The 118,649-nt window shown below is 40.0% G+C and overlaps 4 protein-coding genes across 6 annotated transcripts; 3 read left to right on the top strand and 1 right to left on the bottom strand.

Moving 5' to 3' along the window:
* Positions 1-4,952: 4,952 nt before the first annotated feature.
* nxnl1.L (nucleoredoxin like 1 L homeolog) lies at positions 4,953-10,641 on the bottom strand. 3 transcript variants are annotated; one of them, XM_041585158.1, is made up of 4 exons: positions 10,506-10,641; positions 9,205-9,267; positions 7,065-7,430; positions 4,953-5,445 (listed from the first exon to the last, which is right to left on the bottom strand). In XM_041585158.1, exons 3-4 carry the CDS (start codon positions 7,391-7,393, stop codon positions 5,127-5,129), a joined length of 648 nt encoding a protein of 215 aa, XP_041441092.1. In that variant the 5' UTR covers positions 7,394-7,430; positions 9,205-9,267; positions 10,506-10,641; the 3' UTR covers positions 4,953-5,126. The 3 variants fall into 3 exon arrangements, with proteins under 3 accessions (XP_041441092.1, XP_041441093.1, NP_001087547.1); XM_041585159.1 differs by having other exon boundaries at positions 7,065-7,407; NM_001094078.1 differs by having other exon boundaries at positions 7,065-7,436; positions 10,506-10,606.
* Positions 10,642-12,100: 1,459 nt separating this feature from the next.
* pgls.L (6-phosphogluconolactonase L homeolog) lies at positions 12,101-31,521 on the top strand. Its single transcript, XM_018253643.2, has 6 exons — positions 12,101-12,201; positions 18,848-19,109; positions 25,479-25,586; positions 27,402-27,503; positions 28,798-28,938; positions 30,795-31,521. The coding sequence occupies exons 2-6, from the start codon at positions 18,855-18,857 to the stop codon at positions 30,930-30,932; spliced, it is 744 nt and encodes a 247-aa protein (XP_018109132.1). The 5' UTR covers positions 12,101-12,201; positions 18,848-18,854; the 3' UTR covers positions 30,933-31,521.
* A 12,096-nt stretch (positions 31,522-43,617) lies between these two features.
* colgalt1.L (collagen beta(1-O)galactosyltransferase 1 L homeolog) lies at positions 43,618-67,150 on the top strand. Its single transcript, NM_001103190.1, is given in 12 exon segments — positions 43,618-43,870; positions 48,366-48,476; positions 51,879-51,996; positions 52,851-52,985; positions 53,134-53,338; positions 53,549-53,668; positions 55,111-55,187; positions 55,717-55,823; positions 61,994-62,126; positions 62,222-62,349; positions 63,123-63,329; positions 65,442-67,150. Coding segments are annotated over 12 exon segments (1,836 nt in total). The 5' UTR covers positions 43,618-43,643; the 3' UTR covers positions 65,710-67,150.
* Positions 67,151-72,199: 5,049 nt separating this feature from the next.
* LOC121401624 (latent-transforming growth factor beta-binding protein 4-like) lies at positions 72,200-110,202 on the top strand. The gene is made up of 17 exons (XM_041587209.1): positions 72,200-72,537; positions 78,520-78,555; positions 79,068-79,247; positions 80,278-80,415; positions 81,979-82,158; positions 83,255-83,389; positions 85,369-85,518; positions 88,042-88,188; positions 92,774-92,920; positions 95,071-95,250; positions 98,078-98,218; positions 98,471-98,617; positions 101,488-101,625; positions 102,914-103,060; positions 103,951-104,130; positions 108,926-109,043; positions 110,021-110,202. Exons 1-17 carry the CDS (start codon positions 72,507-72,509, stop codon positions 110,022-110,024), a joined length of 2,199 nt encoding a protein of 732 aa, XP_041443143.1. The 5' UTR covers positions 72,200-72,506; the 3' UTR covers positions 110,025-110,202.
* The last annotated feature ends 8,447 nt before the right edge of the window (positions 110,203-118,649 follow it).

Below are 118,649 nucleotides of genomic sequence, written 5' to 3'. Positions count from 1 at the left end.
TACAACAAACATTGCCCATCTGGTTTTCTGCTTGAAAGCAATATGCTTGGATGACATAATGTTACATTATTGCATATACAGATGTCTGTAGCAAACTGTCCGTGTGATTCTATATTTAGAGGTGCAATAAATTCTATTCTCATGACATCATCAAGGGTTTAATATCATGGGTGGGGTCAGCAAGCTTTAAAATTATAAAGTAAATGATAAGCATTGCCTCTCTTATTTGTTTTCAGCCACCTAATGGCACAGCCTTGTGGGGAGGAGTAAATATCTACTACGTGACTATTCAGAGGAGAGGGCAAAGTAGATCTGTATCTTCATGGTGAAATACAAATATTTATTTGCCCTTAACTTCTGGGGCATGTTTGCATTGCATTCACTTGCTGAACCCTTGTGAAAGAAAGAGTGCAAGTATATATATAGATATATATATAGATATATATATATATATATATAGAGATATATATATATATATATATATATATATATATATATATATATCTATATATATAATTCCACAAAGATCCGCACAGACAGGTCTTTTCTTAAAATTAAACAGCAGCTCTGGAACAAAATAACTTTTTAATTTTAAGAAAAGACCTGTGAGTGCGGATCTTTGTGGAATTGGAATGGATAATTATAAGGTTTCTGCACCCAGGCACGAGAGTGCCGGCATCATGGGGTAAAATATATATATATTATAATATTTGGAAAATCAGATATTTCAGTTAAACTGATTAAAGGGGATGCCAGCCGGGATAACGAAAATGTGATATGGGATCCATTATCCGGAAACCCATTATCCAGAAAGCTCCAAATTATGGAAAGGCTGTTTTCCATAGACTCCATTAAAATCAAATAATTGTAATTTACATGATTTTTTAGTAGACTTAAGACATGAAGATCCAAATAAAATAAAGACCCCTTATCCAGAAACCCCCAAGTCCCGAGCATTCTTGATAACAGATCCCATACCTGAATATACATGAATTATCAATGTCAGTTATGTTTAAGAGGCTGTTCACAATTAACTTTTAGTCTGAAGTAGAGGGTGTAATTCTGTGACAATTTGCAATAGGTTTTCATTTTTGTTATTTACATGTTTTTAATTATTTTGCTTTTTATTCAGCGGCTCTCCAGTTTGCATTTACAGTAATCTGGTTGCTGGGGTCCAAATTACCCTAGTAACCATGCATTATAATAAACCAGGGAGATGATTACTGTCTTAGGGATCCATCATTTTGCTTAAAGGAAAACTATACCCACCAAACAATGTAGGTCTCTATAAAAAGATATTGCATAAAACAACTAATATGTAAAACCCTGCTTCGTGTATATAAACCATTTTCATAATAATATACCTTTTTAGTAGTATGTGCCATTGGGTAATCATAAATAGAAAATTGCCATTTTAAGACTAAGGGCCGCCCCCTGGGATCGTATGGTGCACAAAAACAAACCATACATGTTAGGTCACATGAGCCAATTAACAGACAGAGTTGTGTATTTTGCTTCCACACTTCTTCCTGTTACAGTTAGAGCTGCAGTATTTCTGGTCAGGTGATCTCTGAGACAGCACACAGACCATCACAAAATGGTGGCTCAAGGTAAGAGATGTAAAAGGACAATATTTACTTATATATATTCTAGTTTGGTAAGATTCTTCAATATGCCACTTAGCATGATATAAACTATTCATTGCTTAAGCATTCATTTTGGGGGGAATTTTTTTCCTTTAACAAAGAAAAGAGGAGTGGGAGCAGGAGAGAAAACAGTTGAATGGATGGCTTGTCCAGGTTTTCCTGTAAACATTTCTAGTTCTGGTACAGGCATATTTAAGGCTCAACCATAATAATATTTCCATCCTGGTATCCGATCCATAGGAACAAACACAAGTTCCAGGTGGAAACAGTTTATTTGCCTCCCTACCTCCCTGTAATGAATAAGGGCCACCAAGTTAAACACCCACTGACTTCTTTTGATGGGAATCTTATTATACAAAGGGTGGGCAAAATATCAAAAGAAATCTGTTCACTGTGGATCTGGTTAATGTAGAGTATATTGAAATATTTGGGAGGACATGTGAGATGGAGCCTGATTACAAAGAGAAAGTATACACCCCCATAGTTTACTGTATATTGTGCACAACCTAAGGAACCAAGCCAGTCCTTAGAGATCAGAATAGCGGAGATGGAATTTTATCCGGCTCAGTAATGATAAAGGCAATTCTAGGAATAAAAATGATTTCCCGCCCATAATCAGATTTGTACCAGAAGATGTTTATATATACACGAGGAAGAGGATTTGAGGACAGGAATAACATATCACAACCACCTTCTTCAGGTGGACCTTTGCCTGTACAAAGAAGACTTTGGGCCTCTAAGGGGAGTATTAACCTTGTCTCTGATACTGACAGGGAAACTGAAGTCTAGTCAGAAGCCTAAATAAAATATAAATGTAGATTTTTCTCACTAGATTCTTTATGTTAAAAGTTGGAGTTTGAAGCCTCACTAGTTGTGCTCTGTACAATCTGAGAGGTGTGTGGAGACATCTACTGTAACTTGTGACTAAAGGTGGCCATACACGGAGAGATCCGCTCATTTGGCGATGTCGTCAAATGATCGGATCCTAACAAATGGGAACGGTCGGTTGGATCACGGGACCGCATCAACGAACAAATGCGGCCGCAATCCGACGGTTTTTTTTGTCCCATCCGATCCAGATCTGGCCGACTTTCGGCCAGATCTCGATCGGGGAAGCCCGTCGGGGGGCTCCATACACGGGCCAATAAGCTGCCCACTCTGTCTGTCGCCAGCTTTTATCGGCCCGTGTATGGCCACCTTAACATGTCATTTTGGCTAATCATGTGCCTGTAATGACATCTAATTCATTGAATATCTTGACTTGCTTGGGGCTGATGAACCTGGGAACCACTTGCTATGGAACCCTGCTTTGGCTCATCCTAGAACATATAACTGACACCGCGTTGCAGTCTATTAATCCTCTACTAAACCCCAACAGGTGGTGATATCTTATGTGTAGCTAAGCAAAATAAACTGTACTTGTGTAAGAGGAATCACTGTCGGACTGGGATGCCAGGGGCCCACCAGAGACCTTAGGCTGAGGGCCCACTTTCTAAACTATTATACCTCCTCTCCTCACTCAACCTCTTTATTCTCTTAGTCTCTACATAATATACTCTATCCTTCCATTCAGGGGCGTAACTACAGAGAAAGCAGAGGCTGCAGGGGGCCCAGGAGGTATAGGGGGCCCCATGAGGCTCAAATTCATGTACAATTTCAATACATTTTGGTAAAACAGGACAACCTCTGGATATGTTTGGGGCCCTAAAATTAGTAACATCTAGTTACGCCACTGCTTCCATTATTGAGCCTCTTTTTCTCATAAATAAATAGGCCATGAAATAATATTTAGAAGCAAGAGGCCCACTGACACCTGGGCCCACTGGGAGTTTTCCTGGTATCCCGGTGGGCCAGTCAGACACTGAGAGGAATTGTTTGCCAAAAATGTTTTATGACCTGCAGAGCCACCACTAAGACTGAGACTAGGGCAAGTACACAGGCAGATGGCATATATCTTCCTTTATGAGATACTGATCTCATACACAATAAACAACAGTACAGCGCACACAGGAAATGTTTCCTCACAGACACAATGTGACACAATCCACACACACATACAGGAAATACTGCAGTTGTTTCGTTTTCTTTCCCTCAGTGAGTGTTAGTGTGGAGGAAGGGAAGAGACGCAAACCCTGTCTATATATCGACCTAGTAGTACAGACGTGCTAAGGGTCTATCATTGGTTCAGCAAGTAACACCAGGAAATAGAAATGCCCTTAAAGGGGAACTATTGCCAAAATGAAAATTTAATATAAGCTTCATCTGAAATAAGAAACTTTCTAAATACAATCAATTATATATTCTGCATTGTTTCTGAAATAATCAAGTTTATCTTCACTATTCCTCTCTCGGCATCTGTTTCTCTTCTTTCTCTCTTCATGCAGCAGTTGGGTGTCAGATATTCATTGACAGTTAGATCCAATATATCTTATAGGGGGGCTCGTTTCCTAGCAGATGTATTAGAGCTCACTCAAATAACTGATTCCAGGACAAAATACATCTAACAAAATAACTGCCTTTTGCACAAATCCTGCATGTAGAGAGACATGATGTCTGGTGATTTTAACAAGAAGACAGAATGAAGAGAAACAGATGCTAATAATGGGATAGTGAACATAAGCTTGATTATTTTAGAAACAGTACAGATTTTTTGATTAATTATATTTAGAAAACTTCTTATTTCAGTATGCTGAAGCTTATATTAAATTTTAGTTTTCGTGATAGTTCCCCTTTTAAAGCACAATCCCATTTGGGTAATCCGCACGAGCATGAGATTTTATTTCAGAATACCTGCATATATTGTCTTTTTGGGATTGGACATGATTACATATTCTATAAGGCACCAGATGCTACAAAAGACTTTACTTTACAAATAACCCCCCCCCATTTATTATTCCACCATTTACTGGGTCCCCCCTCCTCCGGATTGTGGGAACTGCCAGCCAGTAAAATGAGACTTTAATGAATAATAAGGGATTCTTATTATACAGGTGTGGATGGTCAAAAATGAAAGTAAAGTATCAAAAGAAATCTGTTCAATTTGGATCTGGTTAATGTAGTGTATATTGGAATATTTGGGAGGTGCGATTGAGCCTGATTACAAAAAGCAACTATCCACCCCTTAGTTTCTATTGTGCACAACCTTAGGAACCTTAGTGTCTTAACTGATGCGCAATTTGATTATAAAAGTGCCTAATAGATCATCTTTACCAAGCACTGAGAATATCTTGCTGTGGGGCCCAGTAAATTTTTGTTTCACTAATGCTAAGTGGATAGAAATGTGATATGGATAGAATGATCAGAGACTTTTGTAAATATTTTATTAGCAAAAGATTTGTATTCAGCTCAGCTATGGTCCATCAAACCCCTAAATAGTAACATTAAAGTGATTTTTGGGATCTGTACATATTTTAATACTTTTTAGTTTGATAAACATTGTGTTCATATTGATCAAACTGTCAGTTTCAAACTAAAAATGAATCAGAAGAATTCAGTTCCCCCACCCCCTCCTTCGTCTTCATCATCACAGTGCTTCCTCTTTTTCTTTTCATTGGTGGTTTCGTCTTTGTACTTAATCCTACGGATGGGGTCAGTCATGCTCCGACCTGCTCGGTCATCAGTGAATTCTGGGAGCAGGAAGCTCCTGTCGATAATCTCAGAGACTTCCTGCCAGTTTTTGAAACATGGGGGTCCAAGACGCACCACTTCGTCCACTGCATTGAATGAGATGACGTGACCAGAAGGCTTAAGGACAACAAGGACAGGGACGCGAGACACTGAAAACTGAGCTTCAAGATTCCTGCAAGAGAAATAAAGTGTTTTCGAATCTGTTGTATTGCAAATTGGCTAAGGCTCTTGGGGATTTGAGCACTTTAGGGCCTTGGAATGAACGTCTGTATATTTCAGGGTACTGGTTGTGGGCAATTCATTGATTTTTTAAGAGTGAGCATTGGACAACCCCCGCCAACACACACAAAAACAGAGAATTGTAATGTTATGGTGAACTTTGTGGGAAGAATTCCCCATTTGGGCCATGATGGGTAGAAAGGAAGTCACCTAAATTATCTTCATGGGTCCTCTTCATCAGCAGGCAACACTCAGTGCAGGGATTACAGTTTATTTAGCTTTGATCAAGTTACATTAGCACCAGTTAAACCCCTGGTCTAGTAACCCACAGCAACCAGCCAGTAGATAGCCTTTACTACTCTAGTACAAGAGAATTCATGGGTCAATACATGTTACTGGACCATGGCACTCTTTACCATACAACAAAATCCTCTCTCTCTTTACTAAAATAATGACACATAAATCTGGTGGTTTTTACTATATACCATGTCCGCTCCTCACCCAGAACAGCAGAAGGCTTGTGCATGAAAAATGGGTGGTGCAGCTTTGTGGTTCTTACATAATGTCCCATGCTTTAAAGGAATAGTAACACCAAAAAATGAAAGTGTAATGAAAATATCATGTAGTGTTGCCCTGCACTGGTAAAACGAGGGTCTGTTTGCTTCAGAAACACTACTATAGTTCATATAAACAAGCTGCTGTGTAGCAATGGCAGCAATTGAAAAATGCATGACACAGGTTAAATAATAGATAACAGATAACACCATTATGTTCTACAGAGCTTATCTGCTGTGTAACCTGAGCCTTTTCTCCTTTGAATGGCTGCCCCCATTGCTACACAGCAGCTTATTTATATAAACAATAGTAGTGTTTCTGAAGCAAAGGTGTGGAAGTCCCTGTGAAAAAGAGCTTACAATCTAAAAGGGGAAGGGTTTGAGACACAAGGTATGGGAGTGGGCAAGACCAGAAATACTCAAGGTGAGATATGTAGCATAAGATATTGTATTTGGTAGCTAAACAGAATGAGGGTAGGCTTCGCTAAATAAGTGTGGTTAAAGAGATCTTTTGAAAGCAGAAAGGTTGGGAGAAAGTCGGACAGACAGAGGAAGAGAATTTCAGAGGAGGGGTGCAGCCCTTGCAAAGTCTTGAATGCAAGCGTATGAGGAGCTAACTAGAGAAGAGTTGAGGAGCAGGTCAGTAGAGGAGCGTAGTAAGTGGTTATGTGGGTATCTAGAGATGAGTAGGGTGGGCAGAGATATAAAGTATTATATATATTATTCATCATAGCCTTCATGATGAAGGTGATTTTCAAAAACACTATATGTCCCCTATAATCAAAAAAAAAGGGTATCTGTTAGTGCTTCTTAAAAAGTGCAACACGCTAATGGAAAGAGGAAGAAGAACACTTGTGTGTGTTGGGTAACAAGAAGAGGCTTATTATCTTACAAGAGCCAAATTTCTATTTTTAAGTAACAAAGGTGACTTTTTTTGCTGTCTAAGCCTCATGACAGGAGAGGCCCTGTTTGTGATCAAACAGCATTTAAAAAAAAAATGGAAGATTTCCTATCTCACCTCCTGAATTCTTCGTCTTTAAAGGGAACAAACAGCCAACGTTTTGGCATGTCCTTGAGAAATCTCTCCTGCTCCTCTTCGCTTTGGTCTAGCGACACATAGACTAAGGCGAGTTGGGATGATCGGTCCACATAGAACTCGTCGGTCAGCCGCACAAAGAAATCTTTGAGGAGGGGTGCAAATTCTTGGCATTGTGAACTTCTTGACTTTGCAAAGAATAAAAGGATCACGCGGTTTTCCAGGCGCTCCCAAATCTCTCGCTCTGTGTCCAGCTCATCTTGGTCACGGTTATTTTTCACCAAAATTTTGTCCAGAAATAAATCAGCCATGTTTACAGGCCACCCTAGAATTATTGATGGACGGCAACTGGTCCTATTGCATTAGATACAATGGAAGGTAATGATAATATAGTACAACTACACATTCCAAAGAACAACAAGCTTCATTTCAGTATAGGAAACAGTGACAGTCATTACAAATATCAACAGTTTACCCATGTAAAATTATTTAACCCTTTCTTCACCTTTTCCCATCAGGAAGTGATGAATTCTGGGACTCAAAATCCTCTTGCTTTCTAGAGAATCTGTGCACCATCCACTATGGAAAGCAGAGGTCCCAGAATCCATCACTTCACAATAGAGCAAGGTAAGGGAGGGTCTGAATGACTCTGTGAGCCTAAAGGACTATCATGGATCTCTTGTTTTCAGTCTAAAGAATCAGGTTTGTCTGTGTAAGTAAATGTATTTTGGAAGTTCCGATTGTGTTTATGTATCTTTTCTACATAAGCCAACTGAATGTGCTTTGAGATTTGTAATCCAAAACACCTGTGGGACCTGAGGTTTTCTGTATTACGTAATATGGAACTCAATACTTTAAGCCCATTCAAATAAAAATGTACGCCTAGATGCTTTTAGGCGGCCTAGTTATCCTAAAGAACAAGGATCTGTTTTATTACTGTTTATATTACAAAGAAAAAGTAAATAAAAAATTTGAATTATCTTCTAAGAATGGAGTCTATGGGGTATATTTATCAAAGAGTGAAGTTAATAGTGAAGTTCCGCCACTAGAGTGAAATTCCGCCACTCTCCATTCATTTCTATGGGATTTTTATAGGCGTATTTATCAAAGGGTGAACTTTCACTTTCACCCATTGATAAATACGCCTTTCAAAATCCCATAGAAATGAATTGAGAGCTGCGGAATTTCACTCTAGTGGCGGAACTTCACTCTTTGATAAATTTACCCCTATGGGAGATGGCCTTCCCATAATATGGAGCTTTCTAGATAATGGGTGTCTCGGTCCCATATCTGCACAGGTATGGGATCAATTATACGGAAACCCGTTATCCAAAAAGCTCCAAATTATAAAAAGGCCGTCTCCCATAGACTTTTTATGATTTAATTTTTCTGTGTAATAATAAAACAGTAGCTTGTACTTGATCCCAACTAAGATATAATTAATCCTTATTGGAAGCAAAACCAGCCTATTGGGTTTATTTAGGGGGTTATTTACTAAACCTCAAATTTTTCTGATCAAGCTTTTTTTTGCCAAAAACCCAAATTTTTTTGTGAAAAAATAAATCTCGAATTTTTCGAGATTTATATATCCAGATGCTGCAAAAAGCCTGAATCCAAAAATCCACCAGCTCAGACCTGTCGAGGTCCTGTATAAGTCAATGGGAGAGGCACCTATGTCAATTTTAAGTTTTTGTGGTTTGCACTGGGTTTAGCTCAAAAATCCAACTTTTTATAAAAAAAATAAAAAATGGAAAAAATCAATCGAAAAAAGCCAAAAAAATGTACAATTCAGGTTTTTAATTTGACTGTATCGAGTTTTTTCACAATCCGATTAAATAAAGTTTTTTTTTATTAAAAAATTAGCTAAAATCGAGCATGGGAGTTTGGTGGAGCTTTTTTTTATTAATATTATGAGAAAAACTTGGATTTTAGTAAATAACCCCTTGTATTTTTAAATGATTTTATAGTAGACTTAAGGTATGAAGATCCAAATTAAGGAAAGATTTGTTATCCAAAAATCCTAAGTATAGGTATGAATATCCAAATTAAGGAAAGATTTGTTATCCAGAAATTCTGGATAACAGTATTGTTATTTTCAAGTAATAATAGCACATCAAATTACCTTGTCCCAGTGTTGTTTTCTATTAAAGTAAAGAATATTTCTTCATTGTGAAAGATGTACCCGCTGAAACAAAAAAAAAATTGTATTTATTAGTTTCCAGGAGAGAAAGTCAAGATTTAAACTGTTTAGTACTAGCTGTTGCACAATTAACATGCACGGAATTGAATGTGCATATTATAATATTGCAATGCGGTTTCAGAAATGAATAGCTTTTCCATAGGAGAAATGAAATGGTAAAATAATGACATTTCTTCATGGTTCTTTTTCCATTTCTAAATCAAAGAAATCCCAAAACATTATATAATATACAGTTATCACGAAAAACATTATCCAGAAAAGTTTTGAATTACAGGAAGGCCATCTCCTATAGCATTTAAAGCAAATAAATATAATTTAAATGATAAAACAACACTTTGTACTCGATGGTGACTAAGCAGAATGAATCTATATTGGTGGCAGTACAATCCTGCTGGGTTTATTTCATGTTTAGCAGATGTAAGGCATGGTCATCTAAATTACACAATGATTCCCTGATCCAGAAAACCCCAGTTCCCAAGCATTTTGAATAACAGGTCCTATATCCTGCATTTAAAGTCCTCATTAATTATCCCATATCTAAAGGGCATAAATGCTGCAGTAATATTTTAAAGGAACAAATATCTAATGCAAGTAACAAGAATATTCATTTAAAGCAAGCCTGGTTACACTATAATACAACACGGAGCAGTTGCAAAACTCTTAATACAGCCCAGAACATGTATTAACAATTTTACAATGTATATATTATAAATTAATTTATCATTTTATATGTATATGATAAATTCATTTATCATATACTGTACACAGTTATTTCCAGTTATTAAACCTCAAATTCGGCTTTTCTAGCGCAGAAAATGAAATTGCACTCTCTCTGCGCTAGAAAAGCCAAATTTGAGGATTAATAACTGGAAATTCGGCTCTTCCCGTTACCAGGAGCGTTTTTTTGCCGTCTCTGGTAAATTCTGGGGAACTGCTGCCTAAGACAAGGTGCTCACCTTGCCTCATGGCAGAAAGGCCCCTGCTGGGTTTCAGGTAGTAGTTCAGCAACAGCACATATGTAACGGCATTAAGATATATTTAATCCTCATTGAAAGCAAAATCAGCCTATTGGATGTGCCCCACTGGCGATGTTTAGGTAAGCGAGAGGGGCAGGGGGGCGTCATCTCAGGAGGCATTAATACCTGAAACGCCACTGGAACCCAGGCATTAGAGTGCACCTTCTATACTATGGTTCATAGTTGGACTAAAAGCAAAAACCTTACCATTCCTTAAAAGGATGCCAATTTTATCGTGCACCAATCTAGCCAGGCCCACAATGCACAGACGTTGGTTTCATTGGGGGAATCATCTGTCCTCCTACTTCTTAGCTCTTGCACAAGTGAGCAGGATTTAAGACAAGGTACACTATAAATAAAGAGGCTCAAGATGAGAAGGATTCTGGGAGGATAATAAGCTTATGTTACCAGTTACATCTAGTACAACAAGATAACCTGATCTTGTCAGTGGCAAAAAAAGCACTGCTGCTGTGTATTTACCAAGGAGCAATCCAGAAAAACTTTTAGTACGTCCAGATGATGTTTTTATTTATGAAGAAGGACCTTGCTGGGAAAAGTAAAAAGTGATTTAATTATGGGATGATCAAAGTGACCAATAGGTTTGGCATACCTCCCAACTGTCCCGTTTTTAGAGGGATAGTCCCTCTTTTGACAGCTCAACCCGCAGTCCCTCATTTGTACAGGAAAGTCCTGTTTTTCTCTGCACCGAACAGCCAGAAAACTTAATTGGATTTTGGCAGAGAGCCCAGAACAGCCACTAGGTGCACTTGGAAACTTTGTAACAATTTCAGATAAGCAAATAAGTAATTGTAACAATATTAGATAACAGGTCCCTTGGGAAAAGTTAGACTCACAGCTTAAAGGGCAATTCACCTTCATTAGCAAAACTGTAATAACTGAAAGAAAATCACAGAAATGTGTTCAAACTTTCATAACCTGCCCAATTTTGTAAAATGAACATGGTAATTATGGGTATGGCCACAAAAATGGGCGTGGTAAAAAAAATTGATGCATAGCGCGGTAACTTTTTTGTCCCTCTTTTTGTTTCCAAAATGTTGGGAGGTATGGTTTGGTTTGCACCCAGGGCCGGATTTACATAGCGGCACCCCTAGGCCTGCTGCACTTCATCATCCCTGTCCCCTTCCCTTCATTTATGCACATGCACAAATTTTCATTATCAACTCAGGAGCTCGGGAGCATGCGGTGATGGTACAGTTTCCACCTTTTCTGGAGAAAAATACCGGCCTTTCTGTATATTTATCTTTTTTCCCAATTAATAACATTGGGAACATCCATCATTTTTACCGGCCAGGCCAATAAAATAGTAGCCAGGTGGCAACCCTAGGTGATGGGCACATTGGAAATTTAAAAAATGATTGTATCTCATGATCAGCCCCAGAACTTCTGAACCAATGTGGGTGTGGTTGGGCTTCATGCTGCCCCCTGAAATCCTGCCGCCCTAGGCCCGGGCATTGATGGCCTTTCCACAAATCCGGGCCTGTTTGCGCCACTGATTTAAACCTACATATTTGCAGGGAAAGACGCCCCTTTAGGCCTGGCCCAAAAGGGTTCTGGACAGGAAAAGTGGCATTAAAGTGGGCATAGCTGCAACTCTGTCTTTTTAAATAATTTTGTTTAAGTGCAATGCACTGTGTTTATCACAAGTAAGCTTTTACTGCCTTTAAGGCAACCACTGCTGTAAGAAAACTTTCTCCACCCTATCATGACATCACTTCCCTCTTGCTACACGCCTCCCTCTAACGTTACATGCTGTTGTGTGTGGGTTTTTTTTTTAACTTCCGCCCTTAGTGAAGCCACAGAGGAGCTGTCAAATTCTGTCACTTCTGCCCACCCACCCACGTGACTGTTCCCTTTCGTCTCATTCATCTTCGCTGAGAGCTCGGTGAGTGGGGGCGCGGGCTAGTGGTCCTGGACATGTAGCTCTAGTGACGTCACTAGTGTGTGCGTGTGAGCCGTCTCGAGACTGTAACCGGGATTCCATTCATTCTATAGGCGATGGGTGGGCAGAACCATTGAGTTATACACGGATAGGGGGGGGGGGGTGAGCAGCGGGACTTGAACTGTTACTGGAACCCTATATTAATTTATATGGGATGCCCTGCTCTTCCCTTAGGGACAGCTCACAGAAGCACCATGTTATTGTAGTACTTTTAATTGCATGCGTGCTGCGGACTGCACTGCTTTCTAAACAGCCATGAATAACGCAATGCTTATTGGCAATGAGGCATGAGAGTGCTTCTATAATAAGGCACCGATACCTGTAGCTCTCCAGTTGTGTAGCTCAAATACCTCTTTGATCATCCCCTCCTCCTGTGAGTTAATGGAGAATTCTGGGAATTGTAGTTCTGCAGCAGATGTTCAAAAATGTGTAATCCCCAGGGTCTCAAGGGGAAGTTCACCTTTGCTTTTACCTTTAGTTTGTTATAGATGGACCTGTTCTAAGATATATTTGTTTTTTGGGGTTTTGTGAATTGTTTTACATGGGGTAGTGGGTCACTGAACCCCGCAACAGGGGCACTAACTGTAAGGCTTCAGTTTTACTGTTACAGCTATGGGACCTGTTATCCAGAATGCCTCGGGACCCGGACCTGGGGTTTTCCAAATAATGGGTCTTTCCGTAGTTTGGAGCTTCATCCCTTAAGTCTAATAGAAAATCATGTAAACATTAAATAAACCCAATAGGCTGGTTTTGTTTCCAGTAAGGATTAATTATATCTTAGTTGGGATCAAGCACAAGCGACTGTTTTATTATTACAGAGAAAAAGGAAATCATTTCTAAAAATTTGGATTATTTGGATAAAATGGAGTCTATGGAAGACGGCCTTTCCGTAATTCAAAGCTTTCTGGATAATGGGTTTCCAGATAACGTTTCCCGTTCCTATATATCTATAAAAGTTGTAAATTAATTTATAATATCTACATCATGGGGGATGGCCTTTCCATAATTCTGAACTTTCTGGATAACAGGTTTCTGGATAATGGACCTGTATTACAATTCTTTATTTCTCTCCTAAGCCCCTCTACTGTTTATCTTCCATTTTTCTCTTAAAGGGGTGATTCACCTTTAAGTTAACTTTTAGTATGTTATAGAATGGTCAATTCTAGGCAACTTTTCAATTGGTCTTTGTTATTTATTTTTTTTTAGAGTTTTTTTAATTATTTGTCTTCTTCTGACTCTTTCTAGGTTTCAAATGGAGGGTCACTGACCCCGTCTAAAAATCAAATGCTCTGTGAGGCTACAAATGTATTGTTATTGATACTTTTTATTACTCTTCTTTCTATTCAGGCCTCTCCTATTCATATTCCAGTCTCTTATTCAAATCAGTGCATGGTTGCTAGGGTAATTTGGACCCTAGCTACCAAATGGCCGCAATTGCAAACCGGAGAACTGCTGAATAAAAAGCTAAATAACTCAAAAACCACAAATAATAAAAAATGAAAACCAATTGCAAATTGTCTCAGAATATCACTCTCTACATCAGACTAACAGTTCATTTAAAGGCGAACAACCCCTTTAATCTGCTCCCTGGTTGTTAGGGTTATTCACCCCTAGCAACCCAAAAATATATAAATAATATTTTTAAAAAATGACTAATTGGCAAATTAACTAAGAAATCTGTTGTCGTTGCCAGAACTAAAAATTTTTTTGAACTACCCTGTTAAATGGCTGGATTTAGGGACATCGCCGTTAGTAAATCTCATAGCTCATAGGTTAAAGCCTCGCTTTAAAGGTGTGAATCTCTGAAGACATAAAGTAAATAGTCAAGGCCTTTATTAGCTATGTATTGTAAGAAATAAGATGACTTGACTTTGCTATTTTTTCAGCGGAAATATGGTGTAATATTGCCTGTAAGACCCACTACAGAATTTCCTCTTTTGTTATGGGCTCATTTCTGCTACATTATGCTCTGTTATATTTATATTTAATATATCTGCTTTCCATTCCATTCCATATTCTAAAGTCTCGTGGCATTTTTCTTTTTTTTGTATCTTTTTTTCGATTAACTCTTTTCAGTTTCAATTGCACGAAGGTGTCTCCAGGTTTTCAGTGGTATAAACAATAGAAACACTGGTGGAGTCATTCGCAATCACATGTGCAATGTTGTCCCAGTGCAGTAACCTATTGGAGGGTTATGTAATAAAAGACACTAAGTTTGCCCAAGAGCAGCAACCAATCAGCAGGAGGCATTTGCTGGTCACCTGATTAAACGCAAACATCGGTTGCTATGTGTTCCTGCTCTTGGGCAACTGTAGTACCTTTTATTACATATGGAGATTACATTTATTATTGTAACTGCAACAGGCCAGTCCGATATATTCTATTGTAATGACCTCTCACCCAAAGGACCCGGGTGGGTGTGGAGGTACAAGCCTGTCAGCTTTCCTGCCAACCACCCCAGTTTTAAAGGGGAACTATCACGAAAATGAAAATTGTATCTACTGAAATAAGAAACTTTATAAATGCAATAAATTAAAAATTCTGTACCATTTCTGAAATAATCAAATTCATATTCACTATTCCTCTCTCGCCATCTGTTTCTCTTCATGCAGCAGTTGGGGGTCAGATATTAATTGACAGTTAGATCCAATATATCTTATAGGGGGGCTCCTTTTGCCTTGAAGATGTATTAGAGCTCACTCTATTAAAAGCACCAAACATCATGTCTCTCTACATGCAGGATTTGTGCAAAAGGCAGTTATTTTGTTTGTACTGGAATCAGTTATTTGACTGAGCTCTGATACATCTGCTAGGAAAGGAGCCCCCCTATAAGATATAATGGATCTAACTGTGAATGAACATCACCCAATTGCCGAATGAAGACAGAATGAAGAGAAAAAGATGCTGAGAGAGGGATAGTGAAGATAAACTTGATTATTTCAGAAACAATGCAGAATATTTAATTGATTATATGTACAAAGTTTCTTATTTCAGTATGATGAAGCTTATATTAATTTTTCATTTCCATGATAGTTCCTAATCTGCCCTTGCAAGGCCCACATTGGAGTAAAAGGCACCCCATGTATGCACCAATCACCTCCTAGTGCTTGTAAACTCAATGCTTTTGGGGGGGCCTACCTATGGGGGACTGTCACCCCAACTGAGACCGGGACATTGGCAGGATTACCGTTTGTTCCACCCTAATAGTTGCATGGTTGGCTGAACTCCATGAGCGCTTTTGTAGGATGGTGTCAGATTGTATCCTACATATCGGATGTTGTCTGTTGGGTTAAAATATAATAGGACTGATACAAAAATTGGATGTGTAAACTACTTGTAAAATGTTCCACCCGCCACAACACGACTGTCCAATGTGAACGCTGCGTCTTCATTCGACGAGATAAAAAACGGATGGCGTTGGAAAGACATTTTTTTCTCAGTGAAATATATTTGTAAACGCGTGAACTTAAGACTCCATCCGACTTTACATTGTAGCCTAGGGGCATCAGATTTTGTAGCATCCTTTAAGGGTAGAACTACACGGACATTTTCGGCGACGCGCTGTGACAAAACGCGGACGTCAAATCGCATGCGACTTCCACGTGTTTCTACCCTTAAAGGGCATGTAAAGTGTAAAATAGAATAAGGCTAGAAATGCTGTATTTTGTATACTAAATATAAACATGAACTTACTGCACCACAAGCCTAATCAAACAAATAATTTATGCTTTCAAAGTTGGCTACAGGGGGTCACCATCTTGTAACTTTGTTATACATCTTTGCAAGACTAAGACTGTGCACATGCTCAGTGTGGTCTGGGCTGCTTAGGGATCATCATAAACAAAGATGATTGAGTTCTGCATGGCTGGGAAGTAAGGTGGGGGCTCCCCCTGCTGTTCATAAGTATGATTGTTTCCCTGCTCAGCAGTTAGGGACCATCTGACAATTCCTATCCACAGCAGTAAATGAAGGGAGAATTTCACTGCATACAGTCAGGTTTCTTATAAAAACAGTACACATTTTTTTTATTAAAGTATATTGGAGATAGGTTTCTTTTTCATTAAAGAAAGTAAAAATGGGATTTTATTTTTTTTGCCTTTACATGCCCTTTAAAGCTTGTGCTGTTGCGCGGCGTTGCATGGAGAATCAGATAAAATCTGACCTACAAAATCTGATGAAAAAAACGCTCGTGGAGTTCTACCCTTAGGAGCAGTTTAATGGGTATCAAGTGTTTCTGTCAGTAGTCTCCTCTCTTGGCTCCACTAATAAGCGAGTGTATTGCGATCCCATTCCCCTAAGGGGCATATTTATCAAGGGTTGAATTTCTAATTGAAAAAACTTTGAAATTCAAAAAGACCCACCGAAATTAAGTTGAAGTTTTTTTTTGGTCGAATAGGTCAGTTTTCAATTGAATAGGTCCGTATTTGGCCGAACTCGAATCGTAAGAATCAAAGTAATAGCGCATTTGATCGAATTCGATTCTACATTTTCCCCAAAAAAACCTTACATTTTTCAAAGTCCACCAATTGACTCCAAATAGGTTCTAGGAGGTCCCCCATAGGCTAAAACAGCAATTCGGTAGGTTTTAGGTGGCGATTGGTCAAAGTCGAATTTTTAAAGAGACCGTACATGATCAATTTCGATAATCGAATTTTCAATTTTTTTTGCAAATTTGAATCGAATTTAGACTATTTCCTAGTCTAAGTATACAAAAATAGCTCGAAATTCGAATTTTTTTTAATTTGAAAATTCACCTCAACCTTTGATAAATCTGCCCCTAAATGTCTGGCTCCACTTTGCTTGAATATAAGCAATTAAAGCTGCAGCTTCTAAAGAGACTCAGTCCTGTTGATGTGATTTATATTTGTGTTCTTTATATTTGCTCTTATATTATGTCGTACTTGTAGCTGCATCCCCGCCCCGGTCACTCAAGATGGAATTCTAGACAACTCTGTGTTTCCTTCTTTGTGAGTTTATGGAGTTTGTGCAGTTTAGGGAATGCAGCACGTTAAGGGCAGACACACGTGGAGATTCTGTCTCTGGTGTTTCAATCTGGCAGATTAGTAATTCAGGTGCAGATTCTGAACTGTTACAATTTTGCAACATCTCGGGGGGTTATTTATCAAAGGTTGAATGTCAGAGTTTTTTAATACCTCGAATGAACTTGAATAAACTCACAACTGGAATGGTATCTTATTTAAGGAAAAACTTGAATGGAAAAAAGCCAATTCTTTGAGTTCGAGGTGCAAAACCCAAAAACTAGAATTAATTTAGTTTTCGGCGGGTAAAAAAACTTGATGTAATTATTCCAGTTTTTGGGCAAAATCCTCCAAAAAAACTCAAATATCATGAAGGCTATTAACATCTTCAAATGGTTGAAGGGACCTCTGCCATTGACTCCTACATGACCTTGACAGGTTTTAGATGGAGTATTTTAGGATTCAAGCAATTTTCAGAATCGGTGTATAATAAATCTCGAAAAATTCTATTTTTTTTTTTAACTCAAAAATGAGTTTTGACCCAAAAAATCAACTCAAAAACTCGAATTTTCATGGAAAACACAACCCGAACCTCAATAAATAACCCAATTGATTTTTATTATTGGTTTTTGAGTTATTTAGCTTTTTATTCAGCAGCTCTCCAGTTTGCAATTTCAGCAATCTGGTTGCTAGGGTCCAAATTACCCTAGCAACCACTGATTGATTTAAATAAGAGATTGGAATATGAATAGGAGAGGCCTGAATAGAAAGACGAGTAATCAAAAGTAGCAGGTTTACAGAGCATGTGTTTTTAGAAGGGTTCAGTGACCCCCATTAAACTATAAAAAATAAATAATGAAGACCAGCCCTCCTCTTGGGTGATGGTGCAAGGATAAAGGCTCATGTAGCAGTACTTTAGCGTTGGATACAAATAAGGGAAAGCATCAGAATAAGCAGGAACTCTTAAATCATTACAAATCATTAATTAGACAGACAAGACTTGGGGAGGCCCATTTATCAAAGTCCGAATTTATCTCAATATTTTCTGAAAAAGAACTCCGACCAATTCCACAAAGTTTTTTTTTTCTCCATATTCATTAATGCACTTTCCCGGGAAAAAAAACCCGAAAAAAATGGGCAAAAAATGAAACTTTTTAGAATTTTCCACTAGAAAACTCAGATTTTTTTCAGATTTTTGCCCAAAAACCACGAAATCTTCATATTATTGCACAAAACCCAGTGCAGATCAAAATATCTTTGGGACTTCTCCCACTGACATGCAACCTTGGCAAGCCTGAGTTGGCCGGATTTTCGGATTTGGCCTTTTTCCATTCTCGGAGTATAAATAATTTGTGGTTTTTATTCCACTAAAAATTTGAATTTTATACTAAAAAACACAAATTTTTCAGGTTTTTGGCATTCTGAGTTTAGTAAATATCCCCTTTGGTCTTATTCTGATGTATTAGTAGGGCATCAATAAGCAAATATGTGTATATATTTATATATATATATATATATATATATATATATATATATATATATATATATATATATATATATATATATATATATATATATATATAAATATATTCACTTCTCTCTCTCCTTAGGTCTGTGATGTCCTCGTCTCGTCAGATCTGTGTGTTTCCTTCGCCTGCAGAGCTTGCGCTCTCCCTGTCTCAGCTGCTGGTTCATGAGTCCCAGGGCACCTGTAGCTTCCGGCTGGCTTTATCTGGTGGGAGTCTGGTGCAGCTGCTAAGCCGGGAGCTCCCGAAGACCGCGGGGCTCAATACAGCCGGGTGGAAAGTCGCCTTCTGTGATGAAAGGCTGGTGCCATTTTCAGATCCCGAAAGTACATACGGCGAGTATAAAGTGAGTACGGAACACCCCAAAAAAGTCATCCACAAGGCTGGTATCTGTTTAAAACATATGTCCAGCTTGCAGATCTCAATTGACCCAATTTATTGACCCATTTATCAGTATTACCCCCATCCTACCTGATTTTTGGGAAGGATCATTAGGACACACACACACTACTCATTTATAACACAGACATAGATTCATGGAGGGGCTCCCCTATGCAGTATCCAGTAATACATGGCTGTATAAAGTCCTGCTCATACTCTGTGCTGTTGCACCTGCAAGTCTGGATACTGAGAAGCTTCAGGGAGCAGGTCATCCAAACATGTTGCCAATTCTGCAATATTAAACGACTGCAGATACTGAAGTGCCAGGCCTTTCTCCTTTCTCATAGCTATCCGTTATCCAGATACAGAGAACGCCTTGTTTAAATACCTGATATCGGTTTTCGTTAAACGTTGTCTTGGAACAGTCCTCTCAGTCTCCGCTGCTCCGGGTATTGCCCAAGGGAGACCAATCAGGACACCCCAGATGCAGCGATAGAGTTTTACAACATTGACAAAGCAGAAGAAAACTGGTTTTCTTTTAATTAAAGGGGTGGTTCACCTTTAAGTTAACTTTTAGTATGTTATAGAAGGGCACATTTTGAGCAAATGTTCAATTGGTGTTCGTCAATTGGTGTTCGTTATTAATATTTTTTTTATAGTTTTTGAATAATTTGCCTTTTTCTTCTTAATCTTTCCAACTTTTAAGGGTAAGGCCACACTGGGCATTTTGGGGAGATTTGGTCGCCTCGCCTTTGCGGTGGCCTATCTCCCCAAACGCCTTCCCTCACTCTGCGGCAGCTAAAATGAAAAATCGCCGGCGCTAATCACACGCGGCGATTCGTTTTCCGGAGTTGTCCGAAGTTTTGTTTGTGAAGCAGTTTTGAGGAAGAAGTTGCCTCACGAGTGGCAGTTATCTCAACATTTCAAAGAGGCCGTCCACTGATTACATTTTTCTGGAGGGGGTTTACACGTCCTTTAAAACCATTAAGCAGGGATGCAATGAGGCAATATACAGGGGCAGTGGCCAGCTCCATCTTGTGGCTCCCACCCTTTTTGGCTGTAGTCAGGTGGTCCCAGTGGTGACCAATGGAGGGGCAACAAAGGTTTGGGAGTTTTACTTTGAAAGCAGCAAGTAAGTTGCAGGTACAACTTAGTCTCTGTGTAAAATGTATAATGAAGCAATAGAATTCTTAATGAATCAGACGAAAATTGAGCATAGGACTGGCCAGATATGGGATGACTTTGACGTAGTTGGCCAGCTTAAATATATTGCACTATATGGACAAACAATCCCTGTTTTGTTTAAAGGGTAAGGCATTTTTCAGTAGTTTAAGCCACAATATGTTTAAATGTTTCTTTAAAAAATAAGTGTAAAAAATGAGAATGTACCAGTGCATTATACTATAGAAGAATTGTGTTTATAAAAGTAGTGTTTCAGGCTGATTTATTGAATATTTCTGCAAAAACCCTAATAATCCCTCCCTTCTCTTCTTCCTGCTCCCTGAATTCCCAGGCTGTACACTCCGCTCACTGCACTGTAGGACAGGAACCAATCAGCAGCTAGCAGGACCTGATAGGGAACTGAAGTCTGTCTGTGCTTGTGTGACTGCAGAGCTGTGATTGGCTGTCCCCCTCCTACTGTGCTTCAAGCAGGGACTGTTAGGACACGCCCACCCCTCATTTGAAACACAGACAGGGACCAGAGAACATCTATAGGGCGCTCTAATCAAGGGGCTATTTGTAAAGATAATATTAAGTTTTAGCACCATGTAAAAGCAACACCATATATTACTTCTAATTGCCTACAAAATTAGGGTTTTTTCATTTATCCTATATGTCTCCTTTAATATATTGACAATGGGTGCAGAGGACCTCTTGTATTTGTCTATAATAATCAGGGGCCCCATGGTGGGCAGCGCCCTGCTAACTTAGTACGGGCATGGGATCCGTTATCAGGAAACCCATTATCCAGAAAGCTCAGAATTATAGAAAGGCCATAGACTCCATTTTATACAAATAATCCAAGGTTTTAAAAAGTATTTCCTTTTACTCTGTAATAATAAAACAGTAGTTTGTACTTGATCCCAACTAAGATATAATTAATCCTTATTGGAAGCAAAACCAGCCTATTGGGTTTATATGATTCTCTAGTAGACTTAAGGTATGAAGATCCAAATTACAGAAAGATCTGTTATCTGGAATACCCCAGGTCCTGAGCATTCTGGATAACAGGTCCCAAACCTGTAGTATGGGGCCTCGTAAGCTGAACCATGAGCTGACATATCTTATAGACTACACAGATCCCATAACAATGTATTAATACAGATATTTTATCCTACTAAGCAAAATGTGACAGTTTTATAACTGCCAGGGAAGAGGCAGTGAAACCTTTATAAACAATTTGTATTTAGTGATGATTTAGGTCTCTCCAGAACCTTCCCTGTCTTAACACGAATGGAACACCTGCAGCTGTGAGGTCTGACCCAGTTCCACATATAATCAGGTTACACTGTTCAGTTACATCTGGAGCTGCTTTAAAGGAACAGTAACACCAAAAAAATATTTTTTATTTTTTTTTTAAGTAATTCATTTATAATGTACCATTGCCCTGCACTGGTAAAGTTTTTTGCTGGTTTCAGAAAGACTACTATAGTTTATATAAATAAGCTGTTGTTTAGCCATGGGGGCAGCCATTCAGAGGAGATAAGGCTCAGGTTTACATAACCGATAAGCTCTGTAGAATACAATGAGAACTTTTCAGTTATCTACTATTTAACCTGAGCCTTTTCTCTTTTTTCAGACTGAATGGCTGCCCCCATGGCTACACAGCAGCTTGTTTATATAAACTATAGTAGTACTTATCTGTTATCTACTGTGTATCCTGTGCTTGAATGGCTGCCCCCATGGCTACACAGCAGCTTGTTTATATAAACTATAGTAGTACTTATCTGTTATCTACTGTGTATCCTGTGCTTGAATGGCTGCCCCCTTGGCTACACAGTAGCTTGTTTATATAAACTATAGTAGTACTTGTTATCTACTGTGTATCCTGTGCTTGAATGCCTGTCCCCATGGCTACACAGCAGCTTGTTTATATAAACTATAGTAGTACTTATCTGTTATCTACTGTGTATTCTGTGCTTGAATGGCTGCCCCCATTGCTACACAGCAGCTTGTTTATATAAACTATAGTAGTACTTATCTGTTATCTACTGTGTATTCTGTGCTTGAATGGCTGCCCCCATGGCTACACAGCAGCTTGTTTATATAAACTATAGTAGTACTTATCTGTTATCTACTGTGTATCCTGTGCTTGAATGGCTGCCCCCATGGCTACACAGCAGCTTGTTTATATAAACTATAGTAGTGCTTATCTGTTATCTACTGTGTATTCTGTGCTTGAATGGCTGCCCCCATGGCTATACAGCAGCTTGTTTATATAAACTATAGTAGTACTTATCTGTTATCTACTGTGTATCCTGTGCTTGAATGGCTGCCCCCATTGCTACACAGCAGCTTGTTTATATAAACTATAGTAGTACTTATCTGTTATCTACTGTGTATCCTGTGCTTGAATGGCTGCCCCCATGGCTACACAGTAGCTTGTTTATATAAACTATAGTAGTACTTGTTATCTACTGTGTATCCTGTGCTTGAATGGCTGTCCCCATGGCTACACAGCAGCTTGTTTATATAAACTATAGTAGTACTTATCTGTTATCTACTGTGTATTCTGTGCTTGAATGGCTGCCCCCATTGCTACACAGCAGCTTGTTTATATAAACTATAGTAGTACTTATCTGTTATCTACTGTGTATTCTGTGCTTGAATCGCTGCCCCCATGGCTACACAGCAGCTTGTTTATATAAACTATAGTAGTGCTTATCTGTTATCTACTGTGTATCCTGTGCTTGAATGGCTGCCCCCATGGCTACACAGCAGCTTGTTTATATAAACTATAGTAGTACTTATCTGTTATCTACTGTGTATCCTGTGCTTGAATGGCTGCCCCCATTGCTACACAGCAGCTTGTTTATATAAACTATAGTAGTGATTATCTGTTATCTACTGTGTATTCTGTGCTTGAATGGCTGCCCCCATGGCTACACAGCAGCTTGTTTATATGAATTATATTAGTGTTTCTGAAGCAAACACACCAGTTTTACCAGTGCAGGGCAACACTGCATTATATTTTAATTACTTCAAAACACTTAAATTTTTCGCTGTTACTGTTCTTTTAACTTCTCAACACTTTATAAAACTCTCATGATCAGGGCTGCCATTAGAAATCACAGGGCCCCGTACAACATTATTTTTGGGGCCCCCTGGACCCAACCCCAGATCCCGTCCACTCCATATCACAGTTAAAAGACCACACAGACATCAGTGCTAAAAAAGGTAACCCCCCCACACACACATAAGTTATAAAAAGCTATTGATGGTCAGGGCCCCCTTATAAGTAAAAAAAAAAAAACTGTGGTGCCAGGCCCCCATAAGTTTTTTTTTTTAAAAAAATTGGTGGTCAGGGCCCCCCCAAAAAAATAATTGGTGACCAGGGCCCCCCTATAAGTTAAAAAAATAAAAACATTGGCGCCAGGTCCCCCGTAAAAGTTTTTTATACAAAAACATTGGTGCCCGGGCCCCCCTTACAAGTTAAAAAAAATTTGGGGCCCCAAAGAATATTTTTTTTAAAAAAACCTTGGCGCCAGGGCCCCCTTACAATTTAAAAAAATCTGGCCCCAAGAATATTTTTTAAAAAAACCTTGGTGTCAGGGCCCCCTTACATGTTAAAAAAAAAATTGGGGCCCCAAGAATATTTTTTAAAAAAACCTTGGTGCCAGGGCCCCCTTACAAGTTAAAAAAATTGGGGCCCTATAAATTTATTTTTTTAAAAATTGGTGGCAGTGGCCTATAGAGTATTTAAATAAAACATTGGTGGCCATGGGATTAAAAAAAAAACCCCACATTGGTGTTCAGTAGAATTGAACTCGTGGCTTCAGGACTTCAATTATAGCTGTTTTCGTGAATTCGGGTCTTTCCGCTGTTTCAGGACTTCGTCTGTTCGGCACTTCCACATTTGGCTGTTCGGGACTTCGATTGGGCGACACGGCTTCGGAGCTGTCAAGGGGGGCCAGGCTCTTTGAAAAGTGCAGCACTGCCGGGCCCCCCTTCAGGTCCGGGCCACTTGTCCCCCCTGATGGTGGCCCTGCTCATGAATAACTACCAGTCACATGACTTTATTATTATTATTATTAGTAAATTACCTAATTATGAAATGTTCAATAATCAAACACAGGAGATTTTCTCAGTGCTGACATTTATATGGTGTTACTTGCAATGAGGTGCCAAAAAAGGCGGTTTTAGGCATTTAGGCTCCGTTTCCAGCAGGAACAAATGTGATGAGAAACGCTAAAAATGCCTGTTGGATGCCATACACTATAGGGGAAGTATTTTGCTCTTTTATACCTTCCGTTCAGGCAGTTTATGATTTGACCTTCATTCCCAAATTTAAATAAATGCCTGCAGAAGCGTAACTAGAGGGGGACGGGCCCTGGTGCATGACGCGCACCCCCTGCTCCCCCGGTAGTTCCGCCACTGAATGCCTGGCTTTTAGTAAACAAAGTCCATTTGCCAATTTTTTTTCAATCTACCATATATGCTCAATCCCAACGATTAGTTGGCATTGAGCAAAACCCAGGGTTCCTTAGTATTTAAATTGACTAAATACAAATATTTAGGGCAGATTTATCAAAATGTGAGCTTAGATCTTAGTAAATGAAATCTCACCAATGTTCTATTCATTCCTATGGGATTTTTAGAATCGTACTTATCAATGGGTGACAGTTAGAATTCTATTTTTGATAAATATGGTTCTAAAAATCCCATACGAATGAAAAGAACGTGGGTACGTTTTTTTAAGGTCTAAATTCACATTCTGATAAATCTGCCATGTGACAAAACTGTCAAAAACGACCCCTTATTTCTCAAAGCCACACGTTTAAAGGGGTGGTTCAGCTTTAAGTTAACTTTTAGTATGTTATAGAATGGCTAATTCTAAGCAACTTTTCAATTGGCCTGCATTTTTTAAAATAGTTTTTGAATTATTTGCCTTTGTCTGACTCTTTCCAGCTTTTAAATGGGGGTCACTGACCCCACATCAAAAAAACAAATGCTCTGTAAGGCTACAAATGTATTGTTATTGCTGCCTTTGAGCGGACTGGTTGGCCCACAGTCCTCCACCCTGAAATACACCGATTTGTTTCTCCTCCATGACCAATACCCTCACCTTATGGATCAGATATAATAATTCTCCAATGTCTGCTTTCCATTTCAGCGCCAGCTGGTCCCCCTCGGGCTGCTTTCTGAGTCTCAGTTTGTGACTATTGACCCAACACTGCCTGTTGAAGAAGCCGCAGTGGATTATACCAAGAAGCTGCAGGAGGTAGGGACACAATTTGTGGGCATTCTGTGATATACTGTTATTCCTGTGGCCCCTGCTATATAAGTCTGCTTCATGGATTCTGCTCTTTGTATGTTCCACTGCATATTCCTACTGTGCTTTCTTCTGTGTGTGCTGCTTTTATTCCTGGGTATCACAGTGTACATCCAAAAGGCATTCAAGGTTTGGTTTTGGCACCTTATAAAATGGCTAATTCTAATCAACTTTTCAATTAGTCTTCATTATTATTATTATTATTTTTTATAGTTTTTTTTAATTATTTGCCTTCTTCTTCTGACTCTTTCAAGATTTCAAATGGGGGTCACTGACCCCATCTAAAAAACAAATGTTCTGTAAGGCTATACACGGGGCGGCATATTTATTAAAGATCAAATTTCGAATTCATGTGTTTTCTTTAACTCCCATAAATTGGAAATTCGACCAATCGAAATGTATTAATGAAATCGAATTTTTTCGATTGAAACGACCCGAAAACTCAGATCGAATTTCAATCAAATTTGATCAAACTCCGGAAAAAAAAAAAAGAATGTCAAGAAGGCTGCAAACATCTCGAAATTGATCCCTGGACCTCTCCCATTGACTTAAACAGCAATTCAGCAGGTTTTAGGTGTTGAATAGTCGAATTTGAATTCTTAAAGTATGATAAATCTCGAAAATTGGATTAGAATTTTTGAAAAAACTCGAATCGAATTTGGATAACTCCCAAGTTGAGAGTTTTGACGATAAAAAAAAAATTAGAAAATTCGAATTTAAATTTTTAATTCAACCCTTGATAAATCGGCCCCTTATTGTTGTTGCTACTTTTTATTACTCGTCTTTATATTCAGGCCTCTCCTATTCATATTCCAGTCTCTTGTTGAAATCAATGTATGGTTGCTAGGGTCATTTGGACCCTAGCAGCCAGATTGCTGAAGCTGCAAACTGGAGAGCTGCTGAATAAAAAGCTAAATAACTCAAAAATCAGATATAATAAAAAACAAAAACCAAGTTCAAATTGTCTCAGAATATCATTCTCTACAGCACACTAAATTAAACTCAAAGGTGAGCGACCCCTTTAAAACTGGATACTATATATACTAGGCCTGGAAAGTCTTTCACCTTCATTGGGGCAATACTGAACTTTAATCAGGGTTTTGTTTGTTTTTTTGCATGAAGAGAGAACCTTCCCTTAAAGTGGCACATTTGTTTGGGCAGCTCACACAGTTACGGATTCGTGGAAAGGCCACCAAAGCCCAGGCCTAGGGTGTCAGGATTTTAGGGGGCGGCATGCTGCCCAACCACATCTACATTGGTTAAAAAATACTGGGGGATGCACAGGAGACATTTTTTTTTAAATAGTTTTTTTTAATTTCCCATGCGCCAATCCCCATTGCTCATTGAAAATTTGCACGAATAAAGGGGAGACAAATGGCATTGAGCCTAGGGATGCCAGCCAGAGCTCATAGCCAGACACAGGAGGAGTTGCATTTATTCAAACAGAGAAGCTGTAGCCGACCCCCCCCCCCCCTCTCCAGCTCCCTTGACTGTCAGAAAAGCAGCTGGATGGGCAGACAACAGGGACAGACATGTCTGAATCAGCCCTGGATTAATGTATTTAATATCTAGCCAATGCTACTGGTGTTAGTCAGGCAGAAACTTGTTTTTTTTTGTGTTGTGTCTCTGGATGAATTATTGGATCATAATTAATGCCTTAGTAAGATGTTGCTTTAGCTAAACTCCCCTTTAACTGTCTCAGAGGCCTCTCTCTCTTTCTCTCACTCTCTCTCTTTCTCTCTCACTCTCTCTCTCTCTCTCCAGCTGTTCCCTGGTGACGACCTTCCAGTGTTTGACCTTGTGATTTTAGGAATCGGACCTGATGGACATACTGCCTCTCTGTTCCCAGGACACCCTCTTTTACAGGTATGAGCTTTATTATTATTATTATTATTATTATTAACATGTATTTATTGTATTGGATGCTATGGGTTACTGCACTATGGCAACTCTGCCCAGTGTTAGTAAATCATTACCCTTATCTCTTTGGGTGGCTGGCCACATGCTTCATTATCACCTACCATAGCTCATCTATTATTGTCTGCCTTTATCAGAACTGTGACTGGAACACAACAGGCTCTCACACACCCTTGCCTCCTTTAAAGGAGAACTAAACCCTAAAAATGAATGTGGCTAAAACTTCCATGTTTTATATAGTGAACTTATTGCATCAGCCTAAAGTTTCAGCTTGTCAATAGCAGCAATGATCCAGGACTTCAAACTTGTCACAGGGGGTCACCATCTTGGAAAGTGTCTGTGACACTCATGCTCAGTGGGCTCTGATTGGCTGTTGAGAAGCTAAGCTTAGGGCTCGTCACTAATTATGCAGCAGAAAATGAGCTTCCCTGGCTGTAATATAAGCTGATGCTACAGGTTTGCTGATTATTAAATTCTGATGCTAATTGCACCGGTTTCTGTGCTGCCATGTAGTAATTATCTGTATTAATTACTAATCAGCCTTATATTGTGACATTTCTATTCTATGTGTACTGTATATTGTGAGTGGGTCCCTAAACTCAGTAAGTGACAGCAGCACAGAGCATGTGCAGTGAATCAGCAGAAAAGAAGATGGGGAGCTACTGGGGCATCTTTGGAGACACAGATCTTTACTGCTAAAGGGCTGTGGTTGCCTTGGGCTGGTACAGAAGCACAAAACATAATGTACAACATTTCTAGCTACTTCTTTAGTTAGGCTTTAGTTCTCCTTTAAAAAAAGAGATGTCTGGTGGTAGAGGTTCGGTGTGTCCCCGAATGTTGCACCTCAGCATTACACGTATTGGGTGTACCTTGCTTGTAGCAGTTCTGTGTGCCATTGGATTTCTTTTCTACTGCCTTAATAAGAGTAGGGTGTGAATGAGGCGTAACACAGACAAGTGCCAAGTTTTTCACTCTATAAAAAGACGTATTATAAATCACTTGGCACTTATGTCAATCATTAAAAGGAATAATTTATGTGCGTTTGCTACACTTCAATATCATATAAACCATACAAGCACAGAGTTGTTAGGCCCAGGGGTATAAATATAACATTTCATAACCACAACCCATAATTCCTAGCTTCAATTTACAATGTAAAATAGCTTCCAGCTTGCAAATGCCAACTTGTTTCTCTCCTGTTCCTTGTTATAAAAACAAACCTTTCCTGCTTTTCTCTATCAAGGTGACCGATAAGGTTGTGGCCCCTATCAGTGACTCTCCGAAGCCCCCACCTCAGCGGGTTACTCTGACTCTTCCGGTTATTAATGCTGCAAAAATGGTGGTGTTTGTGGCCACAGGAGAGGGCAAAGCAACTATACTGAAGGTAAGTGTGCCTTGTGGTAGAGTCCTGCAGCGGCTCGGGTTGCCGCGGGTTACCCACAAAAAAAGGGGGTACCCTGTGGAATAAGGGTAAGGTTTTCAGGTGTGGGTGTAGATGCGGGTCTCATCTAAATTTCTTACCTTATCTTATATTGTCTATATTTCAGTCCTTTTAACATTTTACAAAACGTGTTTCTGTCCCGTCCACTTTTGATGGTCACGTTCCGGTTTGCAGGAACATCACGTCCTGTTTGATGGTGGTCAGCGGGTTGTGGGTTGGGTTGCGGATAAGGCAGTTGCAGGTCCTGGTCGGGTAGAGGATAATAGTGGGTAAATATTCGGGTTGCGGTTTGGGTCGCGGGTTCGGGTTTTAGAAATTGGTTCCGCGCAAGACTTTACCGTGTAGCTACTTCTGTCTGATGTCTCGGTTACAGCATGGTATGTCTGATGTTGGATAACTTGAGCTCGGCCAGAGCATTGCTGCAATTTGCAAAGAGAAATAGTTGTGGTGGGCTTGTCCTATTATTATTATTATTATTATTATTATTAACATGTATTTATATAGCGCAGCGCTGTACTGATTATTCCCCAGAAGGACAGTAGTAAGTGGGTAGCCAATCACAGCTTTGCCCATAAACAGAGGAAGATAAAATGCTGTGTCAGCTGCTGATTGGCTGGCTTCCCACTTTCAGGAAGTGGAATGGTTGAGAGAACAAACTGATTTTTAAGGCCCATGGGGTGATTTGACGGCGAATGTCGTCCTGCGGAAAACAGTGGTGTTGAAAAGCCCCTGTCTCTTGTTTGAGAATGTTTGAGCAGTGGCAGTCAAAATGCCTGTGTGAAATAGGCCTTAAAGGAACAGTTCGGTGTAAAAATAAAAACCTGAGTAAATGTGCAAAATAAAAAATGTTTCTAATATAGTTAATTAGCCAAAAATATAATGTATAAAGGCTGGAGTGACTGGATCTCTAACATAATAGCCAGAACACTACTTCCTGCTTTTCAGCTCTCTAACTCTGAGTTAGTCAGCGACTTTAAGGGGAGCCACATGGGACATAACTGTTCAGTGAGTTTGAAATTGATCCTCAGCATCCAGCTCAGATTCAAAAGCAACAGATATGACCCAAGTGCTTTCTTCTCAGTTCACTGATTGGTTACTTCCTGGTAATTAATCAATGGAAACCAAGAGAGCTGTAAAGCAGGAAGTAGTGTTCTGGCTATTATGTTACACATCCAGTCACTCCAGCCTTGTGATTGTACAGTAACACAAAAGGCACAATAAAGTCTAATTCCAAATATCTTTGTTTTGTAGGTTGTAGCATAACACAAATAAATGCCCTGCGCCATATACCTACATAGGTTGTAGCATTTCATTATCCAATCCATACTTTTAAAAGTGGCAATAACAATAAAAAAAGTAGCCTCACAGAGCAATAGTTTTTGGCTGCTGGGGTCAGTGACCCCCTTTTGAAAGCTGGAAAGAGTTGGAAGAAGGCAAATTAAAAAAAATATAAGAAATAAAAAATGAAGTCCAACTGAAAAATTGCTAAGATTTACCCATTCTATAACATACTATGCGGGGAAATTTAATAAAAGGCACTAAGTTTGCCCAGGGTAACTCAGAGCAACCAATCAGCAGGTAGCATTTACTAATCACTTGTTTAAATGCAAACATCTTATTGGTTGTGATGGGTTCCTGCATCCGGGCAAACTTAGTGACTTATATTACATATTGGGGTATAAGTTAATGTGAAGGCGAGCTACCCCTTTAGCACAAGTTGTTATGTTACATTCTATTTATACTATTTCAGCATGTGTGTCCCTAGAGGAATATAACGTGTATTTGTGTATTTCTCATAGCGTATACTACAGGGAGAGGAATCGGACCCTTTGCCTGCAGCCCGGGTCTATCCTGTTCATGGGAAGCTGCTGTGGTTCCTGGATGAGCCGGCAGCTCGGGAGTTAACGTGCCCAGTGGAAAAGCACTCGGTTCTGTAAAGTCTCTCCAGACACAGAGGCTCCCAGAATATTATCATTATCAGGGTCTGGAGCCACACAACCTGTACTCTGTGGTACCTGGCATGGGCAGAGCCAGAACAAGAGCCGAAGGCAGAATCCAGGCCACGTGCAGAGTGTAGGTCAGGAACAGGCACACAAACTTAAATTCAGCAAACGGAGTATGGAGGGAATGATAGAGAAAATTGAAGCCTCAAGAACAGTCACTTCCAGGTCAAGAGCAAGAGCCAAAGAGAACAGTAACCAGAGAGTCCTAGCCACGGAAATAAATCTCTGACCTCTATGACCTCAGACGGAACCAGGAAAGCCACGAAAACTCTGAATCACTGTTGGAAAACCAAGCATACAAACAACAGGAACATTAATGGAACCACAGCATCCACAATCATCTGTGACTTGCAATAAACCACAAAGCCCAAAGTAGCCTTAATAAGTGCCGCTCGGGCCCAGACTGGGATACAAAATAGGTCAAGCCATTTAAAGGGATACTGTCATGGGAAAAAAAGTTTTTCAAAGCACATCGGTTAATAGTGCTGCTCCAGCAGAATTCTGCACTGAAATCCATTTCTCAAAAGAAAAAACTGTTTTTTTTTTATATTTAATTTTTAAATCTGACATGGGGCTAGACACATTGCCAGTTTCCCAGCTGTCCCAAGTCATGTGACTTGTGCTCTGATAAACTTCAATCACTCTTTACTGCTGTACTGCAAGTTGGAGTGATATCACCCCCCCTCCCTTTTCCCCCAGCAGCCTAACAACAGAACAATGGGAAGGTAACCAGATAGCAGCTCCCTAACACAAGATAACAGCTGCCTGGTAGATCTAAGAACAACACTCAATAGTAAAAACCCATGTCCCACTGAGACACATTCAGTTACATTGAGAAGGAAAAACAGCAGCCTGCCAGAAAGCATTTCTCTCCTAAAGTGCAGGCACAAGTCACATGACCAGGGGCAGCTGCCCCAGTCATGTGACTTGTGCTTTATTACTGTACTGCAAGTTGGAGTGATATCACCCCCTCCCCCCCCAGCAGCCTAACAACAGAACAATGGAAAGGTAACCAGATAGCAGCTCCCTAACACAAGATAACAGCTGCCTGGTAGATCTAAGAATAGCACTCAATGGTAAAATCCAAGTCCCACTGTGACACATTCAGTTACATTGAGTAGAAGAAACAACAGCCTGTCAGAAAGCAGTTCCATCCTAAAGTGCTGGCTCTTTCTGAAAGCACATGACCAGGCAAAATGACCTGAGATGCACCTACACACCAATATTACAACTAAAAATATACACTTGCTGGTTCAGGAATTAATTTTTATATTGTAGAGTGAATTATTTGCAGTGTAAACTGTGTAATTCAGAAATAAAAACGACATCATAAAAATCATGACAGAATCCCTTTAAGTACACAGAGTCACCCCCCAGTTCAATAAGTAGTGAGGCCTATGGCATTTTACTTACTTGCCAGAACCCACATATTGCCAGTCTGGGCCTGGTACCACTAAATAACCATAGACTACATCACCATGCCAAGTGCTCTCTGAACCTCTCTTTTCCATTTGTTGGATCTGCCTGCTTGCATCCCTAAAAATCTGCTCCCCTCTAGGATCTGCCCCTTGGTGGAGGCACCACTGAGACCATTTGCTTCCAATCGATTTGCACATTGCAACTGTATCATGTGACCGCACATACAATAAAGAACCAACGAGTTAACACAAAGTGTGATTGTCTTTAGTGTCTTGCTCACACTGCATGTATAAAATGCATTGTAGGGCAGTAGTCCCCAAACTGTGGGGCAGCACCCCTGAAAGGGTTTGTGGCAGTGGTGAGGGAGGGGGCTCAGCCAGTTAGGTGAGAATTGGGGAGAATGCCAACTTGCTCTCATAAATAGTACCGTGTCACAATCACGGTGACATCAGCGGATGTGACATCACAACGCAACATGACATCATTCCGCTCCTTCAGCACTGGTAACCCCCACTGCTGCCGCCAGATTTCTATGGAAAGGATCCAGCGGTAGGGAAAGTGTTTTTTATTTACCATATAGGCATCCAAGGGCTGCCTCTTTAAAGGAAAACTATACCCCTTGAATAATGTAGGTCTCTATGAAAATATATCACATAAAACAGCTCATATGTAAAACCCTGCTTCATGTAAATAAATCATTTTTATAATATCCTTTTTTAGAAGTATGTGCCATTGGGTAATCACAAATAGAAAATTGGCTTTTTAAAAAACAAGAGCCGCCCCCTGGGATCGCAGGATTCACAGTGCACACAAATACACCAAACAAACCATATGTTAGATCACATGAGCCAATTAGCAGACAGAGTTGTGTCTTTTGCTTCCACACTTCTTCCTGTTACAGTTAGAGCTGCAGTATTTCTGGTCAGGTGATCTCTGAGGCAGCACACAGACCATCACACAATGGTGGTTCAAGGCAATATTTACTTAAATATATATACCAGTTTGATAAGATTCTTTAATATGGCACTTATATGTCAATTTAGTCCAAATAAGATGCACTCACAGGTCTTAGGAAAAAGCAAAAAGTCTTTAATGTGGGCACAAAAACTGACGTTTCGGCTGGAACACAAGCCTTTCTCAAAGTGAAACAGCAATGCAAAATGCAAGTTATTATACAGAGTGTGACTTGCAGGGATTGTGTGATGTGTAACTTTTCCATAGGTAGGGAAGTGTAAACGCAAGTTAAGAATAAGCCAACCCAGAATGTCATATCAAGTGTGAGGTCTAAACCGCAAATTCAAATATACCAATCACAAGTGTTAAAATGTTAATCAAGTGATAAAGAAAACATCAAATTGGAGTCCCCGGAATCCAGCGTTCTGCGTAGTGTAACAATATACCAGTGTTATTAAAACCATAAAACATCACAATATATATACACAGAGGTGATTATGGTTTTAATAACACTGGTATATTGTTACGCTACACGGAACGCTGGATAAATATTTTCTTTATCACTTGATTAACATTTTAAATGTTGGTCACTCTTTACTGCTGTACTGCAAATTAGAGTGATATCACCCCCTCCCTTCCCCCCAGCAGCCCATCAGCAAAACAATGGGAAGGTAACAAGATAACAGCTCCCTGGTATATATAAGAACAGCACTCAGTAGTAAAAATCCATGTCCCACTGCGACTCCCTCAGTTACATTGAGTATAAGAAACAACAGCCTGCCAGAAAGCAGTTCCATCCTAAAGTGCTGGCTCTTTCTGAAAGCACATGACCAGGCAAAATGACCTGAGATGCACCTACACACCAATATTACAACTAAAAATAAAATACACTTATTGGTTCAGGAATGAAATTTTATATTGTAGAGTGATTTATTTGCAGTACAAACAGTGTAATTTAGCAATAAAAACGACACCATAATATTATAACAGAATCCCTTTAAATAGTTACAATTGTATCTTTGCTTATTATAAATTGTTACAAATGTATCTAGGTGCAGGTGCTGAGTATTCTGGGCTCTCTGCCAAAAGCCTCTTGTTTAAGTTTTATAAACTTTGATCTCCTGCACTGACTTCAGAAAAAGATACAAATAGAAACTTGGGACATCTCAGTAAAAAACCCAGGACTGTGGGCTGAGGTGTCAAAATCGGGACTGTCCAGCAGAAAATAGGACTGTTGGGAGATATGACTTTAATTTTTGTATCTTTCCAGGCCATCTCCACCTGATTTTTCATTCTTTATCTTAAGGTGAACTACCCCTTAGGGTAGGGCTCGACGAGCGATTTTGTCGCAATCCGATGCACTGCGACAAAACGCATGTGACAAAAATAAGGCAAGAGATAGAATTGTCGCATGGTGTCGCAGCGTTGATCCGACGCGATCCGACTGTCGGATGCAGACGCTGTGCTGCGTGTGCATCCAACAGTCGGATCGCGTCGGATCAACGCTGCGACACCATGCGACAATTCTATCTCTTGCCTTATTTTTGTCGCATGCGTTTTGTCGGATCGCGACAAAATCGCCCGTCGAGTCCTACCCTTAAAAGTAAATAGTGCTGATTTAAACTATTCGAGAATGACCTGTTCTCTGTGGGTGGCTCTGGCTTTTTTTTTTTTAGGTTAGTAAAACAATAGGAGCATTATGGGAGGTGCTCGGTGACTTGTGCTCACAGTCATGTGAGCACAAGTCACATGACTGGGGGGCACCTGGAAACTGACAATATGTCAAGCCCCATGTCATATTTCAAAATCTGATTTTATCACTATTTACAAATCAATAAGTTTTTTTAAAAAAAATAAATAAATAATAATGATAGTTCAAAAGATGTGCTGCGCATATTAAATACATAATGTCCCCATTAAAGAAGTTTGAACTTATGGATGTGACCATCATAGGGAATCACATGGTCATAATGGATCCATTATAATGCACGTACAAAAGAAACATTTGTGGGAGTATATTGATAGGCATCATCATCCTGGTAGGAAGGACTGGATGAAGTATGACCGACAGTGAGGTAAGGACGTTAACTTAGCTTGGTGCACCCTCCGTGACTAAGTTCTCGCGAGAAGTGAAGACAATGGCGCACACCGCGTACCAAACTGACCCATTACGTTTGCCTTGACAAAGCTTCTAAGCGAAATGCGCGTCTGCGTTCCCTGAATTTTAATTGGATTTCGGTCTCCTGATTCAAATCAATTTTTTCCTTTTTAAACTTACCTTATAGAGTAACAGTCTGGTCTGGATTATAACGGATGTGGGGTAAAGCCCTTCTGGGTCAAATCCTACTTCTCTTTACCATCTCTTATTCTTCTTTCCATTCTAAGGGGCCGTGGGTTTGTGGCTTTTTAGGGTTACTTAGCCTCTCTTTACAACTAGGGCAAGTTAAATACCAAGGCCACAGCCCCGGTTACACTGTCCTGCCTTACCTTTGTGGTGTCCAATGTCCTAGAAACAAAATAGGCAGCTAGTTTACAGGACAACTCCACCATCTATTTTTTCCAATTTCTATTAACTGTCTTATGGATTGTGACATGACATTTTAACCCACCCTTAACTATGGTCATTTTTTTTACTCCTTTTTAATTAGTTAATGAATTATCAAGGTTATTCACATTTACTTTTTGCACTGCACTTGATTTGATAATTAATTGCAAGCTGTGAAATATCAATTGATTTATCTCAGCTTGGGTATAAAATTAATTAATGAATTCATATATATTCAATTAGCAAATTCTTGGATGAATTGGTGGAGTGTCATTAATTTAGAATAAACTGATGAACTAAGCTTTATAGAATTTATAGTTCGTTCAACGTATCACTACAAGTTACTTAGGATAATCAATTGAGTAGAACATTAGTTGCACTAGCACTTTATTTATTTATAAGTTCATATAGTACCGCTCAGCACTCAATTGTGTTTTTGAGTTCTAGTCTTTTTTAACCTGGTAATTATACAATATTAGCTATTGGAGGGGTTTCTTTCTCTATTTAATTTCTTGCAACCAGAAGTTGCATTATCTGACTTTGTCAGACCTCAACCGATAGCTACGAGAAAAGGTTGTTATTGCATAAATAAGGGGATCCATTTTTTGTTCTTGCCTATATTTCAAAATTGAATATAAAAATATCTTTCTCTTTTGAAAAATGGATTTCAGTGCAGAATTCTGCTGGAGCAGCACTATTAACTGATGCGTTTCGAAAAAGACATGTTTTCCCATGACAGTTTCCCTTTAAGATAAGCAGGTCTCTTGGGAGAACTGAGACTAGCAGTTTAAAGGGCAATTCACCTTCATTAGCAAAACTTTTATAACACATAAAATGTGGCCCTGATTCGACCAGGATTCGGCCTTTTTCAGCAGGATTCGGCCGAATTCTTCTGACTGGCCGAACCGAATCCAAAACCTAATTTGCATATGCAAATTTGGAGCGGGGAGGGAAATCGCTTGACTTCTTGTCACAAAACAAGGAAGTAAAAAATGTTTCCCCCTTCCCACCCCTAATTTGTATATGCAAATTAGGGTTCGGATTCGGCCGAAACTTTTGTGAAGGATTCGGGGGTTCGGCCGGATCCAAAATAGTGGATTCGGTGCATCCGTAATTATAACTTTCCATAAGGGCAGAGACACACGTGGAGATTCGGGAAGATTCAGTCCAGTGACAAATCGCCTCTTCTTCGGGCGACTAATCTCCCCGCAATGCCTTCCTGCTGGATAGAATCTAAATGGCCAATGGTAGAGTCCTGCGTGGGTCCATTTTTTGGGACCTGTACCCGACCCGTACCTGCAATCGGCAACCCGGACCCGCATTTTTACCAGCTTGGAACCGTTACCCGACCCGCAAGTACCGTATCGGCAACCCGGACCCGCGCCCATCAAGAATCAGGAAGTGCTGTCATTGTAAACCGGAAGTGACGTCATCAGAAGTAGACGTAACCAGAAAAAAGGAGTAAATATCGATATTGAGAAGACCCGTGGCCCGACCCACAAACCCGCAGAACCGCGTCTTTACCAGCACCCAGAACTTCTACCCGCAATCCGCAGGGTAACCCGCGGGTACCCGACCCGCTGCAGGACTCTAGCCGATAGGATGGCACTCTAAGCACTTCGTTTTCCTAAGTCGCCGTTTCCCTAAAACGATGCGCTCCCAATGCCATCCTGCGGGCGATTTAGATTCTATCCGGCTGGAAGTTTGGGGAGATAAGTCGCCCAAAGAAGGGTCGATTTGTCGCTTGGTGACTGAATCTCCACGTGTGTGTCTCTGCCCAAACCTGCCAAGGTTTGTAAAACGGACATCGTAAATAGGGGGCGTGGCCACAAAATGGGCGTGGTAAAATGATCTTTTTGTCCCTCTTTCCATTTTTCAAATGCTGGAATAAAACTGACAAAGACAGAAGGCCAGTGGCAAAGTTGCTTCTATTACTCGGCAGCAGAGCCAGAGTTATTTTAAATCTGCACTTCCCCTTTAATTCCGCTGCAGGGAACAACAACCCGCTGTTGTAGTTGTGGAACGTCATTCCGCCGCAGCTGCAGGAGAAACGAGAAAATCAATTCATACTTACCGAGATTTTCTTTTCCTGGACTGTAACATGGCAGTGGGCACACTATGGGTTAATCCCCCCTGCCTCGTGATTGGACAGGTTTTCCTCAATAAAAACTTACTTCCGCCCCCTGGCCGCCATCTTTGACGTACTGGAGTCTCCCCCAAACAGGGTGGGAAGCTGTGCCCACTGCCATGTTACAGTCCAGGAAAAGAAAATCTCGGTAAGTATGAATTGATTTTCTCGTTTCCTGTTCCTTCCACATGGCAGTGGGCACACTATGGGATGTACAAAAGATCAACACAATTGCTGGGAGGGAATATTTTAATTATCAGGTAGAGCAGACTGCAGAACGGCTGAACCGAAAGCCGAGCATTTTTTCATGAAAACATCAAAGTGATAGTGTTTAGCAAACGTATGAAGGGAGGACCAGACTGCCGCCTTGCAGATGTCCTCCGCCGAAGCCCTGGAATGGAATGCCCAGGACGCAGCCAATGCCCTCGTGGAGTGCGCTTTTACATTAGAGGGTACACTGTCTTGTTGAGAGTTATAAGCCAGATGTATGCATTGCTTGATCCAATTGGCTATTGTCGACTTGGAAGGCTGAGTTCCTGCTTTGTTCCCAGAGGGGATTGCCAGGAGGGATTCGGTCTTCCTGAAGGTCTTGACTCTATCTAAATAGATAGACAGGCATCTAATGACATCCAGAGTGTGTAGACGTATTTCCTCATCCGACTTCGGATCTTGGAAGAAGGATGGCAGTATGATATCTTGGGATGTATGAAAGTCGGAGAGTCTTTTAGGTCGAAACTCGTCTGTTGTTCTTAAGATAACTCTGTCTTGTAAGAAAGAAAGTTTGCCTTCTTGTATTGACAGGGCTTGCAGCTCGCACACTCGCCTTGCTGATGTAATCGCTAGAAGGAAGCACATCTTGAGTGTCAGAAACTTGAGGGGTACCGTGTCCAAAGGTTCAAAAGGTTCCTTAGTTAAGGAGTTTAGGACTAAGTTGAGGTCCCAAGGGGGAACGATTGAGCGGACTCTAGGTCTGAGTCTTCTTAACCCTTGGAAAAATCTTTTCACCAGGGCGTGTTGAGCCCAAGGAGTTTCGGAGAAATGAGATATAGCCGAGACCTGGCCTTTAATAGTGGAATTGCTGAGGCCTCTATCAACCCCTTGCTGAAGGAACTCTATTAGCTTGATTTCTGATAGGTTTTGGTGATTCAAGTCATTAGATTTTCCCCAGTCCAGAAATTTCTCCCATACCATGAAATACTTTTGGATGGTGGAAGATTTCCTAGCTGCTAAAAGTGTGGAAATGGAATTAGCAGATAACCCAGATGATCTCAGGTTCCTCCTTTCAAGAGCCATGCCGTCAAGTGTAGTCTCTCGGGATGAGGATGAAAGATTACCCCCTGGCTGAGGAGGTCCGGGATGACCGGAAGGGTGAGAGGTTGTTCGACTGCTAGTCGTAGGAGGAGAGGGAACCATGGTCTCCTTGGCCAGAGTGGGGCTACTAACACCACTTCCGATCGATCCTCTTTGATCTTGTCTAAGATCCGGGGAATCAGGGGAAATGGAGGGAAGATGTATGGTCTGTGGAAGTTCCATGTTATTGAGAATGCATCTTTGAAAGCTGCCCCTTTGTCTAGGCCCCAAGACACAAAGGTTGCCAGTTTCGTGTTTCTGCTCGTTGCCATTAGGTCTAGGGCAAAAGGACCCCATTTTGATTGGATGAGGAGGAATGCTTTTTGGTTTAGTTCCCATTCTCCCGGAATCACATGAGAGCGGCTCAATTTGTCTGCTAGAGAGTTCTGACAGCCTGGGACATGAACTGCTTTTAGGTCTGTCAGGTGGAGTTCCACCCAAGAGTACATATGAGTGGTCAAGGTTAATAGCTCTCGTGATTTTGTTCCACCTTGTTTGTTGACATAAGTCACCGCCGTCATGTTGTCTGACCTGATCTGTACCGCTTTTCCTTGGACAAGGTGTTGGAATTTGAGGAGACTTAGGAAGATGGCTTTCAATTCCTTCCAGTTGGACGATTTGCGTTTCTCTTCCTTGTTCCAGTTCCCCAGTACCCTGTGATTCCCTAGGTGTGCCCCCATCCTGTCTTGCTGGCATCCGTTGTGATGGTGATCCAATTTTTTGGAAGAAGACAAATGGGTTGTAGGAGATTCACTTCCTGTAGCCACCAATTGAGAGATGCCATGGTAGCTGGGCTTAAACTGATGAGTTGATTGGGGTTCATATAGTCGTGGTCCCAATTCGAGAGAAACTCCTTCTGGAGTGCTCTGGTGTGCATTCTGGCCCACTTGACGCAATCTGATGTGGATCCTAGTTTCCCCAAGATTTGTTGGCATATTCGTGCTGTTGTCATGGGGAATCGAGTGAGGGCTAGGGCCGTTTCTCTGATCTCTGGAATCTTCCTTGTTGGGAGGCTTAAGGATAGAGTCCGAGTGTTTATTAGGACTCCCAGAAATTCTAATTCTTGGGTAGGTTGAGTGTGGCTCTTTTCCCAGTTGATCAACCAGCCCAGGCTCTGAAGATATGTAGAGGTTGTGAGAAGGTGGGCCCTCAGAAGATCCCTGTTGGGGCATATGATTAGGAGATCGTCGAGGTAAGCAAAAATTTGTATTCCTGCTAGTCTCAGATTGGCTATTACTGGTGCCAGGACCTTGGTGAATATTCTTGGGGCCGTCGCGAGTCCAAAAGGTAGGGCACGGTATTGAAAGTGTCGGTTTAGAATGTTGAACCTCAAGTATTTTCTGTGGCGCTTTGTTACTGGGATGTGTAAATAAGCGTCTTTCAGGTCCAGCTTTACTAGCCAGTCCCCTTGTTCTATGCAATGAGATATTGACTTTAGGGTCTCCATTCTGAATGAGGGGATGTGAAGATTGCGGTTGAGCAATTGTAGGTTCAGGATGACTCTGAATTCTCCGTTTGCTTTTCTCCGAAGAAACAAGTGGGAGTACAGACCTTGGTGTCTTTGGTCCCTGGGCACTACAGATATTATCTTTTTCTCTAGTAGTTCTCGTATAATGAAGGTTAGCACTTTCCTTCCTTCCGGGGACATGCGTCTGTCTGAGGACATAAAATTGGTAGGTGGGAAGCTTTTGAATTCCAAGTTGTATCCATTTGATACTATGTCTGTCACCCAAGTGTCTTTTATTTCCCGAGCCCACTCCGTCTTGAAAAGAGAGAGTCTGCCTCCTACAATGGACTGAGGGGCTCCAAGACCTTCATGCCCTTTTTTCCTGTTTTTGAACGCTTTTCCCAGGAAAGGACTGGTCTTTAGATTTCCATTGTCTGGAAAAAGGTTTGCCTGGTTTATATTGTTTGGCATCTTTGAAATTAGGTCTAGAGGTGAATCTGCCTCTGACCTGTCTCCCATCTCGCCTATCCTGAGGGAGAAAGGGTGATTTCCCTGCGGACATTTTGGATATAATTTGATCCAATTCTGGTCCGAACAGTAGGTTACCCCTAAAGGGTAGGGAGCAAAGGTTATGTTTGGATTGTGGATCCGCGTTCCAGTGTCTTAACCAAAGACCTCTCCTCGCGGTTACTGACAGACTCATGGATTTCCCTGCCAGTTTGACCATATCCATGGATGCTTCGGCTACAAAATCGTTTGCCACCTTGATATCTTGTAGCATGTAGGCCAGTTTGCTCCTGTCTTCGCCTTTTTTAATAGCTTCTTCCAGTTCTTGTAGCCAGATATTGTTGGCTCTGGTGACAGAGGTAATGGCCACGGCAGCTTTGCAAGTAGCTCCTCCTGCTACATAAGCTCTTTTGAGTGAGGCATCTTGCCTCCTTTCCATGGGGTCTCGAAGTGAGACCCCTTCGTCCACTGGAAGTGTGGTTCTTCTGGCCACGCGAGTGATCGCCGCGTCCACTTTGGGAGCGAATTCCCAGGCTTTGGATTGGTCTGATGGAAAGGGAAACATCTTTCTGAATCTTCTTGAAATAATGAATTTTCTATCTGGATTTTCCCATTCAGAGTCTACTGTCTTCTGAATAAATTCATGAATAGGAAACAAATGATTTTTCTTTGCTATAGATTTGAACATTTTGTCTTTTTTGGTTGGAGATTGTGATTTTTCTTCCAAATCCAAGGTTTTCCTTAAAGCTTTGATTAAGGGCTCTACTAGATCTGTGTTGAAAGCTGAATCTTCAATGGAACTGGTGGTTGATAGCTCTCCATCTGATTCTGGGCTATCCCTTCTTGGTTCAATACCTCGGCCTTCCAGACTGCTGCCTTGCAGATATCCTCCGCCGATGAATGCTACACCTTCTGGAGCTTCAATAGCACTAGGTGTTGTTTGGTCTAAGCCGCTGAGATGGGGGCTGATATTTTTAAGCACATTATCCGTCACTTGTGTAACCATATCAGCCATGGATTTGTTAAATGACTCCTTCATCCAAGACATGAACTCATTGAATTGGGCCGGATTCCCTTCCGGATTCTGTATGCATTTGGCACAGGAATTGCTGTCTGGCAAAGCTGGATTGTTGCAGGAAGCGCATTGTCTTCTATTGGATTTTCTTCTCTGACTTCCAGGGGAGCTCCTGTCAAGAGAAGAATACAATTAGCCCTGTTTAAGTTAAGCAATGTATATTCCCATGTGAAAAGACATCCAATCTTCGCCTCTCGTAATAACTCACCCCCTTGAGCCCGAATGAGAGCGTCTGGAACTCATGAGAATAATCCTAATTCTGACCCTGGAAGGAGAGGAACACATATATCCAGGGTGTCCTGCTCATTCATGTGGGCTTAACGTAATAAACAGAGGTGTACTTACAGTTGTACCCTCTGAACCGCACAAAGGCACTCAGGCAAACAGTTGTCTTACCAGTCTGGCAGCTTGAGGGGGAAATGGCGCCCAGAATTTAAATTTTTCGCGCCAATCTGCTTCCGTGCGTCATTTCCGCTCGTTTTCGCGCCTTGGCGTCAATATCGAGCGTGCGTCAGCGTCCGCGTCCATGCGGTCGCGCTCCCGCAAAAAAACGCTGGCGTCCGTCGCCATGTTGGCTGTGGAAGCAACGGTGTCTTATTGCGCATGCGCCATTTACACGGCATTGCGTCTGACCGCACCGGGGGCACAATTTGGCCATAAGCCCGTCGGCTTCTCCAAGAGCTCACACAAGGATAAAAAACCTCGGCTCAGGAGCTTCAGCAGGAGAGAGGCAGTCTGCTGGACATCAGGGGGGAGCGACAGGAGGAAAAAAGATGGCGGCCAGGGGGCGGAAGTAAGTTTTTATTGAGGAAAACCTGTCCAATCACGAGGCAGGGGGGATTAACCCATAGTGTGCCCACTGCCATGTGGAAGGAACAGGAAAAAGGGAAGCCCTCGGGTCACACGGCCCAGCCGCCAGTATACGTGTACATTAGAACCTATTAGTTCCCCCCACTCCTATGACATGCGCTTCTATTCTGGTCTTTACGGCTCTTGAGTTGGCAGTGCGCCCTCCCCTTTAAGAACGACGTCAGCTGACAGCGCCCTCCTCCTTTAATGCTCGCGGTCGGCGGATTAAAAAGCCCGCTTCTTAAAGGAGCTGTTCCATTTCTCCACCAATAAACGCGCGCCGTCTGCTTAGTCCCCGCCTTCCATTTAAAGGAACCCCGGCGGCATTAGTTACTATCGGCAGTCGCTGAGTGACCGGAGGAGTCACCGTTATGTCCCAGGCCGGTGTCGATCGGCTCCTGAGGGGGCTCCAGCTATTGCTGCTCGTGCTGCGGCTCAGCGCCGGCTACTTCCCGGAAGAACGATGGAATCCGGAATCTCCGCTCCGCAATCCGACCGTCCTGATCGCCCTGTTAGCCCGGAACTCCGAGGGTTCCCTTCCAGAAGTGCTGGGAGCGCTGGACACGCTGCACTACCCGAAGGAGCGGATCTCTTTATGGTAAGAAGCTGCTGCTGATGTTCAGAGAGAGGCAGCGACTTGTACTACACTTCCCACAATCCCCCGCTGCAGTTGTAGTCCTTAACAGCTGCAATGCCTCAGGCTGGGACGTCTAGTGTAGGAGACATGTGATTGGCAGGAAGGGTTTCCTATTTGCTGTTCTCTATTACTTGTAATTGTGCCTCTGGTAATGGCAACTCTTCATATACAGGACATAGAGCTGCAGGGACTCTCCCATCCTCTCATGCCCAGTCTGTGTCTCCTGCATCAGCTGCTGCCCTGGGAAATAATATAAGAATAATAAAGTCATGAAATTGGAACTGTCCTTGCCAACCGCTGGGCCTTGTGCCCCCAGTGCTCCTGGGTATAATGAGAAGCCTGTATAGATGAAGATTATTATTATTATTATTATTATCTTTAAATAGCTGCAGCCAACATATACTACACCGTTAAAGTGCTTGTTCACCTTCTCTCTCTCTCTCTGTTTTCATTTGGTTTCAAATAGTTCACCAGAAAAAGGACTTTTTTCCAATTACTTTCTACTTCATTTGTGACCGTTTTTCTAATATTGACGTGTAAAGTTTAATTTTTCACCTTCTCAAGCAGCTCGGGGTCACCGACTCTTTGGGACAAATTCACTAAGATTCGTAGTTGCGCCAGGCGTAACTTAGCCGCACTTCGCCAGGCGTAGTTTCACTAGCGCTCCACAAATTCACTAAAATCCGAAGTTGCGCTCAGGGGTAGCGTAAGGTTGCGAAGTTGCGCTAGCGTTGATTCGCTAAGCGAAGCGAAGTTACGCTAGCGATGGTTAATTTGCATACGGCGCCAAATTCAAATTTCAATGGAGGAATACTTAGAATCACTACAAATGCCTGGGAAACCTTCAAAACATCAAATAAAAATTTTATTTTGCCCTACACATGTGCCCACTGTATAGTTAAGTTGCCATGAGTTAGGAAATGTAGGGGGGAAGGAGGGGAGCCCCAAAAATGTTTTCGATCTTTTTCAGCCTATCACCCATGATATAGAAAACACGCCAGCGTTTTTTAGGACTTAGAAAAAATGTGAACTTTTTTTGAAGCAATCCCTATCTACTCTATTGCACTTCGCCTGGTCTGAGGTGGCGAAGGAAGTCTAGCGTAAAAGGTAACGTTCAGTACACTGCGCAAGTTAGTGAATTTGCGTAGTTACATCCTTTGCGAAAATTCACCAGGCGTAAGGGCGCGAAGTAACACTAGCGAATCTACTCCAGCGTTCATTAGTGAATTTGCGAAGTAACAAAAATGACCAACGCTAGTGAATTGACGCTAGCGTTAGGCGCTTCGGCGCTTAGTGAATTTGCCCCTTTAACTGTTCTAAATTGATACATTAAAGGAGAACTAAAGTTTAACTAAAGAAGGAGCTAAAAATGTTGTACATTATGTTTTGTGCTTCTGTACCAGCCCAAGGCAACCAGAACCCTTTAGCAGTAAAGATCTGTGTCTCCAAAGATGCCCCAGTAGCTCCCCATCTTCTTTTCTGCTGATTCACTGCACATGCCCTGTGCTGCTGTCACTTACTGAGCTTAGGGACCCATTCACAATATACAGTACACATAGAATAGAAATGTCACAATATAAGGCTGATTAGTAATTAATACACATAATTACTACATGGCAGCACAGAAACCAGTGCAATTAGCATCAGAATTTAATAATCAGCAAACCTGTAGCATCATCTTATATTACAGGGGAAGCTCATTTTCTGCTGGATAATTAGTGACGAGCCCTAAGCTTAGCTTCCCAACAGCCAATCAGAGCCCACTGAGCATGTGAGTGTCACAGACACTTTCCAAGATGGTGACCCCCTGTGACAAGTTTGAAGTCCTGGATCATTGCTGCTATTGACAAGCTGAAACTTTAGCCTCGTGCAATAAGTTCAGTGTATAAAATATGGCAACTTCTGGCGGCATCGGAAAACGAAGCAAACCGAGTGAGGCTTTTCAAGGAGATTAGTCGCCCGAATAATAGGAGATTTGTCGCTGGGCAGAATCTTAGCGTGTCACAACCCTTAGTTGATACATTTCTTATCTTTGTCCCTACTGAGCAGAATCCCTGAGTTTCATTAAAGGGGTGGTTCATCTTAAAATGGCACCTGTTGGGTAAAAATATCCCCAATCAAAGCTGTGGGCTAATAGAGCAGGTATTCCGGTTGGGGATACAGTAAGTTAGACGGGGGCATTTAAAAAAAAAAAAAAACAACAAAAAACTTTATCCCCAACCGGAATACCTGCTCTATTAGCCCACAGCTTTGATTGGGGATAACATTTTTACCCAACAGGTGCCCTTTAAGTTAACATTTAATATGTTATAGAATGGCTATTTCTAAGCAACTTTTTAATTGGTCTCCATTATTTTTTATATAGTTTTTTTTAATTATTTGCCTTTTTTTTCTGATTCTTTCCAGCTTTCAAATGGGGCTCACTGACCCCTTCTAAAAACAAATGCTCTGTAAGGCTACACATTTTTTGTTATTGCTACTTTTTATTACTCCCCTTTCTATCCAGGCCCTCTCCTATTCATATTCCAGTCTCTTATTCAAATCAATGCATGGTTGCTAGGGCAATTTGGACCCTAGCAACCAGTTTGTTGAAACTGGAGAGTCGCTGAATAAAAAGCCAAATAACTAAAAAAAACACAAATAATATAAAATGAAAACCAATTGCAAATTGTCTCAGAATATCCCTCTCTACATCATAATAAAAGTGAACCAAAGGTCAACAACCCCTTTATAGACAACTTTTAGAATTGATACAATAGTTGCTAATATTGTAAGATTTTGCTGATAAATGTATCAACTCATGTAGCCACTAAATGTATCCAATTGTAACAGTACAGAATCTGCTCATGAATTACTGAGCTGTCAGACTGAAATATCAGAGGAAAAACGGTAAAAAATGGAAAGTAATTGAAAAACGTCTTTAATTCTGGTGATCAATCTGAAAACGACTAAACTGATAAGTGTTTGGAAGGTGGACAAACCTTTTAATGTGTGTTATTGGGGCATGGGAGGAAACTCATGCAGACACAGGGAGAACATACAACCGCTTGTAGATTGTTCCTTGGCTGGAATTGAACCCAGACTCCCAGTGTTGCAAGTTCCAATATAGGTTCATATAGATGAGATCCACACAGAATGAAAGAGCAGCTCATAGGGCACAAATCCTATTCATTAAACTTGTGATGCGAAGGGGGATTATTATAAAGTTCCCTATAACATTCACACACTGTAGAGTCAAGTTTATTATTATATAGGGAACCAAGGCAGAACCTACAGATCCCTGGCTGGAATCGATCCTAGAACCCCAGCAGAGATGACACTTGCTCTACTGTCTGTAACTTTGGTTTTACATGCATACATATATAGCAGTAGTGATGGGCGAATTTGCGCCGTTTCGCTTCACCGGAAAATTTGCAAAACGGCACCGGCGTCTCTTTTTTGACACCGGCATCCATTTTTTTGAAGCCGCCGAATTTTCGCGGCCGTTTTGCAAATTTATTCGCTGGTGGCGAATCACGCAAATTTGCCGTGAATTCGCGCCTGGCGAATAAATTTGTCCATCACTATACAACAGTTCTTAACTGATCAAGGAGTTTTACAGTGCCTGTTTTTGTGGATCTGGCGCTGAGTCTAAGTACAGTTATGGGCTGGAAATATTGAACTCCGGTTCAGTTGTCTGCTTGGAAACGTTTCCAGCCAGGAATCTTGAGTTCTTCAGTGTTTGCTGTAGGGAAAAAACTGGACTTTTCTAAGGTACTAGCGAACATTGTAGGTTGTGTGTGTGCTGTGCATCACCCAGTCTTTTCTAGCTTTCTCCTTGGTGGGGAATCTGACAGTTGCATGCTAGCGTGGGGCACACTTGTGTACATACAGTAATGTGCCTCTGGGCTTTTACATTTCTTTCTTTAAAGGGCATGTAAAGGCAAAAAAATAAAATCCCATTTTTACTTTCTTTAATGAAAAAGAAACCTATCTTCAATATACTTTACTTAAAAAATGTGTACCGTTTTTATAAGAAACCTGACTGTATGCAGTGAAATTCTCCCTTCATTTACTGCTGTGGATAGGAATTGTCAGACGGTCCCTAACTGCTGAGCTCCCTGCTCAGCAGTTAGGGACCGTCTGACAATCACATATATGTACAGCAGGGGGAGCCCCCGCCTTACTTCCCAGCCATGCAGAACTCAAGCAGCTTTGTTAATGACGATCCCTAAGCAGCCCAGACCACACTGAGCATGTGCACAGTCTTAGTCTTGCAAAGATGTATAACAAAGTTACAAGATGGTGACCCCCTGTAGCCAACTTTGAAAGCATAAATTATTTGTTTGATTAGGCTTGTGGTACAGTAAGTTCATGTTTATGTTTAGTATACAAAATACAGCATTTCTAGCCTTATTCTATTTTAGACTTTACATGCCCTTTAACAAATGGATGCTCTTTCTCTTTCCTGCCACAGGGTTGCCACAGATCATAATTTGGACAACACCACCGAGATCTTGCGGGAATGGCTGATCAATGTGCAGAATCAGTATCATCACGTGGAGTGGAGACCTCAGGAGCACCCGAGGTACTGGAGATATTCCAGTTGCTGCTAGAACTGACCTCTAATTCAGTAATATTCTTTGGTTCAGACTTATTTACTGGTCAACTATTTGTTCAGTGCCCCCTACTAGCTCACAGCAGAGACACAGATAAAACCGTGTATCTAGTTACAGTTACTTGAGATGAACGTTTATTTGCCCAGAACTCACCGGATTCTTAACTCATAAAGGAATCCCAGAGTTTTTATAGATTTGTAAGAAGGGAGCTGCAGTTGGGAGAGCATAGAGATAACATGCCAGAGCACAGAAAAACAAAGAACTGCTCTTACTGCCAAGCAGGTGGCTCTGCCCTAAAGGCCAGGGTATTCGTGACCAAGGCTAGCTTGAGAACAGGTGGATGTTTTTATACACATAGGGGGTTATTGATCCTAGGTCGAGTTTTTTTTTTAGAGTTTTGTGAGGTCTATTATACCTCAATAATCGAATGTTATCTGATTTATGAAAAAAAAACTCCAATGTAAAAAAACTCGAAACGGTGTAGTCGGGGTGGAAAAGAGAAATCTTGAATCCCTCAAGTTAATCGAGTTTTCCAGCAAGACCCACCGAAAAACACTTGAACCCATTTGAAGATGTTTGTAGGCTTCATGATGTTCAAGGGACCTCATTCACTTCTACATGACCTCAACAAGGTTTTAGCTGAAGTATTTTTGGATTCAAGTTATTTCCACCTTCAGGGTATAATAAATCTCAACATTTGAGGTTTTTTTTTTTGTTTTTTTTTTGAAACCCGAAAATTTTGACTGAAAAAAAATCCTTGAAATATGAATTTTTTTCGGGTAAAAATCAACTCAACCTTTGATAAATAACCCCCTTTATTTTATTCTCTCTCACTAGGAAGGCTTATCCTTCCACTCGTTATTACTATTTATGCCAGGCTTCTTTTATCAATGACCTCGCATACTTCTCATAGTCGAAGCTCAGTTTCTTATCCTTTTAAACATCATCACCAAAGGGACAGTAGAGATTAGGTGACTGTCATCAGTCCAACTGAAATCCAATGTTCTATGTTCTGTACTTAGGTCATAGACTCACCAATTTTATCGTACAAAACAAATTTTCATACAGTATTCAGTGCGTGTATGGTGGGAGACGAGCCGAATGATATTGGCTGAAGACTGGATATTGGTCGGCTTGTTGATCAGGCTGGACAGAAAATTTTGTTTAGACGCTTTTCAAGGCACCTGAACATCGGCCTGTGTGAGTGCCGATCTACACGTGTGTATTGAAACAAACAATCTTTCTTGGAAAGATCTTTTCAAGGAGAGATCTTAATTGTAAGCTCTATGGCCAACTTTAGGTGGAGATGAAGACTAGGGTGCAACTACTGCTCTATATATATGGAGGAGGAAGACCTCAGATGTCATCAGCAAGATCAAAGCGACATTCACCCCAATAGATTCCCCCAATGACCCCTCTTGCTCTGCTTTGTTGGAGGCTGAGAGTTGCTGTTCAACAACAATGGCTCTGTTTGTCTCTGTTTTACCCATGATGCCTTTCACCAATGGTTCCACAGAGCACAACAAAAATGAGTTTTCCCCATGTAGGACTTGCCAGCCCCTTATACAGTAATTTCAAATGTTCCTTCACCTAATAGCACTCGGACACGGCTCAACATGTTCCCTCTGTTCATCCTTTCTTATGATATTCAATATAACCGAAGTTTATTTCATTTCTCTCTAACCTAACAGGTGATTACATAACATTTGTACTGAACAGCAGCCAAACGGTGAAGTCAGGGCTGCAAAATCCTTTTTTTTTTTTTTTTGGTAGCAAAAGTAGAGAAGGGGGGAAAAATAAAGTAATGTGTAACATTCCATGCAGTTGGCTGACCCGACCACATTCTAATTGCAGCCCTCGGTTTGACTGATCTCAGTGTGGCAGCGAATTCATCCCACAATCCCTTCAGCTGTTCAGCTGCTCCCACAGGACGATTCTTGTTCTGCATGGCTCTCTTCTCTTTAAAGGAAAACTAAAGCCTATAAAGGAAAGAGTTTGATGTGGCTAGGGAGGATTAGTTCAGCAGGACAAGATGGCGGTTCTTGTGCAGACATTAACCCAGTTAGTCAGGGCCGGATTTACATAGCGGCACCGCTACGCCCACTGCAGTTCATCATCTTTGTCCCCTTCCCTTCATTTGTGCACATGCAGATATTTTCATTATCAACTTAGGAGCATGCGGGGATTGGCACATGGGAAATTTAAAAAACTATTGTATCTCATGATCAGCCCCAGAACTTCCAAACCAATGTGGGTTTGGTTGGGCTTCATGGCGCCCCCTAAAATCCTGCCGCCCTAGGCTCAGGTGGCCTTTCCACAAATCGGGGCCTGCTGTTAGTAACCCATGGCAACCAATCGTATTTTTTTTTAAGTTTTAGTATGTTGTAGAATGGCTAATTCTAAGCAACTTTTCAATTGACTTTCATTTTTGTAATATCGTTTTTGCCTGCTTCTTGTGACGCTTTCAAATGGGGTCACTGACCCCACGTAAATAAACAAACAAACGCTCGTCTTTCTATTCAGGCCCTCTCATATCCGTATCCCAGTCTCTTATTCAAATCAATGCATGGTTGGTTGCTCAGGTAATGTCAACCGTAGCAACCAGATGACTGAAATTGCCAACTGGAGAGCTGCTGAATAAAAAGCTAAATAACTTAAAAAAAAATGCAAATAATAAAAAATTAAAAGCAATTGCAAGTTGTCTCAGAATTTCACGCTCTACATCATATTAAAAGTTAATTTGAAGGTGAACGACCCCTTTTAAAATACAGAGGAAAAGACTGTCAAGTGCTTCCCTGGTCGCACCTTGTAAACATAATTGAGTCTCTGTGGAAAGTTGTGGAATGTAGAGTGTAGAGTAAATTCCCACCTCCTTCCTCAGCTCTCGTTCCTGAATGGAGCTTTGTCCAGCTCGCAAGTGCTGAACTTGTATCATTATTCTACTTTATTTATCTAGCGTCGGTGTATGTACTTGCACAGAGCTATCTTAGAACTGAGACAGCCAACCTGTGTCGTCCCCCCCCCCCCAAACTGTTGAACTAGCCTTCCATTGATGGCAGTGTGATGGGTGAATTCCTCCTGTTTTGCTTCACTGAAAAATTTGCGAATTTCCAGTGAAATTCGTGAAACGGCAGAAAATTCGCAAAAAATTTGGAAATTGACGCCCACATCAATTTTGGACGCAATCGACTTTTCGGACACACACCCAAAATTGATGGGGGACAAAATATTTTGCTGCAGGCGAATTTTTGGGCAAATTTATTCCCCGGCGGGGAAATGGAGAAATTCGCTGCAAATTTTTTCGCCCATCACTAATGGCAGAGGCTTGTATTTTTTAACGATTAAAAAAAAAATAATTATATTTTCTCTAGGTGGTTCAAGGACGAGGAAGGCCCCAAGCATTGGTCGCATTCCCGGTACGAATATATCATGAAGCTACGACAGGCGGCTCTAACCTCTGCCCGAGAGATGTGGGCTGATTACATTTTTGTAAGTAGAGACCCCTTCTGATTGGTTGACTGTTGATTATTTGGAATAAGGGTACAGCAGGGTACAAACTGAGGTGACTAGAGCAGGGGTGCCCAAAAGGTAAATGAGGATCTACCAGTATTATTATTATTATTATTATTATTAACATGTATTTATATAGCGCCAACATATTGCGTAGCGCTGTAAAGTAAATGTGATTATACAACTAAATCACATGAATTACATACATAGAACATATGGAGTAACAAACATCACAATCAATACAGGTACAAAAGGTGAGGAAGGCCCTATGCATAGGCATACAGTCTAAAGGGAGGGGAGTAATACACAAGGTGTGGCAGTGGGCAAGATCGAATTAAGTGGGTGAGAAATGTGGTACTGTATGTGGTGTTGCGTTTGGTAGTTAAGCAGAGTGAGGGTAGGCTTCTCGAAAGAAGTGCGTTTTCAGATTCTTGAAAGCAGAAAGGTTGGGAGAAAGTCGGACAGACCCTGGGAGAGAGTTCCAGAGGAGGGGTGCAGCCCTTGCAAAGTCTTGAATGCGAGCGTGTGAGGAGGTAATGAGAGAAGAGTTGAGTAGCAGGTCAGTAGAGAAGTCAGTAGAGTAGACCTTTAGCTGGTGATCAGTAGATCTCAAGACACTGTCATCAAACAGCTTGTCTCTAAATCACCCTCCTGTTTCATGCTTTTCTATCAGATATTTATTATGTTACGTTTACGTAAGAAATAGATGTTAAATATTGAGAAAATGTATATTTCTATATTTTAAGTAATATTTTCCATGGAACAGAATGTAAAGTGTGTGCCCTCCTGGACTAGAGGGACCACTAATAGTTGTTTTATCTTGTTCCCCATAGTTCCTGGATGCCGATAACTTGCTGACAAATCCCGAGACTCTGAATCTTCTTATCGCGGAGAACAAGACTGTAGTGGCCCCCATGCTGGATTCCAGAGCTGCGTATTCTAATTTCTGGTGTGGCATGACAACACAGGTAAGGAGATAGTCTGTGTCCTACATTCACTCAATTCGGTGGGAAAATAATAAACGTTGTTGTGTTCATTGTCCCCTGTTCTCTCCGGCTTACACAACCATCAAAAACAAAGGATCCTGAGCTCTCTTCCCTTCCAATTTCCCCATAGGGTTATTACCGGCGCACCCCCGCATATATGCCAATCCGCCGAAGAGAGCGCCGGGGTTGCTTCCCCGTCCCCATGGTTCACTCTACGTTTCTGATAGACCTACGTAAGGAGGCTTCCCAGCAGCTGAACTTCTACCCACCTCACGCCGACTACACGTGGGCATTTGATGACATCATCGTGTTTGCATTTTCCTGCAGGCAGGCAGGTAACTGGCAGTTTGGTGTGATTGATAAGGAGTAATGCAGGGTATACATCTAAAGGATAGGGAGACTTGTAAGGGGCAGTATTTCATTCAGGATTTGGGCATCACTTTGAAAAACTGAACACTTGAAATGGTCACTGTCAACTGTAAATTATGTTTGGATAAAGTCGTTAAGACGGACTCTCCTAATTTCGTCATCTTTGTACTCCTCAGACGTACAGATGTTCCTTTGTAATAAAGAGATCTATGGGCATTTGCCAGTCCCTCTCCGCTCTCACGGGACTCTCTTGGATGAAGCTGACAACTTTGTTCACACCAAGCTGGAAGTTATGGGTGAGTCTGATGCATCTGCCCCATAGCTCCGAGCCGATTAACAGTGGTTGCTGTTTCTCTCTTGGGTAGGGGGTTACAAAGCATTGGATAAGGGAGAGGCTCAGCCTAAATGCCAATAATAGTGACCTGTGATTTCATTGTGAGGTTAGGGGATCACCACTAAAGCTCTAGACTCGGGCTGATTTGGCAGCTTATTGCCCCTGTGTGGTGCTTGCCGCTCCGCCTGCCCAACTGATATCTAACCAAACATTGGTGAGATACTGATCAGGCTGGTGTGAAAATGCAGTCACATCTGACCATGATGTGGCCCTATTCCGATGGATCACCATAAGCTCCTCTTATTATTGGATTGTAGGCTTCGGTAGGAAAATTGCACTCCCAGATTATCTTTACCCAATCAGCGACTCTATCAGTTATGGTCAGCTTAATGGGCTTGTGCACTTTTGAATTAACTTTTAGTATAATGTAGATAGTGACTTTCTGAGACAAATTGCAAAAGGTATTCATTTTTTATTGTTTGTGGTTTTTGAGTTATTTTAGCTATTTATTCATCCGCTCTCCAGCTTGCAATTTCAGCAGTCTGGTTGCTAGGAGCCAAATTACCCTAGCAACAATGCACTGACATGAATAAGAGACTTGAATATGAATAGGAGAGGGCCTTAAAGAGCCTTTGTTTGTTTGAAATCTGAAAAGTTGTTTTATAGAAATGAATTTAGAATGTACTCTGTTGACCTACAGTGGTGTAAATGTTGTGATTACTGTGGCCCAGGCAGCAGGTCACTGTGTTTGTGTCTGACGAAGAAGTCTCTCAAATTCAGCAAAATATCATGAAGCAAAACCATAGCTTTCATTTATCATTATTCCTTATATTATCTGATTTGGATTTCAGTGCGAACGATTGCCGGGATTGATCTAGATTAGCGATGGGCGAATAAATTTGGCAGGCGCAAATTTCCAGGATTTGGCCTTTTTCAGCAGGATTCGGATTTGGCTGAATCCTTCTGCCTGGCCGAACCTAATCCGAATTTGCATATGTAAATTAGGGGCGGGAAGTTGAATCATGTGACTTTTCCTCAACGAAGATTTTTCTTTTTTCACTTTTTCCTTTCCTGACCCTAATTTGTATTTGCAAATTAGGATTCGGTTCAGTATTTTGCCAAATCTTTCACCAAGGATTCGGTGCATCCCTAGTATTTTGCCACCAGCAAATAAATTTGCAAAACTGCAGCAAATATTTGCTGTCGAACAACCCGCCACGTTGAATAAATTTGGGATAAACATTGTCGCGTATCGAAATAATTTTGACGCCCATTGACTTCAATGCATTTTGCGTCAATTTAGTGAGAAATTCGCAAAGTTTTCGGCAGAGCCAAACAAGTTGGCCAATCTCTAATCTAGACGCTTGTTTAGCTGTCATTCATACAATTGCATTTGATCCACAGTGAAGGGCCCCCCGCTGAATCTATCAAGCTTTGTGACCATACCTGAGAAAGTCCCAGACAAGATGTCTTTTGATGAGGTAAAAACGCATATATTTTCCTTGGTCTGGTACGTAACTATTATAAAAAAAATAATAATAATAATCTTGCAGTGGCTGTATAAGGCATAGGACGCGCATTAGTCTTATCACTAGGGGCAACTACTCCTCCACACCCAATGCAGGAGACATAAAAGGGGCCAGACTGGGGCATCTGAGCTGCAAACAAAAATATCCTCGTTCTCCCTGCTGATTGGAACATTTTTCTTATTCAATTGACTTCATATTAAGCAGATCATCATCATCATCATTTATTTATATAGCGCTGTCAAGATACGCAGTGCTTAAGCAGATTTGTTTTTGCATTAATAAATCTGCTGCCCTTTCCAGTTTTTGGTTACACCTATGCATTTAGTTAAGGTGATTTAAAATAATTGTGTGATATGAGTGCTGCAACTGTTTTAAGGGAAACTATAGCCGTTCGGCAGATGCTGAATTTAGAAGTTTTGAGAGTAGGTCAGGCAGCAAATATAACAAAAGTAAAAGCTCCTCAAATACACTTTTCTTCCAGGTCTTCCTCATTAACCTGAAGCATCGGCAGGACAGGAGGGAACGCATGAAGAGGACACTGTACGAGCTCCAGATAGACTATAAGCTGGTAGACGCCGTGTATGGAAAGTGAGTGCTAGAAGAAATTCAAGGCCATGGTTTTTCAGTGCAGTTTATACACCAGGTTTCTCTTTATTTATAATCCCCAAACAATCGCTTACGAGCAACATGTTGCTTTCTAATGGCTTGGATATTGCTCCCAGTGGCCTCAATGCTGGTGCATATTTTTAAATTCCAGTTTTGGTTGTATAAAATCCAGATGTGCTGCCAAACAGAGTCTCCTGTAGGCTACCAGTCCACATAGGGACAAACAAACAGCTCTACATTTTCCCATTGTTGTTTATAGGGATGCACCGAATCCGGGATTCGGCCAGGATTCAGCCTTTTTCAGCAAGATTCGGCCGGATCCTTCTGCCCGGCCAAACCGAATCCTAATTTGCATATTCAAATTAGTGACGGGGAGGGAAATTGCGTGCCTTTTTGTCAGAAAACAAGGAAGTAAAAAATGTTTTCCCCTTCCCACCTTCGGATTCGGTTCAGTATTCGGCTGAATCTTTCGTAAAGGGTTCGGCCGAATCCAAGAAAGTGGATTCGGTGCATCCCTACTTGTTTAATCCAATATAATACACAAAAGCCATGAATATCTTGTAAATGATATCCTTATAAACGTTGAGTTCTGATGTCATTTCTGTCACATGACACTTGTGTATTATAATAAAGTACCCCCAGCTGCAAAATATGAGGATATTAGAATTTACCTCTGAGTGTTTTTTATTTGGTCATGGAACTCGTCTTTAACTTAAAATATCCTTATAATACACAAAAGCCATGAATATCCTGTAAATGATATCCTTATAAACGGTGAGTAGTGATGTCATTTCTGTCACATGACTCACTAAAACTTGTATATTATAATAAATAAAGTACCCCCTGTTGCAAAATATGAGGATATTAGATGTTACCTGTATAAAAACACTCAGCCTTCTGCCTTGTGCTTTTATATGGTCATGGAACTCTGTGACTTATAATATCCTTATTTTACAATAGGGGGTACTTTAGTCACTATATAATACACAAAAGCCATGAACATCCTGTAAAATATATCCCTACAAATGGGGCTTAGTGATGACATTGATTATAATTGGAGCTTAGTGAGGTCATTTCTGTCACATGACACTGAAACTTGAGTATTCTAATAAATAAAGTCACATCGGAGTTCCATGACCTGTATAAAAACACTTGGCCTCGGTAACTTATAAAATCCTTTATATTTTACAAGAGGGGGTATTTTATTTATTATATAATGTGATCAACTAGAAACTATTACTGAACCTTTAATTTTTGTCCTGCTATACCAGAATATCATACAATGGCCCGTCTACTTCAAATATTGTACAGGGAAAGAAATACGTTCCATAGACTGTAGTAGAACAGGGCCTTCTAGAGGTTGTATATTTGGTGCTATAACTTTTTGACTTCCTTTGGCACCTCCATCTCCCAACTTACGTCTTGTGCTAAGGGTGCTTGAGACGGCAGATCAATGGGTGGTCGATCCTGGAAAAAGTTTTTAATTCTCTATAGATTATTTTACCTTAAATTGTTCTTATTGCAGTTTGTTCATCCCCAATTCCTTTGGTTTTGCAAAGTGCAATGCTTAGTCTTTCTGGCATGTGGGCAGCTTTCTGTAGATACCTTCACTGTAACCCAACAAACTCTGTTTCCGAGTGTCTGGGAAGCGGCTCTGCATTCCAGTGCCAGGTCTGGCCATTTTCCAGGCTTAAGTAACTGTAGCCAGAGAGTCTATACAAGTCTATTAAAGTGCTCAGGACATGCCTCGCTGGTTAAACAGCTGAAGATCAGATTAGATGTTGCCTTGGATTTTCACTTGGCACCTGGCCCTTGGTAGTGAGATGTATCTGTGCTGATAGCTTGTAGAGCCCTGGCAGGGATATAGTAAATACATACTTACAATTCATGCTTTTTTTCCATTATATTTTAAGATTCATTTTACCCATCTCTAAAAAATGAGCTAATTTCCTGTTGTTGGGGCCGGGGAACATGAATTAGGCTGAAGAAAGAGCAGGCGTGTGCAGCTGTTCCTGTATCACAACAAACAGGGCCCCATTGCAGTGGTAATACCCCATCCTACTATATATTGTTGGCTGGGGCATTACTATTAAGCTAGCCACTTAACTTGTTTCATTTGGCTATGCAAACATTGGTAGCTTGGCCTGTTATTGGGGACTGTTATAAATAATGATATGACATTTGAATGTTGAGGCTCTCCATGTTGCCTGTTTTTGCTCTTCTTCTCCACAGTTAAAGGAGAACTAACCCCCCCCCCAAATAAGAAAAGCCCCTGCCTACTACCCTGGTGATTACAATCGTTCATATTTAACCCTGGGATGCTTCTTCTCTTTGCTGAACACCACACCATTTGGGAGAGGCAACATGAAGTTGAGGCCCCTTTGAACCTGCCAGATATCAGTTGGGTACGGCACTGGGAAGAGAATACGTAGGCCAATTAGCAGCCAACCTTGTCTAGAGTCGCCAGTTTGGCAGCTTTTATTGAAGTGTAGCACCACCTTAAAGGACAACCAAAACCCCCCAATAAGAAAAACCACTACCTACTACTCTAGATAGTTCCCTGCCCCTGCATAGTTCATTACCCCTGAAAGTGCACCTAACACCGTACTCGTGTATCATGCAGAGTAAGCGCATCAGAGCTCATGAGCGCCATCTTTTGGCTCTTCCTTTAAATGAACGCCATCTTGACGCATGAACAGTCTTCTGGTTTGTAGAAACTGCATATGCTCCAAAAGTTCCGGAAATTGCAGAAGGGAAAGAAACAGGACCTGAAGAATACCGAAAAGCTGAAAGATGGTGCCCATGAGCTCCGCTGCTATTACTCTGCACCATACAGGAGTACTGTGTTAGGGGTAATGAACTATGTGGGGGCGGGGGAAGCAGGGAGGGGGACTATCTAGGGTAGTAGGTGGGGGCTTTTCTTATTGGAGGGTAGGGTTGCTACCTTTTAGCCTGGTGGAGACCGGGCAGGGGGCGGCCAGTGATGCCGGGGCTATGATTAGGCATTTGGCCGATCACCGTCTCAATCATTGGCAATCCTGCCCGGTTTTCCTAATTTGGAAAACCGAGCAGGCAGTTTTGATCCAGGCAGCCCTTCAAAAAACTGGGCTGTTTGGGTCAAAACTGGACAGGTGACAACCCTAGGGGGGGTTTATTTCTCCTTTAAGGTGATGCCACACATCAATAAAAGCTGCCAAACTGGCGACTCTAGACAATGTCTAGACTCTAACTGGCCCATGTATTCCCCTCCCAATGCCTTGCCCCAACTGATATCTGGCAGGTTAGAAGGGGCCTCATCTTCACGTTGCCTCTCCCAAATGTGTGGTGTATTGATGGGCGAATTTGTCCCGTTTGTTTCGCCACGAAATTGACAAAATTTGCAAAACGGGCGAAAAATTTGCGAAACGCAAAATTGAATTGTCGGCGGTGTCAAAAAACTTCGAGGCAATTATCACGGCAATTTGGCAGATTTATTTGCGGCGGCGAAAGGCGGAAATTCATCCATAACTAGTGTGGTGTTCAGCAAAGAAGAGCAGCATCCCAGGATTTAATATAAATGAGTGTAATCACCAGGGGGTCTAACGTATAGGAATTAGCAGGAATACATATAAGGCTGCATGTTGGACACTGCTATATAACATCACAGCTGATGGTCCATCTTCCCGGATCACGTGTCATTTTATTTTTATTTTATTTTCATCCATCGCTTCTCGGTTTGTATGGTTTTTTTTAAAATTCTTCCTCAAATACAAGTACAGGTATGGGACCTGTTATCCAGAATGCTTGGGACCTGGGGTTTTCTGAGTAACGGATCTTTCCATAATTTTGATCTTTATACCTTAAGGCTGCTAGAAAATCATGTAAACCTTAAATAAACCCAATAGGCTGGTTTTGCTTCCAATAAGGATTAATTCTATCTTAGTTGGGATCAAGTACAAGTTACTGTTTTATTATTACAGAGAAAAAGGAAATCATTTTCAAAATTGTGGATTAAATTGAATCTAGGGGAGGCGGCCTTTGCATAATCCAGCTCTTTCTGTATAACGGGTATCTGGATATCTGATCCATACCTGTACAAGTACTTTAATTTCTGGTGGCTGCCTTTCTGTCTGTCTTGATCCACTGTTTGTAAAAGGGATACTGTCATGGGAAAACCTGTTTTTTTTTTTTTTTTCAAAACACATCAGTAATTATTGCTGCTCCAGCAGAATTCTGCACTGAAATTCATTTTTCAAAAGAGTAAACAGATTATTTTATATTTAATATTGAAATCTGACGTGGGGCTAGACATATTGTCAGTTTCTCAGCTGCCCCCAGTCATGTGACTTGTGCTCTGATTAACTTCAGTCACTCTTTACTGCTGTACTGCAAGTTGGAGTGATATCACCCCCTCCCTCCCCCCAGCAGCCTAACAGAACAATGGGAAGGTAACCAGATAACAGCTCCCTAACACAAGATAACAGCTCCCTGGTAGATCTAAGAACAATAGTAAAAGCCAAGTCCCACTGAGACTGATTCAGTTACATTAAGTAGGAGAAATAACAACAGCCTGCCAGAAAGTAGTTCCATCTTAAAGTGCAGGCACAAGTCACATGACTGGGGCAGCTGGGAAACTGACGATATGTCTAGCCCCGTGTCAGATTTGAGAATTAAATATAACAAAATCTGTTTGCTCTTTTTAAAAACGGATTTCAGTGCAGAAGTCTGCTGGAGCAGCACTATTAACTGATGTGTTTTGAAAAAAACATGTTTTCCCATGACAGTATCCCTTTAATCATTTATCTACTCAGCTCTGTTCCTTCACATATTTCCATTCTCTGCTGTTGGCAAACAGAGCAGCAGAGTTATGGGAAAAATTAAAGATGGAAAATAAACTTTTTTTTTCTCTCTTTCTTGGTAACCTTGTGTTATGCTGTAAACACATTTACCCACACCCATTGGGCTTTCTCTCCTCAGACTTGTGTTTTGTTTTCTGCCGTAAAGGAAAACTATACCCCCAAAATAAATAAGCAACAGACCTGTTATCCAGAATGCTCGGGACCTGGGATTTTTCCAGATAATTTATCTTTCTGTAATTTGGATCTTTATACCTTTATACCTTAAGTCTATTAGAACATCATGTTAACATTAAATCAACCCAATAGGCTGGTTTTACTTTCAATAAGGATTAATTATTTCTTAGGTACTCCAATACAAGCTACTGTTTTATTATTAAAGAGAAAAAGGAAATCATGCTAAAAATTTAGATTTGATTATAATGGAGTCAATGGGAGTCGCCTTTCCGTAATCGGATCTTTCTGGATAATGGGTTTCCGGATAATAGATCGCATACCACACATTACTAATTTACTACTTCATTTAAATAATGGGATCAACCACCCCCACCCCTCCGTTTCTGAGCTGTAACTTATTTTTACATTCCAGCAGCAGTTGCAAGGCCTTGATGTCCGCCTCCCTTGCAGGTTGACTATCGTTGCTTTAAAGGGATACTGTCATGGGAAAACATGTTTTTTTCAAAACACATCAGTTAATAGTGCTACTCCAGCAGAATTCTGCACTGAATTCCATTAATCAAAAGAGCAAATAGATTTTTTTATATTCAATTTTGAAATCTGACATGGGGCTAGACATTTTGTCAATTTCCCAGCTGCCCCTGGTCATGTGACTTGTGTCTGCACTTTAGGAGAGAAATGCTTTCTGGCAGGCTGCTGTTTTTCCTTCTCAATGTAACTGAATGTGTCTCAGTGGGACATGGGTTTTTACTATTGAGTGTTGTTCTTAGATCCACCAGGCAGCTGTTATCTTGTGTTAGGGAGCTGCTATCTGGTTACCTTCCCATTGTTCTTTTGTTTGGCTGCTGGGGGGGAAAAGGGAGGGGGATGATATCACTCCAACTTGCAGTACAGCAGTAAAGAGTGATTGAAGTTTATCAGAGCACAAGTCACATGACTTGGGGCAGCTGGAAATTCACAATATGTCTAGCCCCATGTCATATTTCAAATTTGAATATAAAAAAATCTGTTTGCTCTTTTGAGAAATGGATTTCAGTGCAGAATTCTGCTGGAGCAGCACTATTAACTGATTCATTTTGAAAAAAATTTTTTTTTCCATGACAGTATCCCTTTAAGAATCTCTCTTTTTATCTTTCACAGGACCCTGAATCAATCCCAGGTCTCTGAATTGGGCATAAAGATGCTCCCTGACTACAAAGACCCTTACCATGGCCGCCCTCTGACTCGAGGAGAGATGGGCTGTTTTCTCAGTCACTACAACATCTGGAAGGAGGTGAGAATCAGGGGGTGACCTTTTTCTATTATTCTATAGTTCTGCAGCCTTGTAAATGCTCTTGTGAGCAAACGGGGGGATGTCTGTCTTTGTAGATCTCCGAGCGCAACTTGGCGGTTTCAGCAGTGTTCGAGGATGACCTTCGTTTTGAGATCTACTTTAAGCGGCGGCTGCAGACGCTCCTGCATGATCTAGAGACAGCCAAGCTGGACTGGGACCTCATGTAAGAGATAAACCTGTGGAATAAAGCTAGCCATACACAGGACCATAAAAAATTGCCAGCTATATTTATCAGCAGATACTGGGCCCAGAACCTCTTGTTCGGGGATCTCCTCAAACTTACGGCCACCTTAAAGGGATACTGTCATGGGAAAACATTTTTTCCAAAATACTTCAGTTAATAGTGCTGCTCCAGCAGACTCTTGCAGTGAAATCCATTTCTCAAAAGAGCAAACCGATTATTTTTTATTTAATTTTGAAATCTGACATGGTGCTAGACATACTGATGGTTTCCCAGCTGCCCCCAGTCATGTGCTCTGATAAACTTCAGTCACTCTGTACTGCAAGTTGGAGTGATATCCCCCCCCTCCCTTCCCCCCTCCCCAGCAGCCTAACAACAGAACAGTGGGAAGGTAACCAGATAGCAGATCCCTAACACAAGATAACAGCTGCCTGGTAGATCTAAGAACAGCACTCAATAGTAAAATCCAGGTCCCACTGAGACACATTCAGTGACATTGAGTAGGAGAAACAACAGCCTGCCAGAAAGCAGTTCCATCCTAAAGTGCTGGTTCTTTCTGAAAGCACATGACCAGGCAAAATGACCTGAGATGCACCTACACACCAATATTACAATTAAACAACAATACACTTGCTGGTTCAGGAATTCAATTTTATATTGTAGAGTGAATTATTTGCAGTGTAAACAGTGTAATTTAGAAATAAAAACGACATCATAAAAATCAAACTTGCCCTATTCTCTCTCCGCCTCTGTAGTTACCTGGGCAGGAAGAGGATGCAGGTTGATGAACCAGAAGAGCCTGTGCCTGGAGTCCGTAATTTGGTGGTATCCGATTATTCCTATTGGACCCTGGGGTATCTGATCTCCTTGCGTGGGGCAAAAAAGCTGCTGAATGCAGAACCTCTTGTGAAGATGCTGCCTGTAGACGAGTTCTTGCCAGTCATGTATGACAAGCACCCCATGTAAGTTACATGTAACCTGTGCCCATTTATTCACTGCTATAATATCTGACTCTTCTGACTCCTTCCAGCTTTCCAGCCATCTAAAAAACCAAATGCTCTGTAAGGCTACAAATATTATTATTATGGCTACTTGTTTTATTCCTCATCTTTCTATTCTGACCTCTCCTTTTCATATTCCAATCTCTTATTCAAATGAATGCATGGTTGATATGTGTAATTTGGACCCTAGCAACCAGATTGTGGAAATTGCAAACTGGAGAGCCGCTGAATAAAAAGCTAAATAACTCAAAAACCACAAATGATAAAAAAATGAAAACCAATTGCAAATGGTCTCAGAATATCACTCTCTATATCATACTAAAAGTTAATTTAAAGGTAAACAACCTCTTTAAAGGGATACTGTAATTTTCAAAATGAATCAGTTAATAGTGCTGCTCCAGCAGAATTCTGCACTAGACATTTTGTCAATTTCCCAGCTGCCCCCAGTCATGTGACTTGTGCCTGCACTTTAGGAGAGAAATGCTTTCTGACAGGCTGCTGTTTTTCCTTCTCAATGTAACTGAATGTGTCTCAGTGGGACATGGGTTTTTACTATTGAGTGTTGTTCTTAGATCTACCAGGCAGCTGTTATCTTGTGTTAGGGAGCTGTTATCTGGTTACCTTCCCATTGTTCTTTTGTTTGGCTGCTGGGGGGGAAAAGGGAGGGGGTGATATCACTCCAACTTGCAGTACAGCAGTAAAGAGTGATTGAAGTTTATCAGAGCACAAGTCACATGACTTGGGGCAGCTGGGAAATTGACAATATGTCTAGCCCCATGTCAGATTTCAAAATTGAATATAAAAAAAAATCAGTTTGCTCTTTTGAGAAATGGATTTCAGTGCAGAATTCTTCTGGAGTAGCGCTATTAACTGATTCATTTTGAAAAAAATGTTTTTTTCCCATGACAGTATCCCTTTAAAGAAGAACTAAAACTTAACTAAAGAAGTAGCTAGAAATGTTTACATTATGTGTTGGGTTTCTTTACCAGCCCAAGGCAACCACAGCCCTTTAGCAGTAAAGATCTGTGTTTCCAAAGATGCCCCAGTAGCTCCCCATCTTCTTTTCTGATGATTCACTGCACATGCTCTGTGCTGCTGTCACTTACTGAGCTTAGGGACCCACTCACAATATACAGTACACATAGAATAGAAATGTCACAATATAAGGCTGATTAGTAATTAATACAGATAATTACTACATGGCAGCACAGAAACCAGTGCAATTAGCATCAGAATTTAATAATCAGCAAACCTGTAGCATCAGCTTATATTACAGGGGAAGCTGATTTTCTGCTGGATAATTAGTGACGAGCCCTAAGCTTAGCTTCTCAACAGCCAATCAGAGCCCACTGAGCATGTGAGTGTCACAGACACTTTCCAAGATGGTGACCCCCTGTGACAAGTTAGAAGTCCTGGATCATTGCTGCTATTGACAAGCTGAAACTTTAGGCTGGTGAAATAGGTTAAGTATATAAAATATAGCTTTTTTTTTTGCCATATTAAGTTTGAGTTTAGTTCTCATTTAATCCATAAATTACTCCAAGATTCATACTGTTATGTATAAAGAAAGCTCCGAATTCTGGAAAGCCTGTCTCCCATAGATTCCATCTTCTCTAAATAATTTTAAAAAATGATTTCCCTTTTCTCTGTAATAATAAAACAGTAGCTTGTACTTGATCCCAACTAAGATATAATTAATCCTTATTGGAAGCAAAACCAGCCTATTGGGTTTATTTAATACTTACATGACTTTCTAGTAGACTTAAGGTTTGAAAATCAAAATTACAAAAAGATCCGTTATCCGAAAAACCCCAGGTCCTGAATATTCTGGATAACAGGTCCCCTACCTGTAGTACCAACTGCAACTGGAGAGAAAGGATCTTCCCTAATGTTAATGAACCGTATAAATTAGGGCCTGAGTCTTTGGCATGCTCCTGGCTGAGAGACAAGATATCAAGTGTGCCAGCATGGTGGCCACCAACCACACTACTCTGCTTTTATTAACAGGAAAATATGTTTTCAAATATCTGATTTTTTTTTTTTAACTTTTTTTTTTTATTTTTCCCAATCCAGCTCTGACTATTCCTCCCATTTCTCCCCTCGAGACCTTCTGGCTTTCTCAGTGGAGCCTCTCCTTCTGTATCCCACCCACTACACTGGAGACGAGGGCTACATTAGTGACACGGAGACCTCGGTGCTGTGGGACAACGTGACGGAACCCACCGACTGGGACCGAGCAAAGTCGCGCAAGACACAACAGCAGGAGAAGCTGCGCAGCGAGGCTTTAAACTCCCCTTCCTTGGGCTCCCCTTTTGACAACACTGCCCGGGATGAATTATGACGGCAGCGAAGGGAACGACCATAACAAGAGAGGTACGGCCCAGCCGGATATGGAGCTCACTAACAGCAGAACCAGAGGATCGTAGACTGAAAAGGCATGAAATCCCATAAACATTTGATGCCAAAAGGATGTTCTTTGCCACCCACCTTCTACACTTACACACACACTGTCACACACTAACCAAGTACAAGATCCCGCCTATCAATTGAGCTGCCCGACCACACGACAGGGTGTTTTTAATTATTATAATTATTAATATATTGGGATGAACAAAGGGGACATCCCAGACGGCAGCTTACCCTTCTGTAGACCGAAGACACAAATGCACAAAACAGATCTTTTAAGAGGAGACCTCGATTCCAGGTTAGCGTTAGCAGCTAGGAATCCACAGGGTACTTAACTACTGCCATATTACTATAATCATTAGCAGTTTGAATGTTAATACCCCATTTTTTTTTTTTAGCCTTGGTTGTTATGGAGATTGTACAACAGATGAAGCATATAATATTTACACCATTAGAACAGCAATGGCTTGCATTAAAGGAGAACTAAAGCTTAACTAAAGAAGTAGCTAGAAATGTTGTACATTATGTTTTGTGCTTCTGTACCAGCCCAAGGCAACCACAGCCCTTTAGCAGTAAAGATCTGTGTCTCCAAAGATGCCCCAGTAGCTCCCCATCTTCTTTTCTGCTGATTCACTGCACATGCTCTGTGCTGCTGTCACTTACTGAGCTTAGGGACCCACTCACACTATACAGTACACATAGAATAGAAATGTCACAATATAAGGCTGATTAGTAATTAATACAGATAATTACTACATGGCAGCACAGAAACCAGTGCAATTAGCATCAGAATTTAATAATCTGCAAACCTGTAGCATCAGCTTATATTACAGGGAAGCTCATTTTCTGCTGGATAATTAGTGACGAGCCCTAAGCTTTGCTTCTCAACAGCCAATCAGAGCCCACTGAGCATGTGAGTGTCACAGACACTTTCCAAGATGGTGACCCCCTGTGACAAGTTTGAAGTCCTGGATCATTGCTGCTATTGAGGAGCTGAAACTTTAGGCTGCTGCAATAAGTTCACTATATAAAATATGGCATTTTTAACCATATTAATTTTTAGATTTTAGTTATCCTTTAAGAATAATGTGTTATTGTCAGTCAAGGTCAGTCACTAATAACTGCCTATATATGAACCTCCTTCATATAGCTTTCCAGCTGTTGGCAGACTGTACCTCCCAGAATCCTCTAGGTCAGAGCTGTCCTTCAGGCTGAATTTGGATTTAAATATAATATGAATAGTGGAGGGCCTGAATAGAAAAATGGGTGATAAAAAAAGCAATAATAATGCATTTGTAGCCTTACAGGGCATTTGTTTATTATATGGGGTCAGTGACCCCTATTTGAAAGCTGGAAAGAGTCATAAGAAGGCAAATAAAAAAATAAAAATAAATAAATAATGAAGACCAATTGAAAAGTTGCTTAGGATTAGCCATTCTATAACATACTAAAAGTGAACTTATAGGCGAACCACCCCATTAAACGGAGGCCCAGTAAATAAAGCGATGGAGACTCTGTTATAAGAGGTAATCACATCTCCTGAGCTGCCCTGCCATGTGTATCGTCATCCCTGAATCTGGCTAATGAAATCATTAGTATAAACAAGGCCATACATCTAATAATTCAGTACAGGTATGGGACCTATTATGCAGAATGCTCCGGACCTGGGGTTTTCCGGATAATGGATGTTTCCGTAATTTGGATCTTCATACCTTAAATCTACTAGAAAATCATGTAAACATTAAATAAACTCAATAGCCTGGTTTTGTTTCCAATAAAGATGAATTGTATCTTAGTTGGGATCAAGTACAAGCTACTGTTTTATTATTACAGATTTTGGATTATTTCATTATAATTGAGTCTATGGAAGTAATTCGGAGCTTTCTGGATAATGGGTTTCCGGATAAGGAATCCCATACCTGTAATACATATTTCTTTGCTTAATTATTTTATCCTTCATCACCCATTCATGTTGAACACAGGCCTGCACTGGCCCTTTAATATCCTTTAATAGAAGCTACTTAAAGGGCATGTAAAGTCTAAAATAGAATAAGGCTAGAAATGCTGTATTTTGTATACTAAATATAAACATGAACTTACTGCACCACAAGCCTAATCAAACAAATAATTTATGCTTTCAAAGTTGGCTACAGGGGGTCACCATCTTGTAACTTTGTTAAACATCTTTGCAAGACTAAGACTGTGCACATGCTCAGTGTGGTCTGGGCTGCTTAGGGATCGTCATAAACAAAGCTGCTTGAGTTCTGCATGGCTGGGAAGTAAGGCGGGGGCTCCCCCTGCTGTTCATAAGTATGATTGTTTCCCTGCTTAGCAGTTAGGGACCGTCTAACAATTCCTATCCACAGCAGTAAATGAAGGGAGAATTTCACTGCATATAGTCAGGTTTCTTATAAAAACGGTACACGTTTTTTAATTAAAGTATATTGGAGATTTCTTTTTCATTAAAGAAAGTAAAAATGGGATTTTATTTTTTTGCCTTTTCATGCCCTTTAAGATGTTTTGAGGCCTGCTATGAACATGAGACTACTTTTATACATAAATAACCCGAGAAACTTGCCGACTCGAGCCTCGTACAGGAAGGGGGGTATCCTTAATTATAGTTCTGATTGCTGGTTACAATGGTACAACCGCCTGCTGCTATAGGCTACAGAGAGATGGCTTTAAGGATGTGGAGTAATGTTGTGCAGTAAATGGAATCATGTGTTCTATGCAGATGAGATTATACAGAATCCCTATTGGTTCCCTGAAACGGAGGCTCCTCGTGTGCTTTAAATCATTCTGATGGCTGGGGGGTTGCATTGTTGCAGACGTGGGCCCAGCTATTGTTTACAGAGTTCTATATATTTTTGTGCTTTTTCTTTTTTTCAATAAATAATTTTTACAGTATTCCTGCCTGGTGATTTCATTTATGTATGTTACTCAAACATGGGTGCCCCTCCGTGTATATTCATTATTGCCATAGGGTACCTCTCGCTGCACTCCGAGGACTAATTCACACTACTCGCCCTCGGCGGAAAAAAATAGGCCTTTTCCAGGGACCATATATTGTAAATGGGGTTGGTCCCCAGGAAACGGGGACAGATGGGAACCTTGCTATGGGACCTCTATCTCTGTAGTCTATATAGTAGTACCAGCTTGCAGCCAATCAGCTATACACTAGATGGATTTAACTGTAATATCATTAATGGAAGTGATAATTACCTGTATTACTGTAATCCACAGGAAAAAGTATAATTCTATAACATACTACAGGTTACAGGGGTTCTTCACCTTTGAGTTAATATTTAGTATGATGTAGAGAGTTATATTCTGAGACAATTTGCAATTGGTTTTCATTTTTTATTATTTGTGGTTTTTGAGTTATTTAGCTTTTTATTCAGCAGCTCTCCAGTTTGTAATTTCAGCAATCTGGTTGCTAGGATCCAAACGACCCTAGCAACCATGCATTGATATGAATAAGAGACTGGAATATGAATAGAAGAGGACTGAACAGAAAGATGAGTAATAAAAGTAGCAATAAAAATAGATTTGTAGTCTTACAGAGCATTTGGTTTTTTTTTTATATATGGGGTCAGTCATCCCCATTTTAAAGCTGGAAAGCGTCAGAAGAAGAAGGCAAATAATTAAAAAAATTATAAAGATAAATAAATAATGAATGTCAATTGAAAAGTTGCTTATAATTAGCTCTTCTATAATATATTAAAGGAGACATATAGGATAAATGAAAAAAAACCTGTAGGCGATTATAAGTAATATAGTGAATAAAGTACCTTTATTGTAAAATATAAGGATATTATAAGTCACGAAGCCCGAGTGCTTTTATACAGGTCATGGAAAGCCAAGGTGACTTCTAATATCCTTATATTTTCCAACAAGGGGTAATTTATTTATTATAATACACAAGTTTTGGGAGTCGTATGACAAAAATGACATCACTACTTATCATTTATAGCTGATCACATCACTGGCCACTGTTTATTAGGATATAATTTACAGGATATTCATGGCTCTTGTGTATTATATGGTGTTACTTTTACATGGTGCTAAAAATGAATATTATCTTTGAAAATAGCCCCTTTATTGGAGCTCCCTATAGATGTTCTCTGGTCCCTGTCTGTGTTTCAAATGAGAGATGGGCGTGTCCTAATGGCCCCTGTTGGAAGCCCAGTAGGAGGGGGACAGCCAATCACAGGCCTGCAGTCACACACGCACAGATAGGCTTCAGTTCCCTATCAGGTCCTGCTAGCTGCTGATTGGTTCATGTCCTACAGTGCAGTGAGCTGAGAACCACCGGCTCCCCTGTACAGCCTGGGAATTCAGTGAGCAGGAAGTGGAAGAGAAGGGAGTAGTGATGGCGAATTTCTCCCGTTTCTCAGGAAAAATTTGTGAATTCCCCGCAAAATTCACGAAACGGTGAAATTCGGAACTTTTCACGAAAAAATTGTAAGATTTTGACATTTTCACAAAAAAAATAAATTGTGAAAAATCTGACAATTTCACGAAAAAATCAGACATTTTTACGTAAAATCCGTATCCAAGCTGACGCTGGTGTTAAAGTCAATGGGCGTCCGAATAGTGTTGACGCGTGATGATTTTGACGCAATCTACTTTTTGCCGGCGAATTTTCGCGGGCAAATTCATTAATTTAATTGCCGGCAGCGAAACATCGAAATTCGCTGCGAATTTATGACAGGCGAATTTATTCGCCCATCACTAGAAGGGAGGGATTTTTAGGGTTTTTGCAGAAATATTCAATAAATCAGCTTGAAACACTACTTTTTAAAGAACAATTCTTCTATATCTAAATGAGTATGACTCACTGGTACATTCTTATTTTTTACACAATATGTCTCGTTTAAAAGTTAACTTAATGTTGAAACACCCTCTAAACACCAGTCTAATACTACTATTGTTCTGATATTTTGCTGTGGATTTAATTCTGACTACTTACAGTAATATTCTTCCCCAAACTCTAGCCAATTACTGGCAAAAGTGTCACTTCCTTATCCCCATAGTGGGAACTGCACAATATGTCTAAAGAGAAGCGTCTGACCCCAGGCTGAGGTTTATTTCCCAGAGCTTTCCTTATACATATCTATTTATATATATATATCTATTGAACCACTGTCGCTGCTGAGAATCACTTGTGTGATTGTGAAAGCTGAATGTGTGTATCATGCGCTGATATTGGTACAAGGAAACTGGGGAGGCCTTATAAAGGGAATTGCAAACCCCCAAAAATGTTTTTTTGCCCGATGAAGCAAATCCTTAATGGAAGTAAATGTAATTGTCTTTGCTAGTGATGCGCGAATTTCTCCCATTTCGAATTACCCGCAAAATTCGCGAAACAGTGAAAAATTTGCAAAATAGTGAAATCGGAAAGTTCACAAAAAAATCGTGAAATTCCAGCATTTTCACGAAAAAATCGAGCAATGTAATGTTTTCACAAAAAAAACGAGCAATTCCAACATTTTCAAAAAAAAAATCGAGCAATTCAAAGTTTTCATGGGAAAATTGAGCAATTCGAAAACTTTCACTAAAAAATCAAGCAATTCGAATGTTTTCACTAAAAAATCAAGCAATTCGAAAGTTTTTATGAAAAAAACGGCAAATTATCACCGGCGAACTTTCGCGCGGAAATTCGCTGCAAATTCGTGCCAGGCGAATTTATTCGCCCATCACTAATCTTTGCCTTTCCATTTAATTGCATGCAGCAGAAGCCAGTTGACTGGCAGACCTGTGAAGAAGCCTGCAAGGCATTGTGGGAAATGTAGTCATGGCTGGCGGAGAGCTTGCCTTCTGCTACATCGTTTCAGGAGTCTGAACCAGCTGTTGATTGGTGCAGGTATCTGAGGTTATAACATGGATCACAAGCTCCTATGTGCCTCGAGCCTTAGGGCAGAGATACAATTTGGGCATACATATGAATAAATAATTCTATTGGGTTTAATTAATATTTTAAGGGCATGTAAAGTGTAAAATAGAATAAGGCTAGAAATGCTGTATTTTGTATACTAAATATAAACATGAACTTACTGCACCACAAGCCTAATCAAACAAATAATTTATGCTTTCAAAGTTGGCTACAGGGGGTCACCATCTTGTAACTTTGTTATACATCTTTGCAAGACTAAGACTGTGCACATGCTCAGTGTGGTCTGGGCTGCTTAGGGATCGTCATAAACAAAGCTGCTTGAGTTCTGCATGGCTGGGAAGTAAGGCGGGGGCTCCCCCTGCTGTTCATAAGTATGATTGTTTCCCTGCTCAGCAGTTAGGGACCGTCTGACAATTCCTATCCACAGCAGTAAATGAAGGGAGAATTTCACTGCATACAGTCAGGTTTCTTATAAAAACGGTACACATTTTTTAATTAAAGTATATTGGAGATAGGTTTCTTTTTCATTAAAGAAAGTAAAAATGGGATTTTATTTTTTGCCTTTACATGCCCTTTAAGGCACCGGTTGAGCAATGACAATTCTGAATAATATCAAAACATGGTTGATATGGTGACTACAAGCAAATAAAAAGACAAAGGGGGAATTATTCCTGTGGGTTTCCCTCTTTCCTGCAAATCTAGACTTCCCCTCTGACAATATCAGCTTTGTCTCCTCACATGTTTGAGCTCATAGGAGGATAGGAGCTAGCAATCACTTCTCTAATCCTCATATACATCTCTGAACTCACCTTCTATTCTCTGATTCTTGTGCCAGGATGAGCTGCTCACTAGGATTCCCTCTGAGAGGTGAGAGTGTTGCTATTTGGGCTGACGGGGAAACACTGGGCATAGTACAGGTTTGGGACCTGTTATCCAGAATGCTCTGGACCTTGGGTTTTACAGGTAACAGATCTTTCTGTAATTTGGATCTACATACCTTAAGTCTATGAGAAAATCATGTAAACATTAAATAAATTCTGGGTTTGCTTCCAATAAGGATTAATTCTTTCTTAGTTGGGATCAAGTACACGCCGCTGTTTTATTATTACAGAGAAAAAGGAAATCGTTTTTCAACATTTGGATTATTTGGATAAAACCGAGTCTATGGGAGGCGGCCTTTCCGTAAGTCAGAGCTTTCTGGATAATGGGTTTCCAGATAGCAGATCCCATACCTGTACATCAATGAATTCTTACAGCATATTCCCTGCCTGATGTAGATAATCTGTGATGAGTTAACTGACTAATGTGACCCTAAGCAGCTTTCCAATATACATTCATTAAATGGGTGGTTCACCATTAAGTTAACTTTTAGTATGTTATAGAATGGTTAATTCTAAGCATTGATTCTCATTATTTATTTTTATATATATTTTAATTATTTGCCTTCTGACTCTTTCCTGCTTTTAAATGAGGGTCACCGACCCCATCTAAAAAAAAACCAAATTGCTCTGTAAGGCTACAAATGTATTGTTATTGCTACTTTTTATTATTCATCTTTTTATTCAGCCCTCTCCTATTCATATTCCAGTCTCTTATTTGAATAAATGCATGGTTGCTAGGGTAATTTTGACCACAGCAACCAGATTGCTGAAACTGCAAACTGGAGAGCTGCAGAATAAAAAGCTAAATAACTCAAAAACCACAAATAATAAAAAAATTCAAAACATTTGCAAATTGTTTTAGGATATCCCTCTCTACATCATACTAACAGGGGCAGATTTAGCAAGGGTCGAATTTCGAATTTGAAAAACCTCGAAATTTGAATTCAAAAACACCAACCGAAATTAAATCAAAGTTTTTCTTTGGCCGAATAGGTCCGTTTTCAATCAAATAGGTCCGTTCGAATCGAAGTAACATCGCATTCGAATCATACGATTCGAAGTTTTTCCCAAAAAAACCCTTTGATTTTTCAAAGTCCACCAATTGACTCCAAATAGGTTCTGGGAAATCGCCCAATAGGCTAAAACAGCAATTTGGCAGGTTTTATATGGCGAATGGTCGGTCTCATTTTTAAAGAGACACATAATAAATTTCGAAATTCGAATTTTTAATTTTTTTTCAAAATCAAATTGAATTTGGACTCTTTTGTTAATTCAAAATTTCACTTCGACCTTTGATAAATCTGCCCCTTAATATCAATATGAACAACACCTTTAAATAGTTAGAATGGTTTCAAAGGGGATCTAAGCCCAGAAATCAAGTAAGTGCTTCTCTGAAGACTGTTACAATATACATTAGCAGTTTCAGTGGCTTTTGGTTTAAATGAGCATTAGCAACCATAGGGTTAATCAAGTACAAGAAATGCATTGAAAGTAATTGGACCCTCTGAGAATCAGAGAATTCTGTTGCCACAAACCTGTTTTTTAGGTTTAGATTCCTATTTTTCCAGAGTCTCAGCCACTATTATCTTCAAGGTAACGTTTTGTATGTTATAGAATGACCGATTCTAAGCAACTTTTAAATTCTTCTTCATTTTTTTTTAATAGTTTTTGAATTATTTTAAATTCTTCTTCTTCTGGCTCTTTCCCGTTTTCAAATGGGGGTCACTGACCCCATCTAAAAAACAAAAAAAAACAAATGCTCTGTAAGGCTACAGATTGATTGTTATTGCTACTTTCTATTTCACCTTTCTATTCAGGCCTCTCCTATTCATATTCCAGCCTCTTATTCAGATCAGTGCATGGTTGCTAGGGTAGTTTGGTCCCTAGCAACCAGATGGCTGAAATCGCAAACTGGAGAGCTGCTGAATAAAAAGCTAAATAACTTAAAAACCACAAATAATAAAAAAAAAAGAAAACCGAATGCAAATTATCTCAGAATATCACTCTTTACATCATACTAAAAGTTAATTTAACTGTGATGTGAACAACCACTTTCAGGCAACTAAAATCAGTAATATTACAAATATTTAACTATTTAACAACTGTCTTGACTTTCTCCTCTGCTTTCTCAGCTACACTCAGGTAAAGTTGCTGTACAGTGTTAGCCAATAAAAATGTTATAGGGAAACCCTTTTGAAATAAAAAATAACAAAAGTGGTAGAAAGGTGATACATTTATTAACTAACTAATATAATCATAACAAGCTTTCAGAGCATTTTAGTTCCTTTTTCAAGCGGATTACAATGAAGCTGTGCTGTTCTCTGGTATATATACAATATTAAACTCATAGGTCAAATCACCAACAAAAAGGAATATCAATCTGTGTGTGAGGTGTTAAAGTCATTTACGAGGGGATTTGCAAGAGACAAGCGGATAAGGTACAAGTTAATGTGGGTCAAATAGGCTGAGTATAAATTAGTAGTGATGGGCGAATAAATTCGTCTGGCACCATTTCGCAGCCAATTCCAGTGTTTCGCCGCCAGCGAATAAATTCGAGAATCTCCTGTGAAAATTCGCCGGTGAAATTTCCGATTTTCACGATTTTTTCGTGAAAACCTTCAAATTTCACAATTTTTGAGTGAAATCCTTCGAATTTCATGATTTTTTCGGGTACTTTCCTATTTCACAATTTTTTGCTAATTTTTCGCTGTTTTGCGAATTTTGCAGGAAATTTGTGAATTTTTCGGCGAAGCGAAACGAGACAAATTCGCCCATGACTATGAATTAGAGCTGAATTATTGTAGAATAGAATCAAAGGAATTCCATATGATCTCTTAGTCCTGGTCCAGACATGTTGGTATTTCTTTCTTGGTGCAGTACTTTCTTAGTCCATATAATAAATCCAAGTCCCAGGTTTAGTCCCTTCTCCAGAGAATTGAACGTTTCCATTCATTTGTATTCCCACACTTTTCTATCATTGTCTGTTTCAAAATTCTTAAATCCTTTATGGAGTGATGGGGGCCATTGAAGTGATTTCCTATTGGTGTGTCCAGTTTTTTATTGGTTATAGTGAATCGCTGGTGTGTATTTCTCTTTCTTAGAATTTGCCCAGTCTCTCCTATATACAGTCCCCCTGTATTGCATTTAGTGCAATGTATTAAAGGGATACTGTCATGGAAAAAAAACTAATTTTTCAAAATGAATCAGTTAATAGTGCTGCTCCAGCAGAATTCTGCACTGAAATCCATTTCTCAAAAGAGCAAACTGATTTTTTTATATTCAATTTTGAAATCTGACATGTGGCTAGATATATTGTCAATTTCCCAGCTGCCCCAAGTCATGTGACTTGTGCTCTGATAAACTTCAATCACTCTTTACTGCTGTACTGCAAGTTGGAGTGATATCACCCCCTCCCCCCCCAGCAGCCAAACAAAAGAACAATGGGAAGGTAACCAGATAGCAGCTCCCTAACACAAGAAAACAGCTGCCTGGTAGATCTAAGAACAACACTCAATAGTAAAAACCCATGTCCCACTGAGACACATTTAGTTACATTGAGAAGGAAAAACAGCAGCCTGCCAGAAAGCATTTCTCTCCTAAAGTGCAGCCACAAGTCACATGACCAGGGGCAGCTGGGAAATTGACAAAATGTCTAGCCCCATGTCAGATTTCAAAATTGAATATAAAAAAATCTGTTTGCTCTTTTGAGAAATGGATTTCAGTGCAGAATTCTGCTGGAGTAGCTCTATTAACTGATGCGTTTTGAAAAAAACATGTTTTCCAATGACAGGATCCCTTTAATTACACCACATTGGAAGTAGAACAGTTGTAGTGACCATGGATGCTGTATTTCCGGAATTGGTATTTTGTCTGAAGTCAGGATGTGTGGGCAGGTTTTGCATTGTTTTTTGCCACAGGGGTATGTTCTATTTATGATGGGGAGGCTCTTCTTGTTATTAGTGACTTTAGGTTGGGAGGCTGTCTGAATGCTGGGAGTGGTGGGTCTGGGAATATGCTTTTGAGCCTCTCGTCCTTATGAAGTGCACCTTGTAGATCTCTGGCTATTTTTCTGAGGGTCCTTAGTTGTGGATTGTGACCACTAGGGGAATCCGATTTATTTCAGGTTTTTGTTTATTCTGTAAAAGGTGACTTCTGGGAATCCTGGTGACTATGAATGTATTGATCTACAATGATGAGGTTGTAGCCCCTGATGATGAAGTTTTGTTTTGATGTGGTGGTTCCTTTCAGCAATGTCCGAACATATACGATTATATCTTAAAGCCTGGCTGTAGATTGTTGAGTGTTGAGTGTGGTCAGGGTGAAAGCTGTCATACATTAGATATGATTGTTTGTCCGTTGGCTTTCGGTATATGTTGGTTTGAAAAGTATTTTCCCTGATGTGAATGGTTGTGTCCAGAAAATGGATGTGAGTCGGGGAGTAGCTCATTTTCCAATTGATAGTTGGATGAAACTGTTTGTGAAACTGAATAAGTTCTTGTTCAGTATTTGTCCAGATTATGAATATGTCATCTATATAGCGGAGGTATGTCAGAGGCTTGGTGTTGCAGGTGGAGAGAAAGTCCTCTTCTAGTTTTGCCATGAAGAGGTTGGTATATTGGGGTTCAAAACATGTCCCCATACTGGTTCCCATCCGTTGTAGAAATACTTCCTGGCTGAAAAAGCAGCAGGTGTGTGTTAATGTAAACTCATTAGTTGTACAACTGCTTGGGATGGTAGGTTATGCTTTTCCAGAAATGTTTTGCAGGCATCGATACCATCCTTGTGTGGAATGTTTGTATATAATGTTTGTATATAATGTTTGTATATAATGTTTGTATATAATGATTCCACATCCATTGTTGCCAAAATGGTACCCTCTGGAAGTGGTCCTATGTAGTGATGGGCGAATTTATTCGCCAGGTGCGAATTCGCGGCGAATTTGCGCGATTCGCTGCCAGCGAATAAATTCGTGAAACGCCCACGAAAATTCGCGGCAAAAATTCGCCGGCGTCAAAAAATTGTTTTTCGAAAAAAAACGGGCTCCGGCGTCGAAAAAACGGGCGCCGGCGTCGAAAAAATGGGCGCCGGTGTCCGGCAAATTTTTGGCGAAACGGCGCAAATTCGCCCATCACTAGTCCTATGCCTGCAAGTTTGTTTAGCAGATCATTTGTATCTTGTAAATACCTTTACAACAGGTTTTAAGATCTGCTCAACCCATCCTGATATGCCTTCTGTCAGAGTGCCAATCCCAGATACTATAGGTCGTCCAGGGTTACCTTCTTTGTGGATTTTCGGAAGCATATAGAAGGTGCCTGTTTTGGGATTCTCTGGTACCAAATATACCAGATGCGATTGTGTCTTGATTACGTTTTTTAGTTCTTTCCTATAAGCAATTGTGGGGTCAGTATCTAGTTTAGTATAGAGTATAGATACAGCTGCACTCACTCATTTTTCTACTTCCAGGACAGAGAGCCCACTCACAGCCTTTGCTATCAGATGTTGACACCAACTGACCTGGCTTTTCCATACATTGTACTGGCTTTTCCAGTCTCAGTATACACAGTCCACATTTGCTTTGTCTCCTAGATCTCTTGTACAAGAGATAAATCTTCCCTTTAGGGTAAGTGCACACGCTAAGATTCGGGAAGATTCAGTCTAGCCTCACGAGGAAACTTCGGGCAACTTCGTAAAATGAATTGCTCCGAGTGAAATTCCGCCGGCAATTTAGATTCTAGCCGACGGGAAGGCTTTTCAGGGAGATTAGTCGCCCGAAGAAGTCGCCCGGGTGACTAAATCTCCCCGAATCTTAGTGTGTGCCCTTACCCTAATTTCTGCCCAGCAACTTTGCCACCGTTTATTAGAAGGTTCTTAGAATTATATTTTCTTTCATCAAAATTTGAGTTCCTCTATGAGCAAAAGACTCAAATACCCTATTAACACTCTCCAGGGCTTTTTGTTTTCCCAACAGGTCTCTGCCTGCTGTTTTTGTTCTCCTGGTCAGTAGGTAAGTTATGGCCTATAGGAAAATGTTCTGACTGATTGTGGGACTACTAGAGATGTATTGCAAGTCCATGCCCGGTTTAAAGGGGTCAATGCAGTGTTGTAAATGAGAACAAGTAACAGAGAGATGTGCACACGGGAAGTGTTACTAGTGTTATTCAAACATGAAAGTACTTTAGTTACTAATTATTTTTATTCCTTAATGTTTTTGAGTTAATGTTATCAGATTGCTTTTTTCTATCCAATATTCAGCTTGTATTGATAAATTCAGCATTTCACCACTAGGTGGAGCAATTGGCCAACACTAACAGCAGAGAAAATTGAGTGGCATGTTTTTTACCCCCAATTGAAAATGTTTTCAGGCCCAAGCAAAATCTGTGCTAACTACACATGATCCATTCCCTGTGCCTATATTAGATATGCATTAGACATGTGTTTGTTTGATAGGGCCTTGGGAATTACTGGGGTTTATTATAGGCAAATGCTTTCTCTGATGCCGTCTCTTGCTCTCCCCAGGCAAATATGTTGTTCCAGAAAGACTCAGACATGTTGCAAAGTGTGGAGGTCACACTGGGAGGTGCCCCAAAAACTCAACTTGTGAGCCAACCAGATGGGGGAACTTCTGCATTTGTGAAACTGGATTCTTCAACAACAAGGAGAAAACAGCAATCACCTATCCTGGGGGCCAGTGTGATGGTAATGATAGATATTTTTTCTTTGTGCTGCTTGGTGTAAATGGGAAAGATTAGCCATTCGCCATCCATGTTGGCAGCAAAGGGACCCTGTTTGTCTTTCCATCTTGGCTATCTACTCTCATTCATGTATTATAAGGGATAATGTACCCCCTACTGGGTCACTGAGGAGTCCTGTGACCATATAAAGGCACAAGGCTGCAGGCTGAGTTATACAGGGAACTCTGAGTATCACTCATGTATTATAAGGGATAATGTACCCCCCACTGTAAATGATAAGGATATTAGAAGTCACTGAGGGGTTCTGTGACCATATAAAGGCACAAGGCTGCAGGCTGAGTTATACAGGGAACTCTGAGTATCACTCATGTATTATAAGGGATAATGTACCCCCTACTGTAAATGATAAGGATATTAGAAGTCACTGAGGGATTCTGTGACCATATATAGGCTCAAGGCTGCAGGCTGAGTTATACAGGGAACTCTGAGTATCACTCATGTATTATAAGGGATAATGTACCCCCTACTGTAAATGATAAGGATATTAGAAGTCACTGAGGGGTTCTGTGACCATATTAAAGCACAAGGCTGTAGGCTGAGTTATACAGGAAACTCTGAGTATCTCTCATGTATTATAAGGGATAATGTACCCCCTACTGTAAATGATAAGGATATTAGAAGTCACTGAGGGGTTCTGTGACCATATAAAGGCACAAGGCTGCAGGCTGAGTTATACAGGGAACTCTGAGTATCACTCCTGTATTATAACACATAATACCCCCTACTGCAAATCATAAGGATAGGGTCGTAACTACAGAGGAAGCAGAGGAGCCTAGGTGTTACAGGTGCCCCATGAGGCAATTTCAATATATATTAGTAAAACAGGACAACATCTGGATATGTTGGGGGCCCTAAAATGAATTTGCTGTGGGGCCCAGTAACATCTAGTTATGCCACCGCATAAGGATATTAGAATGAGGGGTTCTGTGACCATATAGGGAACTCTAATCATGTGCTAAACTGTTGCTTTACAGATATTGATGAATGTCTCCATAGCCCTTCCAGCTGTTCTCCCCCTGCCATCTGCACTAACACTCCCGGCAGCTACTTGTGCACTTGCAGAACTGGGAAAAGAGAACCTGCAATAAGCAAAAGGGGCAAAAACAACCTGGGTAAGCAAATTAGAGTGAAAAAAAAAAAATCCCCATAAATGACTGCATTGATAAGGAGCACCTAGAACATTCAGAGATTCATGATACACTGAGAACTGTGGCTGAAAACCCTACAGAGTTGCACCAGGACCTACACTATTTAGCAGCCTATTGACATATAACATTGAAGTCATAATGTCTTCGCTATCAGTAACGTCATCTCTTTATTATTCACTTAAGGTTCCTTACACCGTCTTCTCATCGTCTGTTTCTCAGCATCGTTCTCATTATGAATCAGTCATCTACTGGCAAAGGTCTAGTGAAAGATAAACTAATTATTTTACTGTCCATGCAGCTCATACATTTACCCCTGCGAGGTTGATCCACTGTAAAAAACAGGCTTTTGTTAAAGGGGTTGTTCACCTTTAAATTAACTTTTAGTATGATGTAGAGGCATATTCTGAGTAGCAATAATAGCAGTAAAAAGAATCAATAATAATAATAATAATAATAATAATTGTGTAGCCTTACAGAGCATTTGTTTTTTTTAAGATGGGGTCAGCGACTCCCTTTTGAAAGCTGGAAAGAGTCAGAAGAAAAAGGCAAATGATTCAAGAACTCTAAAAAATAAATAATGGTGGTCAATGGAAAAGTTGCTTAGAATTTGCTATTCTGTATCATACTAAAAGTTAACTTAAAAGTAAACCACTCCTTTAAAAGAAACTGTTCCTACAGCAGCTTGAATTTTATATATATATATCTACAGGTATGGCATCCCTTATACGGAAACCCGATATCCAGAAAGCTCCGAATTACGGAATGGCGGTCTCCCATAGACTCCACTTTATCCAAATAATCCAAATTTTTAAAAATTATTTCCTTTTTCTCTGTACAGGTATGGGACCTGTTATCCAGATCCAGAATGCTCGGGACCTGGGGTGTTCCAGATAATGGATCTTTCCGTAATTTGGGTCTTCGTGCCTTAAGTCTACTAGAAATTCATTTAAATATTAAATAAGGCTGGTTTGCCTCCAATAAGGCTTAATTATATCTTAGTTTGGGTCAAGTACAAGCTACTGTTTTATTATTACAGAGAAAAAGGAAATCCTTTTTAAAAATTTGGATTATTTGGATAAAATGGAGTCTATGGGAGACAGCCATTCCGTAATTCGGAGCTTTCTGGATATCGGGTTTCCGGATAAGGGATCCTATACCTGTAATAATAAAACAGCAGCTTGTACTTGATCCCAACTAAGATATAATTAATCCTTATTGGAAGCAAAATCAGGTTTATTTAATGTTTAAATTAATTTCTAGTAGACTTAAAGCATGAAGCCCCAAATTACGGAAAGATCCGTTATCCGGAAAACCCCAGGTCCCGAGCATTCTGGATAACAGGTCCCATACCTGTATATATATATACAGTATATCCTGTGCATCCTCATTGCTGAGCTTTCTAGACTTTATCTAGAAATAGAAATTTAGCAGAGTTCACACTTGCTCAGGAGACCTCTTGGTTCATATCTGTCAGGCATATATTGAGTGATTAATGGAATAATCTGGGAATACTCGTTGCCCCTGCAGGTGGATATTATATAATTCCAAGGCTTAGAGCTGTTACACAGTGCAAAAGGCAGACGTTGGTGTGTCCGGAACACTCAACCTGTGAGCCGACCCCGTGGGGAGACTTCTGCATCTGTAAAGAGGGATTCTACAACACCAAGGACAGGTCCATTGTCACCTACCCTGGGGGGCGCTGTGCTGGTAATTGGAGTATTTGTTTAACTGTGACTCACTATGTATAGGGCTGTAAAAGCAGATGCTTTCTATATAAGGGAACACAATGGCTCTATCCACATTAGGGGCTATTAACATTAATCAACAGATCATCAAATATTATTGTGTATTCATTAGCCAACTTTCAGCCAGAGCACTTCACTTTATTGTGGATACTTATTAATTAATCGTATATTTTCACATAGAATTAATTTATTGGCACAGAGCACTTTTAATAGAAGTGAATTACACCTAGAGAGCTGTATGATTCCATGATTAAGGGGCAGATTTATCAAGGGTCAAAGTGAATCCGAGGGAATTTTCGAAGTAAAAAAATTTGTAATTCAAAATAATTTTTTGGATACTTCGACCATCGAATAGGATACTACGGGGCACATTTACTAGGGGTTGAATATCGAGGGTTAATTAACCCTCGATATTCGACCGTCGAAGTAAAATCCTTCGACTATCGAAGTCGAATGGATTTGGCGCAAATCCTTCGAATACAATCCTGCGATCGATCGAAGGAAAAATCGTTCGATCGAATGATTCGAAGGATTTTAATTCATCGATCGAACGATTTTCCTTCAAACAAAAAAAACTTAGAAAATTTATGGGGAAGGTCCCCATAGGCTAAAATGCAATTCGGTAGGTTTTAGTTGGCGAAGTAGGTAGTCGAAGTTTTATTTTAATGAGACAGTACTTCGATTATCGAATAGTCGAATAGTCAAACGATTTTGCCATGTACAACTATGTATAGGGTTATACTCCAGCCATTTATATTGATAAATTAATTTTCTGCCATGTACAACTATGTATAGGGTTATAATACAGCCATTTATATTCATAAGTTAATTTTCAGCCATGTTCAACTATGTATAGTCGTTATACTTCCTTTTGCCTAGTATATCTAACTCCCAGTGGTAAAAATGAATTTCCATTGTATGCTGCACCTTAGGAAGCCTCTTTTCTAAGCCCATCAAGCCTTTAGTTCAGTTCAAAGATAAGGAGGCACATTTCACCCTTTCCCTTTGTGTTGTGCCTTCAAAACTCCAGTGTTTTGCTCTGTTCCTTTTATTTACAGATATAGACGAATGCACCAAACATCCGTCCTACTGTCAAGCCCCATTCATCTGTAACAACACCCTGGGGAGCTACACGTGTACCTGTCCCTATGACACTGCTGAAAATGATACAACTGTCCCCATTCCCAATGCAGGTAAAGTGACACTGCTGTTCTCTCTTGATAGACAATAAATACTGCATTGTAAATGGTTCACCTTTAAAGGACATGTAAATGCAAAAAATAATAAAATCAAATTTTTACTTTCTTTAATGATACAGAAACCTATCTCCAATATACTTTAATTAAAAAATGTGCACCGTTTTTATAAGAAACCTGACTGTATGCAGTGAAATTCTCCCTTCATTTACTGCTGTGAATAGGAATTGTCAGATGGTCCCTAACTGCTGAGCAGGGAAACAATCATACTTATGAACAGCAGGGGGAGCCCCCGCCTTACTTCCCAGCCATGCAGAACTCAAGTAGCTTTGTTTATGATGATCCCTAAGCAGCCCAGACCACACTGAGCATGTGCACAGTCTTAGTCTTGCAAAGATGTATAACAAAGTTACAAGATGGTGACCCCCTGTAGCCAACTTTGAAAGCATAAATCATTTGTTTGATTAGGCTTGTGGTGCAGTAAGTTCATGTTTATATTTAGTATACAAAATACAGCATTTCTAGCCTTATTCTATTTTAGACTTTGCTTTCCCTTTAAATTAACTTTTAGTATGATGTAGAGAGTGATATTCGGAGACACATTTAGTTTTCTCTTTTTATTATTTGTGGTTTTTGAATTATTTCGCTTTTTATTTGCCACTCTCCAGTTTGTAATTTCCGCACTCTAGTTGCTAGGGTCCAAACTGAATAGGAGAGGCTCTGAATAGAAAAATGAGTAATAAAGAGTAGCAATAACAATATATTTTTAGCTTTACAGAGCATTTTTAGATGGGTTCAGTGACCCCCGGATGAAAGCTGGAAAGAGTTGGAAGAAGAAGGCTTATAATTCAAAATTTATAAGAAATAAAGAATGAAAGTCAATGAAAAGTTGTTTAGAATTAGCCATTCTATAATCAGGGTTGGACTGGAGCATTGAGGGCCCACCGAGGCTGCAACATGAAGGACCTACAGGCAGTCACTAGGGGCCCCTCACGACTTCTAAACTCCTGCCCAGCCCGCAAAAGCCGACGCGCTGCGGCAGAAGACCTTTTTAAGGGGGCAGCCGATTGGGGAGCAGGTCTGGGCCGGTCCAACCCTCTCTATAATATATTAAAAGTTAGCCCCATTTGAAAACTGGAAAGAGTCAGAAGTAAAAGGCGAATACAAAAACTATAAAAAAAAAAGAGATAATGAAGACCAACTGAAAAGTTGCTGAGAATGACCTGAGATGCACCTACACACCAATATTGCTAAACTAATTATTAGCAGTGTAAACAGTGTAATTTAGAAATAAAAACGACACCATAAAAATCATGACAAAATCCCTTTAAACCTAAATAATCTCTACCATTATTTCATGCCACGCTATTCAGCAATCTGAAACAAAACACTGGCCTCAAAGCCTCCCTGTGCTTGAATCATATAATGAACAATGTGCCCCCCATTGCTAGTAAAAGCTTTTTAAGACACTTAGGCATTCCATGACATCAAAGTGGTGCTTAGTGATGTCACAAGTTATAAGGGCTGCTTAGTGATGTCACAAGTTATAATGTCTGCTTTGTGATGTCACAAGTTATAATGGCTGCTTAGTGATGTCACAAACTATAATGGCTGCTTAGTGATGTCACAAGCTATAAGGGCTGCTTAGTGATGTCACAAGTTATAATGGCTGCTCAGTGATGTCACAAGTAATAATGGCTGCTTAGTGATGTCACAAGTTATAATGGCTGCTTAGTGATGTCACAAGTAATAATGGCTGCTTAGTGATGTCACAAGTTATAATGGCTGCTTAGTGATGTTATCTGTAGCAACAGTACCTTCTAGTTGTGCCACTGCCTGTGTTTGTGTGGGTGTAACTACTGCACTTGTATACGACATATTTCAGATTTGAAGAGGGTTTACTGAACATTGACCCTGACTCACATGTGCAAGAAGTGTTTGAGCAGTTGATATTAGAATGTTTGTCTCTGTTGCAGATATTAATGAGTGTCTCATGGATCCTTCTATTTGCAAACCTCCTATGGTCTGTAGTAATAATACTCCAGGCAGTCATATGTGTGGATGCGACACTGGGTATTACAAGAGTTTCATTGGCCAGAATGGAATCAACATAACTTTATGTTTAGGTAAGTCACCTCCTTCTTAATCCCTGCATTTCAACTGACTTAATAATAATAATAATAATAATAATAATAATAATACCTTCTGAGATTCAATGAGGCTCCGCCAAGCCATGAGTCATTGCCGACATCCAGGGTCAGACTGTACAATTGGGAGCCCACTGGGTTACAAGCTTCGGGGGCCCACGTACATGTGCCGCACATTATTGTTTGGTTTTGGGGGCCAGCAGATCAGAGGGGGGCAGGTCTGGGCTGGCGGGGGCCCATGAGGGCCGGGGCTCACCGGGGTTTTCCCCCATGTCCTGCCGGGCCAGTCCAACCCTGCGTACATCATAAGTAGTGATGAGCGAATTTTTTTCCCCAGCCATCGATTTGCATCTCGCCATCTGCAATTTTTTTTTCCAAAACTGTGGCAAAAATTTGATGTGGTAAAAAGACAAGACAAAAATGTCAAAAGTTGCCATAAGAAAAAAACGCCCATTGTCTTCAATGCATGTGGACAAAAAAGTGGCCATTAGAAAAAACGTCTATTGACTTTAAAGGGGTTGTTCAACTTGGAGAAAACTTTAAGTATGATGTAGAGAGTGATATTCTGAAACAATTTGCAATTGGTTTTCATTTTTTACTATTTAAGGATTTTGAGTTATTTAGCTTTTTATTCAGCAGCTCTTCAATTTGCATCTTAACCAATCTGGTAACTAGGGTCCAAATTACCCTAGCAACCATGCATTGACTTGAATAAGAGACTGGAAATGAATAGGAGAGACATAAATTGAAGGATCAGTAATAAAAAGTAACAATAACAATACATTTGTAGCCTTACCGAATATTTGTTTTTTAGAAGGGAGTCAGAAAGTTGGAAAAAGTCAGAAGAAAAAGGCAAATAACTATAAAACTATAAAAAACAAATAATGAAAACCAATTTAAAAGCTGCTTAGAATTGGCCATTCTATAACATAATAAAAGTTACCGTAAAGGTGAACCATCTCTTTAATGCATTTGGACAAAAAAGTCGCCATAAGAAAAAGGGACCCATTGACTTTAATCCATTTGGAGCAAGAAAAATTGCCGCTTGTGTACAAAACTGTCACGCATGAAAAACATTTTGTTGTCTATTGACTTCAATGCATTTAACACATTTTTCGCAGCTTGAAGAGATTTCAGTGGATCCTCTGCCCTAGTACCAAGCCATTCTACACTACAGTAACTTATTGTTGTCAAACCCAAGAGTAGTGATGGGCGAATTTGGGGCGTTTCGCTTCGCCGAAAAGTTTGTGAATTTTCCACGAAATTAGCGAAACGGCGAAAAGTTCGCAAAACGGCACCGGTGTCTCGTTGTTGATGCTGGTGTCCGTTTTTTACGTTGGCAAAAATGCATCCAAAAAAACGGACGCTGGCATCCATTTTTTTATGCCGGCGAATTTTCGTGGCGGTTTCATAAAATTTATTCGCCGGTGTCGAAAAGCTGGAATTGGCCTGCCGAATAAATTCGCCCATCAGTACCCAAGAGAAAATTTAATTTCCTTTGAATTAAAGGGCATGTAAAGGCAAAAAAATAAAATCCAATTTTTACTTTCTTTAATGAAAAAGAAACCTATCTCCAATATACTTTAATTAAAAAATGTGTAACATTTTTATAAGAAACCTGACTGTATGCAGTGAAATTTTCCCTTCATTTACTGCTGTGGATAGGAATTGTCAGATGGTCCCTAACTGCTGAGCAGGGAAACAATCATACTTATGAACAGCAGGGGGAGCCCCGCCTTACTTCCCAGCCATGCAGAACTCAAGCAGCTTTGTTTATGACGATCCCTAAGCAGCCCAGACCACACTGAGCATGTGCACAGTCTTAGTCTTGCAAAGATGTATAACAAAGTTACAAGATGGTGACCCCCTGTAGCCAACTTTGAAAGCATAAATCATTTGTTTGATTAGGCTTGTGGTGCAGTAAGTTCATGTTTATATTTAGTATACAAAATACAGCATTTCTAGCCCTATTCTATTTTAGACTTTACATGCCCTTTAAGTATGTCTATGGGACATAATAGTCACACCACTGAATTAAAAGGTTGGTTCACCTTTAAATTAACTTTAAATATGATGTAGAGAGTGATATTCTGAGACAATTTGCAATTGGTTTTCATTTTTTATTATTTGTGGTTTTTGAGTTATTTAACCATTCAGCAGCTCTACAGATTGCAAGCTCAACAATCTGGTTGTTACGGTCCAAATTCCTAGCAACCATGCACTGATATGAATTAGAGACTGGAATATGAATAGGAAAGGCCTGAATAGAAAGACAAGTAATAAAAAGTAGCGATAACAACACATTTTTAGCTTTACAGAGCGATTGCTTTTTAGATGGGGTCAGTGACCCCCATCTGAAAGATGGAAAGAGTCAGAAGAAGAAGGCACATACGTAAAAAAAAATGGACCAATTGAAAAGTCGCTTAGAATATGGCCGTTCTGTAACATACTAAAAGTTAACTTAAAAGTGAGTCACTCCTTTAATCTTTTTATTTGTTTCAGATATTGATGAATGTGTCAGTAACCGATCCCTCTGCCAACCTCCCGCTCTCTGCACTAACACTCCAGGGAGTCACTCGTGTAGCTGCCCTACTGGGTATATCAAGCAGAACATTAGCAAACATGGAGACAACCGCATCACTTGTACAGGTAAGAGACAGCTTTATAGACAGTTCACTTATGGGCTTGAAGGGTGATAGCAACAGACTCTTTACTGTTCAGTGTAAAGAGTTCAATGTCAATCAAACGGAACAAACCAGTTGAATACTGGATACAGAATAGGGGAACCTTTCATATGCCTTAAACCAGTGCCTTAACTAGATGTTACTGGGCCCCACAACAAAATATTTTTCAGGCCCCAAAAATGTCTAGACTTTGACCTGTTTTACCAGTATTTATTGAAATTGTATATGAATTAGGGCCTCATGGGGCCCCTATACCTCCTGGGCCCCCCTGCAGCCACAGGGTCTGCTTCCTATGTAGTTATGCCCTGCCATGAACTTCTTTTCTGATCTGAGTCTTTGGACTCTGTTTCTAAGAGATTTACTACAACTTCATATAACCTAAACATGATAGTGCCCTGAATACAGGTCCGGACTGAGAATCAAAATAGACCCTGGCATTTCTGGAACACAGAGGGCCAAACAGTCCCCCACCAGCCGAATAAATAATAATTCTCTATGGCAACTTACAGTGGCTCCTTTGGAATTTGTCAAAATCCACAGATTGCCAGTCCAGGCCTGCCTGAATATACCTCTATATCAGGGATCCCCAACCAGTAGCTCGTGAACAACATGCTGCTCTCCAACCCCTTGGATGTTGCTCCCAGTGGCCTCAAAGCAGGAGCTTATTTTTGAATTCCAGTCTTGAAGGCAAGTTTTGATTGTATTAAAACCAGGAGCACTGCCAAACAGAGTCTCAATGTAGGTTGACAATCCATTTAGGGACTAACAAATGACCAATCACAGCACTTATTTGGCACCCCAAGAACATTTTTCATAGTAGTGTTGCTCCCCAACTCCTTTTACCTTTGAATGTTGCTCACAGGTTCAAAAGGTTGGGGATACCAGCTCTATATAATACAAGAGTGATATCACAACTGTGTTCATCCTTATGAATGTAATCTACAGCACCATCAAAACAAATTCATGGAAGTGTCAAGCTTATTATACTCTGAATCAACTTATGAAATATGCCATATAAAATCTATAAATGTTAATATCAACGGAAGCTCTAGTCATTTAACAAGTATTATGGTAGAAAACGTTCCCAATTGTGACATCACTCATGCGTCATACAGGAAAGTGTTCAGCCAATTAATATGGTATGACTTGTCTATTTTAGAGTAAACTGATTGTTCCTAAAATCCTAATGTCTCAATTGTACCCTAACCTTTAGTTTGTAAACACTAGCGAGTTGGGCCCTCTATTCCTATTGTACTCTGTAAACCCTTGTTTGTTATTCCTCATTTATTCCCCGTTTGTTATAAACTAAGGTAAAGCACTGCGTAACTTGTTGGCGCTATATATATATATATATATATATATATATATATATATATATATATATATATACACAAACTCCAACGGTTTGAGCACTCCCACGTAGTAGTATCCACCCAGGTGCTAATCCATGCCGTTAATACATAAATCCTCTTGTATAGGAATGCACACTGGGATTTTAGTAAAATCTTCAATTTTTATTGGAACATAATGTTAAAAGAAAACAGGTCAACGTTTCGGTCCCCTGCTAGGACCTTTATCAAGACCCAGATTCAAGTTTAAAATATCCTTAAATAGTTAACAACATGTTGAACAACCAATCACTATACAGCCTCATTCTGGTGCATACCTTCAAATCAAAATTAACTATTGTATGACTGTTTATCTGAAAGCTTAACTAGCTGAGTATGCAACATAATAACCAAGAGTACCACACATTATGCTGTAATCGTTGCAGACTTCACTTTGTTACAAAATAGATACTTATCTCTGATTAAGGAAACAAGAAAAGGAACAATGTTCATTTAATCCTCCTGGGGAGAGGGTATTCAGTTTTCTTATCCAGAAAACTTCTCGTTGAAGTAATGCCTTAGATCTATCACCACCTCTACGGAGAGGGGGTATGTGGTCAATGGCTTTATATTTAAATGTTGGAAGTCTGTGGCCCATTTCTAAAAAATGTTTCGCTACAGGTTTTTGTGTCTTTCCATCCCTGAATGCTACACTTATAGCAGATCTGTGTCCGTCCATTCTTAGTCTCAGCATCAGATCTGTTTTGCCAACATAAGAGAGACCACAGGGGCAAGTAACCAAATATATCACATGTGTTGTAGTACATGTGATATGATGTCTAATGGCAAATCTTTCCCCTGTGTGTGGATGTGAAAAACTAGTACCAGGATTCATGTATCGACAAGAGGTACAGCTGGGACACCGAAAACACCCATTTTTAATGTTAGTAAGCCAATTATTAGTTATTTTCTGATAACATTGCAAAGGATCATTTTTAACCAACAGATCTTTTAAATTAGCTCCCCTCTTAAACCCCACCATTGGTGGCTTTGGGATTTTTGCAGATAGATTACTGTCTGCTTTGACAATGTTCCAATTATGTCTGATGCTGTCACAAATTTTCTTCGAAGCATCATTATAAGTAGTGCTAAAAATCATATTCGGCGGTTCTCTCAGCCTTGAAATGGGATTGGCAACCCTGTCCCTAGCAATTGTCAATGCTCTATTGAGTACTTTTACTGGATATCCTTTTTGTCTAAAACGTGCCCAGGTGTCCCCAATTTGTGTATTTCTACGATCATCTTCAGTGTTGTTTCGTAAGACCCTACAAAATTGAGAAATGGGTAAGGAGCTTTTAGTAGCCCAGGGATGATTGCTATTATAATGCAATAAAACATTTTTATCAGTTTTTTTACGAAACATAGTATAACCCAGACGTGTACCCATACGAAACACCTGCACATCCAGAAAGTTGACTTGATCCTCATGTATACTAAACGTAAATTTTACAGGGCTAGATAACCCATTTAGAAAATCCACCATGTCATTAAATTCCTCAAGTGAACCACCCCAAATAATTAACATATCATCGATGAAACGTTTAAAAAACAATATTTTTTCACTGAAATTTTGCATAATGTAATTTTTCTCAAATTGGTGCATGTACAAATTTGCATATGCAGGTGCCATGGCCGCCCCCATCGCCGTCCCGGAGATCTGTAAATAATATTCATATTCAAAACGAAAGTAATTGAGTTCCAATGTAAGTTGTAATAATTCCAGAATAAATGGGATGGGAGGGCCATTGTAGGCATCAAATTCATACAAAGAACGTTTCACCGAATCTATGCCTTCATTGTATATATATATATATTTTTTTTTATATAAACCATGGCAATGAAACGCATTCTAAGCATTGCTCATATCAGACTTTTCATTAAAGGTGACGTTCACCTTCCCAACGTTTTTTTTTTCCCAGTAGTACACCACAAATAATGACTTCTTAAATGACTTTATCTTTTTTCATTGTTTTCAAGTTTATTTTGCAGCATCTTGTCTTTCTCAGCAACCACTTATTAAGGTGGAGTCACTGACTCTCTAAACTCTAAGGGGGTTATTTATCAAAGTCTGATTTTAACTCAACATTTTCTGCTACAAACTCCGATCAAATCCGCTCGGGTTTTTTACACTTATTTATTATTACATTCTCCCAAAATCAAACTTTTTTCAGATTTTTCACCCGAAAGCTCAGATTTCTTATGCTTTTTTGCCGGAAAACTCAGGGTATTGTACAAAACCCAGCGCACATCAAAAAATCATTGGGACATCTCCCATTAACTTATATGCAACCTCGACAGGTCTGAGATGCCGGATTTACTGATTCGGACTTTTTCATCCTTGGGGTTTAGCAAATTCTGAAAAAGTCTTGATTTTTTGAACGTCCCATTTTATGAAGAAAAAAAAAATTAAAATTTTCAGGATTTTTGCATTCGGAGTTTAGTAAATAACCCCTTAAATGTTATACATTAGTTGATATATTTCCAAACCTCAGTATCTCCAGTCCATACTGAGCATTCTCCTTCACCAAAGTTGACTGTTACAGTTGATATAAATATATATATATATATATATATATATATAAATTTATATATATATATATATATATATATATATATATATATATATGTTACTGCCGTTTTACAGATGCTTTGTGAACTTTGATGAATGATTTTCATTGTGTTCGGGTTCAAGTCATTCTTTATGACCAAGGTATAATCAAGCCTGTGTTGTAACTACAGGGCCTCACGGAAAATTCAGTTTAGGGCCCCCAAACATTAGTAAGTTGACACGTTTTGCCAAGATTTATTGATTGCTCATGAATTAGGGTCTCACTGGGCCCCCTGTAACCGAAGTGTCTGCTTCCTATGTAGTTACACCCCAGAATCAAGCCCCACAATACCTCTTTAATAAGTTATGGACATATAAAAACATTACTTTATAGGTTACTAGCTTTGGAGTTCCTAAGCTGGACACAAAAACATAATTATTTTTATCCTTGTCATCAAGGAATACGTAGGAGGGCTATTAAGCAGGCTCCTTATCCATTTCTTTGGACTTTTTCAGGAACTCAGTATCCCCTTTTGTTATGTTCTATAGTCAGAGAAGTTTTGCTTTATATGTGTGTGTGTCATTACTGAACTCTTTCCTGTTGCTCTGCTCAGATATCGATGAATGTGTAGGAAGCCCACCTGTGTGTAAACCCCCTGCTGTCTGCAGCAATACCCCCGGCAGCTACCTGTGCACTTGCACCTCTGGGAATGTGGAACTCGCAATGAGGAAAAGATATAAAACTGTTATAAAGGGCAAAGGTATGTGATACATTTAGGGGGTTATTTATCAATGTCTGAATTAATCTGAGTATTTCTAAGTTAGAAATCAGAGCACCTTATTTATTGAAAACCTTATTTATGAAGAAAAAAGCCCAAAAAATAGGGTCGGGCAAACTTCGGAGCTTTCCCCGAAAAAACTCTGAATGGTTTCTGAGCAAGAGTTTTTTTGTGCAGAAACCACAACCTCATCGGATATCGGTACGGACATCAGCACAGACACTGGGACCTTCCCCATTGACTTATACAGGACCTCGAAAGCTTATAGATGCCGGGGTTTCGGAGCTTTTAGACCATCGGACTTTAATAAATCTCAAAAAAATCGTAGTTTTTTTTCCCTCTGGAAACCACTAATTATTCAAGGTTTGGATATTCGCACCTTGATAAATAACCCCCTTAGTAAAGTGTGTGTAATAGGATAAGTGGAGACCACTGTGTTTTACAGGAGGATGAATCTCCCCTCACTTTGTGTTCTCTTTCCAAAAAAGTGCATTACTGGTTCTCCAGTTTTAGTTTTGCCTAAGTAGCTACTGTTTCTTAATAATCATCTCCCGTATCCTTCTGTCTCCAGGACAAGAAGGGAAATGTCTAATGTTTCCAGGGGGCAGATGTTCAGTCAAAAACATCCACTAATGGTTTTCTACAGGCATAGATGCAACAGGGACAACTCTTAGGGGGTTATTTACTTAGGGGGGTATTTACTAAAACTCAACTTTTTCTCACTCTAATAAAAAAAAAATTCTACCAAATTCCCTTAATTCACCAATAATTCTTCTAAAAAAATTCTGTTTCAAATTGACACTCCAAAAACTCAACTTTATGAAATTGTCAGCGTGGCAACTCTAATTTATTGGATTATCGAATGAAAACCAGCTCAGATCACGATGTCAAGAAACATCTTCAGGGAAATCTGCCATTGACTTCTACAGGTTTTAGCGGGAGTATTTTTAGATTTGAATTTTCAGACCCTTTGTGCTATAATACATCTAAAAATTATTTTTCTTTTCTGTCTAAAAATTCGATTTTTCCCCTTTAAAAACTCAACCAGAAAAAAATCAAGGTTTAATAAATAGGCCCCTTAGTGTTTAATAACAATCAGAATAGAGACATACTATAAAACTATTGTAGCCAAAGGTATTTTCATGGATTTAGCCTAATTCAGTTTTAAAGGCAATGTAAAGTCTAAAATAGAATAAGGCTAGAAATGCTGTATTTTGTATACTAAATATAAACATGAATTTACTGCACCACAAGCCTAATCAAACAAATAATTTATGCTTTCAAAGTTGGCTACAGGGGGTCACCATCTTGTAACTTTGTTATACATCTTTGCAAGACTAAGACTGTGCACATGCTCAGTGTGGTCTGGGCTGCTTAGGGATCATAATAAACAAAACTGCTTGAGTTCTGCATGGCTGGGAAGTAAGGCGGGGGCTCCCCCTGCTGTTCATAAGTATGATTGTTTCCCTGCTCAGCAGTTAGGGACCATCTGACAATTCCTATCCACAGCAGTAAATGAAGGGAAAATTTCACTGCATACAGTCAGGTTTCTTGTAAAAACAGTACACATTTTTTAATTAAAGTATATTGGAGATAGGTTTTTTTTTCAGTAAAGAAAACAAAAATGGGATTTTATTTTTTTGACTTTACATGCCCTTTAAGGTTTATGGCACAAAGGAGACTGGGGCTTGTGACTGCTGCTGTTCTCCACCAGAGGGCAGCAGAAGACAAAACACTGTGCCATAGGCCAAGGGGCGGTAAGGTTTTAGGGTGTAGTGTTCCCATCAAAATTGGATTATTAAGATTAGATACCATAGCCAAAGATCAATATTGTTATAGACAATTGGAAAGTAATATGTAAAGACAATATTATTATTTATTCAGACCCTGCTGGTAGGCTGAAGGGTAAGGGCCATATTTCAGGAGTTCAGGCAGTACTGTATTTCAAGCTAAAACTGAACTTTATCCAATGTAAACAATATAGATTCTTTCTCAGATTTGCTGTATTGGTGAGTATTCAAACGCATTCAGTGTTCTTTTGGGCTCCTTGCATTTATCTTTTTCTCGCCTCTTTGTGTGTGTCCTTGTGCCTGGAATAAATGAGTATTTGCATTTACTTTCTGCCACTATAGGTGGGTATTACATCCCCCTGAGACTCAGACACGCCCCGCGGTGTAAAAGGCAGGGCCCCATGTGCCCAAATCACTCAGCCTGTGAGCCCACCCAGTGGGGAGACTTCTGCATCTGTAAAGAGGGATTCTACAACACCAAGGAGAGGTCCATAATTACCTACCCTGGGGGAAAATGTGATGGTAATAAAGGTGTTGTTACGTTGTGTGTAAATACACATACAATGCACTTATATTTAGGGAAACACTCTCACTAACCCTGCTGTGAACTTTAATGATACAAGGTGCATTATATACATCCATTGAAATGTTCCCTCTGTTTTCTTGTTGCTCACGAATGAAGAAAAATAGTTACATAGTTAGTTACATAGTTAAATTGGGTTGAAAAAAGACAAAGTCCATCAAGTTCAACCCCTCCAAATGAAAACCCAGCATCCATACACACACCCCTCCCTACTTTTAATTAAATTCTATATACCCATACCTATACTAACTATAGAGTTTAGTATCACAATAGCCTTTGATATTATGTCTGTCCAAAAATCATCCAAGTCCCTCTTATAGTCATTAACTGAATCAGCATCACAACATCACCCGGCAGTGCATTCCACAACCTCACTGTCCTGACTGTGAAGAACCCCCTACGTTGCTTCAAATGAAAGTTCTTTTCTTCTAGTCTGAAGGGGAGGCCTCTGGTACGGTGATCCACTTTATGGGTAAAAAGGTCCCCTGCTATTTGTCTGTAATGTCCTCTAATGTACTTGTAAAGTGTAATCATGTCCCCTCGCAAGCGCCTTTTTCCCAGAGAAAACAACCCCAACCTTGACAGTCTCCCCTCATAATTTAAGTCTTCCCTCCCTCTAACCAGTTTAGTTGCACTTAGTCTCTGCACTCTCTCCAGCTCATTTATATCCCTCTTAAGGACTGGAGTCCAAAACTGCACTGCATACTCCAGATGAGGCCTCACCAGGGACCTATAAAGAGGCAGAATTATGTTTCATCCCTTGAGTTAATGCCCTTTTTTATGCAAGACAGAACTTTATTTGCTTTAGTAGCCACAGAATGACACTGCCCAGAATTAGACAACGTGTTATCTACAAAGACCCCAAGATCCTTCTCATTTAAGGAAACTCCCAACACACTGCCATTTAGTGTATAACTTGCATTTATATTATTTTTGCCAAAGTGCATAACCTGCATTTATCAACATTGAACCTCATTTTCCAGTTTTCCAGTTTAGACAAATCACTGTGCAAAGTGGCAGCATCCTGCATAGAACCTATAGTTCTGCACAATTTAGTATCATCTGCAAAAATAGAAACAGTATTTTCAATGCCCACCTCCAAGTCATTAATAAACAAGTTGAAAAGCAAGGGACCTAGTACAGAGCCCTGCGGTACTCCACTAACAACACTGGTCCAATTAGAAAATGTTCCATTTACCACCACTCTTTGTAGTCTATCTTTTAGCCAGTTCTCTATCCAGGTACAAATACTATGTTCCAGGCCAACATTCCTTAATTTAACCAGTAACCTTCTGTGTGGCACTGTATCAAATGCTTTAGCAAAGTCTAAGTAAATCACATCCACTGCCATCCCAGAATCGAGGTCTCTACTTACATTCTCGTAAAAAGAAATTAAGTTAGTCTGGCAAGATCTATTACGCATAAAACCATGCTGGCACAAACTCATAGTATTATGATTTGCTATGAAGTCCAGTATCTTATCCTTTATTAACCCTTCGAAAAGCTTTCCTAATACTGACGTCAGACTAACTGGCCTATAGTTTTGAGGCTGAGCTGCACAGAAAAAAATGCGTGCGCAACTCTCTTGTTCCCTTCTTGTGTTCCTCATTCTCCTCCTTCCTTTCTTCTTTCCCTTCCTTCCCTCCTTTTTTAACTCTTATCCTTTACCATTCTTCCCTTCCTTTCTTTTATTTTTCTATCAGTCCTTCCTTTTTTCCTCTTCGTCACATCATTCCACCCTTCCTACCTTCCTTCTTCATCACGTCATTCTGTCCTTCCTTCTTCTTCAACCCTTCCTTTTGTCCTTCACCTTCATCCTCTCTTTTTTTCCTTCCTTCCTCTTCATCCCCTCCTTTTGTCCTTCCCCTTCATCCCCTCCTTTTGTCCTTCCTTCTTCTTCATCTCCTCCTTTTGTCCTTCCTTCTTCTTCATCCCCTCCTTTTGTCCTTCCCTTTCATCCCCTCCTTTTGTCCTTCCTTCCTCTTCATCCCCTCCTTTTGTCCTTCCTTCCTCTTCATCCCCTCCTTTTGTCCTTCCCCTTCATCCCCTCCTTTTGTCCTTCCTTCTTCTTCATCCCTTCCTTTTGCCCTTCCCCATCATCCTCTCTTTTTGTCCTTCCTTCCTCTTCATCCCCTCCTTTTGTCCTTCCCCTCCATCCCCTCCTTTTGTCCTTCCTTCTTCTTCATCCCCTCCTTTTGTCCTTCCTTCCTCTTCATCCCCTCCTTTTGTCCTTCCCCTTCATCCCCTCCTTTTGTCCTTCCTTCTTCTTCATCCCCTCCTTTTGTCCTTCTTTCCTCTTCATCCCCTCCTTCTGCCCTTCTTCTTCATACCATCCTTCTTTCCTTCCTTCTTCTTCATCCCTTTATTCCATCCTTCCCTACATCCATAAATTTGGTCCCCTTGTTAATTGGATAGATACAGACCAGTGTTTGATTGACCCAGTAGGATACCAGGAAAACTCCCGATGGGCCCAGGTGTCAGTGGGCCTCTTGCTTCTAAACATTTGGCCTATTTCATGGTCATTCCCCATTTTTTTATGGGAACAAAGAGGTTTAATAATGGAAGAGTATAGTATTTAGAGAAAAAAGATTAGAAGAATAAAGAGGTTGAGTGAGGAGAAGTACAATACAGTAGTTTGGAAAGTGGGCCCTCAGCCTAAGGTTTTCTGGTGGGCCCCTGGTATCCCAGTCCGACACTGGTATAGATACAGCATTACAGTTAATGTTATTGTACCCAAGGGATTAATATTACTCCATTTGTTTGTAGATATAGATGAATGCACCAAGCACCCTTCCTTCTGCCAATCCCCATTCATCTGTACCAACACCCTGGGGAGCTACACATGTACCTGTGCCAATAGCAGTGCAGAAGATGTTCCTGACACAGCCACTAGTATGGCCACTGCAGGTATAGTTCCCTTACCCATTACACTGCTACAGTCAGTAGTAAGCAGCTATCACAGTGAGTATTACACACATTATATACAATGGGATTATCAGCAAGGCTTTCTCTCTGTATATTTTTCATATAGTGTAATTAATACCAGTGCTATACAACTCTCTGGCCCACAGAACCTACAATCTAATTTTGGAGTACATAAAGATAACAGCATGTTACCTATCTCATTACACTGACCCTAATTGTTTCACTGTGTTACAGATATTGATGAATGTCTTTATCACCCGTCACTGTGCAAGACACCATCTGTTTGTACTGATGTTCGGGGTCGGGGTGGGTACCGCTGTGTGTGCCCCGCAGGCTATAATGAGAGTGTCAGTAAAAGAGACAATCAAACTACTTGTTTAGGTAAGTGGCACCTGTTCTGACTTCCCAATATCCCATATTATAGGGCCAAATACACAGTATTTGCTGTTTATCCATTCACTACTGGCTACTTGGCAATACAGTGATCAGCTTGCTTTGATGAATTGGGCACAGGTGCCCTCATTGATATAATCTACCATTAATGTATATATTGGTATAGATAGGTCAGTCATTGATATAATCTAGTGTATATATTGGTATAGATAGGTCAGTCATTGATATAATCTACCATTAGTGTATATATTGGTATAGATAGGTCAGTCATTGATATAATCTACCATTAGTGTATATATTGGTATAGATAGGTCAGTCATTGATATAATCTACCATTAGTGTATATATTGGTATAGATAGGTCGGTCATTGATATAATCTACCATTAGTTTATATATTGGTATAGATAGGTCGGTCATTGATATAATCTACCATTAGTGTATATATTGGTATAGATAGGTCAGTCATTGATATAATCTACCATTAGTGTATATATTGGTATAGATAGGTCAGTCATTGATATAATCTACCATTAGTGTATATATTGGTATAGATAGGTCAGTCATTGATATAATCTACCATTAGTGTATATATTGGTATAGATAGGTCGGTCATTGATATAATCTACCATTAGTGTATATATTGGTATAGATAGGTCGGTCATTGATATAATCTACCATTAATTTATATATTGGTATAGATAGGTCAGTCATTGATATAATCTAGTGTATATATTGGTATAGATAGGTCGGTCATTGATATAATCTACCATTAGTGTATATATTGGTATAGATAGGTCGGTCATTGATATAATCTACCATTAATTTATATATTGGTATAGATAGGTCAGTCATTGATATAATCTACCATTAATTTATATATTGGTATAGATAGGTCAGTCATTGATATAATCTACCATTAATTTATATATTGGTATAGATAGGTCAGTCATTGATATAATCTAGTGTATATATTGGTATAGATAGGTCGGTCATTGATATAATCTACCATTAGTGTATATATTGGTATAGATAGGTCAGTCATTGATATAATCTACCATTAATTTATATATTGGTATATATAGGTCAGTCATTGATATAATCTACCATTAGTGTATATATTGGTATAGATAGGTCGGTCATTGATATAATCTACCATTAGTGTATATATTGGTATAGATAGGTCGGTCATTGATATAATCTACCATTAATTTATATATTGGTATAGATAGGTCAGTCATTGATATAATCTACCATTAATTTATATATTGGTATATATAGGTCAGTCATTGATATAATCTACCATTAGTGTATATATTGGTATAGATAGGTCGGTCATTGATATAATCTACCATTAGTGTATATATTGGTATATATAGGTCAGTCATTGATATAATCTACCATTAGTGTATATATTGGTATAGATAGGTCAGTCATTGATATAATCTACCATTAGTGTATATATTGGTATAGATAGGTCAGTCATTGATATAATCTAGTGTATATATTGGTATAGATAGGTCGGTCATTGATATAATCTACCATTAGTGTATATATTGGTATAGATAGGTCAGTCATTGATATAATCTACCATTAGTGTATATATTGGTATAGATAGGTCGGTCATTGATATAATCTACCATTAGTGTATATATTGGTATAGATAGGTCGGTCATTGATATAATCTACCATTAGTGTATATATTGGTATAGATAGGTCGGTCATTGATATAATCTACCATTAATTTATATATTGGTATAGATAGGTCAGTCATTGATATAATCTAGTGTATATATTGGTATAGATAGGTCGGTCATTGATATAATCTACCATTAGTGTATATATTGGTATAGATAGGTCGGTCATTGATATAATCTACCATTAGTGTATATATTGGTATAGATAGGTCGGTCATTGATATAATCTACCATTAATTTATATATTGGTATAGATAGGTCAGTCATTGATATAATCTACCATTAATTTATATATTGGTATATATAGGTCAGTCATTGATATAATCTACCATTAGTGTATATATTGGTATAGATAGGTCAGTCATTGATATAATCTACCATTAGTGTATATATTGGTATAGATAGGTCAGTCATTGATATAATCTACCATTAGTGTATATATTGGTATAGATAGGTCGGTCATTGATATAATCTACCATTAATTTATATATTGGTATAGATAGGTCAGTCATTGATATAATCTACCATTAATTTATATATTGGTATATATAGGTCAGTCATTGATATAATCTACCATTAGTGTATATATTGGTATAGATAGGTCAGTCATTGATATAATCTACCATTAGTGTATATATTGGTATAGATAGGTCAGTCATTGATATAATCTACCATTAGTGTATATATTGGTATAGATAGGTCAGTCATTGATATAATCTAGTGTATATATTGGTATAGATAGGTCGGTCATTGATATAATCTACCATTAGTGTATATATTGGTATAGATAGGTCAGTCATTGATATAATCTACCATTAGTGTATATATTGGTATAGATAGGTCGGTCATTGATATAATCTACCATTAGTGTATATATTGGTATAGATAGGTCGGTCATTGATATAATCTACCATTAGTGTATATATTGGTATAGATAGGTCGGTCATTGATATAATCTAGTGTATATATTGGTATAGATAGGTCAGTCATTGATATAATCTACCATTAGTGTATATATTGGTATAGATAGGTCGGTCATTGATATAATCTACCATTAGTGTATATATTGGTATAGATAGGTCGGTATCAGTATATTTCTGGTCCCAGTTTCATGCATTTGGTTTACATTCCTGTATTTAGCAGTTCTGTTCCATGTGTTCCAGATATTGATGAATGTGTTAGTAAACGTTCCCTCTGCCAACCTCCGGCCAACTGCACTAACACTCCAGGGAGTTACATTTGTACCTGTCCTGCTGGGTATATCAAGCGTAAGGTTGGCAATAACTTCACCACTTGTCAAGGTAAATCTTACATATCCCCTATACACTGTGTCAGGCATCAGTTTCACTGATCTATACAGGTATGGAACCTGTTATCCAGAATGCTCGGGACCTGGAGTTTTCCAGATAATGGATCTTTCCGTAATTTGGATCTTCATACCTTAAGTCTACTAGAAAATCATGTAAACATTAAATAAACCCAATAGGCTGGTTTTGCTTCCGATAAGGATTAATTATATCTTAGTTGGGATCAAGTAAAAGTTACTGTTTTATTATTACAGAGAAAAGGGAAATTATTTTTAAAAATTTGGTTTATTTGGATAAAATGGAGGCAGCCTTTCCATAATTCGGGGCATTCAGGATAACGGGTTTCTGGATAATTTCTATATACAGGTATAGGATAATGTATAGAACTTTGATACGATAAAAAGAAAGAGGTGAAGATTTTTTTTACATAGAGAAGGTCCGCACTCTCGGGTCTTAAACAAAATAAAAAATGTTTTATTTACATGAAAGATTAACGTTTCGGCCTCTCAAAGTAAAGACAAGCACCATGAGAATGCCTTAAATACATACGATGGCGGGGAACGTTAATTGGCTGACATATCATCATCATCAAAGTGCGTCAAGTAGTTAAACTTCACATAAAAAATAGTGATGGGCGAATCTGTGACGTTTTGCTTCGCCGAATAATTCGTGAATTTCCTGTGAAATTAGCGAAATGGTGAAAAATTCAAAAACAGCGCCGGCATCTCGTTTTTGATGCCGGTGTTTGTTTGATGCCGGCGAATATGTGCCGGCATCCATTTTTATGCCGGTTTTGCAAATTTATTTGCCGCGGCGAATCACGGGAATGAACCGCGAATTTGCGCCTGACAAATAAATTCGCCAATCTCTAATAACACACATACTACATAAATTGTTGCAATCCAAACAACCTGTTTAAAACACCCCCTATTTGGCTAAATAAGGAATTATATATATATATATATATATATATATATATATATATATATATATATATATATATATATATATATATATATATATATATACCATCATAAACCCAATTCTTATACTGAGACCCCTTATATCCTATTTATTGTTGGGGATGTGCCCTACTGTTACACCCGACCCCCCCCGTATGATCCCACTTTATTCAAATCAATTGACTGGTGAATTTTTCTACATTTAACATTTTTGAAAAGTTTCTAGGGGTCACTCTGTGACTTACTGAAAGTTCACATGTTATGGGGTTCAGCTGAGATGTTTCACTGAACTGTTTACTGTTTTTTCTGTTGTATAACAGATATAGACGAATGTATTAGGAGCCCTTCTGTCTGTAAGCCCCCGGCTAACTGCACTAATACCCCCGGCAGCTACTTGTGCACTTGCACTGCTGGGACCATTCAACCTGCAATGACCAGAAAGCTGGGCAGTATCATCTCAGGCCTGGGTAAGTGATGCTCCTACTAATGCATTTTAAGTAGATAGAGCTTGGGCTGAGAAGGTCCATTGCAGCCTCTCTCATTTTGCACTGGTCTGTCTCTGGTTATAGTTACAGTTCTTCTGCTCACAGATATATATAGTATAGTTAATGCTCATGAGCGAGGGATCATTGATGAGAAGAGTAGAGAGAGCAAATACTATATGATAAGCCCATAGATAATAATGAAGCCACAAAGGGCCAAAACCCAGAGGTCCCCTCAAACTCAATTCCATTAGCTCATGGTTGTCTGAAGTGCAAGGCAACTGCCCTAAGGTGATAAAGACACCACTGCCCCCATATGCTTGATCTTCTGCCCAAACAGCCATCAGCTCCTTCTTTATAGTGGACACAGTTTTTAGAGTAAATTAAAGTTGGGAAGGTGACAGTGACACAGGTCTAGGGTGGCACAATTTAAGGAGCAGCAAAATAAGTTATGCAGTTAGGGAGCTTATCCCATTTATGGAATCACCAAAAGTATAAAAGTTTCTGGGAGTGTACCATCACCATTATACCGATAGATCCCCCCTCCCTTACCCATAATCCTTAGGAGTCCAAAGAAATCCTTTGTTGTAGTGAAAGTTTCAAAAGTCCAAGTGAAGTACCATCCTAGTAGCAATGTCAAAGTCCCACATCCATGAAGTAATCACATCAGTAGAAAACATTTTTTTTTTTTTTTTTAAAAATTCTTAAAAATTCTCTAAAGTAGACTCACTGCCAAAGGGGCTGGTAACTTTACTTCTACTCATTATGTAGTCCCCCCGGCATTTCTTATCTGTGATTACTACATGGATGTGGGACTTTGACACAAGTGTAGTAACTTATTGAATAAATCTTCAGTTTTGTTCTTTCCCCCACAGGAGGTTATTATATTTCTCCCCGGTTCAGGCATGTTCCACAGTGTAGGGGAAGCTTCCCGGTGTGCCCATTGCACTCATCTTGCCAGTCCACAAACTGGGGAGCCTTCTGCATCTGTAATAATGGATTCTACAACTACAAGGAGAAGACAATAATCACTTACCCCGGGGGGAAGTGTGAAGGTAATGAGTATTTCTGCTAGTAGGAGTCTTGTTTTCCATGTGGTAAAACCATATTAGAAAGGATATCAGTGGTTATTTAGGGTTCTCTTGGCTGCTAGAATACAGAGGGGCAAATTTACTAAATGGCGAAGTGCTGTCGCTAGCGAAAATTCCCCAGAAATCCCATCAGCGAGGAGATCGCCAATTTACTAACAGGCATAAGGGAGTTCGTCGCTTTTTTGCGAACTGATATGATGAAGCTTCATGCTCCTCAATCTTATGTCAGTGACATCATATCCGGGAAGCTGAAAAGTCATAAAAAAAAGTTAAAACGCTGGCGTTATTTCATATTTTAAAGTGGGATTATGTGTAAAAGTTATTTTTTAACCATTTGAAGTTAATGCCACATTTGTTTTAGGCTGGACTTATGTCTAGGGAAATAGAGGATCCCTTTTGTCTTTATTTTGCTTCCTTTATTTTTTATTAGTGATGGGCGAATTTCTCCCATTTCGCTTCGCCGAAAAATCAGCGAATTTCCTGTGAAATTCGCAAAATGGTGAAAAATTTGCGAAACACGAAAATTGATTCCCGCAACAATTTTGACACCAGCACCAGGCGAAAGGTGGAAACAAGGGGGCAAATTCACTAAGATGCGAAGTTGCGCCAGGCGGAACTTCGGCGCGCTTCGCCAGGCGTAGTTTCGCCAGCGCTCCGCAAATTCACTAAAATCCGAAGTTGCGCTCAGGGGTAGCGTAAGGTTGTGAAGTTGCGCTAGCGTTGATTCGCTATGTAAAGCGAAGTTACGCTAGCGAAGGCTAATTTGCATACGGCGCAAAAATCAAATCTCAATGGAGGAATACGTATCAGCACTACAAATGGCTAGAAAACCTTCAAATAAGCAAATAAAAATTTTATTTTGCCCTACACATGTGCCCACTGTCTAGGTAAGTTGCCATGAGTCAGGAAATGTAGGGGGGAAGGAGGGGAGCCCCAAAAATTTTTTCGATCTTTTTCAGCCTATCACCCATAATGTAGAAAACACGCCAGCGTTTTTTGGGACTTAGAAAAAAAATTGACTTTTTTTTAAACAATCCCTATCTACTCTATTGCGCTTCGCCAGGTCTGAGGTGGCGAAGGAAGTCAAGCGTAAAAGGTAACGTTCAGTACACTGCGCACGTTAGTGAATTTGTGTAGTTACGTCGCTAGCGAAACTTCGCCTGGCGTAAGGGTGCGAAGTAACACTAGCGAAACTACGCCAGCGTTCGTTAATGAATTTGCGCAGGAAAATGACAAACGCTAGCGAATTAACGCTAGTGTTCGGCGCTTCGGCGCTTAGTGAATTTGCCCCTTAGAGCGGATCCGCGGCAGACGAATTTATTTCTTATATTTTTATTAAAAAGTAGCCACTTCAAGCATTTGCACCAACATCTCTAATAAAGACGTATATATGACCTATATGTACCCGCCCTATTCAAATTGACCTTAGCGTAAGCGAAGTTTCTCTAGGCAGAAATGAATGCTATGAAAATGCTTGTGCTTATGAATTTTCACTGCCGAAGCTTTGCCAGCATTCGTCTGCCGAGATGTAACTTTAGATTTTGATGAATTAGCGTATACTCTGTGAATTAGCATCTGACAAAGGGGCACAAAGTGTGGCGGAGCTTTCCAAGGCGAAAATTGACCCTCTAGTGAATTCCCCCCCAGAAAGTAGTGATGGGTGAATTTATTCTGCAGGTGCAAATTTATGGCGAATTTCCGTGTTTCGCTGCAGGTGTAAAGTCTAGCTCTGTGCACTACATCTCACAATCACTATGCACTAGGAGAAGTAGAACAGTTGGCATTACAGTTGCAAGGTTTTTTGACTTAGCACTGAACTCTCCGTTAATGAGGTGCCATGTCATGGAATTTAAATACAGGTACGGGATCTGTTATATAGAATGCTTGGGACCTGGGGTTTTCCAGATAATGGATCTTTCTGTAATTTAGGGATGCACAGAATCCACTATTTGGGATTCAGCTGAATCGCCGAATCCTTGGTGAAAGATTCGGCCGAATACCGAATCCGAATCCTAATTTGCATATGCAAATTAGGGGCAGGAAAGGAAAAAGTGGAAAAAATTCTTCCTTTGTGATGAAAAGTTACTAGATTTCCCTACCCACCCCTAATTTACATATGTAAATTAAGATTCGGTTCAGCCAGGTACAAGGATTCGGGCAAATCCGAATCCTGCTGAAAAATGACAAATCCTGGCCGAATCCCGAACTGAATCCTGGATCTCTACTGTAATTTGGATCTTCATACCTCTACTCGAAAATCATATAAACATTAAATAACCCAATAGGCTGGTTTTGCTTCCAATAAGGATTAATTATATCTTAGTTGGGATCAAGTACAAGCTACTGTTTTAAATATTTGGATTATTTGGATAAAATAAAGTCTATGGGAGGCAGCCTTTCCATAATTCAGGACATTGTGGACAACGGGATCCTGGATAATGTCTATAAACAGGTATAGGATAATATCCTATGTATAGGCTGGTTTTGCTTCAAATAAGGATTAATTATATCTTAGTTGGGATCAAGTACAATCTACTGTTTTATTATTACACAGAAAAAGGAAATTGTTTTTAAAAAATTTGGATTATTTGGATAAAATAGGAGTCTATGGGAAACGGCCTTTCTGTAATTCAGAGCTTTCTGGATAACAGGTTTCCGGATAACAGATCCCATACCTGTTTACCTGACGAGAAGCCAAAAAATGCTTTTTTAACTAAAATGGAGCCAGACGCAAGTTGCAAAAAAAAATGGGTTCAAAATGCCCTTTTTTTTGGACATTGCTCCTTGCCCGAGTTAAATTTGTACCTTTGTCTGTATAGAGAGCTACCTGCATTCAGCATAGATAAAGTCAGGAAGGTGGGCAGCATATGGCACCTCTGGAACCCCTAGCTTGGAGGTCATATTTAAAGGACAAGGAAGGCCTATTTACTTGGGGGTGCCAAAAGTCAGGCAGCCTCAAGTGATTATATATACTTACCCCTGGGCTAGTGCTCCCATCAGGAGAAAATGGCAATGGTCCGGGGATTCTTCCAGCGAGCACCACGGAGCGATCGGCTTCTTTCTTCAAATTTTCTGGGGCAGACGCATGCGCAGTAGAATGAAATAGGCGACTTATTAGTTAAATTTAAGACCAGTAGTGGGTGAATATTACATTGCGCATTTTCACTAAACAAAGGTTTAGCATTTACACCTGCTCTGGAGTTTCGTTAAATATTTTGTCGCTAAAAACACTTTGCACATTTGCAAAATTGAATTAAGTACGCTGCAATTGCTCGCCAAAGCCATTTGCTTGCTAACATTGCGCTGTATTCGTTGAGGTCTTTATTCAGTCAAAAAGGACTCAAAAACGGTTGATAATGTTCGCACGCATTCGCAAGCTAGAGAAACATATTACATTCCCCCAATAAGGCTCTTAGGGGGAAATGTAATAAAATTCGAAAAGGGCAAAGTTTTGCGAATAAAAATTTGCATGTCGCAATGCAATATTCGTTAGACTTTTATTGTATTGCGGATCTTAATTGCCGCAACCTTTATCACCTGCTCTGGAGTTAAAGGGATACCGACATATTCCTACAAAAATCATATAAACGTGTCCATAGCTAGGAGGTACTGCGAACGGATCTTCTGCATTGCTTCAGTGACGCTGGGATGGGGGCGGAGCAATCCTTCCATATGCTCAAATCCTGCTTTCATTTGTAATCAGCCTATAGAGGGATAGCTCCGCCCCCAGCCCAGCGCCACTGAAATTACACAAAAGATCATTACCAGTGTTGGAGGGTCGGGTTAATGAAGGTTCGGGGACTTTTAGAGGAAACTATTGGGCGTGCGGCACCTTCTAGATATGGGCACATTCCTACAATTTTTTTTTGGAAATTGTAAAACAAAAAAAACGGTTTGCGATGGCGAAATTTTATTACATACACCGCGTAGGGTTGCCACCTTTTCCCCCCAGTGCACACCAGGCAGGGGGTGGGGCCGTGATGCAGAGGGGCGGGGCTGTGACATAGGGGCGGGGCTAAGATAGCAATTGCCGATTGCCGTGTCAATCATGGGGAATCCAGCCAGGTTTTCCTTATTTGGAAAACCGGGCAGGAAGTTTTGACCCGGGCAGCCCTTTAAAATACCGGGACAGATGGCAACCTGAACACCGCGCACTACATAACAAACTATAACATTTTCTATCGCTATCCTACTGTCACATGAGGGGCAAAAGGGTTCGCAAAGGCCACATTTATTGGCATTGAGAACAAATTGCGAACGATTTTTGCGTTAGAGACCAATATTACTCAGCATGCTTGGTGTATGCCCAGTAATATTGGTCTCTAACGCAAAAATCGTTCGCAATTTGTTCTCAATGCCAATAAATTATTATCCACTATTTTGGATACGGACGAACCTCCAAATCCTAATTTGCATATGGGAAGGGGAAAACATTCTTTACTTCCTTGTTTTGTAACAAAAAGTCACGTGATTTCCCTCCCTGTCCCTAATTCACATATGCAAATTAGGATTCGGATTCGGTTCAGCCAGGCAGAAGCGTTCGGCCGAATCCGAATCCTGCTGAAAAAGGCCAAATCCTGGCCGAATCCTGAACCGAATCCTGGATTTGGTGCATCCCTAAATATTACATTCCCCTCTATGGACCATATCCCTAGCCCCCTTCACTTACTTTGCACAGTGTGGGCTATGTTGCCTTCTGGGCTGCTACATGGACCATTCCATATTTTGTGTTCTTCCATTTGCCTCTTTGTATTTACAGATATTGATGAATGCACCAAACCTTCCTCCTGCCAAGCCCCATTCAACTGCACCAACACCCGAGGCAGTTACACGTGTGCCTGTCCCAATGGGACTTCTGATCCGCATCACCACGGGAGGTAAAGTTCCCATTCAGCTACAGTAGCTCTAGGCAGCCTTCAGGACACAGACTGATGTAGGATTCAACTCGTTTGAAGGCAGATGCATGCGGCAGTTGCTGGGGAATTCGGGGAGATTATTATTGTTACTATAATAGCAAAACCTCAATTGAGCCTAAAATTGCTCTTGACGTGAAAATATTTGTAGATTGCTGTGTTTAGTTTTGGCCATAGAATTGCCGTGATGCTAAACGCTAAACATTGATATAGTTTTATGGTATCATTTTGTATAAATGGAGAAATGAATGTCTTTCTAGGCCTCCAGTGATGTTATTCGATCACTTGATCTTTTCTTTGGAGGTGTATAAGTATGGGACCTGTTATCCAGAATGCTCGGGACCTGGGGTTTTCAAATTTTTTAACGGATCTTTCCAGTGGCATAACTAGATATTACTGGTCCCAACAGCAAATTATTTTTAAGGCCCCCTTGAAAAAACCTGTTTTTTCAATATTTATTGAAATTAAATATTAATTAGGGCCTCATGGGGCCCCTATATCCACACAGGGTCTGCTTCCTCTGTAGTTACGATCCTGGATCTTTCCGTAATTTGGTTCTTCATACCATAAACCTACTAAAATAAGATTTAAACATATATTAAACCAAGTAGGATTGTTTAACCGCTAATAAGAATTAATTATATCTTAGTTACACGGTACTGTTTTATTGTTGCAAAGATAAAGGAAATCATTTTTAATTTTTTGGAATATTTGGATAGAATAGAATCTATGGTAGACAGCCTTTCCGTAATTCGGAGCTTTCTGGATATCAGGTTTCTGGATAATATAATTATAATGTCTAATGTAATAGGTAATAGCATCTTTTAATTCTAGGCCTTTGAATACACAGATGCCCCATAGGGTAATTTTACATAATATTTTCCCCAGGAATTGTTTAATAATGTTTATTAATAAATTCTCTCTCTTTTTTTTTTTTTTAGATGAATTTCGGTTGTTTTCATTGGGGGTCAGTGTGTTTCCCCGTTGTATGATCCATCCTTGCGGCTTGTTAGATGATTGTATTCCTGTTTCTAATCAAAGAAAGTGTGACACATTTATTATTAAATGATGTACTTTCAGTGTTATTTAATCACTTATGTATTAAACCTTATATTGCTTATGACTTGATTACTGGATCTTTGCTGGACTGTAGGAGCATGGGAGAGCCCATTGCAATTGCACTTTTTCTCTACGTGTAGCCAACTTAAATGGGAAGGGCAAACGGAGATTAGTGATGGGCGAATTTGGGGCGTTTCGCGGAAAAATTTGCGAATTTCCGGCGAAATTCTCGAAACAACGGAAAAATCGTGAATCTGTGCCGGCGTCTAGTTTTTGACGCCAGCGTCTGTTTTTTTATTCCAGTGTCAGTTTTTGATGAAATTGCGCCGGCGAATTTTCACGGCGGTTTCACAAATTTATTCCCCGGCGGCTAATCGCGGGAATTCGCAGCGAATTCGCGCCTGACGAATAAATTCGCCCATCACTAATGGAGATCCAATCTACAGCAAGTGAAGCACGTGCACACCCGAGCCCTTCAGAGATAATGAAACCCGGTGCACGGACCCTGGGAAGTCGGCACTTCCCCCAAACTGACAGGAACAGAAAGATAGGTACCGGCACTCGTGGTAATTTCAAACCGGGAAAAAGCCCCTTACATGTTAATTTTAGCGTCACAACGTTTCGGGGGCATTCCCCCTTCGTCAGGGTATACAACCACATTAGGGAACAAGGTTTAAATAACACGTGAAACCCACCCCCTCATGAATAAAAAATTGTATATAAAAAAATATATTTCCAAATTAGGAAAATAGCAAAAAGAGTAGAAAAAATTTGAAAAATGCAAAAGGATCAAAATCACACGTGTAAACAATTGAATAGAATAAACTCTAACGAATCCTGAGAAAAACTTTCCCTGAACATTGGTAAGAGGAGAATTATACCTCACCCTGGATGCAAACTCTTTGTTTTTCATATCAATATCTGAAAGGTAAAAAAGAGTGATTTAATACCAAGTTGATACAGCAAACAATGCATATGTTACAAAAACACGTGAGGCTAAATTCCTCATTAAAGGGCATGTAAAGGAAAAAAATAAAATCCCATTTTTACTTTCTTTAATGAAAAAGAAACCTATCTCCAATATACTTTAATTAAAAAATGTGTACTGTTTTTATAAGAAACCTGACTGTATGCAGTGAAATTCTCCCTTCATTTACTGCTGTGGATAGGAATTGTCAGACGGTCCCTAACTGCTGAGCAGGGAAACAATCATACTTATGACCAGCAGGGGGAGCCCCCGCCTTACTTCCCAGCCATGCAGAACTCAAGCAGCTTTGTTTATGACGATCCCTAAGCAGCTCTGACCACACTGAGCATGTGCACAGTCTTAGTCTTGCAAAGATGTATAACAAAGTTACAAGATGGTGACCCCCTGTAGCCAACTTTGAAAGCATAAATCATTTGTTTGATTAGGCTTGTGGTGCAGTAAGTTCATGTTTATATTTAGTATACCAATACTAATGTATTATATTATATATTTGTGAAATTGTATGTTTGGGGGTTGGATTGAGCGGAACAGTGTTTCTAAGGGGGTCTTTTCTCTTCCCAAAATTGAGGGACCGCCCAAACTTTGGAAGAAGTGTTTTATTTGTGTAAAATTGAAGTGGTTTGCCTGTGAAAAGGGTCTGACCGTCTGAAATTTTTCTTTCTCTATGAACTCACCCTTATCCAGGAAATGGAAGATTTGCAGATCAGCCAATGGGAAAACTATTTCAAATGCTGTCCAGCTGGAAAAGCCGGGTTATCGATTATTGGTGTGAGGGGAGAGGGAAATTGCGTTAATTTTTCAAGTTTTTTAAGTTTTTCTCAGGATTCGTTAGAGTTTATTCTATTCATTGCATTTTTCTAATTTTTTCTACTCTTTTTGCTACTTTCCTATTTTAAAAATATTGCATTGGAAATATATTGGAAATATATTGCATTGGACATTACACCCCCAGGATTTGATTCCAAATTAATGGAAATTTTTTATTCATGAGGGGGTGGGTTTCACGTGTTATTTAAACCTTGTTCACTAATGTGGTTGGATCACATCTACACCCACTTAGTTCATCAAAATTAGGGATGCACCGAATCCAGGATTCAGTTCGGGATTCGGCCAGGATTTGGCCTTTTTCAGCAGGATTCAAATTCGGCTGAATCCTTCTGCCCGGCCGAACCGAATCCTAATTGGCATATGCAATTAGGGGCGTAGAGGCAAATCGCGTGACTTTTTGTCACAAAACAAGTAACAAATGTTTCCCCTTCTCACCCCTAATTTGCATATGCAAATTGGGATTCCGATTTGTTTCGCTATTTAACTGCACTTTGCCAGTTGACCCAGGTCTCTATAGGAACCTCCGGAGCTACTGTCTGGCTCGGAGGTGACGGAAACTCCAGGATTCCCCTGTGTGAGTAGGTGCAACTGTGCGAAATTCAGACCAGGAGGGAGGATGAAGGTCGGGGCACAGGGGGGTGCAACGTAACAAAACAGAAGTGCAAGGAGCTCATGATCACGCAAGTGCCTTTATATGAATGGGAATTTTCACCCGACTGACTGCGGCCAAGGACAACTGCTCCTGGGGTCATAAATGAACCCCTCTTTGTGCCCTTTAAATTTGTGTAAATACAGTAGGACACCTGTTTTACGTTTTTCAGGGGACCAGGAAAAAATTATATAAAACCCGGGAAAATGTCAAATCAGCGAAATATGTTAAAGTAACTTTTTCTTCAAGTACTGAAAGGATATAAGCACAGGAGCCTGTTTTACTTTGAGATACAATATTTAGTGTGTTAATAACAGGGGTTAAACATTGCCGTGTTAATGTTACACTATGGGGGGCAAGTGCAAGTCTCTCAGTCACATACACAACCTAAAGCAATAAGTGATTGGTGCAGGACTGTATAAGGGGCAGACTCATTGCAATTGACCATTTACAGGCAGAGCCATGGCACAATCTACACCTGGTTAGTATTTTATACCTCTTTATTTCACAAATAATAACAAAAAAATTATAATAACAAAAAAGTAGTTTTTGGGCAAAAATTTGATGTAAAACCTGGGAAAACATGACTTAAAATCAGGAAAATGCACCCATTGAAATGCATTATAAAACCGGTGGGACCACAAATAAAAAAATGTAAAGTGTGGGAAAACTTAAAATCAGGGTACTTAAAGGGATCCTGTCATGGGAAACCATATTTTCTTCAAAACACATCAGTTAATAGTGCTGCTCTGGCAGAATTCTGCACTGAAATCCGTTTCTCACAATTTTGAAATCGAACATGGGGCTAGACATATGGCCAGTTTCCCAGCTGCCCTCAGTCATGTGACTTGTGCTCTGATAAACTTCAGTCACTCTTTACTGCTGTACTGCAAGTTGGAGTGATATCACCCCCTCCCTTTCCCCCACCCCCAGCATCAACAGAACAATGGGAAGGTAACGAGATAACAGCTCCCTAACACAAGACAACAGCTGCCTGGTAGATCTAAGAACAGCACTCAATAGTAAAATCCAGGTCCCACTGTTACATTGAGTAGGAGAAACAACAGCCTGCCAGAAAGCAGTTCTATCTTGCTGGATCTTTCTGAAAGCACATGACCAGGCAAAATGACCTGAGATGGCTGCCATCTCTTTCTAATGTAGAGTGAATTGTTTCCAATGTAAACAGTGTAATTTAGAAATAAAAACGACACCATAAAAATCATGACAGAATCCCTTTAAAATCGAGGTTTCACTGTATGTTAAAAAAAAAAAAAAAAAAAAGAAAGAAAGTAGCTCACACACACACAAAAAAAATACACAGACATTATTTTCCATAAATAACTTTCATTACATTCCACCATTGGACTCTGAGAGAGAGAGTCTAAAATCCAAAGCCAGTATCAAAAAAAAAAAAAAATCATTACAATACAAATTTAAGGGATTATATTTTAAAAGTCCAGCAGGAGGAGACACAAGGATTCAGTATGAGCAGAGTCAAGCTTTGTGGTCACTGACGGGAGCAACTATGTGCCCATTGGGGGTGCAATGTATATATTAAAGGAATAGGGTGCAGCTCCTGCTCTCGGGCACCTTCTTTTGTTAGCACATCCAATGCATGGAGCCGGTGGTGTAACTAGATATTACTCGGCTCCACAGCAAATTATTTTTCAGGCCCCCGAAATGTGTAGAGGTTGACATGTTTTAGCAATATTTATTAAAATTGTATATGAATTAGGGCCTCATGGATCCCCTATACCTACTGGGCCCCCCTGCAGCCGCCATGGAGCAGCGTTCTGCATGAGAGACCCCTATACTAAACACCTGCCTAAATCAGTAATAAAGAGCTGCAAGCCAACTGTGGCGTATCTGTATGTTTCACTCTGCACCATGCAAACCATTCAGAGAATTTGCATTTTATAGGCAGGAAATGAGTAGTTCTTGACATACAGGACAGAATTACTGCTGAGCTTTTTCACTTTGTTCCCTGTAAGACCCAAATGGGATTTTGAAATTGCCACAAACCATCTTTCTCTTTTTTTTCCTTTCTATTTGTCTGAGAAAGTGTGAGTCAATGTGCATATATATATATATATATATTCTCATAGTAGTCATTTCCCTCTTTTGAAAGACTTACTGACACTGTGTTCTCTGTTGTAATGTCTTTGCAAGAAGTCAGCAGGGGTAAAGGGGCAAGTCATGGCATCAGTTGAACGTCCACTATAGAAAGACTGCAACTGTCACAACAACTAGAAGATGACTCAGAGCCTGGCCAAAAGCACAGTACAATATGATGTCAGTTACAGAATACAAGGGTCATTTATAGATGTACTCGCAAATGTGGGTGCACTAAAATGGACACAATAACCAGATCATGCTGATGCAATTCCTTAAAGGGATACTGTCATGGGGAACAATGTTGCTGCTCCAGCAGAATTCTGCACTAAAATCCAGAGCAAACTGTTTTTTTTTAAATTTAATTTTGAAATCTGTATGGGGCTAGACATATTGTCAGTTTCCTAGCAGCCCCTAGTAATGTGATTTGTACTCTGATAAACTTCAGTCTCTCTTTACTGCTGTACTGCAAGTTGGAGTGATATCACCCCCTCCCTCCCCCCCAGTAGCCTAACAACAGAACAATGGGAAGGTAACCAGATAGCAGCTCGCTAACACAAGATAACAGCTGCCTGGTAGATCTAAGAACAGCACTCAATAGTAAAATCCAGGTCCCACGGTGACACATTCAGTTAAATTGAGTAGAAGCAGTGACGGAACTAGGTGGGGGCGGGCCCTGGTGCGGGCCATGCAGCCGGGCCCCGCCCCCACCATCGTCCGTGCAGCTGCAGCCGAATATAGTGGCGCGCGTGACTGCCGGAGGCCCCTGCGGGGGTGCGGGCCCTGGCCCAATTGCACCCCCTGCTCCCCCGGTAGTTACGCCACTGAGTAGGAGAAACAACAGCCTGCCAGAAAGCAGTTCCATCCTAAAGTGCTGGCTCTTTCTAAAAGCACATGACCAGCCAAAATGACCTGAGATGCACCTAACACACTAATATTACAAGGTTATATACTGTATAACTCCAGGATTTCCACTTTGGGTTGAATCAATATCTGCATCAAGTGAATGGGAGGCACATATCATTTTTCAACTGACTACAGTATTAACAAGTGGATGGCCATCTTAAAGGCACGTATATGGGACAGGGCATCAAACATACCTGGTTTGCACCTAAAGAAGCCTACTTTAATGCCATTCTCATACTGAATATGAACCCCAGGAGTAAATTGCTTTAAAGCTTCAAATGACACAGTTCTGCATCCAGTAGATAATGGGCTTCTGGATATCTCCAGTGCCCCATGTGGTCAGCATTTGACTGGCTGGCAGAATCACCAGACCTTGACCCTGTTGAGCTCTTGTTGGACCTTCACCCTGTTGAGCTCTTGTAGGACCTTGACCCTGTTGAGCTCTTGTAGGACCTTGACCCTGTTGAGCTCTTGTGGATAGAATTTCAAGTCAGAGTAAAATGTCCTACAAGCCAATTGCCCCACTGGAATGGGGATCAGATGGCTTCTGTTGAAACTTCCATTAAATCTTCAAAATCTGGCAGCTAGAATGCCAAGTTTTGCAAAGCTGGGATTGCTGCAGATGTAGGGTACTTTGATGACTATAAATTTAAAGGAATAAAACAGCTATATGAAATAAAGAGAATGTTATGGCATTGCCAAGTTATTGACAATAATTTCTGACCAGCAACAAGGGAAATATTTCATTTTACCACATAGAACTCTAGGATTGCAGGCTACAAAGATACAAAGCCCCCGCTGGATCCTCTAGAGTTCGTGGAGATGCGGTGCCGGCTGCGGTTTATTATTATATAGGGTTGGATCTGTTGCTCGCTCGCTGAGCCGTCACCCCCTCCGGCCCTGATAAATGCCGCCCCCTGTCAGGAGGGGAGACAGGAACACTAGTGTGGAGAGCACAATTGTGATCTCTTGCATTGGTAAAGCTGAATTTCCGGTTTTAAAAAGCGGAAATTCGCCTCTTCAAAGGTATCTGGAGTGGCTTTTTGACGCCCTTGGAAACCTATCTGGCTCTGACATAGATATGTGCCTCATTACTAGGGCAATACTTTTATTACTACTTTACCTACTGCAAAAATTTCTGCGGACGGCCATGGTGGTGATGACATCACTTCAAAATCTCCAGTATGCAGACACATTGACTGGCCCACTATTTCCCCCTTCTTTACAGATAGGAAGTGTCTATATGTGACAAAGTTCATGTGAAATGAAAAAATTCTGTAGAAATTGCTTTCAAAGCAAAATGCTTCAAGATCCCGTTTCTTTTATTCACACGACCTTGTGAGGTGTAGTTTTCCTTTATCCTTTCCTATGTCTAGACAGGAAAAGGATGACTTGAATGAAAATCGGAGACTTTACCAACAAAAGGTGGCCATAGACGCACCGATAATGTAGGAAACAAATTTTCATATGATATTCGGTGTGTGTCTGGTATGAGACAAGCCGACCGATATCTGCAGAAAACTGGATAAGGGTCGGCTTGTCGATCGGGCTGGCCGAAATTTTTCGATCAGGCGCCTTTGAAGTCACCCATTGTTAGTACTCAATCGTCAGATACCGGTAAAATTCTATTGTTTCTCTCTCTATATATCTGATGATTCAGCTCTACACGTGTGTATTGAAATGAACGATCTTTCCTGAAAAGTCCTTTTCCAGGTAAGATCATAATTGTAACGTCTATGGCCACCTAAAGACAAAGAATTAAGTCTATACATAACAATTTAAAATACTCTGAACCGGTTAAGATGTAACAACTGGCCCCTCAATTCTCTTGGCCAGAAGTGGGGGAAGAACAAAGAGTGACTGGCTGCATCTAAAGAGCCAATGAGGCTACTGGTGAGGACAGGAGGTATTCTAAACACAAACCTCTTGACTGCTTTGAAAACACGGTGGTTATGAAGCTACTGTATGTCTTTAGTATACTTGGTTTGCTTAGGAATTAAAATCAGGAAAATAGGAGCAGTGAAAGGCTGAGGACAGATCAACATTTTTCTATAAGGGATAGAATTAATTATAGCCCTGACCCCAATTTCCTGTTTTTTTTAATTTCTCTAAATTGTATCATTTCCTTCCCAAATGACTTAGTTCCCCTTTCTGGTGCAGCTGAAATACAATACGACTATTACAGGTTTTATTACTGCAGAAACACTGGTTGGCAAAGAGACATTTGTGGGGAAATTTGTATTTATTAAGGTTTATTGCAAACGATAACAGTCCCTCTACGATGTCATTTTTATAGGAAAGGTAATCTCTGTTCATTTTAATGAAACAGAAATGACATAAATACAGTATAGACGTTATCGTTTTATACAAAGTATTGTTATCTGTACTACTATCTTTATACGAGTATGAGCTACCATATTGCCTTGAATGAGATAAACAAATAGCCATCTATTAAGGGTCATACCTGAATGTATTACAGTTACACTAGTCATGTCATGTTCCCTGGATCTTATATCTAGTAAATTAAAGCGAAGATCTTCAACCTGTGTGTGTCACCAGCCATTGCCCAAAACCCAACATACCTGGAGATGTATTTCAGCAACAAAGTCGCCAGTTTAAGATGACTGTTTCAATAGCTTTCCATCCTGTCAATGGCTATAAAGTGATAGATGTGAAACTCTACTTCTTTCCAGCTTCAGTCATTCAAACCATTGAGGTTTGGAATGTGACACTTTCTTCCACTAATCTTTATCTGTTTTTTCCTCAGTTTTGATGCGCATTAACCACATTTGAGTGTATTAATGTAAGAGTGCACGGAATGAGAATTCTTGGACTACCGAGAAACCAGCGGGAAGCCAATTGAGATGCATATCCTGTTATCTCCTCTAAAATAAAGTTAATTACGAATTCAATATTAGTAAGAGATAAACTTCAATCACTCTTTACTGCTGTACTGCAAGTTAGAGCGATATCATCCCCCTCCATTTTCCCCCCAGCAGCCAAACAAAAGAACAATGAGAAGGTAACC

This window comes from Xenopus laevis, chromosome 3L, assembly GCF_017654675.1.
Source record: "Xenopus laevis strain J_2021 chromosome 3L, Xenopus_laevis_v10.1, whole genome shotgun sequence".
Taxonomy (NCBI): Eukaryota; Metazoa; Chordata; class Amphibia; order Anura; family Pipidae; genus Xenopus; species Xenopus laevis.
This window is presented reverse-complemented; position numbering and strand designations above follow the sequence as displayed.

Excerpts from the sequence above, each read along its gene's own strand:
- LOC121401624 (XM_041587209.1), top strand. The coding sequence starts at position 72,507 with ATGAGCTGCTCACTAGGATTCCCTCTGAGAG. Across the intron at positions 85,519-88,041 it reads CAACATAACTTTATGTTTAG|ATATTGATGAATGTGTCAGT; the intron begins GTAAGTCACCTC and ends TATTTGTTTCAG. Across the intron at positions 92,921-95,070 it reads AACTGTTATAAAGGGCAAAG|GTGGGTATTACATCCCCCTG; the intron begins GTATGTGATACA and ends CTGCCACTATAG.
- pgls.L (XM_018253643.2), top strand. The coding sequence starts at position 18,855 with ATGTCCTCGTCTCGTCAGATCTGTGTGTTTCCTTCGCCTGCAGAGCTT. Across the intron at positions 19,110-25,478 it reads GTACATACGGCGAGTATAAA|CGCCAGCTGGTCCCCCTCGG; the intron begins GTGAGTACGGAA and ends TTTCCATTTCAG. Across the intron at positions 28,939-30,794 it reads GCAAAGCAACTATACTGAAG|CGTATACTACAGGGAGAGGA; the intron begins GTAAGTGTGCCT and ends TATTTCTCATAG.
- nxnl1.L (XM_041585158.1), bottom strand. The coding sequence starts at position 7,393 with ATGGCTGATTTATTTCTGGACAAAATTTTGGTGAAAAATAACCGTGAC. Across the intron at positions 5,446-7,064 it reads AAAGACGAAGAATTCAGGAG|GAATCTTGAAGCTCAGTTTT; the intron begins GTGAGATAGGAA and ends TTTCTCTTGCAG.